The sequence below is a fragment of the Canis lupus genome, chromosome 11 (assembly GCF_048164855.1).
Source record: "Canis lupus baileyi chromosome 11, mCanLup2.hap1, whole genome shotgun sequence".
In the NCBI taxonomy this organism is placed as follows: Eukaryota; Metazoa; Chordata; class Mammalia; order Carnivora; family Canidae; genus Canis; species Canis lupus.
Genome location: NC_132848.1, coordinates 6,064,438 through 6,208,616, shown reverse-complemented (window position 1 = coordinate 6,208,616; position 144,179 = coordinate 6,064,438). Strand labels below are relative to the sequence as shown.

General features: G+C 35.0%; 1 protein-coding gene and 1 pseudogene across 1 annotated transcript; one reads left to right on the top strand and one right to left on the bottom strand.

Annotated features, from left to right (window-relative positions):
- Positions 1-25,641: 25,641 nt before the first annotated feature.
- On the bottom strand, positions 25,642-119,647 carry LOC140600496 (uncharacterized). The gene is made up of 5 exons (XM_072768767.1): positions 119,418-119,647; positions 118,873-119,360; positions 118,441-118,494; positions 74,942-75,026; positions 25,642-25,791 (listed from the first exon to the last, which is right to left on the bottom strand). The coding sequence occupies exons 1-5, from the start codon at positions 119,645-119,647 to the stop codon at positions 25,647-25,649; spliced, it is 1,002 nt and encodes a 333-aa protein (XP_072624868.1). The 3' UTR covers positions 25,642-25,646.
- Positions 119,648-120,256: 609 nt separating this feature from the next.
- On the top strand, positions 120,257-123,629 carry LOC140600495 (60 kDa heat shock protein, mitochondrial-like; annotated as a pseudogene).
- Positions 123,630-144,179: the final 20,550 nt, after the last annotated feature.

Here is a 144,179-nt window from a genome sequence, read left to right as displayed (position 1 = left end):
CTTTTTCATCGTAACCGAAGGCTACGATGGTTTCTTAGAATTTCCTTGTTTTTCATGACCTTAAAAGTTTTCAGAAGTACTGGCCAGATATTTTGCAGAATGCCATTCTCCTGGGATTCATCTGATGTTTCCTCATGATTAGACTGAGATTATGTGCGTTGGAGGAAGATGAGAGAAGTACAGTAGAAATCTCAATACATCACATCAAGACTATCTGCTAACAATGCAACTTTTCACTGATAATACTTACCTTTATCACATAGGAAATCCATGCCAGGTTTTTGCACTATACATTTTGCCAGGTTTCTCCACTGTAAAGTTACTTTTTTTTCTTTCTTTCCTTACTTTAACCCTTTGAAATAAATTCGCTAAAAGCAGACTACACTTAATGAATGGGGAATTATGCTCTGATACTTTAAAGAGGGTAGCACATCTACATAGTTTACTTAAATTCTTCTGTATAAAAGGTATTTTTAAGAAGAAAGTATATTTCCTCAACTAGACTGTAAGTTCCTTGAGTTCATTATATGAAGACCTTATCCTAGTGCTAGCATGGTCTATATAAAACGTTGACCAATTAATATTTATAAAATGAGAAATGAGAAAGCTACCAGCCTTTGAGGATGATAAAAGCAGACTCTTCTCTCATGATAATAGAAAAATAGTACTATATGATTCCTCCTCTATAATATCTGAATCATAAAAATCTATGGTTGTCAAGAATTAATTTCCTTCTAGACTTTCCAATGTACTATCTTCAGGCAAAGCTTTTAGAAGGGTAGACAAAAATCACGGTGGCTGGTTTTTTTCTTTTTTTTATTCTAGACACTGTTCAAAAATCTAAGAAGTATATGCTTCTTTCAACATTTTGCTAAAGAGTCAGTTTACTTGACAAAAAGACTAACATAGGGCACTGAGTGAGCATAAGACACAAAAATACACTTTCCCATGGGTTTAATAAATGTACATTTCCTCTTCTACAATAAAGGCTACAGAGAAGTGATAGACAATAAATTCTGCAATGTAGAAAGATTTCCTAATTTTTATATACTTGCCCTAGAATTAATAGACTCAAGGTTTTTTCAATAGTTTCACTTTACTTAAATAAACTTTAAGGGACGCCCGGGTGGCTCAGCGGTTTAGCACCTGCTTTCAGCCCAGGGCATGATCCTGGGGACCCGGGATCCAATCCCACATCGGGCTCCCTGCATGCAGCCTGCTTCTCCCTCTGCCTGTGTCTCTGCCTGTGTGTGTGTGTGTGTGTGTGTGTGTCTCATGAATAAATAAAATCTTTAAAAAATGAATTTTAATAGGTAATCAAAGGATGAATACTTGATAAATTATAATAATCTTTAAAGAATTTATAGTTAGATTTTCTCTTTTGAGATTTTCATTCTACCAGGTTTTCCAAAAAGACAGACACTTGGCCTAACTCTAAATCATGAGCAAGGGAGTGAGCTGACATGGAGTAACTAAAAAATAAAGTGGCCAAATTGGGATGTGCAAAGATGTTAAGTGTTGCTTTTCATAAAAACGTTTTGTTATGACTAATAAACTATTCTATAGAGCTACAGAAAAAAAAAACTCAGATACTTCATTCACTCTTCTTTACTGGTTAAATCACAAAATGTCTCCTTATTAATCATATCTTGCTTAACATTTACAAATTCTTTATTTTTTTATAATCTCTAATATATTTTAAACCATAGTAAAACTAAATTAAAACCTAGGTAAATTAGTACCATGTAACAATTAACTAGATTATTACTATTATTATAAATGACTATATCTAAAATCAGTTGCTTTGATAGGAGGGAAAAAAAGAAAATTAAAAAAAAACAGCAGCATTTTATTTAATCTTTTATTGAATACTGGTCTTTGTGGATCAGACTTTCATTTCTTTTGGCCTTGTGCAGATCTCCCCTGCATTAAAGATTCTCATTGATTTCAAAGGAACTGAACTGCAAGGTAGGGAGTAAAATGAAAAACTGAACCTGTCTAATTTTTCTGCTTTTGTCAGATATTTACTTTCTACATTTGTTCTTCTCTTTGTCAGGACATCTCCAAAGGAAACACATTATGCCAGGAGGTCCTTTCTTGCTTGACCTCTCAAATGCATGATTTTCCAAGGGGAGTAATTTGTGCTAGGAGTAACTAAAGGTAGATCTCAAGAACTTTAAGTTTCAAATAACATTTTATATTTCACACTCACCTACAGTGGTAAATGACCAGATCAGCTCGAAGAAATAAAGGAAGCATTGTCTGCATGCTCATTCCACTCAATTCTTTCAGAAATCATTTCTTCCAAGCCAGAGTTCTCATTTGTCAGATTTCTTCACTGATACACATGTGGTAAGAAAGTGTTTTTGCAGTTTTAATATACTGCATGTGTGTATCTGCCATCTTATTATTTATACTGTCTTATCTCCCTCCTTCTGTCTACAGATATTTCAAAAACAGACCTTAGCTATCCGTGCCTCAGAAGAGAAGTCCTTCAGCTGATTGGTGATTTACAAAAAAAACTTGAGAAGAATGTTTGAAAAGCAACAAACACAGCAACCTATAGGAGGAGAACTAAACATAAAAATCTCTGGAAGGTGCCTCTTTGTCTAAATCATAGTCAGTAAACTATAGTCACAGGATGAATCCAGCCTAACATCTGCTTTTGTACAGTTCATGTGCTAAGATGTAGATCTATGGATATATATAGTTATAAAACATATATATAAATATATCATATTTATATATATTAAATATATATAATATATATATTTAAATGGTTGAAAAATTGAATATTTTTGACACATAAAAATTATATTAAATTCAGGTTTCACTGTCTAAAGACAAAGTTTTATTGAAATGTAGCCATGTGTATTCCTTTATATGGTGTCTATGGTTGCTTTTGCACTTCAAGGCTGCTTATGCAATAGAGACTGTATGGCTGGCAAAGCCAAAAATATTTACTAACTGTACCTTTACAGAAAGTGAGCCTCTGGTATAAACCCTTAACATTCACTCTCTCTTTTAATTGTGCCAAATATATTCTCAATCCACTATCATGTATCATGAAAATGTGTTTGGTAGGCATTGGGGCTCTGCCCTGCCTATATACTAAAGTCAAAGTAAAACAAAATACTTATCTTCATTGTTCGTATGTTATTGTATATCTAGGAAGGAAGGCCAATGAGACAACTGGATATGGAGATATGAGAATTCTAAAACCATAAAGAGTGAGAATAAAGAAAGAAAAAAACAGAATTCTGGGAGGTGACAAAATATGTTTCTTTTACTTCACACTAAGTGCTGTTCTAAATGTTTTCTGTAACTGTTGATTCATTGAACAGTTATGACAACCTATGACATATTTACTAATACTGGCTTATTTTATAAATGGAGAAACCTAAGTAGAGAATACAGCATGTCCATATCACACAACTAAGACTTGGCAAAGGAGTCGAATTCAGGAAGTCTAGTCTTGACCATTTGTCACTTTGCCTAATTAAGGAGAAAACCTAGAATGACCATTTATAGTTGTATCATCTTTAAGAGTTAGGTATACTTTCTAAATACTATGTTTAAGACTTATATAAAGATGGGAACTTAAAAAAAATCAAAAAAAGTAATTAAAGCAAACTTGTGGAGTTGAAAGAAAATGAGGAATTTCTAAGAAGGCAATTAAAGCACATAAAGCATTTGGTCCCAGGCCATGTCAAAATCATACATACTCAATATAATTACCATTTTCTTCATAAATTTTATCAGCATCAGTGACATCATATTTTAAAGACATATATTTATGGAAATGCAAAGGAAGAGATAGTTTATAGTCTGGAGACTATAAACAGAGAGGAAAAGATCAAAGACATAGAGGAGAACCCATGTCTACTTGGTGAGAAGGATGCACAATCAATTAATTAATTATGGTAGCACATTTACAAAGTACTATGGAATAGAATAATAAAGAAGATCTTATTTTTTCCTTTAAAGAGCAGAGAACATGTCTCAAAGTTGAAACTGAAGTGTACTGAAGTCTGGATAAATGTTTGCAGTTTGGGGAAAAGATTGGAAAGAATAATCTAGGCAGAAAGAAACTCATTTCCTATTTTCCTAATTCCAAATGGAAGAGGACAATAGTATGTGTTTAAAATTGAGGAACAGTCTGATATCCGCATCATATGGCTAGTGATCAGACAACTGAAAAGAGGTGCTGAGATGATGCCTAAAATATAGGTAGGTACAGATTTTGAAGGATCAATGCCAGGCTTAGTGACTTGGAATTTATGTAGGCTTTGTGGAGGAATTACAGAAATTTTGTCAGGAGAGTGGCGCTATCAAATTTTTCATCATAAAGAACATTTTGTTGGTGATAAGGAGGATGAATTGCAGAATGCTGGTTCCATAGGGAGAGATGTCAGCAGAAATGCCATCTCAATATTATGAAGAAAGTAGTAATAAAACATCTATGGTGTAGTGTTAGAAAAAAGGAAATGGTGATATCTCAGAAGATACTTAGAATCTATTTGGACTGGACATGGTGTTCCAATCCTTCTCTCCTAGGGTAGAGCCAGGGACAGATGCCTTTTTGCCCTAAAGAACATCCAGATGGTTTGGAAAGGGCTTAGGATAAGTGAATACTGAAGAAAATATTCCTAATTTTAAGGTTAGAACTAGGGAAACAATCGGAAGTTGTACCAGAAATAGAAGCCAATAAGGAGGTAAGAGAGGGATGTAAATGTGAAATATCTGAACCAAAATGATCAACATTTCATAAAAATATATGGAAATACTTAATAAATATGAATATTTATAAAGAAAACAATTTCTGGAACAATACAAATTCCTAATAAAAATGTATTTATCTTCGTAATTTTTCTTCGATAAATACTGAGCAGGGGGTTGGAACTAGTATTACAGACACTGAATAATTAGTTACACAGTGGATTGACTATAATTAAACTAAACTCTCTTTGGACCCAGAATGAATCCAACATTTCATTTCATTATAAGCTATTCACTCATTTCATTTGCCCTATTTTAAGAGGTCATCTGCAGTAGTGATTGGTCTTCCCATTGTGAGGACTGTGGAAAGCTGGATTGAAAGGGTGTTAAGGAGCTGATCCTGATAATCATACAACCAGCCAAATGACAATTCTTCTAAAACACTATACCATAAAAAATTCTGGTCATTATTTAAGAGAGTAGGAACAAGGTTATTGGTCTTTTATACTTGCCCATTTAAACATCTTTGTTTCATGAATTCCTAACAACTATGAAGCCAAATGGCAGATACATACATACATTTCTAAACAAAATAGTTAGAATATAACTGAGTTTGACTCTATAAGCCTATACTAATTTAGTCTACTTTGAAGGGAATATTGTATGTAAGCACTCTGTGTTCATATATACCAAGATGGCAGGAAAAAAAAGATAATAATTCGGTGAATTAGTCTATAGAATCTGAACAGGGCTTGAAAGCATACAACTGGATCATATGTAGACTGAAGACCTGTAAAATATGTTTCATACTGAACTATATTTTCTCCATATATGCAATAGCTTTTTGCACTGTAATAAAAAGCACATGATGTAAAGTTAATCATTTAAAGAGTTAAATTCAGTGGCATTTAGCATATTCACTATGTTATGCAACCTTCACCACTCTCATTAAGATATTTTTTCACTCCAAAAAGAAACTTATAGGGGATCCCTGGGTGGCGCAGCGGTTTGGCGCCTGCCTTTGGCCCAGGGCGCGATCCTGGAGACCCGGGATCGAATCCCACATCGGGCTCCCGGTGCATGGAGCCTGCTTCTCCCTCTGCCTGTGTCTCTGCCTCTCTCTCTCTCACTGTGTGCCTATCATAAATAAATTTAAAAAAAAAAAAAAAAGAAAAAAGAAACTTATAGCTATTAAAAAGTTACTCCTTATTCTCCTGTCCCCAGCATCCGACAACTCCTAATTTGTTTTTGCCTTATGATATTTGTCTATTTAATGTATTTCATGTAAGTTAAATTATATAATACATGAACTTTCATGACTGCCTTCTTTTGTCATGATGTTTTCAAAGTTTCTTCATGTTGTACATATATCAATAATTCATTCATTTTTGTGGTTTAATAATATTCTATAATATGGGCATGCCATCTATTGTTGATCCATTCATCAGCTGACGGAATCTGGGTTGATTCCATCTTTTGGCTACTGTAAATAGTGTTGCTATGAACATTCTTGTAAACATTTTCATTGAACACGCGTTTTCATGGATTTGGGTTTATATTTAGTAGTAGAATTGATGGGTGATATGAAAAGCGTATGTTTAACTTATAGAGGAACTGACAAACTATTTTCCAAAGGGGCTACACCATTTTAAATTCCCACCAGATACGTACAAGTGTTCCAATTTCTCTACATTCTCAGCAGCACTTGAAACTTCTCTTGGTCAAGAGGTTTTTGATCACTTATGCAATCTCAAGTTCCTCTAACAGGCATATAATTTATAAGAAATTATAATAAATAAATAAATAAATAAATAAATAAATAAATAAATAAATAATAAATAAATAAATAAATTTATAATAAATTACTATCATAGAAAGAGATAAATAAAAACCATTTAATAAGAAATCACTCATATGCATTGAGGATTGTTATTTTTCTTGGAGATCTCAATTCTTATTATGAATTACATTAACTATTCCATTATGAAATATACCCAGACTGTCCTCTCTAACTCCAGGAAAAATATTTCTCCAGAGTCTTATCCCTTCTGGGAAAGATATTTCTCCTATGCTAGGCCCTCTCACTTTCCAATCTCACCTAAGGAAGGGAAGAAAAAAGAAAGTTAAGAAGCATTTGCCAAGGGCATGGTGCATACAGTGAGGCCCTTGAAACAGGTGATATTTAATCAAAAGATTAGAGAACACTTCTCTCTCTACACACCTTATCACCACATCAACAGAATTCTGGTATAAAGAGTGGGCTGCAGCTAAAAGGCTTCAAGATTACATCTGCAGAGGGGTTATTAGGAAATCCCAAGGTCAAAAGGGAAGACAAAGAGACATTAGAAGAATTTCAAGCCTCCAGCAGCTACAAAAACCACAAAAAATAAACACAGCCCAAATCCTGGCCTGATTAACATAAAACCTCAAACTAAATGCCACTTTACCTCAGTTCCTACTACCTTATACATCTTGTCCAGATTTCGAAATAATCTACTTTTTTCTCCTCTTGCCAGAGCTTGTACAAGGGGATCTTTATTGGTTTTTGCCACTGAACCTTGGTGAAATTACCATTAATTACGTGAGGGGGAAAAACACATGTGGCACAGAGTACCAGCTTGAAACCAGCATTTTGGTGAAAACTTTTAGAAATGGGTAACTCTATACTGGATATAAATATAAAAATGCTTTATTAAAAATGAAAAAAAGTAAGTAAAAATGGAAAAATCCTGAGCACTAGTCATCTCACATACAGCAGAAAAGTTTCACCATCATATTAAGAAAACTGTATTTATGATTAAGATCTTACAATATTCTTTACTTGAATTGGGAGTTGTTAATCTCAAACTGAATATCATTTACTTTGAAAATCTATTAGAAAAACGATGTTTCACTAATTTTTGAATCCTGGGACACCTGGGTGGCTCAGCGGTTGACCATCTGCCTTCGGCTCAGGGCGTGATCCTGGAGACCCGGGATCGAGTCCCACATCGGGCTCCCGGTGCATGGAGCCTGCTTCTCCCTCTGCCTTGTCTCTGCCTCTCTCTCTCTGTCTCTCATGAATAAATAAATAAGATCTTAAAAAAATAATTTGTGAAATCCTAATAACTGATACTGAACGCTTCTAACACAAACACACACCCCAAAAACATTGCATTTATAATAGAGTCTGAAAAGACCTAAAACTCATTGAATATATATGCTTAATATTCACATTTGAATATATATTATATGTAATATAATATGGAGATAGAGATATTTATAACATACACATTAGAATATATATATTCATTATTGTACAAATTCACTCTCCTCTATTTTGGAGGTGGGAAGGTGGCTAGGTGATATGAATATGAAATGGGATTACAAAAAGAGACAGAACTCTATTGTCTTCATTTTATATTCAGTAATGAGTGCTGAACAAAACCAGCAGGAACCAGCACCCTCAAACAACACAGATGGTTTTTATGTGATTTTGCTATGGTTTAGTTAGACAAGAACTTATGTGTATTATTGTGTTTTCTGTCTTCGGGGTGTTTAATGTGAACCATTTCCTCATTGTTAAATTAAATAAACAAAGTGAGAAACTGATATAGGCAAAACCATCTCAAAATTCTTTGGCAAGATAAGGTACATGATGATCTCATCATGGATTTTGCAACTCGAACAGATAGCAGTGTAAATCTGAGTGCCATTAAACCTGAATTTTAAAGAAATATCCATATTATATATCCTTTGGTGCTAATGCACTGTATAAATTCACAATCCTCCTTAATGGCTTCTGCATTTCTCATTTCCGTTACACAGTGGGGTAGTATTATTTTTGCAATTCTATTCTGAAATGGAACTTTGGATACAAGAAAAAATATACGTGTATTTATAATTTGCATTTTTGCTGTTATTTAAAATAGACATGTAATAGTTAAGCTATTTTCTTGAGGCAAAAAAAAAAAAAAAAGAATTGCTCTATTTCTATAGTTCTTCAAATGTAAGTCATGTCCAACCCAAAAGGATCAGCTGAAATTCTACTTTACTTGGTAGATACTAATTCAAATGTCCTATTTTTTTTTTTTACTCCAAACTTAAAACTTACTAAACTCTTATAAGTATATAGAGAGTTGTCTTGATTTTTATCCACATTCTCATGATAATGGGTCCTACATTTCTAGCTACCACTGCAGTCTACCAAAATGAAACTGTTATTACCCAAAGTAAATCAAAAAGAAAAATTATGTGTGTGCATGTGCATGTGCGTGTGTGGCTAGAGAGCCTCTATGATTCAGTCAGTATAGATCAGTGTCCTTGGGTAAAGCCAGACAGAAAAGGATTAGGAGTAAGTTTTTAGAAGAAAACAAAGAATATCCTTCAAACAATGTTTGTTGATGTTGCCACAGTGACATACAGAGCCAACTGATCAGGCTACTGACTTCCAAGCTGCAGTCAAAAAGCTTCCTATCATGTGTGGATCAAAAAATATTTCTTTGTGCTTCTAAAATAGGAGCACTTTAAGGAAAATTTTCTTCTTATGTATTTCTATGGCCTCTGTTGGAATCTGCCATTCTCTAAATGAGAACAGCACTGGAGTGAGAGTATATTATATACAGAAACAAAAACAAAACACACTTTCCTAAAATTTTCTTCATCTGTCATGTAAATAGATCCTATGGGCTTTCTAGATAGCCCAACAATGATCTTAAATTCTTACACTGATATTCTGCTACATATAGTTTTAAGGGAAAGATTTTATTTTTTTTAAGATTTTATTTATTTATTCATGAGAGACACAGAGAGAGAGGGAGGCAGAGACACAGGCAGAGGGAGAAGCAGGCTCCATGCAGGGAGCCCAATGTGGGACTCGATCCCAGGTCTTCAGGATCAGGCCCTGGGCTGAAGGCGGCGCTAAACCACTGAGCCACCTGGGCTGCCCCTAAGGGAAAGATTTTAATTCACATAAATGTAAAGGAAGCAAACATGTCTATTACATAAGAATTTCAAATTAGTTCAGCTGTCTTCCCTAATGCACACACACACACACACAAAGTATGACATGGAAGTTTAGGTTGGGCTTGAAATCTATTTTATTTTCACATAATTTCTCAAATACTATAATATTTTTAATTGAAATCAAATGCAATGCACTATACTCTACCTTGTACTTAATATTACACATGATATCAAATGACTGTCATTCGATTTAACTGGGATGTTTGAATTTAAGCACCATGGATCCGAATAGGAATCAGCTATATTTACTTCCTCCAGTATACTAAGGAAAATATCTCTTCTTTTTGAATGACACCAGATAATTTTAATCTTTTTATCTATACTCCTTTCTGAAAGCCCTGAAAAATAAACATTCCCAAACAAATCAGTAGCAGATGTTTTCCTTCCACACTTCCAACTGGTGAGGCTGTTCAATTCTGGAAATAATATAGCTTCATACATTTTTTTTCTTCATTGGCCAATGGTCTCTTTCTATTGTTGAACTGGAATCCATTCTTTTCTGTAGGTCCTATTCATGTCTCTAATGCCAAAGAGTGAATGGTTTATAATAAGCAAGGGCAAGGGTGTTATTCTACAGCTGTTCCAACTTATTAGAAGCACCATGCATGTAAGACAAAAATACCAACATTGGACAATACATTTGCCTTCCCACAACCCCTGATCCATTAATACCAATCAGCTATTGTGGAGATTCTACTACTGTAAGCAATCTGTTCTAATCATGGGCATTCTGTTCCCTAACAGGAATGCTATGTCCATTCCCTCCAGCAACTGGTTATATGCTACTCACTCTAGTTATTTTTTATGCTGCAATCTCCTGAAAATATTGTTTGGTTAAAATAGGAAAATGAACAGATATTTAAATTGTTGATGCTTGTTCACAGTTGCATCATGGATGAGAAATAAAATCAATACACTATTATATAGGAGCATCTAGTAAAAAGATACTAGAGGTGTGTACACAAACATGAATCAACTACCAAAAGATTACTTGAGACATGGGAAATATTGCCTCATAATTACAGGATAGTTTATGCTGAATCATGATAAATTGAAAATAAAAGAAATAAATGATATACTTTTTCAGAGGAGAGAAAATTCCATTTTTTTTAACCCCAGAAGGAGGGAGATATAGTAGGGTAAAAGGACAAAAAACAAATTGCTCACCATGTACATAAAAGTTGTTCTGACTTCGGGATTCTGGGTGGCGCAGCGGTTTGGCGCCTGCCTTTGGCCCAGGGCGCGATCCTGGAGACCCGGGATCGAATCCCACGTCGGGCTCCCAGTGCATGGAGCCTGCTTCTCCCTCTGCCTGTGTCTCTGCCTCTCTCTCTCTCTCTCTCTCTCTCTCTGTGTGTGTGTGACTATCATAAATAAATAAAAATCAAACAAAATTTAAAAAAAATTGTTTTGACTTCAATAGCACATTTTAAAATTACGATTTCCCACAGACTCTAGAAAACATGCTGCATGATGGATTGCTTTGTATTTATGCACTGATATACAAATGTATTATTATAATTATTGTGATTACTGAAGAAGTTAAAGGGCTAGTGGAGATTCAAGGACTGGGTCAGTCTTCATAGGTCTCCTGTGTTTCTCCATGTCTCACAGCAAAATATTCTGTCTTTCATCATCTCTTTAAGAATGTTTATACATAGTGAAAGGGAATAGAAGGGAAGGGAGAAGAAATGGGTAGGAAATATCAGAAAGGGAGACAAAACATAAAGACTCCTAACCCTGGGAAACGAACTAGGGGTGGTGGAAGGGGAGGAGGGCGGGGGTGGGGGTGAATGGGTGACGGGCACTGAGGGGGGCACTTGACGGGATGAGCACTGGGTGTTATTCTATATGTTGGCAAATTGAACACCAATAAAAAATAAATTTATCATTAAAAAAAAAAGAATGTTTATACAGCAAACATCATTGGGAGACAGAGATGGTGTCTCCCTCCAAACCAAGAACAGGCTACTTACCGCACAGTGTAATACAGACAATGTTTCCCCTCTAGACTAAAGCTTATTTCACATTTTAATTCCTGGGTTCCTTAAGCTTAATGTTCCTCTTCGATAAGGAAACACATTATGTATAGCACACAGGTATCACACAGGTCCTTTCTAGGTCGTGCTGTATGAAGTGGAATTTAGAGAATCAATACAAGATTTCTGATATTCTGGCTACTGTCATATCTGTAAATAATAAACTTGACTTTATCTTTGATCCAAGAGTCTTGCATCTTTCATCAGCATTTTATGAAAATGTGGCAGACTGGGCAGCTTCTAAACAGGGTAACATCTCAGAACTTCATGGTTTTTGACAGTCAAGTCCAGAAGGAGACAAGGCGTACCATTAGGGTTACAAAGAGGAGGTATAGTAGTATCACATTTGGGATTTGGGGGGCATCATGGAGATATTATTAGCCTCCTCGGATGGGCAAGCTATGTCTAGTAGATATTCCAATTTCATACATGACCATGTTGAGACTCAGAAAGATTAAGGAGACATATTTAAGGCTTTGTTTATTTTTCACATGAAGGAGGCAAGGTGTGGCCTCAGTTCAGTTAGATGTCAATTACCCTGTGCTTTGCCACTATTGAACACTCCTCCCTATAAGACGAGTAAGGGTGGAGGGCAGCACTGGCTGATTCAGAAGCCTTTCTGCCAAATTCAAGGCAGCATCCCAGTGGCAAAGCAGCTGTATCCCAGCCTCACAAGTATATTCAATATCAATGTTTGCAATGTCCTGCATGTGGACATGACTCCTTCTCAAAACAAACAAACAAATAAACACCTATGTATCAAGGAGTAAAATACCCACTACAGTATTGCAGGTTAAATAATGCGGCTCATGAGCACACATAAACAACTTTCTAGAGATTCCCTAAAATACTTCTATAAGGGTCTGACCTTTCTATAATTATTGAAAAGACAAAAAGCAGAGACAGTCTCTTCAACAAATGCTGCTGATAAAATTGGACAGCCAGGGGCAGCCCCGGGGGCTCAGTGGTTTGGCGCCGCCTTCGCCTAGGGTGTGATCCTGGGAACCCCAGATCGAGTCCCACGGAGGGCTCCCTGCATGGAGCCTGCTTCTCCCTCTGCCTGTGTCTCTGCCTTGCTCTCTCTCTCTCTCTGTATCTGTCATGAATAAATAAATAAAATCTAAAAAAAAAACTGGACAGCCACATACAGAAGAATGAACTGGACCACTTTCTTATATCATACACAAAAATAAATTCAAAATGGATGGAAGATCTAAATGTGAGACAGGAATCCATCAAAATCCTAGAGTAGAACACAGGCAGCAACCTCCTTGGCCTCAGCCATAGCAACTTATTAGACACATCTCTTGAGCCAAGTAAAACAAAAGCAAAAATGAACCACTGGGATTTCATCAGGATAAAATCTCTTTTGCACAACAACAACAAAAACAGTCGACAAAACTAAAAGGCAACCTATAGAATGGAAGAACAGGTTTGCAAATGACATACCAGATAAAGAGCTAGGATCCAAAATCTATAAAGAACTTATCAAACTCAAAACTCAAAAGATAAAAAATCCAGTCAACAAATGGGCAGAAGACACGAATGGACATTTTCCTAAAGAAAGGAATAGACGCATGAAAAAATGGTCAACATTACTCAGTGTCAGGGAAATACAAATGAAAACCAATGAGATACCACTTCACACCAGTCAGAATGGCTAAAGTTAACAGGTCAGGAAATGACAGATGTCGGTGAGGATGCAGAGAAAGGGGAATCCTCTTACGCTGTTGGTGGGAATGCAAACTCTGGAAATGTACTCATTCCAGAAAACAGTATGGAGGGTCCTCAAAAAGTTAAAAGTAGAACTACCTTATGACTCAACAATTGCACTACCAGGTATTTATCCAAAAGATTAAAAAAATAGCGATTTGAAGGGGCACATGAACCTCAGTGTTTATAGCAGCAATATCCACAACGGCCAAAATATGGGAAGAGCCCAGATGCCCAGCAGATAAAAGAATAAAGAAAACGTGGGATAGATAGATAGATAGATAGATAGATAGATAGATAGATAGATAGATGGCTGAATTTATTATTCGGCCATCAAAAAAATGAAATCTTGCCATTTGCAATGATGTGGATGGAACTAGAGGGTACAATGCTAAGTGACATAAGTCAGAGAAAGACAAATACCACATGATTTCACACGTACGAGGAATTTAAAAAACAAAACAGATGAATGTAGGGAAAGGGAAAGAAAAATAAGATAAACAGAGAGGGAGATAAGTCATGAGACTTTATAGGAAAAACAATAAAATAAGATAAAAAGAGAGACTGAAGCAGACCATAATAGACTCTTAAATATAAGAAATAAACTGAGGGATGTCTGGGGGGAGGATGGTGAGGGTGGGGTAACCCAGTGATGGGCATCAAGAGGGTATTTATGTAATGAGCACTGGGTGTTATATGCAACTGATGACTCACTAGATTCTACCCCTGAAACTAAAAATACACTATATGTAACTAAATTGAATTTAAAGATTAAAAAAAAAGAAAAGAAAAGCAGAGACAGACTCTCACTACTCTTATTATGACTGTAGTTTTATTGTTCAGTTCTAGGGTTAGAGAAATAAGGAGTCACATATCTGGTTTTTCCTGTCTTCTCCAGTTGATTATAAGCTTTTAAGTATGAGGTCAATGTCTTTTTCATTTCTATTTTCCCAGACCTTATTTCGGTGATTGTCACAAAACAGCTGCTAAATAAATGTTTAATGAATTAATGAGTTAGTGATGAATGATACATGAAATACATTAAAATTGAAAAAGTAAAGTATGAGAGAGAATATGAGCAATGGAAAGGGATATACTGACAGTATATGTGTTAAACAGAAAATTAGAAGTAGTTGTTTTCTATAACCCCTAAGCTTAATAAGCTTACTATAACCCTAGAATTAAAGTTAAAAATCTTAATTTTAATAATATTTAATTATTGTTTAAACGATTCAGTAATAATTTTATTACTACTTGATTATCAATAAACATTGATTAATTATAATAATATTTTTAAATATTCAACTTTTGGTTGAGAGAAAATACAAAATGATAAAAGCCAAGGCAGAAAAGAAGTATTAAGTGACTAGATTTTCTTGATTTATGAGTCACTAATCAGGTTTTGCAATGCAAGAGATATTCCTAGTAATACAATTACATTAGATACATCAAATTATTTATTCATCCATTTATTTATTTACTTATTCGATTAGCATGTCTTTCAACAAACATAGATTGGGCAGCTACTCTGTGCTACGAGCTTCTATGAAGGGGCTATGCTATGGGACTATAGAAGTCTTCAATTATCCCAAAGTTGAGTAGAAAAGACACAAAAACAAACAGTAATAATAGCATATCGAGGGCAATGAACAGGATATGGATAAAGGAGAGAAGTAGCACAAGTACATTCTGGTGGATCAGGAAAGGCTTCTGGATGAATTGATAATACTGAAGATGCACTGTCCTCACAACAGAAAAGGTCTGTCTTAAGTTGACTTGATTTGTCCATCTAAACAGGTTTTTTTTTTTACCTAAGTATCTTCAGTTCTCCACTAAGGACTCCTTTCACAAATCATTACAATCCCTTTAATGCCTCCTCATCCTCCAGTCAGAGCATGTCCAGATCTATTTTATTTTTGTAATTCTTACAAATGTGTATGTGGTAGGAGGGGACAGGATGTAGTAAGTAGTATAACTGTCATAAAAATAAAGAAAAATGCTATAAGGTTTAATTATTTGTTTAAATTTGAACATCTGCTAAACCTAAGGTATTCGTTTCTCTTAAAAATGGTGCATATAAATTCTGTATGACAGATTAGACCATTGTTCTTCAAACTAATCTTTGAACGTTTATAGACAATTATCAGATGTGTTTGAAAAGTCAAAGCTGAGAATAATGGGTGGAGAGAGCTGATAAATTCTGGCCTCCTCATCTTCTTTGACCCGAGTGCTCATCACATTTTAAGATAACTTTTTAAGATTTCATAAAAATAAATATTCAATGATATCCAAAGCTTGAAACCCACTTTAGTCTTTATAGAGGAACCTCTTTCATTATTACACATCACTGAAAATATTTCTCATCCTAACATTTTGTACCTTTGAGCAAGGAATATGGACTTTTTTTTTTTTTGGACTTTTTAATAAACTTTGTTAACTACTTTTGAGTAACTAAGTAGTGACCATAATGGGAGGATTGTGTAGATTATGAGTATGTGTGTAGATTATGAGTAATGCTTTAATAATTCCCATGTTTGTTTTGGTTGAATGCAAATTCTTCTGTAACTTGCTGACATTTTATCTTTCCACATGCTACACACCAGTTGTAACAGCAAGTAGACCCAATTTAATTCAACTCATTCAATTCAATTCTGACCAAGTGGTATAACTTGACACTTGGTTCAGAAAGAATGAAATGCACGATGACACACATTTTCTAACTTGTGAAATCTCAGAGAAATAGCAAGTCATGGTATTCAACAACTATAGGGGAAAATATTTAGTTTTCTTACCTGTAGCCAATGTTTTATTATTAATGTCCTTTTAACTTTTTATTCAATAAAATTGAATACTGAAAATATACACCACTGAATAGCAAAAGAAAACAGCAACAAAGTAAAAAGACAACTTACAGAATGGAAATAAATATTTTCAAATTATATATCTTATAAGGGTTAATACCCAAAATAGATTTTTTAAAAATCTTATACTACTAAATAGTAAAAAAACAAATAACCTAATTAAAAAATGGACAAAGGAACTGAACAGACATTTCTCCAAAGAGGATACGAGAGGCCAGTGTAGTTTACTCATTGGGAAAAGAAAACCAAAGTTATTTTTATTTTGTAAAACATTGTTTAGGTTGAAACTTTGACTTTTCCATTCTTAGTCGGTATGTGATATTATTCCAGTTTGGGAATCACAAGATTTCTTAATATAATAGAATAAATTTTCCCCCTGAAGATGAAAGGTTCTTATTGGCTAAGGGAGTATATATTGGAAAGATCAAGAAAATCTATCATTTCTAAGATGTTCTCATTGAAAATATTTTAAAAGCTCTATGCGATTTTATTTTGGAAGCAATAGTAAAACAATTTACACTTGTTCATGCACACCAGGCTTATTAGTTGTATAGTTCCTGCTTTATTACAGAAGTTGAATATTTTAAAGATCGGGTTTGTTTTTCAGAGACAGTATTACAGTAAATGTTGCTATTCTTTGAAACACAATATATAACTTTAGCACCTTAATGACTCCTCACAGAGTCAGTCCAAGAAGACTGCTCTACGCATCAACTTTCCTCCAAAACTACTGCCTTAACACCATGGAACACTGTTTAAGTAGATTTTAAAGATAAAAAAATAAAATAAAATGAGGCCTTTAACCAATCATCATTAATTCACATCATGTTAAAGATAAAAAAAATAAAATAAAATGAGGCCTTTAACCAATCATCATTAATTCACATCAAAAATTTCCAAATAATTGCTAAATCTGTAATTTTTAAACACGCTATTACATTTTACCTGAGCTAAAACTGTTTTTAAATATTAGTTTTGGATTTTTATCTGTTCAATTTTAAGATAATACTCAAAAGCTCTTCGAAGCCAATATCTTCCATTTTTTACTTCTTTCTAGGCAAATTGATCAGTGGTGTTCTGAGGATTGGCTGTGTGCCCAGTTTCCACAAATGCCAAAGACTTCTGTGCACCAAGTTAATTAAAATTGACTGCTTGTTTTAGGCAGAAGAAACAGGCCGAATGCCGGATGGTTCTAAAGAGTGATTGAAAAATTTAAGCAAACAGAATAACCTGCCTTCAAGCTAAAGAATAAAAATAGTTTATTATGTTGCCTTTGCTTAAAAAAAAAAAAAGGCCTTTAAAAATGCTTACTTTATTTGAATAAATGTGAAATACATACCTGAATCAAATTGAAAATGTTATACTAGTCATAAAAAAATAACGAAAAATATGCAAGCCACCACTTTTCACAAAAATTATTTTTTGTTGACCAATGTTTTAAGAGATTTGCTTAGATTACAGATATATGCTAAATTCCTTTACCACTGTCTATAAAAAAAGGTATATTTTCCAATACTGTGCACATAGATGTAATCAACTAACATCTAACTGCTGGACCTAAAGAAAACTATAGCAAAAACATTTTTTTAATACAGTGAATTGAACTGGTATTTGGAGATGGAATTACCTTTTAAATAACAATCTATCTAAACCCTCATGGAATTCCTCTACATTTTATTGCATTAAAGAAGTTATCAACTTAAATATTTAATATATAGTGTTAATGTGGCATAATGAGCTAAAACTTGACTCTTTAACCATACCATGGTAACTAAATTTTTAGGCGGGAAATGGAACGCTGTTATGTGTACTGAGAGCCTTTTAACTGGCAGAAATGCTTACCAGATACAGTATATTTAATGTATACTATTGTTTTATTTCTCATCTTAACACTATGCAATAGGTATGTATATATGTATTTTATGGATAAAGAAACAGAAACAAGAGAGGGACAGAAACTTTCTAAATGTAAGAAAACCATTAGGATTAATTAATTTGGATTAATTAATACTATTTTAACTGTTTCATTTATTCTTTTTTTAAATAATAAATTTATTTTTTATGGTGTTCAATTTGCCAACATATAGAATAACACCCAGTGTTCATCTCGTCAAATGCCCCCCTCAGGGCCCGCCACCCAGTCACCCCCACCCCCCGCCCTCCTCCCCTTCCACCACTCCTAATTCATTTCCAAGAGTTAAGAGTCTTCATGTTCTCTCTCCCTTTCTAATATTTCCTACCCATATCTTCTCCCTTCCCCTCTATTCCTTTTCACTATTATTTATATTCCCCACATGAATGAGAACATATAATGTTTGTCCTTCTCCGACTGACTTACTTCACTCAGCATAATACCCTCCAGTTCCATCCACGTTGAAGCAGATGGTGGGTATTTGTCATTTCTAATGGCTGAGGAATATTCCATTGTATACATAAACCACATCTTCTTTATCCACTCATCTTTCCATGGACACCGAGGCTCCTTCCACAGTTTGGTTATTGTGGCCATTGCTGCTAGAAACATCGGGGTGCAGGTGTCCCGGCATTTCACTGCATCTGTATCTTTGGGGTAAATCCCCAACAGTGCAATTGCTGGGTCGTAGGGCAGGTCTATTTTTGACTCTTTGAGGAACCTCCACACAGTTTTCCAGAGTGGCTGCACCAGTTCACATTCCCACCAACAGTGTAAGAGGGTTCCCTTTCCTCCGCATCCTCTCCAACATTTGTGGTTTCCTGCCTTGTTAATTTTCCCCATTCTCACTGGTGTGAGGTGGGATCTCATTGTGGTTTGGATTTGTATTTCCCTGATGGCAAGTGATGCGGAGCATTGCCATGTCTATGTCTTCCTCTGTGAGATTTCTCTTCATGTCTTTTGCCCATTTCATGATTGGACTGTTTGTTTCTTCGCTGTTGAGTTTAAGAAGTTCTTTATAGATCTTGGATACTAGTCTATACAATACTTTCAAAGCTGCCACCCTCTACTTACAGTACTTTATATAAAGAAGCCTGAGACATAGATGTCATTCTAGTTGTACGCCTTGCCTTTACCCACTTCTATCACCAAGACGTTTCCATACCCCACACTAAAATAAGTATTTATTTCCTTCCCTTCCTCTGTACCCTACAATCACTGCTCATTTTAATATATCATTTCTCCCTGACATATTGCTATAGCTCTACTCATCAACATACATCCACTCTAATCACTTACAGTCCCTAATTTACACGGAACTAAGTTAAAACTAAATTTTGATCATATCATTTTTCCTGATTAAGCAGGAAAGTATTCGGTGAGTTTCCATTGATCTAGGATAAATTCTAAACTTTTTGAGGTGATATTCTATCTTTGTATATTATGGTTCTTTCCTACATTTCCAATGTAGCCTTCTGTCCCTCTCACACACCAGTAAGCGCCTTGTATTACAATAGCCTTTCCTAACAGACTTCCACCTTCCTATAACTATTATTCTCTTTCATAACTCAATGGCTTTTAACAGCGATTTTCCACTGTGTTAAATACCTTCCTCTATGTCCACCTAGAAACGTAATCCAATTATCAAACTCATTAATCACGCTCTTTGAAACATCATCTTCAGTACTACTAGGCAGTTTGTCATTTTTTGTCATGCTTCCTCTTTATCACAATTGTAATGTGATTTTTAACTGATGGCATTAGTCAAGTGACAGGTACATAGTCGGTGCTCAATAAATATTATACAGTCAATGACTAAAGAAAAAATGAATCAATGCATTTTTTAATGATAATGGATGACAACTCTATGAATATAATGTATGTATCAAACTTTTTGAGGCTTTAAAATCTCTCAGTCCATGAGCACATATAGTTCCAGTTTTAGGACTGAGAATAATCCTGCCATTGGTGTAGTCAACATTCTATCTTAATATCTCCTATTCAAAGATTATCTGCAGCATTATGTTATTGGAGGAAATATTTTACCTAGACACTGATAAAAGAATGGATATATCCTTCAAAGTCTGAGGGGTGGAAAAGAACTTAGAAAATTTCAAATTCAAACACTTTATGCTAATATGAGAATGCATAAAAATATGCTAGATCATTCTTACCTGAATTAAATTTGAGTTTACTCATATTAAAAGACTGAACTTCCCCATCCATGAAAATACAACCACCTGCACATTGATTTAAAGTATTTCTTATGAAAACTCTTCCACCAGCAACAATAAGAGTAGGAGGTTCAGACCCCCACATTATTCCCATTAACACTATCCTTCTCCCAGATGCTAAAGCACCCATGATGAGTAGGATGAGCCCATACACTATCTTCATCCCTTACTTCCACTACGAGGCTAAAAATGCTACCTTCTAAAAAGGGAGAAGTACCTCGCTGACCATTTCTGAGGTTATATTAGGAAATTGTGAATCTTCTTTTTCTGAATGGGACGTCAGATAAATTCTATCATGTCTTACATATTTTTATCTCATTCACAACCAGAAAACCAAGTCTCCCTGATACTCCATCACTTTTCTTCTTTTTAGCCTCTGCATATTGATACTCTGCTTAATCTCATGGTCATAGTGGATCTCATGAATCCTTCCCAAGATGCCTCTTGCAACTCATACACTACCAATAAGAAGCAATAGCATCTAAGCCCTTAGGCTCCTTTCTGAATATTTCCTTCTTTTCTGAATATTTCCTTCACTTCCTCATGTTTATGGAAACTGTGGCTACCCTTCAATGACACTGCACATCTTGAAACCCTCCCTGTAGTGGCTCCCACCTAGTTTGAATCACATGCCCTCATATTTTATTATTTTCTATTTTTCCTTGTTTTGGTTATCTATACATCCTTTTGGAGCATTTTTATAACTGCTTTAAAATATTTGTCTACTACTTCCACAAATTTTCTTCTGATTATGCATTATAATGTCCTGTTTGTATACGCCTGGTAGTTTTTGGTTGGAAGCATGCTGTTGTGAGTTTTACATTGGGGGTGATGCATTCCGTTCTGGCATTCAGTTAAGGTACATGGGATCTTATTTTTTTTGATAACTTATTTCCTAAGATTTGTTATGGTGAATTCAAAGCAGTGTTTAGAGCTAATTAAAACTACCGGTAAGACAGCATTGTTCTGAGTATTGTTTCCCATGTCCCATTTATTTACAATGTCTTTCTGACTCATGAGAACAGTCTATAACAAGATTCCTGTGAGCCCCCAGAAGTGGTCTACTTACTACATACAGGTGAGTTTGTGTTCTTTCCCCAGCTTTGTGTAGTTTCCTCACATGCACGTGGCTATCAGTACTCAACCTAAGACTCAAGAGGAACTCCCTATACATCTCCAGAACTTGCTCTGTAGCAAACTCTTTTCTCTCAATTATAGCCATCTGTCAGCCCCAGAATACTGATCTTTGTCTACATGATTCAGCAGGACCAAATAGCTGTAATTGTGCCTACCTTTATTGTGTTAGGACCCAAAAATGGTCTCCAGGTAATAAATTGATACAGTCCTGGAACTAATTTGTTTCCTTTCCCAAAGAGATTATACTCCTATATTATATGTTATCTAATTTTAAAAGCCTTGGTTCTCTACATGTATTTTGTAGACATGGGTTTTCTAGTTGTACATCTAGTCCCTGTTACTTAGTCTTGCCTAGGAGCAGAAGTCTCCATAAGTGTGTTGGTTTTTCATTTTCATACTCTTGAGGTATTCATATTTTGGTTTTGTTATTAATTTGTATTATGTCCAGAGTATATAGAACTTTATTTTACATATCTTTCAATAATAAGACATGCTTTTAAGGGCTAATGTGGAGTCAGTTTTATTAAGTATCTCATGTGAGCTTGACATGGATAAGTACTCTTTAAATGCAGGAAGTAATATTCAGTATTTGTCTATTTTAAGTAGTTCATTAAGAGTATCTCTTAACACATTTTCAATTCTTTGGGGAAAAAAACCTTATGCCTTTGTTTGATTTATATATTGCTATGAAATGTGGTATTTCTTCACATAATATAAAATATCCCTTATTATTTCATCAGTTTCCTGATATATTATGATGCTATATGATAAAGTATTTAACAGTTGAAATTTGTAAAATGTTTTGAATCAAAAACCAATTTAAAAATCTCTGCTTTTAAAATGGTCAGCCTGCACCATTTAATACAGTAATTGATAAAGGAATATTTCTAAGATGTTATTGGCTACTTTCCATTTAAGTTTAGTTCTCTTCTTTTTTCAACTTTTAAACTATTTCTTCCTTTTTCTCTATACCTCTCGGAATTTATCAGATTTATTTTGTCTCTTTTTTTTTTTCAAGATTATTTATTTACTTGAGAGAGAGAGAGAGAGCACAAGCAGAGGGGAGGAGCAGAGGGAGAGGGACAAGAAGACTCCCCGCTGAGCAGGGGGCCCAATGAAGGGCTCTAACCCAGGACTCTGAGATCATGACGAGCTAAAGGCAGGTGCCCAACTTACTGAGCCACCTATGGACCCTTATTCTTTCATTTCTTAACTTTAATATGTTTAAATGCATACTTATAAAGTCTAAAAAAGCTAAATAAATATTTCTACCTACATCCAGAACAATGTAAATATTTTAGATTGCTTTAATTCCAATTAATCTCTGCCTATCTCATTCATTATAATTGTTCAATATTTTTGTACATTTATTTTTAATTTCCACAGTAAGACAATGCTATTAATGTGTTATGAATTCAAAGTTCATTTCAATATAGCATGTTTAACAATTTATTTGCTACCATCCCCTCTTGCATGTCACTAATTCCTTCAGGGATCATATTTCTTCTTTCCCGATTGTTTCTTCAGTTATAGGTCTATGGATGGAAAATATGTTTGTCTGAATATGGTTTCATTTTGCTCTCATGCTAGAAAGGAAACTTTTCTGATAAGATGACTCTTCACAATAAACGTTCTACTTTTTTTCAGGCTTCTATATTTGCTATTGATAAATCTGGCATTACTATATTAGATAATCTGAAATTTGCTCATTTTTCTGGCTGGATAATTCTAAACTTCCCTTGGTAACTGTTTTGTAATCTAATTGGAACACATCTAGATTTTTTTTTCTTAATTTGGTCCACATTTCGCTTAGCATACTAAATCTTATTCAGACTTTTTTATCAATTCTGAAAAATTCTCACTTTCTACTTCTTTATTTCCTGACACCTTTTCTTTAAGCTTTTCTTTCTGGAATTCTGTTTACATGAAACCAGAACTTTTTCCATGTCCCTTCAATGGTTATTTCTTTAAACTTTTTGTCACTATATGGAAATCCAAGTAATTTTTTCAGTTCTATTAAATAGTTATTTCAGCTACAGCTAATTTGGTATTTTATTGAATATGCTATTTTATTAAAATCTATTTTATTAAATCTGCTATTTATTGATATTTTAATTGAACTCAATATTTTCCATTTCTAGAAGTTCTCATCTATTCTTTCCAAAATATTTTATGGTATATATTTTAATTATTCATATTTTGATTAAATTATACAGACATACATACCATTTTATCATATTCATATTTTGTAATGATATTTCCATTATCTGAAGTTCTTGTACATTTATATTTTGCTGCTAGAATTTTGTTTGTTTGATCCTTCCTATCATCTTCCATGATTGCTTATTTCCTTGTGTACTTTAAGTTATATTATTAATTTATAGTCAGCAGGGTTTAGCTGTTAGAATTTTGGTTTTAAATTGTTTTTCAAGAAGATTTAAATTGCTCTTCCTTGGGGAACTATACATACAAGAAAATATTTTGTTAATTTCCGTTTTGTTTAATTTTTAACATCCTTTTTTTTGAGCTTGATTTCCTTGCATCTATAAGCAATATAAATCCAAATGAAAATATCTGAAGAAAGCAGAACTTTTCTTATAAATTCCCATAAGAATTTTTAGGAGAGGCTATCTTCCTTTGCCAATGGTCAGATTTTAATATTTTATTTTTACGAAGTTGTGGCTTTTTAAGAGTTGCATTTAAAAAAAAAAAAAGTTGCATTTTTATGTAGGAGTCCTAGTTCTAGCTCCCCAATTGATGTAGATCCATACTTGATTTTCCAAAAAAATAAGTTGGTGCCAACCCCTCAAGTAAAATAGAGTAGAAACAGAAAAATCAGTGCTAGCGGAAGCTGAATCTATTATTGTCTTGGAGACAATTACAGATTTTTATAATCTAGGAATCTAGATTAGGTAGGATCTTCTTGTCAACTGAAACTTCAATCTTTTCTATTGGTGGCACTGCTGTTATTTTCAGTGTTTAGGCAGTTTCCAGCAATTGGTGCCCGTCTGCTCTAAGGAGACAGTCTCTCTCCAGGTTCTTAAAGCTCCTCAAAGGCAGACTGCTATTGCTGATTTCTCCATGGTATGCGCTCGTGGTGGGGAAGTGAAATATCTAGGTTCTTTCTCAGCTTCAGTTTTAAGCAGGATCTGTGCATCTGAACCTTTTAGACTCTCTTACATCCAGGGACTGACTCTTGGATAGGAGAATGTTTTCCACTCCCTCCCAATCGTAGTGCATCTTTTCCTTGCAGGATCCTGGGTTCAAGAGGATTATCTGGTTATCTTATCTTCCTGATAAACTGTATCTTCTTAGAAGATTTTTGCTTCTGTATCTTCTTAGAAGCAGTGGGTTTGAAGTGAGATTTTTTTCCTACCCCTCCACTAGAGACAGAGTATTTTCTTCTGTCCTCTCTCTGGAGTGAATCTTCCCCTGGGCCTGAGAGGTGGAAATCTGTCTGCTCTTCTTCTAACAGTTTAGGGATTCTTTTTGTACATGAGAAGAATCCAGAAAACGGGGCTAAGTTTTTTCCCTCACTCGGTCATTGCAGCCATTCCCATCCACACACCTACTCCACTATAGTAGGCTCTCTCTGGTCTTGCCTCCAATTTTTCTCAGAAGTACCTAGTGCTGGCTGGTGGAAATGAAAGTGAGTAGAACCTCTACAAGAACCTGGACTGGGACACCTGGAACCACAGGCTCAGTGGTTGAGCATCTGCCTTCATGCTCAGGGCTTGATCCCGGGGTCCTAGGAGAGAGTCCTGCATTGGTCTCCACATAGGGAGCCTGTTTCTCCCTCTTCCTGCATCTGCCTCTGTTTCTATATCTGCCATGAATAAATAAATAAAATCTTAAAAAAAAGAAAAAAAAAAGAACCTGGACTATATGTGGTTTTCACAGTTTGGAATAAAACCCTTTTGTATTGAACTTACTGTTTTTAAAAATGCTTATTTTTAATGGGTAATTCTAGATAGGCTTTCTTTAAACAAATACAACAAATCTGCATGTGACTCATTAGCATTTATCATTAATAAACATTACAAAATATATTTCTTTGAAAAAATTGTCCCTTTATTATATACAATGGAGGCAAATTTAAAATTCTTTCTTGAAATCTTTTGTATCCATCTCTTTCTTCAGGATGTTCAACCAGAGATGAGCCACAAGTCCAGCTGCAAATGCATTTAAATATAAATGTTACGTTCAGAACCACAACATGCCAGACTTGAAAAGGAACTCAAATAATATCTAGTTCAGCATTTTCACTTTTATAAATTAGGAAGATATGGCCTAGATAAGGTAAATTCTCTTTATACATACAAAAAACTAATTAATAGTATAGCATAAACTGTAACTGGCATTTCCTGTTTAGAACTCTTTAGAACTCTTTCAACAACTCCATGATAACTCTTCTATTAGAATGTTAGTATGTAATAAGTGCAGATTGTGTCAAGACAGGCACTTTTTTTCCCCAGTATGGATTTAAAGCAGAACTTTAAGTGGACTTTACTTAAATTCCCATTTAACTTATTGGGAAATGACTATAAAGTCATATCAACCAAATACTGTATATCAAAAAGAAAATGTTTTTCTAATTGCTTTCCATTATCCTTTATATTTTATTCAACGTTGTTGAATTTAAGGGCTTGCATAAAAATATGATTGATTATTTCTCAAAGTCATTAAAAGTCAACATAGAAATATCATGTCAAATTTTGATTTTCACTAGTATCATAGATTCCAATAAAATTGGCCTCATAACTCCTCCAAAGGAAAAAAGAAAAGAATAGGAAATAGATGTTAAAAAGTAAAGCAAAAAAAACAAAAATTTAACAGCTTATTATAAAATATATTTTCCTATGCTTGCTGCATTGGTTCTTGGTTTGATTCTTATAATAATCCTGTCACAGAGACTAGAGGAATTGAGAGAATAATACACTAAGGATTAAGACTCACAGTATAGTAACTCATCAGCACATACATTTCTCTGGGCTATACCAGCTTTGACACAACATTAATACCATGTGGTTCTGCCTCCATGAGCTTTTTGCTGGAATCACATTTCCATTCTGCTCTGGTTCAAAGAGCCCAGAAAATTGAGACTACTCAGAACTAAATATCTTTTTTTTCTGTTTGTCAGATATCTGGCTTTCAGATTACCGGGGACTGTGAACCAATCTAGGCTTTGCTGCCCCCATTATGCTATTCCTGACCTTGGGGTAAAGCTTTCCCACTCAAAAGCTTTATCTTCCATGGGTGGGGTGAAGTGAGAGAAGCTAGTGAAGCCTGTGTCCCAGAAAACCAAGCTGCCAAGAGGGCTGTTGTTTTGACAAAATGCCCTCTGTATTCCTGCTGGAGGAATAAAATTCACTTATTCTAAATCTCTTTAACTTAGTCACATATATAAACTGAAATAAGGACACAAAACCAAAGCACTGAGAAGAGTAAAAGAGTTCTACTTAGGATGAGAATATACAGAACTAGTCTTCATATTTTCTCTAGGAATAAAATCTTTTAGTATCAGATTTTCCTCCCTCACAATGCATGAGGAGATTTGCGGATGCAAAGTCCTTTCTTCCCTTAGATTAAGACTTAACTTTATCCTGGATAGTCAGAGAAGTATGTGGAATTCAGGAAATCATTTTAGAAGGAAATATTCTTCAAGGAATGTGACACTGACTCTTTACAGTGTTTCTCACCACTGCCTTCTAGCCATGACAGCAAGAAAACTCTATTTCACCGCACATATAATGTCAGAAGAAGAAAGAGGAATGAATTAGGAATAACGATTATTATACCTAATTACCTTATTTCTTCATATGGCCCATTCAGAGAAGGAAAAAACTTATTATGTGCCTCAATTGTTCTGTTTTTCTTTTTGGTAAAAAAGCTTTGAAATGCTAAGTAACGAAAGCCATGTTTTATCTAGGTATCTTTGGTATTACCAAGATGCCTATTATTTACAGTTTTATAATAATACATTTTATCACGTAATACTTTTTTTTTAAGGATTTGGGTTTTTTTTTAATTTTTATTTATTTATGATAGTCACAGAGAGAGAGAGAGAGAGAGAGAGAGAGAGAGAGGCAGAGACACAGGCAGAGGGAGAAGCAGGCTCCATGCACCGGGAGCCCAACATGGGATTCGATCCCGGGTCTCCAGGATCGCGCCCTGGGCCAAAGGCAGGCGCTAAACCGCTGCGCCACCCAGGGATCCCACATTTTATCATGTAATACTTCTTACTCTATGCAAGTGTATAATTACCTTCAGCGATATTAAATAAAACCTTCTCCGTACCAAGATAATACTGTTTGTGTAACACAATGAAACCTAAAGAATGCTTTTAAAAGCCTCATATCAACATCTTCTTATGCACATGCAGTTGTTCATTCTGATTGCTCACTATCATCTCAGTGACTTTCCAGAACGGGTGCTCAATACATTTTTATTGGAACTATCTTCAGTAAAGCCCATCTCACATACAACTATGTCCTTCCTGCTGCTTTGCTGCTAGGAAATCATCTTCTTTGCCAAGCTCTGCCAGTCTCCCACTGGCTTTTTCTGTTTCCCATAGAACTATGAGAAGTGTCAGTTCTCAGAGGTTAGGTGGCCCAATCTCCCGTCCCTATTCACTTACTTCTCTTTAGCAAAAATCCAAGCAGTCCTAGGCTTCTACTCATTTCCATGAGTTTGAAACTCCTTGCAACAAAATCTCAGAGACAGGTGTCTTCATAACCATAGGCCATCATGCCTCAGAAACTAATTATCATACCTAAATTCCACTTCTGGTGTTTTATTTTTTTCCTACATCAGAATTGGAGTATGATTTAGTAACAGGGAGTCCAAAGTGATGAATATTATTTTATGTAATGCTTGTCATTCTGTATTATTTTAATATCCATTTAATGGGTTTAATTATTTAATTACATTGAATTGTTTAATTGCTCAACATGTCTATTTTTAGACCCTATAATTTAGGCTCTAGTATCTGGATAGCAATAATTAAATTTTAGCTAGTATTAGCTTCTGTCTTTTTCTTACACGTGCTTTTATTCTTATACAATAAATCATATAAATACTTATACAATGTGGATTCTTAATTGAAAAAAAAAAAACCCAAAAACTCTGTTTAGTCTTTATCGTGTAGCCATTTAAAAACATAGAACACTCTTGTATGTTCCTATATTATAGAAGAATAGAGAGAACCATCCAAATACTCTCCAGGGGGGAGAACTTAGGTTTATAGTTGCATAATCTCATTAATCAAGGTGTTCCCAGTGGTGAAATTAAAAATCACTCACTTGGTCTGAACATAGAAGATAAAACTTCTTTTATCTCTTGAGATTTGGAGTGAGATTTTACAAAAGAGGTGATATTTGAGCTGGATTTAAATTCCAAACAATACAAAAGGGGAACTTCTATGAACAAATATACAGTGTTTATGATATTTTGGGAGAAATCATTTAGAGGTACTATGTGGAAGTAGCCTAGTTTATATAATAGAAGATATGGCTGAAAAAATATTTTAGCCCCAGGTACTGAAGAATCACAAAAATAAAAAAGGAATTTTAAATAGTAAAATGATAATAAATCTATATTTCACAATTTTTTTTCCTTTTTTTAATTTTTTTTTTGCTATTTAGAAGAAAGAGTACGGGAGGAGGACACAACATTTAGGGAGATTATTTAAGAGGGTACTGTATTATAATGGTACAAAAAGAAAGAAAACAATAATTGCAGAGGTAATTAAAAGAGAAGCCAATTCAGGAAAATGTGTTTCTTGTAAGTGATAGGTTTCTAAGATCTGCTAATTAATTAAAAAGAGAGAATAATGGAAATGAGACATTGAAATATCTAATTTGTGTTTTTTAAAGATAGTGATATCATTAATGAAGATAATAATAGAAATAGGAGCACTAGTAGTAGAAATAGTAATTAAATACTATATCACAGAGACTAAATGATGTCACCACCATTTACTAAGTGACACTGGTCATGTTATATAACATTGATGAGGTTTGATTTCTTTGTCTTTAATCAGGATAAGACTATCTGGCATATATTTCAAATGAAATAAAATATCTGCATTTTAGAAAGTGGGAAACAATTTCAAGATAAAAATAGAGTTCAAGTAAATATAGTACAAGTTCAAGTAAATATAGAGTCAAGGTACAATTTTTAATTATCCTATCTACAAGTAGAAGGGAAGGGCACTGGGTGGGGAGGAATCACAGTGATAGATGAATGGAACAACAACCATGATGATGACGACCACAAAGATGAGGACAATGACGATGATAACAATTTTTGAGTGCTTGCTATGAATAAGATATTGTTCTAAGTATTTTACATGTATTAATTCCTTTATGACCATGAAGATGTAGATAAGTCATATATTTTGAGATGAAATAACCTTGAATTATAGAGGTTGTTCCTAAATGTGCGCTTATGAGAGATAGCAGAAGAGAAGGCCATGAGAAGACAAAGACAGATTCAATTGATGCAGTCACAGAAATATGGATAGCCACCAGAAGCTGGAAGAGGCAAGAAGGATTCTTTCCTAGAGACTCCAAAGGGAATAGGGCCCTTACCTTGATTTCAGAATTCTGGCCCCAGAACTATGACAGAACAATCTCTGTTGTTTCGAGCCACCCAGTTTGTGGTTATTTGTTAGGAACCCCTTCGAAACTAATATACCAATTATCAATGTATTGCTCCAACCTTCCTTATCTGTTCTGTGAAAATTGAGAGGGGCCCTTTAAATGTTTCTCCTTTGCCGTTAGCACCATATTATTCTTTGACAGTAGATGGCACTGGAGGGACACTCTAAGAAGAAGGGGATTCTCTTCCTGGTTCTGTTGTTTTATTTTAAATTATCTTGTTTCTCTCCCTTCCTTCTCCCTTCCACTTGCTCTTACTGCATGCCTACCGGTGATTTGAATGGAGCTCTCCCACAATGAATTTCAGGTGTACCCAAGATACCTCCTAGGGTGGATTTCCCTGGCATCCTAGAGAGGTTTTTTGGTTTTTTGTTTGTTTGTTTGTTTGTTTTTCATTTGCTGGTTCCAGGTGCAGTTCTCCGCTCCCTAGCTTCTGCCCAGAGAATGTGGATCGATTCTGGCCTGGGACCACCAAGAGAACTCCTTCACAGCCCATCTGCCTATAACCAAACGTTTTCTAATGAGATCTGAATCACAACTTTGGGGAAAGGAGACCCTTCCCAAGTTTATTCATTCTATAGGTACTCTCCCGCAGACCTAGGGTATTCTTCAGAACTCTTTATCATTTATAGGTAATTCCCTTGTCATAATTCATAGCTCTTTATATTAAAAGTTCCTATTTCAAATTAACATGTGGTTCCTGTCTCCTGATTGGACCCTGATACATCCATTTTAAATATGAAGAAATAGTGGCACAGAAATGCTAATTGACTTGCCTAAGTTCACACAACTAGTAATTGGCAGACAATTCTGCAATTCACTGTGGACATCAACTGGGTGTCCTATAACTCATTCTGAACTCTTTACCTGGGGTCAGGATCAGATCTCATAGGTTAAGGCTCATTCCCACAAGACTGCTCCCTCCATCTCAGATGCCAGTTGCAAGTCCAGGTTGTTATTTGTGATTCTGACTAATTTAATGTAAATCAGGGGTTTCCTTTTCAACCTAGATAATTTAGTAGATCAGCTTACAGAACCTCAGGAAAGCAATTTACTTACTAGATTTCAGTTTATTAACAACCACATGGAAAGGATCCATAAGGCCAGGTATATGAAGGGTGCAAAGAGACCTTCCGTGTCCTTTCTTGGCTCATCACCCTCCAGCACGTCTACATGCTCACCGGCCCAGAAGCTCTCCAAACTTCATGTTAGGGATCTTTGCAGAGTCCTCATTACTTTGGCAAGATTGCTTAAATCATCATCCGTTGGTGATTACTTCAACCTCTAAACCCTTACTTCTCCCCAAAGATCAGGGGTGGTACTAAAGTTCCAATTCTCTAATCAAATGGTTAAGTCCCCTAGCAGTCAGCCCAAATCCTGTGGTGGTCTAGAGTTTTTTCAAAACTCATCTCATTTACATGAACTCAGGTGTGATTGAAAGGGGCTTTTTATGTATAGCAAGAGACACTCCTTTCAACTTTATAGCTTTGAAGCTATTTCAGGAACTAAGGGCAAAAGACCAAATATCATTAAAAAAAAAAAAAAAGATATCCCTGTTGCCCTGTTGCTCTTACCATTTAGGAAATTAAAAAGGATTTTAGAAGCTGTGTACCAGGAAAAGGGATGAAAACCAAATATATATTCCTTATTAAAAATCATATTATCACTCTAGATCATCTTTATATTAATCATTTGACAATTAATACTGTACAAATTAAGAGAGAAAGGGAAGAGTTATGGATCTAGATAATGCATGTATCATTCCAAAAGAGAGTTTGAAGCACTGGGTGTAAAAAAGAATGATGTCCACAAGCATGGTCCATTTGGTTTATAAAGTATTTGTCCCTCTGGTGTTTTTAAACTTCCTAACTAGTGCCCAACTTTAAAAATCTGGAGATTTCACATAATAATGCAGGAACTAAAAATCTGGATTTATTATGAATAGGAATTAGGTGATGCCAATCTTGAAAATCCTTGCCACAAGAATCTCTGAGCAGACACACCAGGAGGCCCCAATATTTCTGTTCCATTAATGGACACAATGAGAAGTCTCTCATTGTCCTTCATACAGTCTGGTGGGATACAGTTGAGCTACTCAGGCATCCCTCCCCCCCCCTTTTTTTTCTGGTGGGATGTTTTAATGACAAAGCGCATTCCAGTGTAATGCTTGAGATTTGCCCTGAAAATATCAATTACCATTGCAATTTTAAACAAGAAAGGATGTTTTAAAAGGGCAAATAAACAAGCCAGAAAGAGAAGCACCTTCTAACCTGAAGAGAAACAATATTCTTTGTTTCAGTAATCTTCCTCTTAGGAATGATTGTAAAGAAATAATTAGAGGGGCGCCTGGGCGGCTCAATGATTGAGCATCTGCCTTTGGCTCAGGTCATGATCCCAGGGTCCCGGAATCAAGTCCCGAAGCAGGCTCCCTCTGGAGAATATCACAACTTCAGAGAGCCCTGCTCAAAATAGAAAAAAAAAAAAAATTAATTACCGCACACCATTTTGCTAGCTGTAGGCAACTGCTTTATTTGTTATTTATTTTGGTTTATTAAGATAAAAATTCTGTGATAATATAGCTTATATGTTCCTATTGTTCCTCAGTATCTAAAGTTATTCTGGATATATATTACCTCAATAACTTTTCTTTAATTAAAAAAAAGTAGAGGCAAAACCCAATTTGTTGTGACTTAAAAGCAAGACAGTGATGGTACTGAATATATTACTAAAAATACCCCCCAAAATCTTTTTACTTCAAATAAAAAAATAGCTAAAATTTGTATTGTATATTTATACATATATGAAATCTGATATATAAAGTATTTTAGTATTTTCTTAAAGTTAATAATACACATTAACAAGTATGGAAAGGTAAGTAATGAACATATTAACTCTTAAGTTTTAATAAACATTTTGAAAGACTATCTGAGAGTAAGTAAATAGCAGATTCTGGTCATGATTATTCATATATTTGCAAAAACCTATGATAAAAAATACATATAATCCAACAGACACTCCATTTTTGGTTGATGTTCTACTGAAATTGAATTACACACTCATACATATGCCCACACCCACCCACATACACACAATAACACCAGCAAAACACATTCTAAAGTCATTATAATTATGCCCAGGTTTAAAATTGGATTTTAGGTATTAAAACAAAGAAAAAAAATCAAATATTTTTTAGTAATAAGAAACTTTTTGAAATTTTCAATGGTTTCATTCTTGGAAAATGCTGTATGTCCAATACCCAATCATTTTCTAAGACTAAAATATATCACTCTACTTCAACTCTCATTTTAAAATCTTTTCATGCTATGGATGCTATGGATTATGTCATCCATTTTAATCTTACCATTCCTCTTCATTAAAACCTTTTTTTTTTTTTTTGCCCTACTCCAAAATACTGGAACTCAATGCTTTCAAATATAAGATCTTCAAAATAAAAACTTTAGTCATATGCTTATTCTATTAAAGTGATTTTGCATGTCAAATAATGCTCTTATTTATACAGTAACATAAAAATATACTGATAAAAATACATAAGATACATAACTTGTGAAAATGAATAAAGGAAACCTTATTTAAAATGGAGTCCAGAAGTTGGAAGAGGGAGTGCTCACACTCTACCACTCATTGCAGCCCTTTGCAGACCCAACAGGAAGAGAAGTACCTTGCATTCCCAACAGGTAGAGGCTTACTTTAGTACCTCAGCAGAAGAGAGATTTTCTTCTTGCCCAGCAACAGCCCACCCAATGAGACATTGTCAAAACCTAGTCAATGAAAAGCCACTACATTGTGAACTTCCACTTTCTCCAGGGGACTTTCTGTTTTCAGCCCCTCTTAACTCTCCCCTTTCTACTATAAAAGAGTATTCTTGTCCTTTGTTCTCTGGACTTGCCTATGGCTCTTTGCTATGATATGTCTGTCCTTCATTGTAATTCCTCTGCTATTCCTAAATAAATCCATTTTGCTGGTAAAATAACTGGCTGTTTTATTTTAAGGTCAACGAACCTTATTCATGTAAGTAATTAAATATGAATTTTACACTTGTTAATTGATATTCCTTATTTCTCAATTCTAATTTAATAGATGAATCCATGAGTATAGAGATTTAAATCCACGCTGAAGAGATTACTTATTGCTACTCTTCAGTTAAAGTTATCTCCTAGACAAGTAAAATCTATTTTCTTTTTTAATGTTTTAATTAGCTACTTGTTTTAACAATGCAAAATTTTAATTTAATCTATTATGTTTTCTTATGTTTGTACTGTCCTGTCCATATTTATTTCCAATAGTTTATTCATTTTACATCTTTCACTTTACCCTCCAATCCTTCCTTAGATTTCAGGCCTACATTTACCTCTTTAAAATTGAGATTTATCCAACATCTATTTGTTTGGGAACAAATATCTTCTATGTAGTAACTATCTCAACTTTCCCACTTAATTCACCTTTTAATATGCTGCATAAAGGATGTGTTTCCCTATGTTTATGGTGATAAGGATACATGGTCGTGATTAACAAATGCAAAGTCCATAACCACATATAGTTGATCAACTTAGAAATTCATTTTGAATATCTTGTGTGTTTTAATAATGGAGTTTACCAATTTAATAACAGAATCGTACTTTCAGCCTAAATCTATCATAACCATAAAGATACTAGGCATGCTTCTAGTTCTAATTCTCTTTTCTAATAGTAAAGACAGATTTAGAAATACTCAATCTCTCTCATGTCATATAAATACATAAAAGTATACACTGTTGATACTATAACTGGATATACAGAAATGTCCAATATATAATTGAATGTGTATAAATCAGTATAGCATACAGTTAAATGCCCATCAATGTATGTAGCATAGAATAATATGGACATAATTATGGAATTGTTATTAGAAACCCTCTAGAGTGGGAACTGAGTGGGAAATTTTAGAGAGGGAGACAAACTATGAGAGAGATCTAACTCTGGGAAATGAACAAAGGGTTACAGAAGAGGAGGTGGGTGGGGGGTTGGGGGTAACTGGGTGACAGGCACTGAGGAGGGCACTTGATGGGATGAGCACTGGGTGTTATACTATCTGTTGGCAAATCAAACTTGAATAAAAACAAATGGAAAAAAATTAAAAAACAACTCTTAGAGTGTTTACTTCAAACCCAGTCTTGTTTTAAGTTCTTTATATATATTTGAAAACTTAATGCTAGTAAAACTCTATAAAGCAGGTATTCTTATTGGATGCAAATTGAGGTAATCTCAAGAATAGGGAGAGTAAGTAAATTGGCCAAGGTTTCTCAGTCAATAAATTATGGTGCTAAGATTAAAATTCAGGCAATTTGACTCCAGCATTTTCCTCTTAAAATAAGCATTATGCTATACTATGATATAATTCAGAAAATATAATTTGATTTCATTGATCTGAGGAGGAAACATCTTAGGTATAAATAACAACTATAAAAATGCTAATATCTACACTGAGGAATTTACATAAAGTTTCAGGTTCATCATTACTAATGAACTTCAACTTAGAATGAATAAAAATAGTTGTTGAATAAAGTTGAAGTTACAATGATATCAGAGATATAATTTATATTGTATTATACTTACATGCATATTTATGTACAATTTATGTTTTATATTCATTTTTGCTAAAGATCTCAGAATAAAGTTTACTGTCATATAGAGAGTACTGGATATAATTCCAAATTTGAGGAAATTTTTCCCACTTTTAGCTTCATGAGAAAAGCCACTGCTGAGTTTTCATGAAACTTCTTTTTTGGTAAGAACACAAAGATGAATGAGACACAAGTCAATGTTACTTTCATTCATAGTTGAAAAGCTGATATCAGTTGGCCTGTTTGGTCTATCATCATAAAGCAGAGATGAGAATTGTTATAGAACACATGTCTTGGAGAGAGGTTAATGAGCCTTACTTCAAAGAAAGCTATTCTCCAGATTAGACAGCATTGTAGAATATGAAACAAGGTAATACTCAGTCTATTTCTACTCATTGTAAATAAATCTTAGCCTCTTGCATTACGTTCTGTCAGAAAGAATGGTATGGCTCTGTAGTTCAGACTGTGTGTTAGGTTATGGGAAACAAACAGGTAGAAAAGTCCTTATCAGCAAACTTTCTTTTTTTTAGTTTTACTCCATTCTTCTTTGTCCTCCATAGGATATAGATTCTAAATTATTTCATCGACTCTAATTTCCTAGCCTTGATTTAGGATACATTGGATAGCTTCAAAATTCTGTTTGTAATATCAAAAGTGATGTCATAGATACTTAAGATCTCTTTAAATCACTTACAAAATCAGGGTAAGTTGGGTGCCTTTTCAGAACTTGTGTAAGAGCACACACAAGTAATTTTTTTTTTTTTTCACAGCAGACCTCTCGCCCATCCTGCCATCTTCATTTAACAGTTATATGACCTTTGGCCATGCCTTTCCTACATCTGTAGTAGTAATGGGTATTTTTAAGAAATATGCAATATAATGAAAACTCATTTATGCAACATTAACAGTATTTTTTTCTAACATAAAAGAATGTTGAATGTATTTAAAGTAAATATTTACTCAATGCTTAAGAGAAGCTGTGCTTTCAACTTGCACTGATTCATTATTTAAAAGCAAGGTAACAATCTCCTTGAGCTTGATGGAAATAAGCCTTTGCCAACTTCTGAGATTCGTCCTGTATTAGGATTTTTTTTCCCTCATAATCACCTTCCTTTATTTGAACAGTACTTATAATATGCAGTGCATCTGCATCAGAATTCCTGTTTTAACATTTATTAGTCATGATAATACTGAGAAAATTGTTTAACCTTTCCAAGAATTTATTTCCTCTTCTCTTAATAAGGCTTATACTACCTTCTTCACAGAATAGTTGTGAAAAGAAGACAAGTTAGAATACTAAAAATATTTAGTAGAGTACTTAGCGCATACTAAGTACTATAGTATAGTCTCAAATGCCTTTAATCAATAGCTAGTCCAATCAAAGGCAAAAATAAAAACAAAATCAAAACAATTCTTACTTTATTACAACCATAATTCTTTTGATTTGGCTACCTAAAGACCTGCTCAGAGACCTCCTAAGGGATAAAATGAGGAACATATTTCCTTTTCAAAATAAGACAATTAAATCATTTATAAATATACAATCATAAATAAATAAATAGCCAATGATAAAGTTTAAAGTTAATCTAGAAAAGTTTTTCTTATCTTCAAATATGATGAAAGGGTGCTACTATTTGCAAAAAAAAAAAAAAAAAAAAAAAGTATATTCTAAAATACATGTCATTCACATAAGTAGTACTATATTCTTTTAACATTTAGAGTTATTACAGAATATTGGAAATATAACAGAATTAGGACACAAACTGACCTACCCACTTACATAAAATGACTAAGTATAGAACTTACCTGGAGATTCTAAAAATATAATTTCCAAATTGAAATTGAAATACTTTTTAAGTTTGGTATTATAGAGCTGTTTCTTTTTACTTATGTATTTATTAACATGTTTACTAGATAGTATCAAATATTGAACACCAAAAAAAATCCAAATTTAGTATCCTTTCATTTTGCTTAAAGAAAGCTACAAACTCAGGGTGAGAATCCATTTAACACAGATATCAATTACCAGAAGGTAAAAAAAGGAAAAAAAAAAAAAACATTAATTCTAGAGTGTCTGAAGAACTTGATTTTCAGCAGAATCCATTTATAATCCTCAAAGTGACACTGACTCCATTAGAGGCCAAGTGTAAGTAAACGATCAAGCTTAACAGAAGTGCTTAAAGAGCCATAAGTCAGGAAGAGCTTGAAAGTGAGGGGATTATTAAGGTTAACTGTTGTAAGATAAGGAGGTGAGAAACCTTGACAGAGCAACAAGATAGTTATCACTGCTTTAAGGTAAAAATCATTACTTTAGAAGGGGAATTTAATTTGTTCCTAAATAAAAGAAGATTGATTTTCGTTTTCATTTTGTAGGTTTTATTTTCCTATTGAAATTCCAAGCTGGGGATTGAGGGTGTGGGAAGGAGAGAAATACTGATGCATTGAAAACAGTTTGTTAAGAGAAATTCATAAGTGTGCATCTGTTTTTGTGACCATTAAGAACTAAAAATTGAAGAACTAAAAGTCCCCAAACAATCAGAAACCTATTTTCATTTAATTTACATCACTCTTATGTTTGTAACAACTAGAATTTTCATGAAATGAGGAAAATTAATAGAAGAGAGATAAACCCAGGGAATTGACAACCTTTTGCATACAAGATTACCTGAACTCAGTTATTTTGCTAATGTAAGTAATTACTGATAATAGCAAAATGACACTAATAAGATCTTCAGATGCGTTTTGTATCTATCTTTAAAAGAAATTAGGAGTCAATTTTCAAGGTGGGGATCAGGATTCAAATAGCTCTTTCCTAATTAAGTGGGCACAAGTCTCAATTGCTTTGGTCGACTCAAATCTTCAAAGCATCATGAAGGTAAATTGACAGAAAAACACATACGTAGAAAACTATAAATACAGTGGATAAATACTAAGTCAACAAAATCTACAGCATAGCTTCTCTCTCTCTCTCTCTCTCTTTCTCTAGCTTTTAAAGTGACTACTGTAACTTTGGGAAAGGTTCAGTTCAATTTCTATTTCTTAAGTTGTACAATAAAATAATTTCCTTCTGCACCTACTATGGACTAGGTGCTATGTTAGACACTAAAAATAGATATGAATTAAATATATTTTCTGTTTTTAAGAAATTCACTGTATACAAACATGTCAACTGCTGAATGGCTTTCAATAGAGATGGGTGTTATCATAGAGACCGAACACTGAATTATCCTTTAAATGAACATAATTAGTCAATTCCTTCTCTTCATTTCTCCATTACCACCACCTCTAGCAAATATTTAATAATATAGCAGACAGTAAGAAATTAAGCTCAATGGAAATTAGTGACTTTATGAAACTTCTGAGACTACTTCAAATTGCATATGATAGAATAAATAAATCTTTCACCTTTCAGAAATGAATTGTCATTTCATGGTAATTATACCAGAGCCTCTCCACCCCAAACATCCATCATGTAGAATATGTTGCTCGACTAAGCTTCAAATCCATTTCAAAGAATATCACAACACAACACACAGGCTCAACCATTGCTGCAGAAATGCTAGTTGTGTTAACCATCAAACATTACATGGTATTTTCATTTATATCCTGAAATGTTAGGGCTTTTGATTCACTACCAAGTTGAACCTCTTTAGAACACTCTAATGCTCCAGAGTTGCAGCTGAATCCTGACAGGGTGGAAATTCAGAGACAGATTTATAGCCTACACAGGTTACCACAAAGCCTATCCTCAGACACCAGTGGACTGATGGGATGCTAGAATTAATTTTCTTGTTAAATTTATTGCCAGTTAAGTACAATGTATCTTACGTGTTTGCAATTTTTGAGCATCCTCCAATGTGACAGCCTTCAGATCATCATCATATTCCACTTTGCTTCTCTCCTCTACTCTTACTCCTATTTTTTTTCCTTGTCCTATAATTCACACTCTCTGAAAATTCTGTTCTATGGAGAGCAATTTTCCCTAAATCCTCCAGCTCTTCATTCTTGTTTTTAGCTGAAAAATGGCTTCTTGATGAGGAAATCACTTTCCATGAAGTCTTTTCAAGTCCTACATCCACGAACACTAAATTTGTGACCTAGACTTCTGTACCTTGATGCTTTCCAAGCTGTTTAACTTATTTACTTATGAGTGGGGAGTCGCTAAATGCTGGTTTTGTGAGACTTAGTCCACTGGGCTAAAAATACTCTCTCGCCATCTTTGTCTTGAGCTCTCTGTCACTTCTTCTAATACAATAAAGACTTCAGAACTTATGGTCTTTCCACATACATCACCTGCCATCCTAACTTAGCAATTCCTTTTCTAATCATCTCCAAATATCTTCTCTTCGTATCATTTTGGCCAACAATGTTCCTTCCTTCTCATTCTGGGACTTGAAATAATAATTTCAGGCCCCTAAACTTTTAATTATGCAACTCTGCTATTATCCAACTCCATTATTCCTCAGTTTCTTTCCTACCTATAGGTCCTTTCTTTTCTTTCATTTACAGATCAAATTTTATATACCAGCAATTTACCCAATATTTTGTCAATATTCTTAACTCATTTTTCCAATTCCCTTCTATTATACCCACTTGGCAAAGCATCCATCTGTGAATTTGACTGCATTCTCTTTTTTTCCCCTACTGTTGCAGCCAATCAAATTGACCTCCAATGATCTATGCTTTTGGCACGCAGCCTTCTCCCACAATGGACCAAGACTGGCCAGTATGAAAAACAGAATATTGCAGAAGTGGTAGTATGCAACTCCAAGATAAAGTTATAAAAGGCACTGTTAACTTGTGATTCTGTCTCTCTCTCCTGACTTACTCATGGCTTACCACATGGTAAGCCATGTTGTGAGCAACTATATGGAGCCTCTTTTAACAGCCATCTGAGTGAGCTTGGAAGTGAGTCCTTCAGCTCTCATCAAGTCTTTGGAAACTACAGCTTGACTGTTCTTCATGAGAGATCTTGAGCAAGAACTATAGAGCTAACCTGCTCACAGATATCTGATCCATAGTAATAGCTTGTTATTTGAAGCTACTAAGTAGTAGCGTAATTCATTACATAGCAACAGATAACCAACAAGGTTGCTGAGCCTTGCTAGGAAAAAATCAGATAACTATGAAGACTGGTGGGGGCACTTAGGTGGCTCAGTTGTTAAGTGTCTGCTTTCAACAGAGGTTGTGGTCCTGAGTACTGGGATTCTGGGATCAAGTCCTGAGTCAGGCTCCCTGCTCAGTGGAGTCTGCTTCTCCCTCTCTTTCTGCCCCTACTCCTGCCCCCTCTCTCTCTAATATACAAATAAAATCTTTTAAAAAAACTTATGAAGACTGGTGTTAAATTTTTGTGTCTAGGGCAGCCCGGGTGGCTCACAGGTTTAGCGCTGCCTGTAGCCTGGGGTGTGATCCTGGAGACCCAAGATAGAGTCCCACCTCAGGCTCCCTGCATGGAGCCTGCTTCTCCCTCTGCCTGTGTCTCTGCCTCTCTCTCTCTCTCTGTCTCTTATGAATAAATAAATAAAATCTGAAAAAAAAATTGTGTCTAATCTCCATTCTGTGTTTTCTTATTCCATTCTCTATCCAGTGTCTCCAGTGTATTTTCCTAAATTTCTCCACTCTCATTAAACCTCCAAACTCCACCTTCTCTATTATCTTATAAATAATACCATAGACTATTCTATTATCTTATAAATTCCAATAATATGTATAAAATATATTGGATATAGCCTTTTTCAAGTTTCTACAATTGAAGATACTTCTATACATTATAGAATATGTTATAGAATATGTTCCAGTTAATTTAATTAAGTCCCCCTCCTACCCCACAGCTTCTCCTAACTCTATTTCCCCATTCTGTTAAAGCTTAGTTAATAGTTAACCTTTCAAGTTGAACTTCTGGGAAGAATTATTCATGCTTTTCTCTCATTATTTCCTCTTCTCACATTATTCCTCACCAATGGCAATTTGGTTTCTGTTCCTAGTATTCCATTAAATTTTTCTCATTGTAATCATTAGTTCATTTTTTTTTTACAGATGATAGGAATATATTCTTTGCAATCTTATTTAACTTGATTCCTTCCACTGATTTCATAATGCCATACCATATTTTTTTGGTGTTTTTTTTTCCATTTAATTTTCTGAACTTGGATTCTCTATATCCTTTGTTGATCCCATTTATAAAATAAATACTTGGTAGAAAACGTCCATTTGTTGGAGTCCTTTAAAGTATGTAATGTAAACATAATTTATAATGTATGCAATTAAAACATACTTTATAATGACCCCTTCACTAGTCCTTGAGCACTTTACAAATATATCTTTTATGGATTATTACTGAAAACATGAACTAGAAAGTCATTTACATTAGTTAGTATAAGTCAATGAATATTATTTGGGCCTAAGGAGTATTTCTAAAAAGTGTTTTGAAGCTAAGAATACTTTGAAAGCAGAAATGACACTCAGTAAAATTATCCATATCCTTAAACTTAAAAATCAGTCAAGGGAAAAGGCAAATATAGAAAAAGAGAAAAGAGTGGGTTCACAGAATATGTGAGGAAACACGATTCTCCCTTTTTCTATCACTGCCTTTTATCCTCATTATGAGAGACTGAGTCAATAAAAAACCAAGACAGAAAAGCTTCTCATAGACAACTCTGTCTTAAGAAGTTGTTCTATAAATATATTACTTTTTAAAATCCAACTTTTTTTTAAGATTTTATTTATTTCTTCATGAGAGACACAGACAGAGAAGCAGAGATACAGGCAGAGGGAGAAGCAGGCTCCACGCAGGGAGTCCCATGCAGGACTTGATCTCAGGACCCCAGGATCACGCCCCGAGCTGAAGGCAGACAGATGTTCAACCACTGAGCCACCCAGGTGTTCCTAAAATCCAAATTTTAACAAGAATTCTAGGTTATCCAGATATCTTGCCAGTATAGTAGCAGTCCCTTCCTGCTAAACACAGAACATCTGATTCTATACCCCTTCATTATTTGCTCTAATCTGGAGATTCACAAAATCTCATTTTATGGTGCCCTTAAAGTCTTAGTAATTTTTCTATGGCATGCCCTAAGTCAAAAGTAATTATGTAAAAACAACATAATAGTAGTAGTCAATGTAGTATCTGAGAGATGTTGCTGTTCTTTTCTTGAATATATAAAATATATAATGAGGTACTGACCAAGACTGTCTTAACATGCCCCTTAGGTTGACTAAACGGTAGACACGTTTCTTTCTGACTATAGAGTCTGACCTCCCTTTATTCAGCGCATTCATTTTAGACGACTTCCAATTGTAAGTTTTTCTGCCCCTTTGAGATTTAAGTCTTCTCCCAGTCTCTTGTCAGTTTTATAAGCCAGGAATGTCTTTCTTAAGTATCTGGAAGCCATCCTTTTAAAATGTAGTCACCAGAAAGATACTGCCTCTATCTCCCAGTCTCTATTTGGGGATGAGAGCCTAACTTCATTATCTGTCGGGTAGAAAACACGGATGGCCTAATCACATTGACCAACACCCCCCTTAATGTCCTTCAGACTTTTCCACTAGCTTTCCATAACACTTAAAATCTCTCCTGCATTTTGTTTCAGCAGAGTTGAGTTTAGCATCTCTCCCTGTTGCAGTGGTAATGAATGAAGTCTTCCTTAGACTTAATGGTTGCAATTTTTCTTTGACAGCATCCCTGTGTTTGCCATGGTGCCTTGAGGAACACCTCAGTACCTTGGGAAACCATCTTTCTAATTTAATCATGAACCTAAGAAGTAAGAAGAGGAAGGAAAATAAAAGTAAGAATATTGTTTATAGAATACCTCTCTCCTCATTCCCTTCCCTGTTCCTCTTCTTCCAAATTCTACTTCACCTAACCTCAGTTTTAAAACAAACTGCTAGGGATCCCTGGGTGGCGCAGCGGTTTGGCGCCTGCCTTTGGCCCAGGGTGCGATCCTGGAGACCCTGGATCGAATCCCACGTTGGGCTCCTGGTGCATGGAGCCTGCTTCTCCCTCTGCCTGTGTCTCTGCCTCTGTCTCTCTCTCCCTGTGTGACTATCATAAATAAATAAAAATTTTAAAAAATAAATAAATAAAATAAAACAAACTGCTATAGAGAAAAGCTGGGGGATATGATTGGGACTTTGGAATTCTATTCAAAACAAAGAACATTTTTTTCTTCTACTCATTTCTTAAACCGTACTATACTTCAGGATTCTCTCCTTGGCTCTTTTCTTACCCAAAAAAATCTCTCTGAACTATTTTATACATTGCCATACCTTCAAATTACTATCAGTCAGTAATTTTAAATGGGGTAGGATGATGCAACTTCCACTGGGAAGGGGAAAGCTTAAATCAAATCCTTCAAGGGACAGTTCCAAATTATATACTCCTTCCTACCACCCAATACCCAATATATTCCCCTATAGAGGATTCTTGGTCCTAATTGGGTATCATTTTTATCATAAGTTTTTGCCTTGGAAAGGGATGTTTTAGGAAGAATATTAGTAACTGTTGAATTCTCTTGACCCTCAAATATATCTTTATGCCTAAAGCTCTTTTTCTGAAATGTATTTCCAATGATATGTGGACATCTGGTATACACTTCAAAATCAACATATCACAAGTGAAATTATTTTTTTCTTACCCAAATTAAGTCTGCATCTTATATTCCTAGAACAATGAATAGCATGGGTCAACTCAATTCTATCTCCTAAAAAAAGTGCATATAATTGCGTATCTCCATGAGCAGTACTGCTACTCAAGGTCAGGTCACACTAGGTTTCTCACTTGGATTTTTAAAATCTAATTGTTATATCAGGCCTTATTTTTTAAAAACTTTACTTATTTATTTTTGAGAGACACACAGAGAGAGGCAGAGACATAGGCAGAGGTAGAAGCAGGCTCCCCAAAAGGAGCCCCATATGGGACTCAATCCCAGGACCCCAGGATCAAGACCTGAGCCAAAGGCAGATGCTCAACCACTGAGCCACCCAGGCACCCACCACCCCCCTTTTTATTAAGATTTATTTATTTGAGAGAGAGCAAGTGTGATTAGGGGGAGGGGTAGAAGAAGGAGATAAGCAGGCTCCCTGCTGAATGAGAAGCCCAACACAGGGCTTGATCCCAGGACCCCGAGACCATGATCTGAGCTGAAATCAAGAGTCAGATGCTTAATCAACTGAGGCACCCAGGTGCCCCATATAAGCCTTTAAATATTAAATTATTTTAATTGTGGTAAAAAACATGTTAACATTCCATACAAAAACCTGCCCACAGAAGTTTATATCAGCTTTGTTCATAAATGCCCAAACATGGAAACAACCAAGATGTCCTTCACTATGTGAATGGATAAATTGTGGTATATCCAGACAATAGAATATTGCTCCACAATGAAAAGAAATGCAATGTCAAGCCACAGTAAAACACAGAGGAAACTTAAATCCCTATTACTAAGTGAAAAAAGTCAATCTAGAAAGGCTACATGCTAGAAGATCATAACTATATGATACTTTTTACAAGATGTTATTTATTTATTCGTTCATTAATTCATTTGAGAGAGAGCACACGTGCACACACATGAGTGGGAGCAGGGGCACAAGAGGAGGGGCAGGGAGAGGGAGAGACTCTCAAGCAGACTCTGTACTTAGCACTGAGCCTGAGGCAGGGCTTGATCTCATGACCCTGAGATCATGACCTGAACTGAAACCAAGAACCAGATGCCTAACTGACTGAACCACCCAGGGGGCCCACTACAGGACATTCTTGTAAAGGCAAAACTATGGAGACAGTAAAACAATCAGTTGTTGCCAGGGGTTGGGGAGGGAGTAGGTACAGCACAGAGGATTTTTAGGGTAGGGAAGATATTCTATACGATATCATAACAATGGATACACGTCATTATACATCTGTCCTCCAAGTTCACAGAATGTACAACACTAAGAGTGAACCATAATGTGAAGTGTGGACTTTGGGCGATTATGATGCATCAGTGCAGGTTGATCATCTGTAACAAGTACTCTGGTGAGGTTGTTCATAACAGGGGAGGCTATGCGTGTGTGTGTGGGCAGGGGGCACATGAGAAATCTCTCTACCTCTCTCATTTTGCTATGAAAATAAAACTACTCTAAAAAATAAAGTTGTAAACCATATAACATAAACTTTTTGATCTTAACTATTTTTAAGTGTATAGTTCAATTACATTAAATATAGTCGCATTGTTTATCTTACAAAAATGAAACTACTGGGGTGCCTGGGTGGCTCAGAGGTTGAGTGTCTGCCTTTGGCTCAGGGTGTGTTCCTGGGGTTCTGGGATCGAGTCCCACATTACGCTCCCTGCAGGGAGCCTGCTTCTCCCTCTGCTTATGTCTCTCCCTCTCTGTGTGTTTCTCATGAATAAATAAATAAAATCTTAAAAAAAAAACTACTGTTTACCCATTAAATAACTCTCCATTTCTCCCCCACTCAGATAGAGGATGTAACCCCTATTCTACTGTTTCTACGAATTTGACTATTGTAGATAATTCACATAAGTAGAACCATACTGTATTTGTCTTTTTGTAACTCTTATTTGACTTAGCATAATGTCCTCAAGATCCATTCATATTGTGGAATGTGGCAGGATGGCCTTTCTTTTTTAAGGTTGAATAGTATCCCATTGTATGTATACAGCCCATTTTATCTCTTTTAATTTTTCTTCAAGACAGCAGTGTGAATCAGTTTTATAAACTATAAATGGAATGATATCATTCACGTGCTTAATACCTTTAGCTGCATCCTTTGACATTTAGATCATCTTCAGTAAAATGGATATGTATTAGTTAGTAATTTCATCTGCTCTTTCTTATCCATGCTGCCTCAGTTTTTACCATTCTCCCTAACTTGCCTTCTTCTTTGCAACCCATAATTTATTTACAGAGAACTTCTTTTACTTTTTTTTTTTTTTTTTGAGATTTTCTTTTCTTTTTAAGTAAACTCTACCCCCAATACAGGGCTCAAACTTATGACCTCAATGTCAAGAGTGGCATGCTCTACTGACTGAGTCAGCCAGGTGCCCCTATGGTGAACTTCCTTTTAGATTCCCAAACTCCTAAGGATTGTTCTCATTTCTAGACTGTGATTTATATTATCCTCCCTATCATGAACATTCTATTTTTGTTTAGCAAATTCCTAATCATCTTTCACATTGTACCTTAAATATCAAAATCTTTTGTAATTTTTTTATAACTATCTTTGAGTGAGGCGTGTGCTCGTTATACATTCTTATACCACCCAATGTGGTCTTCTTTCAGTGATTTTCACACTTTACTACAATATTCTATCCTATTTTAATAAGTCATATATGTTGTAAAGATAGCAAGAGCAACTATAATTTTCATTATCTTATTCCAAAAAACTAAAAAGAATCCCTTATTGAATGATCAATGAATAAACTGAATATTGAATAAAATCAATAATGAGTAAAGATTCATCTAGTTATTTTTTACAAGCTGTATTTTTTTAAGACTTTATTTATTCATTCATGAGAGACACAGAAAGAGGCAGAGACACAGGCAGAGAGAGAAGCAGGCTCCTTGTGGGGAACCCGATGAAGGACTCGATCCTGGGACCCCGGGATCACGACCTGGACAGACAGACGCTCAACCGCTGAGCCACCCAGGCATCTCACAAGCTGTATTTTTAAGAAAATGAAATAAATTGAAACAAATTCTACTAATTTATTAAAATATTAGATTTTAGGAATGAATTTTTATGATACAATCTAGGAAGCTATTCAGCAATGTGTTGAACAAAGGAAATGTTTGCAATTAAACAGAAACTCAAATTAGCAGAACCTCTATTCCATAAGCACTGAATTTAAGAATTCATCAGTAATGCGAGGTTGAGATGGTACATAAACAAATTACTGATGTCTCACGCCAATTTCCTGGCCCCTTAAGCTTTCAGAACAAGTACTTCCTTACTGATGAATACCAAGAGTACTGGAAACTCAGAAACAAGTACAAATTCCTTTTTCTCTGGTTCTCTCTTGATGATCTCATTCCACAATTGAATCCTTGATAGTTTTCACAAGTCCAAGTATTTATCTTCATATGCTTGCAGCTACTTTAGGTTGCTTGCAATTTTCAGTCAGGCTTACTAACCCCCTAGAAAATGAAATTCTAACCTAAATTACAGATCCATGGATGAAATGGTATCATATTTTGCCACTTTCACTTACACTGACTTCTTGCCTCTGTACTGGGATCTTTACATATTCTCTATACTTGGCAACCCATTACAGTGATATGCACGTGCCTGCCACTGCATTCATGTACATCCTTACTCCAGTTAGCTGTTCAGAGATTTATTGATTTATTTATTCAATGAGTCCTTCTTGAGTGCTTACCATGAATGAAGCACAAATGTAAAACTGCAATTGTGATAACTGAAAAGATGAAACAGCATCGATATGAAGTATAGTAAACCTCACAGACCCAAAAATCTGGAACCATATAGTTTAGGTGTGAATCCCAGATTTGGCACTTATGAGCTGTTTGCACTTGGGCACTGTGCTTAAGCATTATCCTCTGGTTCTTTGATGTGGTCAGATCACATTTGTATATGTGCCTCCAAATACCTTAGAGCGAACCAAGATACTTCCTTTAAAGTTTGTAATCATGCCTAAAGATGAATTTATCTAATTGGCAAAACTTACTTATTTCTTAAGAGCAACAGATGGGGACCCCATGGGCATCCTATGTTAGTAGTAGAGAAAAAAAAAAAAAAGAGCTCAGGGACCAGGGAGCTTCATGAAAAAGGAAATGAGAATAAAGTTAGCATCAAAGCATTTATGTGGTTTCTGAGCTATCTTAATTCACCTTTTCTGCTTACTAAGCTTGGTGAAGAGGCAAGGGAATCCACCCTGCCTTCCACATATATGGCATTCATAAAATTTCCAGTGTGTTCATTACAAGCATACATTCTTTTGTGTTTGCAGGCATGAAAACTCAAGAGCCTGCTAAAGGGACAGTAGCAGGGACTAGATAGAGTATAGACTGACGCCACAACAAACTTAAATTATTCTTTCATTGTTCCTTAGCCAAACATGGAACTAGTAGAGTTGATGAAAAAGAAATAAAAATCAGAGCAGCTGAGAAGGCAACAGACATTGGTCCTTCACTTAAAAATGTGCCTACCACACTCCTCTGTATAAGAATCTTGGGAAGCTTGAAAATGAGTAGAAACACATCTACAACTAGTTCAAACTCTGCCAGTGTAAGAGATTCAACAGAATTGGCTTTTGCCTCATCCCCTTTATGGCTTTAGTTCCCCAAGACTTTCGCCTGGGAAACAAGGAACATACATCTGACATCACACTAGGTCCCCAGTATGAATTAGGTATATATTTCAGGTAGAAGTGACCCTTGGACAACATTGGCATTAGGGGCATTGACCCCTAAGAAGCTAAAAATCCATACATAACTTCTTTACTCCTCAAAAACTTAATTACTAATAGCCTACTGTTGACCAGAAGCTTTACCAATTACATAAACAGTCAACACATATTTTGTATGTGTATTATATAGTGTATTCTATATATATATAGTGTATATAGTGTACACTATAGTGTATAGTGTATTCTTACAATAAAGTAAGCTAGAGAAAAATGTTTTTTAAGAAAATCATAGGAAAGAGAAAATACATTTAGAATGCTATACCAGATCTATATTATATATTATATATTATATATTATATATTATATATTATATATTATATATATAAAATCTGCACATGAGTGGACCTACATAATCCAAACCCAAGTTATTAAAAGGTCAAGTGTATTCAACAGCACTTGCAGCTAGTGGCTACTTATTAGTAGATAAGATATATAGAGTATTTATATAACTGCAGAAAATTCTATTGAACAATATTATCTAGATATCTAGATTCCATTCACAGGCATCTGATACCTTGAAGAAACCCTCAGACATGTTTCAGAAGACAACTATAAGAATGTTTATAGCAGATGCATATATAATGGGAAAATACTAGAAACTGCCCAAATGTCCATGATGAGAATTTGCAAACTCCATGATACGAATACAGTAGGATACTATACAACACTGAAAATAAATAGTAGATATACGCATTAGTGTGGATGAATATAATATAATGCTAAATTAAATAAAAAGGTCCATAGAAGAATACATGTAATATATATGGTTCTTCTATTATATCAGTTAAATAAAACCAGACAATGTGTTGCTTAGGATAAATATTTGGTAAAATTATAGAGAAAAACAAGGGAATGAGAAACACAAAATTCAAAATATGATTCCTTGTAGGGTGGACTGTAGGAAGGTGTGGTCATGAAGGTGTGCAACAGGGACATCAATATTACTGGGTATCCCAGTAATCTTCAGTCTCTAAAAAAAAAAAGAAAAGAAAAAAATATTACTGAGTATTATTCTATTTCCTAAGCAAAGTCATGGGGATGATGATGTGGTTTTTTGTTCATGTTTTTGTTTTCACTTTTGTTTTGTCACATTTTGACAACTCTAAAGTCAGGATAGTTTTACAATCACTTAGCCATGCAGCAGTTGTGATGTAGTTGTTTTTGTCCTAGGAGTACCTTACCCAAAATGATTTCTCTAGGTTTTTCTTTTTATACATGCATAAAAATGATGCAGTCAAGAATCTGTCTAAACCTGAGGCTCTTTTAATGCCTATTTTAAACTCTAAGTTGGAAGAAAATAAAAACTAAATAGAACAAAAATAACTAAATTTTTAAAATCAACACTATCTCTTCAAAATAGGAATATTGCTATTGCGCATACAGAAAAGTACATATTTCAATTTATGAAACTGACCATTTATACTTGAATCCACTATATTGCCTAAATTTAATATGGGTGGATGAAATGAAGTGAGAATTAACACAATGGGTTAAAGTCATCTTTTATTAATCACCTATGGATTGCGAGAAAATTATTCTAAAGTGTCAAGAAAACAAAATAGAGAATTTATACTATCTTCTAGTGGGCTAAAATGTCCTAGAAGTTATCAAATAAGTACAAGACCGTTTATTCAAAGAAAGCCATATTTCTCAGGGTCTTATAAGAAGAGATCAATAACTTTCATGACTTAAAAGTTACAGGTCTCAGGTGTTCATTACAGCAGTAGCTGGTCTATCTCATGATTACATTTCTTTTTGAAGAATGCATGTTCCTAGTCTTTGTTAGAAACCCAAATAGAGAAATTTTATCTTTTCCTTGGAGGTCTGCTTCTTGCATTGTACAATACACCATTTACAAAAGCTTAAAGAGATTTCTTGGAGTAAGTAGAACTTCCCAACTCAAGCAATTGTCATGAAAGGCATTATAGAGAATATTTCTGAGAGTGGGTGACATGAGTGTTATATCAGCATAAAAGAGACAGTTTTGGGACAGAGATTTTCCAACCTCATTTCCTTAGGCAAACACAGCGCACACTTGAACGTACTTTTCCAAAAACATGGGTGGGGATCATTAAATCAATTCACACGAATACATACAATTCAGCTTTAGGACTCTAGAAATCAGCATTAAAAGAGAGTTTGAATTTATTCCCTATCATCTTCATTTGAAAATAAGAACATTTAAAGGAGTGGGAGATTAATTAAAATTAAGAGTGTTTATTAATTTGTTGCAAGGACGAAAAGTAAGAGAAAGCTTGTCTTTGATTCAGCACCATGTTATCTACTAAAACCATATTTTAGGTCTTCCATAGTGTTATTATTACCTTTGTTTTTCCTAACCCATTTTGTGCAAACCTTCTAGCTTTTTTCTCATTCCTCAAAACCCTGAAGGTTGCTTTTGGTTGGCTTTCATATGCCTAAAGGTTAAAGATTCACTTACCAAGTGGTAAGACTGAGAATACCTACCCCACCCCTAAAGATAAATATCTGCATTTACAATGCTAAGATTTTTTTTTTTTTAAGATTGCAGACAGTTTGGAGAATCCAGCAAGATAGAAAGCTTTCATAGCATTCATTGAAGAGTCCCTTTACCAACATTTCTCATTGTAAGTAGAGCAGAAAGTGAAGATGTGTTCTAGAGTATCTGATATTCTGGTATTAACAACCTAACAGTGGAGAATAGATGGTTAAGAGCAAAAAATTCCTATATAAGATGAGGATTTCTGAATTTCCCTTGAAATTTAAAAATGTATTGGGCTGTAACCTTCCCTACTCCTCCATATCGGGCAGAAAAGTTAGCTTCAAGTAGTTAAAGGAAAGAAGCATGGTCTGAAGGTGCTGGGTTGGCCCACAAAAATGACCAGGGATAGAACTGCAAATAATTTACTAGAATTTGAGATCAGAAGCCAGTAGGATATTTGTTCTCTCAGTAGACACCAGGGGGAGGCAATCCTGAAAATCAAACCAGTAATTTAGGTCTCAGAGAACAGACTGATTTAAATCTAACCATTTCACACTCCCTCCCAACCATGTCATAGAACTGCATAAGCCAGGCACTCAGAAATAACCCCTGGTTCAAAAAGGGTGTTGCCTGTGTTCTTCTCTAGGATTTTGATGGACTCTTGTCTCACATTTAGGTCTTTCATCCATTTTGAGTTTATCTTTGTGTATGGTGAAAGAGAGTGGTCTAGTTTCATTCTTCTGCATGTGGATGTCCAATTTTCCCAGTATTATTCTGTATGTTAGTAAATTGAACACCAATAAAAAAAAAAAAAAAATTTAAAAAAAAAAAAAAAAAAAAAAAAAAAAAGAAATAACCCCTGGGAGAGAAAGTAGAGTGGGCTGGGAAGTTTTAAACCTAAAACAATTTAAAAGAATCCTGGAATTTGATTTAGTTTTCCCGGAAATTACTAAATTAAGTTTTTGGCAGCAGGTTGAAATAGAAATGTGAGATAAATATGAAGTCCAGTGTAAATCAAAACAGACAGTTCTGATTTTTGCACATCAGAATGTGTGGCTTATGAAAATCATAACCACTGAGCCTTGCACGTGACTTGGCTAGTTTCAATAAGATGAATGTCTTTTGAACTGGAGTTATTGTATTAAGGTAGCATGAGGCATAAAGAATTTCTGATAATCTTATTGTCCTTGGCTTATAGTGAGCTTACAGTAAACTACACCCCCAAACTTTCTTCAAATGATTTTTAACACAACTTACACATGTACTCCTACATTTTTAGAAACATGATTGTGTGAGTTTAGATTCCCCTCTACCCATTAAAATGAACAAACAACCCCACATGGTAGGTCATGGAAAACACATGAGGATTAGGGGATCCCTGGGTGGCTCAGCGGTTTGGTGCCTGACTTTGGCCCAGGGCGCGATCCTGGAGTCCCGGGATCGAGTCCCGCGTCAGGCTCCCGGCATGGAGCCTGCTTCTCCCTCCTCCTGTATCTCTGCCTCTCTTTCTATGTCTATCATAAATAAATAAATAAATCTTAAAAAAAAAAAAAACACATGAGGATTAAAATTCAAAAAACCTGAGTTTGAATCCCAATTGGTTACTTACAGAAAAAAATGTATGTAAATTATCTTGAACAACTTTGTAGAAAACTAGCATTACTTTCTCCTTTCCATTCTTCATGCTATATTAAATTTGATTATTATAACCTATAAGATATTTAAATTTTTTTATTTTAGTTACTAAAATTAGTTACTAATTTCAAATATCTATAAAAGTAGTAAGTGTGGATGATCAGTGTTTTGTTTACTCACTATTAATTTCTTCAGTTTTCCCTTGAAGATAGAATACTGTTTCAAGGCAGCCCGTCTTAATACTTGTATTCACGGTCTCCCTTATAGCAAGAAATGAGCACATGACACTGGGCAGCCTTATTAGTGGTATGTGAGATTTTCAAAGAGCTTTTTACTTTTCTGATTAAGGATGGCACTGTGGTTAGTGCTGCAGGTGGCTCCCTTTCCACTTCTACTTGCTATACTGAATACAGATTTGGCATCGGAAACTGCAGTTTTTGACCATGGTGGAGGTGACAAGATTACATTTTCAGGAAATGGAATGGAAAGGTAGGTAGAGCCCATGTTCTTAGTAACCCAGCTGAACAATTAGAATAACTCTAGTGCATTTTTCACAGAAAAAGAAAAACAATCCTAAAATTTGTATGGATCTATATAAGAACCCAAATAGCCAAAGCAATCTTGAAAAAGCTTAAAGGTATCTATCACACTTCATGATTTCAAACTATATTACAAAGCTACAGTCATCAAATCAGTATGGAATTGGTAAAAACAAACAAACAAACAAACAAACACATAGATCAATGAAACTTAATAGACAGCCCAGAAATAAATTCATGCATAAATGGTCAAATAATTTTTGACGAAGTTGCCTAAAACAGACAATGGAGAAAGGAAAGTCTCTTGAGTTCATGCTGGGAAAACTGGACAGCCAGATGCAAAAGAATGAGAGTGGATTCCATCTTATACTACACATAAAAATTAGAGATATTTGGATGGCTCAGTTGGTTAAGCATCTGACTCCTGATTTTGACTCAAGTCCTGATCTCAGGGCGGTGAGATCAAGCCCTGCATTGGGCTCTATGCTGGGAGATTTTCTCTCCCTCTCTCTCTGCCCTTTTTCCCCCTTCTCCCTCTCTAAAAAACAAATTAAAAAAATATTAAAGATTTACACATAAGACCTGAAACCATAAAACTCCTAAAGGAAATCAGAGGGGATAAATTCCTAGACAATGGTCTTAGAAATGATTTTTTGGATTTGACACCAAAAGCAAAGGCAATAATAGAAAACATAAACAAACGGAACTACACCAAGCTTAACAAACTTCTCCTCAGCAAAGGAAACCATCAACAAAATGAAGACAACCTATGGAATAGGACAAAATATTTGTAAACCACATTTCTGATATGAGATTCTTATTTGTAGTATATAAGGAATTAATATAACTCAATAGTAAATACTCAATAGTAATTCATATAACTCAATACTATCATGCTCTCCAGTTAATAGTAATGATAATAATCCAATTAAAAACTGGGCAAAAGACCTGAATAAACACTTTTCCAAAGAATACATACAAATGGCCAACAGGTATATTAAAGATACTCTACATCACTAATTATCAGGGAAATTATAAAACCTAAAAAAAAAAACCAACATAATAGGACATCACCTTAATCCTGTTAGTATGGATAGTATTAAAAAATAAGATAAAATAACAAGTGCCAGCATTGATGTGGAGAAAAGGGAACCCTTTCACATTATTTCATTTAAACTGGTGCAGACACTAGGAAAACCTAAAGAATTATAAAATAAAACTATCATACAGTCATACAATCCACTTCTAGATATATACTCAAAGGAAATGAAATAATTATCTTGAAAACATATCTATACTCCTATGTTCATAGTAGCATTATTTACAATATCCAAAATATGGAAACAACCTAAGCATCTACCAATAGATGAAAGGATAAAGAAAATGTGATATTTACATGGAATATTATTCAGCCTTAAAAAAGAAGGAAATCCTGTCATTTGCAACAGTGTGAATGAAACTGGAGGGCATTATGCTAAGTGAAATTAGCCAGAAAGAGAAAGAGAAATACCACCTGGATAACATTTATATGTGCAACCTTAAAAAATTTACCCCCAAAAAAATGTGTTACTCATAGAAAACAGAGTAGAAAATTGTTTGCCAGGGGAAAGGGGTGGAGGAAATTGAAAGAGGTTGGCAAGAGTACAAATTTTCAATTGTAAGATTGAATAAGACCTGAGTAATATATAGTTCAGTGCCTGTAATTGATAATACTGTATTGTATAATATGAATTTGCTAAGAAACTAGAGCCTAAGGTAAATACGTAAGGTGAAGAATTCATTAACTTGATGGGGGAATCCTTTTACAACATATGTATATATCAAATTATGTGGTATGCTAAATACATCACAATTTTGACAATTATACTTCAATAAAGCTGAAAAATAATCCTCTTTGCCACCAATTTAATGGCAATTAGGGTCATCATATTATTTTAAAGACTAAAATTCCAAGGTTTCTTCTAGATTTTGTGGGGAATTGGTGCCAAAAAGCATCAGGAGCATCAACATATGTATTTGCTCTGTAGCAAAGACAGCCAGAGCTGTCATTATATACTGTAATGTGGTTTCAATTATACACAGAGAAGTGGATAGGGTATAAACCTGATTTCCTATGTCTGTACCCAGAAATTAACTCTTCAATTTTAAAATGGGAATAAATAAGGCAAACTTTTGGAATGTTCAGTTGCCAATATCATCTTCTGTATGACCTGTGATTTTATATTGTATTACCTCTATGGGCTTAAATATTGGATTTTCCTTTGCATGATATAGGAATACAGATTAATAAACAGGAAAAAAAAACACTCTAGCAAATGGGTAACTCCCAAATTTCTCACAAGAAAAATAAATTCCTGTTTCCTTAAGCCACAGTGAAATGTTTTGTTATTGCAATTAAGCCAATCTAGACAGAGCAGTAATGTGTCACCTGTACTTTAATCCAAGTCAGTAATATCAATATTAAACCAGATATGAATAATAATAGAGCTCTATGGTATGGATATAAGAACATTTTTTAGATTGAGAATTTATTATTCAGCACATCCTATGTAAAAATGTTAAACAACGTATAAACATATATAACTCAAACTCACAATTGTCAGATTTTGTCATAAGGTAGTGCTATTTGAAACTATTCCTTTAAAAATTATTTTAAAATATTTAATCAAACAATAATAAAAGCATATACAATTTAAAGAGATAAATTAGGCCTTATACCCTTCAGGGTACTATTTAAAAAAAAGACAGGGGCGCCTGGGTGGCCCAGTTGGTTGACGTCAGCTGTCTGACGTCAGGGTCCTGGGAAGGAGCAGTGGCAAGCCATACCTTGAACTCCACACTCAGTGGGGAGTCTGCTTCTCCCTCTCCCTCTGACCCTCTCTCTGGCTTGTGTACACTCTCTCTGTAGATGAGATGTTTGAAGAAACTCTAGTTTATGAAAGACCTGTTCCTTCTATACTCAACTTTTCTTAGGGGGGGGAGGACTGGGTATAGATTTTTGGATAACATTTCACCTCAGAATTTTACATTAGTTTTACATTTTTGTCTAGTATACAGTATTGTTAATGAGAGATTCTTTCCAATCTGAATTCCTAATCTTTGGTCAGTGACCTATTTTCTCTATTTCTTTTACTTTGGTTTTAGTTTCTGTGACCTTCATGTTGGGTACAGATGTCTGGCAAACTTGGTTGTTCTCTCATACAGTGTTTGAAAGCAGGGTGCATGGGAAAGTCAGTCTCCTGTTATGCTTCATTGTATGGAAACCAGTTGAAGCATCAACCATATTGTTAAAGAACCCCACATCTTGGAAGCTACCATTTTTCATTTTTTGTGTTTCCTCTGAGGCTACTCAGGTTCTCCAAAGGAACTCTCTATCCTCTTCCAGAACGCAAGAGGGAGAGGGATGAAGACTTATTCTCCCATTTCCATTTATTGCTCTTCCCCAGCTTTTCACTCTGTCTTAATTCTCAAAGACTTTAGTCTTTTTTTTTTTCCAACTTATGTACAGATTACACAATCTTTGTGGGACAAGTTCTTAGAAGATGTGTGAATGAGGGAAAGGGCCTGAGGATCTCCTTCTCATAAATGCCCTCACCTATTTCCTTTGTTTTTAGCCAATCCACTCATCTTGCCTTCATCATTGCACCTGCTGGCTCCCTGAGGCTTTCTGGGTATATGTGGTTTGAATTATCTTTCTTGCCATAAGTATCCCCCTTAGCAGGCCTTTAGTGTTTAGCTTCTTTAGCATTGCTAAGTCCTTTTATTTCTGCTACCCATTAATATTTATTCATTGCTGGCTCCTTTTTCCCCCATGAATCTCTGTTTATATAGTTTTATACATTTCCTTTTTGATGCTATCACATCAGCGAAGTTGAGAGCAGAGATATGAGTATGAGAGCAGTATGAGAGCTCATGAGTATGAGAGCAGAGGTAAACCCTTTTGTCTAATCTACCATGTAACAAGCACTCTTTACACTGTATACAGGGGCTGGTTGGGAAGAGGAGAAAAAACATATTGTGTAAACTTCAAAGTATGATAAAACCTAGTGTTATACCTATGACTATCATGCTCTCCAGTTAAAGCACTATTTTCTTTCTTTTTTTTTTTTTTTGACAAAACCTAAAATCATTGTTGAAATCCTGAAACTACATCCACTGAATTCTCAAAACTTAAAAGCATACTTAAGCTTCTTCATTTTGGTGCCTTGGTGTGTAGCTACATATGATCCATATATTACCTTAAAACAGTAAACTAATTTCTTTTTTTTAATTTTTTAATTTTTTTTTTTAGTAAACTAATTTCTTTTTACTCCCTTGGTACCATGGATTTCATTCACTTTTAATCACATTAAATTGCATTGTCCCTTTTTAAAATGACATTCTGTATTTCCTACCTCATTCTTTTTTTTTTTTTTTTTAAGATTTTATTTATTTATTTATTCATGACAGACAGAGAGAGAGAGAGGCAGAGACACAAGCAGAGGGAGAAGCAGGCTCCATGCAGGGAGCCTGATGTGGGACTCGATCCCGGGTCTCCAGAATCACATCCCGGGCTGAAGGCGGCACTAAACTGCTGGGCCACCGGGGCTGCCCTTACCTCATTCTTTTTGACTGAAAAGACCAAATTTACTTAAGAAATAGAATGTTAACTTGAAATAAATTATTTTCCATGAAAATAAAATATTTACCCCAAAAAATTTGCAGTTTTCTTCATGCATTCAATTTTAAAACTATGACAGAGCAGGAATAAAGGTCCAAAAAGGGCAGGTCACCAATTGCAGTCAATTAAATAAATGAATTAATACAATTCAGTTGTAAAATGGCTAAGGAAATTTGTTTAAAAGTGATGATGAATGCTTAATTGCCCAAGATGATTTTACCTGAATATATAATGACATGCAGTATTTTACTTTCCTAAACTCCTTATAGATTTTTATGAGAAAAGGTACTATCTTAAAGGTGAAACCCAAGTCAGATACAGTAAAAGTTTTAACCAGAAAACAAAAAAACTAATCTTTTCCATGAAGTCAATTCAATACCTACATGTTTAAGCCAACTTCTTTCAAAATTCTGTGAGAAATTTGAACAAAAATATGTACAATTTTGTTCTTTGCATATTTACATTTGACTATTAATGTGAATAGTGATGAAATAAAATTTGACTATTTAAATTGTCTATTGTCTTCCCTGCAAATATTAGTTATCTTTGTATATTCCAAATATATCTAGCTAACATTACGTATTTAGCAATTTAGTATATTAAAACTCTGCAATAAAAGTACTTAAAATATAACTAATATCCAAATTTCAATTTTGTGTACAAAAAATTTCTGCATGTATAAAAACTAGATATACTATACATTTCAGAAAAATAATATCATCTTAATATTAATTTGGTAAGAAGTAACTCTTTACAAGATCAGAAACTTGGTTTTAAAGAATATCTGAACATTTTTTTTTTGAACATTTATTTTTATACATGTTTAGGTTTAGAAACATATTAAGTTGATAGAGTTTTTTGGTAAGTTATCTGTCACATGGAGCTTATGAAAATAGATTTTTAAAAAATGTTTTATCTATTTATTCATGAGAGACACAGAGAGAGGCAGAGACACAGGCAGAGGGAGAAGCAGGCTCCATGCAGGGAGCCTGATGTGGCACTTGATCCGGATCCCGGGTCTCCAGGATCAAGCCCTGGGCTGAAGGCAGCACTAAACTGCTGAGCCACCTGGGCTGCCCAAAAATAGATTTTTTAAAAAGTTAATTTTACATTTATTTTAGGTAATACGTAATACCTCAAACTGCATTCCCGATGAATGAAGGCAAAGTTAATTAGGAGGAATTACTTTTATTTAGGTATATTAAAATATACCTATACATCCATATATAGGAAGATATAGTCATATGTAAATGTAGATAGGTATAAATACATTTAACAACTAAGCAGATAAATAAGAACAATTTTTCATTTTTCCCAAAGACACTTTGCTTTACGAAGAAATTCCTTTAAATGTTTTAAATTTAACTTAAAATGTTTATATTTCAAAAAAGTTAAAAATAAAATATCTATATTTTTTCATATCATGCTCTAGACTAAATATTTGTGCCCTCTACCACCCTCCCCAAATTCCAATGTTCAAATTCAGTCCTCAGTGTAACATTTTTTGGAGGTGGAGTTTTTAGGAGGTGACTGAGTGGTGAGGGTGACCTAATGAATGGGATTAGTGCCTTGTTAAAAGGGATGTCAAAGAGCCCCCTTGCCCCTTCTGCCACATGAGGACACAGGGAGAAGACAAGGTCTCATCAGACATAGAATCTGACAGTGCCTTGATCTTGGACTTCCTAGCTTCCAGAATTTTGAGTTTAAGCCACTCAGTCTATAATATTTTTGTTACCACAGCCAGAACTAAGACATACAACATTCTGAAAACACACATAACTTGGGCTAAACATGAATATGAATAAAAAATATACATTTTCCACTACAAGTAAGCAAATAGTATATTATTTTAAACCTCAGCCACTATTAAAATAAGCATAGAAGTCAGTGGTAGGCAGTCAGGACTCTTCTTAACTTTGCCATTTTTCTGTAGTTTTGGTGAAGATACCTCATCAGTTATGTTCAAGTTATTAATTTTATAATAAGGGGACTGGAATATATATATGTTTCCTCTTAAAGTCTTTATAAAACCCACTCTCCATATACGTATCATGTTTTAAAAGTTGCAGATGACTAGTGTTAGTACACATGAGGATGATAAGAGTATTAGGAATACTGGGTCTATCTAGAGATTTGCCTAAAATATCCAATCAGAATGCTTTCGATAAATGGTTAAGTGATGTGATTCAGTCCAAGAATAAATTTAGTTTCATGTGTTTTATATTCATACAACAATACTGATATCCTCCCAAAGTTCATTGCTTGAGTCTTAGTCCCTTTGGCTTCCTTATGGCTTCTTAAACCACTGTTTTCTAATGGATTCTCTTTTCCTTTCAGAGAAACTTGGACTGTATATTAAGATTACAGTAAATCTCTCACTGCTGTGCATGTGTGTTAATAACTAGAATAGTTAAGAAGCATTTCAAATGAATATACTGAAGGCAGCACTAAACAGCTGGATAAAAAGTCTTTTATTCCCTTTTTGAGAAAGTTGAGTGTTTTCTGTTTGTTTTATCAAAGAGTTTGAGGAAGCAATCTCTACCTATCATGATATTTCACTAAGTCATGAAGGGAGACTATTATTGGACCCATTAGTTCCATATATTTTAGAGAAAAGGTAGGCCATTAGCTAAATATAGAAATAAAAACAAATTTTCTACCACGCAGGAAAAAGCAATATATGCACATATCTCAATGGCTTCTTAAGTGATTGGGAAAATGTAGAGCATGACACCAACTCAAGTTTAACAGCTTTAAAAAGGATGAAGAACTGACTAGAGTTAAAAAAAAATAACTTTAGTTTTCCATTTTTTTCCCTAAAATCTTTAATGGAAACCAATATGAGGTGACAGGTCTGTTGGGGAAAAAATTAAGTGTAAGGCTCAATTTCACTAAAGTATAAGCAAGAAAACCCAAGTGAAATACAACATGATTCCTAAATTTAGCAAAGTAGGAGCTCAGAGCCAGCAGTAACTGTGAAAAATCCTAGCTGCAGGGAATGTACAACAATCTGTAAGAAGACACCGTTCTCCAGGGATTTTAAAAGATTTATTTTAAATATTAAGGGACAAAGAGATATCTGGTCATAGTGCATGACTTTTATTTGTCTTAAAACTATGTTCCAAGGTGTTTTAAGAACCGAGAACGCTTAGCTAAAACTAAATATTGATCATTAGTTCAACTGTCTTAGGCTTCCAAAGTGATACTAAAATTTACTTTGTGTGTTTCATCCTTTTTTTTTTAAATCCCAAATACTTCTTTTTGTTTAGAGTCAGATATGCTTTTAGAAACAATAAGGAAAAGACTCCGTGAAAATAATAAAGGAGCAGGGGTAAGAGAGGAGTAAGATTGCAGTTAAGGCTGGGGATAAAGCCCCTGAGCCCAAACCATCAGGTCTGAAAATATCAGTCTAGGACAGTACAGTCTTGGAACATTTGAAACTCAATTATTCCAAGTTTCAAATATTTGAGGGTCACTATGATTTTTAGTGATCAGTTCTTCCCAAAATGAAAAATCCTACCACTATTAGTAGGATAAAAAAAACTGGTTGGAGAATAACCCATTGCTTGGGGTTAGAGAAGCATTATCAATCAAATAGAGTTTGTTGGGTTTATTTTCTAAATTTGAACTTGCTTTTGCTTTTAATAATTATGGTTTATATTATATGCAACATTCTCTCAAATCTCTATTTAAATTTTGGTAACTGTTTATATTGATCCATTGATAATTTACCTATTTTACCATTGTTTTATTTAGACTAAGACTACTTCTAGGCTATAGAGACATTTTGCACAGAACCATGTTCCTTAAGTGCACTGCATAAGCAAACACCAAGGAAAGGCTGTTTCCCTTTATTTTTTAGGGACAATCTCTAAGAGGTAATGTCTTAAACATCATCATCTTCGCTGAAAGGACTGCACAGTCATAACTCCTTCCTGATGGAAAAAAGAAAACCACAGCATTCCTTCATGATCCAAAGAAACCTGTGGTCCTCACTCTTATGTTTGACAGTACAAAAGGGAAGAGAGGGTTAGGGTGAAAGAGGGGAGAGAGCTGGCTCATTCACCTGTTGATATGCTTCCTCTTCTCAAGATTCCTCTGTAATGAAGCTTTCTTGATTCCTCTTAACCTTAAACTTGCATTTCCAGTTGCCTATGCTAGGAACAGTGAAAGTTCCACTCCAATATCTTACTCTGCTTTCTAAAGAAATTGTAAACTCTTTGATAGAGTATTCTTCAAATAATTAGCTGATAAGCTGATAATATTTTAAATATTGCCCACAGACAGTATGTATGCAACTCAACTGCTATCCAAATGTTCATGAAACATATGATGTAGTAAATATTACAGCATTTGGAAAATAGAACCATTTTAAAAGGTAACAATAGCCAAAACTTCTCCTAGAGAATTCTCCTCTCTTTCTTTTCCTATTTCTGTGCTAACCACCCACATTTCTACTCACATTATTCCAGGGGCACCAAGGTGGCTCAGTCGGTTGAGCATCCTACTCTTGATTTCAGCACAGGTCCTGTTCTCAGGGTTGTGAGATTGAGCCCCATGTCAGGGCTCCATGCTCAGCAGGGAGTCTGCTTGATTCTCTCACCCTCTCCTCACTTATGTGCGCTCACTCTCTTTCTCCCTCTCTCTCTAAAATTCATAAATAAATCCTTAAAAAAATTAAAAATTCAAAAAAATAAACTATTTCTAATACAGGAGATGATGCTGTTTTCTACTTTTTCGACAAAGAACTGTCAAAGGACACAAAGGGAAATATATTGTCAAAGAACTATTTCTGTGAATAGAGACATATTTCAATAGCAATTATACTAGAAAGAAAGCATTAATTCACAAGAACACTTTCAAATCTGGAGATGTACAAAGAGAATACATATGCAGAAGATATAAAACTTTTATCTGCTGATATGAGCTTCCATAAGACCTAAAGTTTGTTTTTATTGGAATTTCCATGTTTCATTAGTGTGGAGGGCCCCTGCAACTTATGAAGATTAACTTTAAGATTATATAGCATATTTCCTTTAATATTATATATATTTAGGAAATTCTGATGAAAGCCTCAGATTTTGGGTTAAAATACCTTCTCTAATGAACTGGAACTAGTAAGTCAGGACCAAGTGAAATTCACCATTTTACAAGTTTAACTCAAACTTCACTGACTCCAAATATGATTCAAAAGTAACTAGTACTTTAGCTCTTTTTTGACTGTGTGTAAAGAGATACCACAAAAAGATACCATAAAGACAACTGATCCTTTTATTTAGCAATCAAAAGAATATACTTTAGACTATCCCATGAATAAAGTTATGATTTGAATATGTTTTCAAGACAAAGTCATATTAAGAGATCCTATTTATTATCTCAGAATGTCTATGGGAACTAAGCAAATCATTTAACTGCTAGATGACTTATTTTACTGCTAAGTATTCCCATTACAATAGAGCATTAGAACTGTGGTATTTGCCATAGAGGAAGATACTGCAAATATATTTTATCTCAGACATTTAATCTCAACAATTTAATTTTACATATCTATATATGTCTATGCACATGTGTATATATGTGCATATGTATACATTCATGTAAATGTCACTGTGTTTTCGTTCCTCTATTTCATTAGTGTACAGAAATGCAACAGATTTCTATATTTTAATTTTGTATCCTGTGACTTTACTGAATTTATTCAAGTATTTTTTTTAGTGGAGTCCTTAGAGTTTTCTAAGTATAGTTTCATGTTATATGTAAATAATGAAAGTTTTGCTTCTTCCTTAACTTTTATTTCTTTTTCTTATCTGATTGCTGCACCTAGGACTTTCATACTATCTTGAATAAAAGAGGTTAAGAGTGGACATCCTTGTCCTACTCCTGAGCTTACAGGAAAAGCTCTCAGTCTTACACCTAAGAGTTATGATGTTAGCTATGGGTTTTTCATATAAGGAGGTATTTGCCCTCTAAACCTACTTTGTTGAGAGTTTTTACTATGAATGGATGTTGTACTTTGTCAAATTTTTTTTATATCTATTGAGATTATTTTTTATCCTTTCTCTTGTTAATATGATGTATCGTGTTCATTGGATTTGTGAATATTGAACTATTGTACCTCTGGAAAAAAAACCCACTTGATTCTAGAGAATGATCGATTTGTTTAATGTATTGTTGGATTTGGTTTGTTAATATTTTATTGAGGATTTATGCATCTATATTTATCAGAGACATTGGCCTGTAGTTCTTTTGTAGTCTTTGTCTGGTTTTAGAATCAGTGTAATGTTGGCCTTGTAGGATGAATTTGGAAGTGCTCCTTCCTCTTCTATTTCTTGGAACAGTTTGAGGAAAATAGGTTTTAACTTATTTTTAAATGTTTGGTAGAATTCACTCGTGAAGCCATCTGGTCCTAAACTTTGGTTTGTTAGAAGTTTTTTTTTTATCATTGCTGGTAATTGGTCTGTTCAAATTTTCTATTTGTTCCTGATTCAGTATGGAAAGGTTGTATGTTTCAAGGAATTTATCCATTTCTTTATTAACATATAAAATTAGCATAGTTTTTCATAATAGTCTCTTATAATCCTTTGTATTTTTATAGTGTCAGTTCTCATTTCCCTCCTTCATTTTTAATTTCATTCATTTATCTTTTTTTCTTGATGAGTCTGGCTAGAGGTTTATCAATTGTGTTGATCTTTTTGAAGAACTGGCTCCTGGTTTCACTGACTTGTTCTATAGTGTTTTGCATCTCTATTTCATTTATTTCTGCTCTCATCTCTATTATTTCCTTCCTTCTACTGGCTCTGGGCTTTGTTCTTCTTTTTGAAGCTCCTTTAGGTAAAAAGGTTAGGTTGTTTATTTGAGATTTTTCTTACTTCTTGAAGTAGGCCTGTTTGGCTATAATCTTCTCCCTTAGGATAGCTTTTGCTGCATCCCATTGATTTGGGAACATTATGTTTTCATTTGTTTCTATGGATATTTTTATCTCCTCTGATTTTTCGGCTGACTTATCCATTGTTTAGTTGCATGTTATTTAACCTCCATGTATTTTTTTTCCAGATTTTTTTCTTTTGATTGATTTCTAGTTTGTTTTTAAAAGATTTTATTTATTTTTTATTTATTTATTTATTTATTTATTTATTTATGAAAGAGAGAAAGAGAAAGCACAGAGGGAGAAGTGAAAGGGAGATGCAGAGATTCCGTGTTAAGTGGAGAGCCCAATGCACTGCTCAATTCCAGGACCCTAAGCTCAATACTTGAGTGGAAGGCAGGTGCTTAACCACCTGAGCCACCCAGGTGCCTCTCATTTCTAGTTTTATGCCATTGTGTTCAGAAAGGATGCATGATATAATCAGTGATACACACACACACACATTTATAGGTCATTTGATTTCTGTAGCAACTATTCAACTCTGCCATTGTAGCAAGAAAGCAGTCACAGACAGTATATAAAATATAAACGAATGAACTGGCTGCACTACAATAAAACATTATTTATAAATAACAGGTGGTTAGGCTGCATTTGGCTCTGTATTAGTTTCCTAGAGCCACCATAACAAATCACTACAGATTTGGTGGCTAAAAACAATAGGTTATGCTCTCATAGTTCTGCAGCCTATAGGTCTGACATCAAAGTGTCAGCAAGGTTGATCCCTTCTGGGCACTCTGTAGGACAATCACTTCTCTGCCTCTCTCCTAGCTTCTGGTAGTTGTTGGCAACCTCTGGCATGTCTTTGCTTCTTGATGTATCTCTCCAATCTCTCTTTCCATTGTCACATGGTGTTCTATTGTGTCTCTTCTCCTCTTCTAATAGATACCACTCACACTGAATTAGGGCTCCAACTAATCCCGTATGTACTCATCCAAACTCGATACCCTAATTCTAAATAAGGTTATATTCACAGGTACTGTGGGGTCAGGACTCCAACATACTTTTGGGAGACATGATTCAACCCATAACAATTTTGTGGACTATAGTTTCTTGACTCCTGGCTTAAATAATACAGAGTTTAGAGTGAATGCCAAGAGATAGAAAATAGAAGGGGAAGATAAATATATAAAACGATCTTCTAAAATACTTTTTCTGTGAAAATATTTCACTGTCCCTTTTTTAAGGCAGAGCTATGACTTCAAGACTTGTTTGGCTATCTCTTCATATATAACAAATCGGCCCCAAAATACAGAAGCATAAATAATAACCAGTAATTTCTTCTTATGATCTTCTGCAGATCTTAATGAGTTCTGCAGGCAGTTCTTAATCTTTACCTGGTTTCAGTTGGATATCTGGAGGTTTGAAAATGGATACACTCATATAGTTGGCAGTTGGTGCTAGCTGTCCAATGGGTCTCAACTGAGACAGCCAGAAGCTTCTGTCCTCTAACATGTCAGCCCCTTTGAGTGACTGTAGTCTCCAAGAAGGAATATTCCAGGATGCAAAGGCAGAAACAGTGGTTCTCTTAAAATCCAGTCTTAGAAAGTCACACAATGTCACTTCCACAGTACACTGGCAAAATCGGTCAAAAGGTCAGCTTATATACAAGGAGAAACATCTCCTTCGTTTGATGGGCTAGTTACATTTCAAAATAGAATGTGGGGAGAAAAATATTCTGACCAATCTGTGACAGACATCCCTCATATTTAGCATTCATATGTTGTATGTAAATATAACTATTATATTATATTATACCAGTAATGAAAGCATCTAGTACTCAGAAGTGGTTTAATTATTTTCGGTAGAATAAATATAGAGAGAGAGCTTTTTGCACATTACTTACATATATGTATAAAATAATTTAGATGCATAAGCAAAAAGGTATATTCTTCTGTTATTTCCCACTGCCTACCAATCTCTGTCTTCCAGATGTACTCTTCTCCACATATATTACAGTGGTTAGACTGTTTAATATTACATCATAAAAGGGGTGCTTTCATAAAAAACAGACCAAATTGATTAAGTTTCAAAAGCCTTTGTCCTGAAAGTGAACTCAGGACTGTGGAGTCTGAGAAAATAAAACAATTATCTTGAATTTGTAGATAATACACATCTATAAAATCATCACCCCAATGCATGCCATCAACATATCCACCATCTCTAAAATTTCTTCCTGTCTTCTTTATTATTATTTTTTATCCAATAAGAACCATTCGGCATAAGACCTACAGGCTTAGCAATTTTTTAAAGTATATCTTGCAGTATTATTAACCATAGGCCTTATGTTGTACAATAGAGTTCTAGGACTTATTCTTGCATTAATCAAAACTTTGTACCATTTGACTAATACCTTCCTATTTCTCCTGCCCTATCCCCTCCAGCCTCAAGCAACCACCATTGTACTTTCTGCTTTTACTTTGACTTTTTTAGATTCCTCACATAAGTGGTAGCAAGTAATATTTGTCATTCTGTTCCTGGTTTATTTCACTTAGCATAATGTTTTCTAGTTTCATCCATGTTGTTGCAAATGGCAGAGTTTCTTTCTTTTTTAAGGCTGAATAATATTTTATTATGTTTTATGTGTATTTCCTATTTCATTATTCACTAGGAACATTCTTTGGTAAAACTGGCAATTTTTCCTTTGAACTTTCAGTGTGGGCCTGACTTGAAAAATACAATGACTACGAGTAGTTGGATGCCATCTTTAAATCAGTTGTTTTTAATTGAAGAGCAATAAATGCCTTTTAATATAATTATTCGACAATATTTCTCTCAACATTTTGTACTTTGAAATATACAGATTCAGAAGACATTTTTCCTAAAATTATTCCTAGTTTATGGTTTCTAACAATATTTAGTAGGTATTTATCTGAAATTTCCTTTTTTTACATATATAGCCATTTAATCTAAAATTTTGATATTAAAAATTTGTTTTCTAAATTTTATGTTTTTTATTTACTTTTATCACCTTATTACAGTATCTGGGACCTAATACATTGCTGTAAAAAATGATGGCATCAGGTATATTTATCTAATAAGCCAAATTAATACATGTGCTCTAGGTTTTTGCTATATTTGAAAATCACTAAGAAAGCTGCCTTTTATTCTAATTTTTCAAATTTAATTTTTTTTACTTCTAATTTTTTAACTACAAATGAGTGTTAAAAATTTTTTAAAGTTTTTTACTGGCTTCAAGATAACAACCTAAATTTTCACCTTTTTTCCCAAGTTAATGTGATAAATACATTAGATATGATTTTTGAACACTGCTCAATTTGCAAATAAATCTTGTTCAGAGACCTGTTGTTTTATATTTCTAATTTGTTTTGATGTTATTTTCATCAGAATTTTTACAACTATATTCATAAATAAATGGATGTTTAATAATCTCTGTGATAAAAATCATTTCCAGATCTTTAATTATAGTTGCTTCATATAACTAGTTAAGTGTTTACTTTCTTTTTTCTAAAATAGTTTATGTAAAACTATAAAAAAAATCTTTATAAAATTGTTTAATATAAAAAAATTCTTAATTAAAATTTAAAATTTTCTTAATTACTTAAATGAATTCACCACTGATGCCCTACAGGCCGTATATGGTTAATTCTGGTAAATCTTTATGTGTAATTAAAGATTTTTTTCCCCTAGAATATAATGTCCTTTGTATTTTCATTAGGCCTTTTTAGTTAAGTGGTTTTCAAATCTTTTATCCTTTACTAATGTATCATCTACTTGTTTTAGTAACAATTGAGAGATGTTAAAGCTTCCTAATCTATTTATAGATTTCTTTATTTCTCCTTTTAGTTGTGCCAATTTTGCTATATATGTATTTTTCCAGCATCACTGAGGTAAAATTTACATACAAACGACTGTACCAATTTAAAGGGTACAATTTGACAACTTGACATATACATACCTCTGCAAAACCATCACTAAATCACAAACATGTAGCTCCCCCCAAGTTTCTCCATACCCTTTTCAAATTTCTCCGTTCCACCTCTCAACTCCCTCCAGTTCTGCAAGTAATCACTCACCCTCTACAACTATAGACTTCTTTGCATTACTAGGGATTTACATAAAATTCTCATACAGTGCTATAAACAGTTAATAATTCACTAATCAAACAATCTTAAAATTATGCCATTTTCATTGTAGTTATTTGCTAGGATACTCTTTTACTGATATTTTATAAACATATTTTAAACATCTTTATTTTATAACTCCAAAATTAATTTAATTTGCCATAAATTGTCCTGCTAAAAGCTCAAAGAACTCTTTTAAATATAGTGCATGTATACTTTATATAAAGTATTCTATTTTTGTGTGATATTCTTAGGAAACTGTTGTATTTTTTTAAAGATTTTATTTATTTGTTCATGAGAGATATATAGAGAGAGAAGCAGAGACACAGGCAGAGGGAGAAGCAGGCTCCATGCAGGGAGTCTGACGCAAGACTCGATCCCGGGACTCCAGGATCATGCCCCGGGCCAAAGGCAGGTGCCAAACCGCTGAGCCACCCAGCGGTCCCAAAATTGTTGGTATAGGTATAATGGTCTTATCACTTACAACAGAGTTAAAAGACAGATTAAAACTGAAATGTGGAAAACAAACAAACAAACATAATGGAACATTTTTCTTTAGCTTTAAGAACTTTTCCAAAGAACTTTTCTAAAGAATGATTTATTCTGGAGAAGGAAAATTTTTCTAAGTTTTTTATTTATTTATTTATTTATTAAGATGTATTTTTTTTTTAGAGAGAAGGGGGTGGGAGGGGCAAAGGGAGAGGGAGAGAAAGTCTGAAGGAGACTCTGTGTTCGGCTTAGAGCTTGACACAAGGCCCAATAGTATGACCTTGAAATCTAAGACCAAACTAAGAATCCAACACTTAACCAACTGTGCTGCCCAGGCACCCTCTTTTTTTAAGTTTTTAATTCTTTGCGAATTCTCTATAAAGAAAACTAAAAGAAATTTGGAAATGGGTGATGATAGCACTGGGGATATAAATCTCTGCACTCAATTTTCAGTATAGATTAGACTGTAATTCTATTATTGTATTTGAGATTATACCTTTTATAATTGGGGAACTGGAGGGCATTTTATCTTTCAGACAGGTGCGCAATAAAAATTTTGCTTTTTTCCTTCCAAAATTTCTTACATGGAAAATATTTTATGCCATGTCTGTCCTCTGAAATTTTGATACCAAAGGTTAAATTGAATAGTTTTGTAAAAATGTTGGTTTAGAAGGTGAAGCTGAACCCATTTTACTAAACAATAAAGGCAAAGAACATAGAGGATAAAAACTAGTTTGGGGAACTTCAGATTTCTTAAAAAAATAGTTTTTTCATAAAAAATAGGTACCTTTCCATTTTAATATGAAGTTACAGATATACTTAAGAATGACTCACCTTACTCCAAGCATAATTCCAAAATAAATGTCATAAGATGAATTGATTCAAGATATGAAAACAAGAGTAAAACCATTTATCAATAAGGAAAAAAATATAAACTAATACAAAACACAAATAGTATTTGAAAGCAGAATTTAAGGTAATGTTTACTCAAATAATATGTTTTTTAAATGGGTCAACCAAATACTATTGCAAATTGTAAAGAAAGTTTCTGAAGTTTCACAGGGGATATCAGTTTATTGACAGTCACTAAATTAATTTGTCTACTTTATGCTTGGACTTGAATTGTTCAATTAAGTAATTTGAATGAATGAGCCAGCATCTGGTCAATAATGAGGTATTGAAGGTTAGACGTGATGTTCAGAGGAGTGGCTTTCCTTGACATCATTTCCAATATCCACTGAAAATGTAGCTTTGTTTAAGTACCAGAAGCTGTTCCCTGAAATCAATGGACTAAGTGATGAAACTGTCAGAGATTTAAGGGATTCATAATCATATCAGAACTAATTATTCTATTCTAATGCCTTTTTCCAATTAATTTCTCCCCCTGGTTAGTGCATTGTAGGGTCATGGAGGAAAAAAATAAGTTCACATATGCATATTTTGCATTGGTTAATTTAGTTTATATTACATGAGGAAGAAAGTGAAGAAGAGACACCATTATTCTTTGGACATGTAGGCAATACAGAGTAATGAGAATAGATGCAATACCAGTGCTGAGACAAAACAAAACAAACAATCTAAAGGGTCTAAATAAAAATGCATTCTTTGAAAATACCAATATTCTGGCATATAAAACTCTACAGAAATTGTTTAACAAACAGTTTCTTATGTAATTTAACTCAGTTACCTCCCTCCAATGGGCATTTGCATTTTAAGTACTCTGCAATTATGTAAGAATATATTTGCATCCTATAATCATCAAGGCGGGTATATTGTTGACTCCCTGAAATAGAATTATGTAGAAACATAGCTTAAAGAGTTGGAAGAGTTTCCTAATAGAAATTTGAGTAACATAAATTGCCTGTAATAGGAGTGAAGGGGACTTCCATGACTCATTTATTCTTATAAGATCCCATGTGTAAGTAAAAAAAAGTAAAATCCCCATGCTGCTTTAAATATCCACTATCGTGAAACAAAAAGTTTTTTGTTAAATATAAATTATATAATGACATCTCCAATCCTCCATTCTATTTGAGAAATCCAACAGAGATGTAGGTATTATTATTAAAGATTTATTTACTTTAGAGAAAGAGGGAGAGAGAATGTGGGAGCATGCAAGTGGGGGGAGTGGCAGAGGCAGAAGGAAAGAGAAAATCCTGCAGCTGACTCCCCACTAAGCATGAGGTCCCACATGAGGCTCAATCCCAAGACCCTGAGATCATGACCTGAGATGAAATCAAGAGTTAGATGCTTAACAGACTGAGCCACCCAGGTATCCTGTAGTACCATTTCAAACAGTTTTAAATTCAGTAAGAGGATCACAGAAGAATAAGGGGTAGAGAACTGTAGAGGAAGGAGCATGCTATTTTAGTGGTGTTATAAACTGAATATTTGCATCCCTCTCAAATCCGTATGTTGAAGCCTGAACCTCCAGTGTGGCTATATTTGGAGATGGGGCCTTCTAGGAAATAATTATGATTAATTGTAGTCATAAGTGTAGAGCCTTGCTACAACAATTAGTGAATGTCCTTATAAAGAGAGATAACAGAGTTTGCTCTCACCTTCCCTGTGCCAGGGCATTAAGGAAAGACCATAAGAGGACACAGCAAGAAGGCAGTTATCTATAAGCCATGAAAAAATTTATCACCAGGAACCAAATCTGCCAGCAGCATGTTGAATTTGGACTTATCATCATCTAGAACTGTGAGAAAAGGCATTTTGTTGATCAACCCATCCAGTCTATGCAGTTATAGCACCCCAAGAAATTGGGTAAAGACCACTCTCTCTTGAACAACATTATATATGCTTCTTACATGAGCAAAGATAAAAATAATATGAGAAATGGGCAAGTGAGGAGATAGAGAAGTTAGGCAAAATTTCATGTAAAAGAAACAAGAAATAGTAAGGTTATAAAGCACAAATCAGCAGGGCATGTTTGGCAAAGATTCAAAAGTAGCACAAAGAACTCTGGCAAAGATTTCAGATGTAATGCATCTGAAATACATGCTTAGGAATTAGAAAAGTTGGCAGAGATCAGATCATATAAGATCTACCATATTAAACCATTACAAGGATTTTGGATTTTATTCCAAGATGATGTGAAGCTTCTTGGAATGTTTTGAGCAAGGTAGAGACATGATGTGATTAATATTTTTAGAAGAACACGATTAGTCCTAATTATGAATAGGCAATAGGTAGATTCAATGAAAATAACAGAAATTCTGAAAAACCTTGCATACCACCTTAAATAAATATTTCATTATGCCAAGTGGCAAAGGAGACAATAGAATCCCACTTGAGCAGAATGTTGAGGTTTTTGTGTTTTAAGATTTTATTTATTTATTCATGAGAGACAATGAGAGAGAGAAAGAGAGTGAAGGAGGCAGAGGGAGAAGCAGGCTCCATGCAGGGAGCCCAATGTGGGACTCGATCCCGGGTCTCCAGGATCATGCCCTGAGCTGAAGGCAGGCACTAAACCGCTGACCACCAGGGTTGCCCAGAATGTTGAGTTTTATGGTAGAGCGCAGTGGTGCCTTAAGCTAATAAGAAACTTTTCCAGGGCATTTTAAAAATAAAAACATAATATAGCAACTTTAATCAATAATTTGTTCTGAATTCAGTGATAGGCCCAGTGTTAGAGCAGAAAGCAAGATATGTAAATTTAATGTATATCTATATATCTTTATCTACAAATATATATCTATATAAACAATTTTTATACCAAACATATATATATATATATATATATGTGGAGAGAGAGGAATAATCCACATAGTTAATGTATTCAGCACATGGATATGTCCATAAAAATGATATTATGACTTGAACGTGACTCTAGGAGACATAAGATAAGATCTTAGATTACTGTGGTATAATGATAAGTTTATACTATAAAAATAGGAGAGAGAGAGAGAGCAAGAGAGCGATGCTCAATTCTAAGCTTTTTAGAAATAGCCACAGGACATTAAAAGTTATTAGCAGCTGGAAAGAAGACAGGATGAAAACTTTGAGTAATGAAAAGTTAAAATAAATTATATTCTTTAATAACATGATTTTTTAAAAGTATCAGCTTATTGATGAAAGGAAAAGGATAACCACCAGCTTTCTGAAATTCATTTGAGCATGATGAGATCACTATAGACCCAGGATAAGAAGATCTATATTTATTTTCAAGCAGATAAGTAAGAGGAAATAGGTAATGACACAGTTAAACAATGAAAAATATCATGTGTAATTGAATATAGATTTAATTTTTCAATGGAAAAGGAAGACAGATGGCACTATTAAAACAATTTCAATAATAAGTAGATTTCCAAAGATGAGGATATATTTCAGGCTCAGAAATCAAAATCGAAAGTCCTTCACAAAAGGAGGCTGGATAAACTTGTTCAGACACTACAAGCAGGCATGCATCACAGAAACTCCTTTTTTTTTTTTTTAATTTTTATTTTTATTTTATGATAGTCACAGAGAGAGAGAGAGAGAGGCGCAGAGACACAGGCAGAGGGAGAAGCAGGCTCCATGCACCGGGGGCCCGACGTGGGATTCGATCCCGCGTCTCCAGGATCGCGCCCTGGGCCAAAGGCAGGCGCCAAACCGCTGCGCCACCCAGGGATCCCCAGAAACTCCTTATGTCTTATAAAATCTTTATCAGCTTAGGAGGAAGACTGCTTGTACCAATAACAAGCAGTCTTTCATACTCATTGAAGAGTAGATGACAATTTGTCTTTGAAATATTCATATTTTTCAGAAGAGGCTAGGAAATGCTGCAGTCACAAATTCACCCTCTCATCTCAGTAGTTTACAGAACAAACAATTGCACTCACGGTACGTGCTCACTGCAAGGACTTTCCATCAGCACCCAGGGATCCAGACTCCTAGTGACTCCACACACAAGTGTAGCTGCAACATCTGAAACAAATTCAAAGTGTTATCCACTCACAGTTTATTTTAATATTAAATAAGTAGAGATTTATAGATATTCATAGGAATGACTAATTGCGTGAGGGATTAAAATTTTTTTCCAAGTATCTGATGTTCTTAGACTGTTCCTGTACAATTCACTGCAGGCCTGGTCACACACCTGTGAGACTGATCGAAGTGCAAACCTGATCCTGTCTTCTTTAAGCTGATAAAATAACTGGCTGGTAAATTCATTTTCAGTTTTTTAAAAGGCATTGTTGGTACATTGGTCTTTTGATAAAAGTCGATACCGATTTTACTGATTCGAAGAATAAACAAGAATGGCTTTTGTCAAAATAGTTATAAATTGTTATGAAGACTAGAGTTTTTCTCTCTCACCGTAAACTGCGTATTGTGGTAACTCTGCCCTAGTAACACGAAGTAAAGGTAGAACAATTCACCGAACGGTAATGGGGTCATTAGGCCCTGAACCTGGATATGACAGTTTATAAGTGAATCAATTATAATATCCTATTACGTCAACCCCATATCGCTTGCAGGATTGTTCTGAGAAATGACATTTTGCAAAACAAGGGATGTGATGTTTGCTGACCTTGGAGGAGTTTAAAAAGAGCAACAGTATCTCTATGCTTAAGTCAATTCACTCTCAGCTCTATACCTGGGTTTCAGGTGACTCTATTCAGGAGATATAATTTATTTATTCAAAGGAGTTTAAATATGTTTATTTCTTGGGTTGTTGGCAGGCATAACTATGATTTAGGGGAAATAGCCCAACTATATTTTTTCTAATACATGTGTGTATGTTAGGTAAATATATTTAAAAGAAGAACAAACATGCATGCACACACACACAAAGAAACCCAGTATGAACAATTATAATTTCCTTCTCAGGTTAAATACAATTGCACAATAGCACCATTGAAGTAATGTCATGAAAATACAAATTCTTAATTTGAAATGGAAATCTCACACAAATATTTGAGTTGCACACTACTTGAAATATATGTGCTCTATGTTATTAATGTTATGCATTCCTCAGAATCCTTTGTAATTCTTATCCCTTTGTACATGTGAATACGAACTTATTTCCTAGAAGTCATCCCTCTGTGATCCGTTATCAGTTGTACCTTATCTGAAAAAAGTGAGGGTTCTTTCAACATACTTGGAAATGCCTAAATTCAAAACAATAATTCCCATCAGCCAAACTTATGTAAGATTGATAAATTATCCAGAATATCAACTTCCTATACTTAAATGAGAAACAGAACTATCAAAAAGACCCAGATATTCACAATTTTCCCAAACGTTGAGGTAGTAATGGCATATTTTGTTTTTTAGTACTTCCTAGGAATAGGACATGATAATATGTTCGCATTGTAAACTATATAACTGGCCACTCACATATTTTCCTAAATTCTAGTTGATAAAATATATTGGAGATTTTAATGTCAATTTGGAGATACAATATCATTTCTATTATTCATCAGATTTTTTAAGCACAAAGTAAGCTGAAGGATGTCCATTAATAACGAATGCTAAGGGTGCCTGCATGGCTCAGTCAGTTAAGTGCCTGACTCTTACTTTCAGCTCAAGTCATGATTTCAGGGTCTTGGGATCGAGCCCCGAGTGGGGGTCCCTACTGAGCAGGAAGTCTGTTCCCTCTCCCTGTGCCCCTCCCCCCACTCATGCCTGTCCTCTAAAAAATAAATAAATCTTTTTAAAAAAGATTTTATGTATTTATTCATGAGAGACACACACAGAGAGAGGCAGAGACACAGTAGAGGGAGAAGCAGGATGCAGGACTTGATCTCGAGTCTCTAGGATCACGTCCTGAGCCAAAGGCAGACACTCAACCACTTAGCCACCCACTGCCCAAAATCATAAAAAAAAAGAGGGGCACCTGGGTGGCTCAGTCACTGAAGTGTCTACCTTTAGCTTAGGTCATGATCTCAGGGTCCAGGGATGGAGCCCCTCATAGGGCTCCCTCCTCAGTTAAGGGGTCTGCTTCTTCATCTCCCCCTGCCACATCCTCTGCTTGTGTTCACTGTCAAACAAATAAAATCTTAAAAAAAAAAAAAAAAGAAATTCTACTGTATCCTTCACTTAATATCTAGTGAGCAACTACTAGGTATTGGGCATAATTACTGGCATGGGTTACAACTTTGAATAAAACTGTCTCTACTTTCGAGCAGTTTACATTCTACTGGAGAAGACAGACAATAAACTATAAAATAACTTGATGTGTAATGTTAAGTTCCATTTTCTATATAAAAAAATAAAGTGCGATAAGGACACTAGAAAAAGCCTGATGACTGTAAAAAGAGTGATACTTTTCACACAGGGAGTGATCAAGAAAGGTCTTTCTATTAATGTGATCTTTGGTGGAGACAAGAATGAAGTAAGAAAGTGAGACATGCAACTACCTAGAGGAAAGGCATAAAGAGAATAGTAATGAATGGTCTTCAATGACAGAAGCAGCACAGCCCTATGAATGTATAAGACATTATCTGACAGTTTGTTACATAAAAATATGGGTATTTAACATGCTTCTATTCTCTCAATAAAGAAGAATGTTACAATGATCATCTTTGAAAAACTCATCTATGATTACTTCCTCAAACTAGATTTTGAGAAGTCGATTATGAAAAGTACATGTTACCCCATCAATGGAGAAAATCAAAATTAAAAACTAAAGGTTGGTTTTTCTTAACACTTATTTTTAGAGAGAGAGCATGCATGCACATGCACGAGCAGGAGATGAAGGCAGGGGGAGAGCATCCCAGTCAGAGTCCTCACAGAGAATGGAGCCTGATCTGGGCTCAATCTCACAACTCTGAGACCATGACCTGAATGAAAATTAAGAGTCTGACTCTTAACCAACTGCGCCACCCAAGCACCCCTCACAAAAAAAAAAAAAAAAAAAAAAAAAGGTTTTGAAGAAAACTGAAACAACTTACACTTTCACTACCATTACTTGGCTCTTCATTTCACTGAATTTTATTCAGTTTTGATCATTACTGAATACTATTTTTTTTTTGGCTTCAAAGGTTGCTAATATGAAAGGCAGAAAACGGAAAATTCTACATTTTTCTCATTACTGATTCAATTAGCTCTCTTACATTTTTATAATCAAGGATTCATTTTTTTCTTTGGCATAATACATTATATATTTGAGTTTCCTTCCTCATGTATCATTTTGATGCAATTTTTCTACCTTGAATTTATTCTAAGAAAATCTTTCTATATTCCTATGAATAATTATTTCCTGTTTTTTGCTCTTATTTTAATATATATTCATTTAGACTAGAATATTCATAATTTTTCTCAGTGACAATTAGGGTGTTTCTTATTTTCTTCTATTTAAACATATCCTCTCTTCCTAACACCTCTTGTTGAATTTTCCATTCTTTCCTCATTGTTGTATTTTGCTTTTTGTTTCATTTCCTAATTTCCTACATTTACAACAAAATTCTTTCCTTGACCAAACTCTAGCTAGGCTCCTCTGAGACCTTTCTTGAACAGGCCTGAACTTGGGCCTATAAAGATTAAACAAACAAACAAACAAACAAACAAACAAACAAAACACTAACAGGTTCTAACAGCTCAGGGCTGCATCTCTAGCATCCCAAATTCTTCTAGCTCTTGGCAGCCTTATGCGTAGAGTGGGGACCAGGGAGTCAAGGGTGAAAGTGAGAGCAACTTCCTTTGTGTCTGAGAGTCCCAGGATTTCTATAATGTCATTCTAGCCAGTACTTGGCTGTTAGCCAATTCATCACATTTTTAGCTCACACATTTTTTTTTCTTTCATGTATTTCAAATATGCTTCTATATTGTCTTTTGACAGAAGAATTCCTGTGTATATTTCTCCTAAGGCAAGGGTAACCACAAAAATGAACTATAGGGACTACACCAAAATAAAAAGCTTTTGCACATCAAATGAAACCATTAACAAAACAAAAAGGCAACCTACTGAATGGGAGAAGATATTTGCAAATGATATATCTGATAATGGGTTAACATGCAAAATACATAAAGAGCTTCTATAACTCAACAACAAAAAACAATGGGATTTTAAAAAAATGAGCAGAGGACTTGAATAGACATTTTTCCAAAGAAGTTGCATAGATGGCCAAAAGGTACATTAGAAGATGCTCAATATCACTAATCTTTGGGGAAATGCAAATCAAACCACAACAAGATATCATCTTACACCTGTCACAAAGGCTAAAATTAAAAAGACAAGAAATGAGAGGTGTTGGCGAGGATGTAGAGAAAAAGGAATCCTCGGGTACTGTTGGTGGGAATGTAAATTGGTGCAGCCATTGTGGAAAACAGTATGGAGGTGCCTCAAAAAAAATTAAAATGGAAATACTATATAATTCTATTACTTGGTATTTACCCCCAAAAGCTAAAAATATTAATTCAAAAATATATATGTACCCCTTCGTTTATTCCAGCATTATTTATAATAGCCAAGATACAAAAGTAATCTAAGTGTCCATCAATAGACAAATGCATAAAGAAGAGATATGGTATGTGTTTGTGTGTGGGTGTTATATTGCTCAGTTGTAAAAAAGATGAGATCTCACCATATCTGACAAAATGGATGGACTAGATGGTATTATGCTAAGTGAAGTAAGACTAAGAAAGACAAATACTATATGATTTCACTTTTATGTGAAATCTAAGAAATAATACATATGAATAAACAAGCAAAAAGCAGAATCAGAGGCATACATACAGAAAAAACTAGTGGTTGCCAGACAGAAGGAAGGTAGATGGGATCAAAAAATGGGTGCAGGGAAGAGGGAGAAACAGGCTTCCAGTGATGGAGTGAATAAGTCATGGGAATAAAAGACACACCATAGGGAATTTTATAATTATCTGCTTACACTTTTAGTAAGACATTGTACTGATTCATATTTTTTATGTGATACATTGATACTGTAAAAACATTCTATGGTAACAGAAGGTAGCTACTTTTATGGTGAATATAGTACAACCTTGAATCACTTTGTTGTACACCTTAAACTAATGTAGTATTGTGTAAATATTTATTTATTTGAGAGAGAGAGAGAGTGGGGGAGAGAGAGAATCCTAAGCAGACTTCCCACCGAGTGCAGGGCCTGACATGAGGCTCCATCCCGTGACCCTGAGATCATGACCCCTGCTGAAATCAAGAGTTGGACACATAATTGTATGCTTACATTTTTAGTAAGTCTTTATGCTGAATCATATTTTTTAATGTGATTCAGGTATGATTCTTTAATTTATTTTTCTGTGAAATTAACTTTTCTGAACCTTGAGTGGTAAGGGTAAATCAGAATTGCTTTTATAGCTTTCTGACTCTAATGCTTCTTTTTCTGATGTCCTAACAAAGTGATAAAAATAACATACTTTCTGAGATGGTGTTTTCCACTGCTATTACCCTAATTTTATCTAGATCTTTGTTTTGCTTTACTCTTATTTTTGCTGTCCTGTTCAATGCGTATTTCTAGACATTTAGAATGATAGTTATCAGAAAAATACTATGATTTGTTAATTCTGAGTTTACAGGGATGAATCTGATTCAGTTACTGGAGACTTCTTTAGACCATTTGCACTTGTATGTGCAATGTGTTTTGCAAAAACATCTTCTAGTTTCCACTGCTGTTTGCAAATTGGCCCATGGTCCTTTCCAGTAAACTTTTATTGGAAAATTTAGTATTCTGTTTTCAAGTCTATCAGATGCCTGTTTCTCAGTTCCATTTCCTACTTTCGTCATGTAATTTTCTCCTAGATAACTGTGCATGCTTGGCTTTGCTGTTGGAAAACAAATCAAATTACTGATATACCAAAAAATAAAAAGATCAAATTGCATAATGTAATAGATCAATCCAGAAAGTCCAATATTTAACAGATGCCTTTTAAAAACAAGAAACATAAACTGTTCAAAACTCCCAAAATGTTCTTGCATACTAATGAAAATAAACTGGAGCATGTTGTCATGAAAGAATAAACTTCCAAAGATATGGAGTTCAGTATCTAATCTGGTATCTAATTTCTCTGCATCACTACCATATGCTAGAAAACTGAGTGAACAATACCCAGCCAATATCAATCAAGGGTGAGGGTCCAATACATTTATCTTCAGACATACAAAACCTCAAAATATATCTAAGTTCTTTCAAAGAGTATCAAAGAAAATAATTGAGAAATGCACTTCAACAAAATTAAGGTGTAGGCCAAAGATTTTGGAAAGTTAATCCAACTCAGAAAGTCCTTGGACAAGAGCTATGCCACAGGCTTTAATAAATTAGTTCAGTTTGAGATATAAAATAGAAGAGACCATAAGGCAACTACTGGGGGGAAATATCATACTTGACTATATGGAAACAAATGGTCATAATTTTAAGTATATAAAAAATAGGGAATTATTAACTCATGTAACACCAATGGTCTCAGAAATGACAAAATATTTCTGTAATTATTAAATGAAACACTCACCACTGATTTATCCAAATATTATGCAATAAATCTAGGGAATGAGGGAATGAAGGAGGAAAGGTAATAGTAGTAGTATAGTTAATTTATTACCTATTATAATAAGAATGCAAGAAATGCCTCCAAATCGCAGTGGTAGATGAGGTACATAAGCACATTTTTAGAACCATGTGATGAATTCTAAAGCAAATATCTAATGGGATTGACAATTGCTACTTCTCAGACAAGGATTATGGGTGAGAATGGAAAATACAAGGAATCATTCATTCCTTTTACTGTATGCCTTTTAACACCATTTAACTTTTACATGCATAACCTTTATTTAATTAAAAATAAAAAGAAAGTAATACAAAAATAAAGAATTTATAAGTAAAGAATAGACATAAAGTAGACTCAAGAAAAAAGTGATACATCACAACATGGAAGAAGACTAGGTGATTCTCTGATTATCGACTTATATCATGATGGTGATGATCTGAATTACATTATTATTTCGAAAATGACTTCTATCTGTCCGTTCTAGTCAAGCTTGTGTGGAGCTAAACTTTAGACTTAATACTTAGCAAAAATATTACCTAGGTAAGGAGATTAATTTTAGTCTCCTAGGAACAAGAACAATAACAATAATAATAATATCAACTGATAGATGTGTTAACAGGTTAGTGGGAATGAAATAGTTTTCAAATGATCAATACATGTATTGATGTATATTGATTCATAACATCATCTACCTTGGGTGATAATAGACACAGCACCCTCTGAGATGTTCATATCTTCCATTTTCTTTTGGTAGCAACTTTAGTGTTTTCTTTTACCAATAAATTTCCATATCTTAACTCAGATTGTGTTTTTCCATTCAAAGAGTTTTAGAACTTGATTTACCTTGTATCCTCTATTAAATCATACCTGGAGGTACTATCAAAAGTTACCTCCGCACTTCTCAAACTGTGTTGAATGCTTTCTGGTTTCCTAGGCATTAGGTTTAATACGATTATTTCAGTTTGATTAGAACACTGTTTGCCTTAGGAATCATCCATATCTTTTTGCTGCTCACAATAATTAAAATTAATCAGATCCTTCCTTTTCATGGTCTTGAGATTTAATATAAAATATGCTGCAGGCTTGGGATTCTCCGGAAGGGAAACTCATTATTATATTATTTCTCCCCTTGAGAGAATGAAATATATTTTTAGGAACAGCGCAAACTTTTCAATTAATATAAAGTACAATAGTAAACCATATATGATTTGGGTGTCAATCTTGGCTTAAGTTCTGGGATTCCCAAGGAACTATTACAGAAAAAAATTTCCTTACGTGCTTATAATTTATATATCAATGTAACACATATTAAAATTTACTATTTAAAATGTAATTTCTTATTTATTCACATTAGACTACTTCAATGCATTTTTGGAATTGGACACCTTTGTTAGTTAATATACAATTTAGGATACTGAAACATTTTAAAACTGTGCTAAACTTTTAATGTAACTGAAGAGATTTTGTTCTTATGAACATAATAGAATATTTATTTTAGAAAAATTAAGCCCAGGGCAGCCCAGGTGGCACAGCGGTTTAGCGCTGCCTTCAGCCCAGGGTGTGATCCTGGAGATCCGGGATCAAGTCCCACATCAGGCTTCCTGCATGGAGCCTGCTTCTCCCTCTGCCTACATTTCTGCCTCTCTCTCTCTCTCTCTGCATGTCTCTCATGAATAAATAAATAAAATCTTAAAAAAAAAGAAAAAGAAAATTAAGCCTATGTTACTAAATGCATAATAGATTTACTAACCATAGAATTTTTATATATTATTATGTAAAGCAATATAGTAAACCATGCAGAACTCACTTTGGTGTGTCTCTGGCTAGTCATTCCTTATCCCTAGAATACTGAAGAAACCCATACAAATTGGAGACTAAGTCTGTCTTCTATCCCAATCCCCATTACAGATTCTTTTTATCTTGTTTTAAAACTAAAATTCTTTACTCTCAAACCCAACTTCTCCCATTTTTGCTATTTAGCTTCGTTCCACAGCTGCCTGTAGCATATGAGAAACATTAACAAATCTAAAGAATTAATTTGTTCAACATTTGCCAATGAGAGTAACACTAAAATCTTTCTGAAGTTATTATATTTCTTTTTTTTTGAAGTTATTATATTTCTAATTGTTCAAATTGAAGATCATTAGAAAGGGCTTGAATGTGAGAACTTAAAATAGCACTAATAAACTTTATCTCATGGTGAATAAATCTTTTCCTTTTCACAATGTCTGCTACATGGACTGATGAACTCATTTGAGAAATCTTAACAAGGCTAAAAATAATAACTGATATTTACTGAAAGCTTTCCACGTGCTGACCAATGGCACTAGCTTTTCCACTTCTCACCCTCAACTTCTGACTTAGGTGTTATTTGTGTGTGTGTGTGTGTGTGTGTGTGTTTTAAGATTAATTGACTGATTGATTGCTTTTAGAGAGATAGAAAGAGCATGCACAAGCAGGAGGGGCAGAAGAGAATCTCCAGCAGACTCCTTGCTCAGCACGTATCCTCATGCAAGGCTCAACCTGAGATCAAGACCTGAGCCGAAATCAAGAGTCTGATGCTTAACCGACTGAGCCACCCAGACCCTCCAGAGTTACATGTGATTTTTTAACTCAATTTTACACATAAAAAAAAAAAAATCAGATACAGAGAGATTAAGTGGCTAACCCATATCCCTTAGACTTACGTCATTTATATTGCAGCCTGCCCACGTGGTCATTATACCATGATGGTACCTCTAAATAAAACCTTTCAATTAAGGATGGGAACTGTGAATCAGACTTCCCTCATTGTTTTGGTAGTCACATTTGAAAATTTCATCTCAGTACCCTGACCTCTCCTGCTCCATGGATCCCGACCTCCACTATGCTTCAATATGCATATACTAGAACTGTTTTTACCCATAACTCCACCATCTTCATTGCAACCATCCCACTCTCCAACCAGTACTTCTTAATGTTACAGCTTTGAGTATCCTGTCTCCAAAATTTATGTGACCTTCTAGAACAAAAAAATACATTTTTATACCAAAATTTCACTACTGCTTCACTGTTCCATTTAACAACTTCCTTTCCTTGTGAGTTGAAATCCCATTGTCTAATTTACCCCCTTCATTATATCCTAAACTCCTTTATCACTGTGTATCTGCATGCCATCTGCCTGGCCAAACCTCAAAACAACTTAAATCCTAACCTCTTCCTGCAAAGCATCTGCACATGTATCACATTGAATAATGTGCCCACACTGAGGTAACAAAATCAAAACCCAACACTACCGAAAATTGTACTCACAAACATGCCCACTCTCCTCATTGTAGATTTATAAACACTTCCAGTTTTCCTAAGTGCTGCCATAGTAATTATTCTGTATTTTCCCAACCTACTAATTCACATGCTTCACCTCTCCTCTATTCGAACTTCAAGGTTCTTTTCACATTCGCCTGTCAACCTTGCACTCCACACAGTACCACCTCTGCTCTCCCATTGCATCAATGACAGTATTTTATTTCTCCTCTCCTGTTACTGCTCCAAAAAGTATGTGCACTTTTGCAATAAACACCAGCCTTTTCCGTTACCGAAGAATCTCTCCAGCCAGTGTGCATATGTGTGATCTCTCTCATCCTAATTCTTTTCTTTGAACCCAACACTCATCTAACTACTCCATCACTCTTTCTGCACCCCTTCCCATTCCTCTCTTCCTGCTCTCACACCAACTATTTGAATCAGATTCTTACTCCACAACTTCACTGAAATCATTCTTGTCAAGGTTACCAGTGATCTCAACATTGTTATATCTAATTGTCTATTCTCAGTCTTCATCTTACTTGGTCAGCAGCAATTAACACAATTGATTACCTGATTTTTTTTTTATTTGGCTAAGAGACATTCTACTCTGATTTTATTCCAGCTTCATTAATCACTCTTCTCAGTGCCTTTCACTAGTTCCTTCTTTTCTCCTTGATCTTTAAAGGTTGGAATACCCTGAGGTTCAAGTTTTAGACCTCTTAGCTTCTCTGACTTCACTCAATTCAGTCTTTAGTAATAATATCTAGTCTTATGGCTTTAAAAATAATTAATACACAGATGACTCCCAAATGTAGGTTTCCAGCGATACTTCTCCCGTATATTTCAAGTGCATGATCCAAAGCTTTGAATATCTCCATTTGTACGTTGAATTGGCCTCTTACACCTAACATACCAAAATCCAAACTCTTTTTTATCCAAACCTACTCTTCTAGTCTTCTTTTTTGGTCAATTGCAACTCTTTCAAAAGAGAATTCTTCACTTGCAGAAAGTTCTGAACTCTTTCTTGCCTCTTTCTGTCTCTCACAGTCTATTCCAAGCTTTCAGAATAAATCTCCTTTTAAAATAAGCCTATCATAAAACAACATACTACCTCCATCACTTCTACCCATGTGTTCCAGCTATCATCATATCCCCAGTACCTATCTTCAATGCTAAAGTCATATTATTTCTTTTAAAATATAAGGATAAGCCTGTTAAACTGCTCAATATTCTCAAGAGTTTTCATAAAATACTAAAAATACAGTTAGATATAATGTCCTATGTAAACAGAAGAGTAGCTGTCAGATATTAACTACTACCACTCTCTCCCTGGCACATTCTGTCTTATCCAAACTTCCTCAAAATAGTAATATAGTGAAGATGTTCTCACCACAGGGTCTTTGCACTTACAATTCTCTCATACTTAAATGTTCTTTCTTCTTGTAACCATGACCCATTCACTGCCTTACTTTCTAGATTTCTTCTTACCTGCCAGTATATTAGTGAAGTCTTTAGTGCTACTTATATGCTTCCTTATTTATTTGTTTCTTCACAGGATTCATCACCATGTAACATAATGTACATTTTACTTTTCATCAGTTTACTATCTATCTTCCTCACAAGGATGTGCACTGTGAAGACAGGATATTTTTAAAGATTTTCACTGTTATATATCCTAGAAAAATGCTGCCAAAGCAGAAAGGCTCAATACAAATTTGTTGAACTAATTAATTAAAACCAAAACGGACAGGTGTCTCAAGTATCCAGATGGAGCAATGCAGTATGGCAAATCTAGAGAATCATCAGTAAACCAAACCATACTGAACACACAAAAAGACAATGATAAGTTCTGGGAAATCCACATAGATGAAGTGAAATGAAAAAAAAATAAAAAGGCTAGTTTGCAGATACCCATCACATCCTCTCCCCTCCACCCACCACACACACTGCTTTCAAAGCTACTTAGGAAAAAAACAAAATTTAAACAAAACAGGTATGTTCTGGACAGCACTGTAGACTCAAACGCCTCACTGAGATCCATGGTTCATTACTACGATAAATAGATACGCAATCATCAGTGTGCACTAACCTGTAGTACAAGTAGCATGATGGAAGGAAAACAAATTCATATCCACTTATAACTCTATATTTCTCTATCTCTGTTTCTACCACCATACCTAGCCTATTCTGAATGATATAAGAGAAAGCCAAGAAGACAGCCATATCTCTTAATTCAGATGTATTTGTGCTTTTAAAAAAAATACAGAATACAGTAGATGGGAAAAGCAGCAGAGGTCAGTGTATCTGTATCATAGATACTTCAATTCCATTTATTTTTTGATAACCATTCAAAGCATATTTTGAAATCAACCAAAATTTCTATTGTATCTGTTATATATTGTTGCATAACAAACTCTCCAAAATTTACAATTTAGAGCCACAAAAAATGTATTATCTTAAAGTGTCTATGGTCTGGGAATTCAAGAGTAGATAAATTGTCCTCTGTCTCTGGGCTGTGATCAAGGGCTGAGGTCATCTCAAGATTTGACTTGGGGAAGATCTACCTCTATGATAATTCATGTGGCTGTTTGTAGGCCTCAGGCCCTTGCTGACTGTTGGCAAGAATCATCTGTTCCTTCCCTCATGGGCCCCTCAGTAGGGCAGCTTGCAACACGGCAGCTGCCTTTCCTTCAGAGCAAGCAAAAAAGACAATGAGAGGTAAGACAAAAGTCACTCTCTGTAAACTAATCTCAGATGTGACATTTTGTTGTATTTTATTTATTAGATATCAATGGTTAGGTCTAGTCCGCACTTAAGAGGAGATTAATCAAAGGGATAAAGACCAGCAAGTAGATATCACTGGGGGCTATTTCAGAGTCTGCCTACCATACCATTACCCTCTGACCCACTTTTGGCCAACTGGTGCTTAACTGGTTTTAAGCAGGTGCCTTAAAGTATAATACATTATTTATCATCTGTTTTTTTTAAACTAAGTCCAATATTCAAAACTTAAAAGAAAATGTTCTCTCTTGATCTTAAGAAATTTAAAGGATAATGTAAGCTGCATATATCCTGAACATCCCTGATCTATAAGAATTTGCATGGTAGATGGTATTCTTTAGAGACCAATAGCTGCCTGTAATTGCTTATTTTCTTCCTCAAATCAAGTTCTCTAACTCAGAAAAGTCAAAGCACTTGTCTTGGATCCATTGTTATGACCCATGTGAACATTACTTTTGTTAAGCTCTGTTTCTCCATCATAATGTATGAAGTCCCTCCGTGTAAACTGTAATTATTTTGGGAAAACTGAGAAAATTATAAAACCTATACACAGGGACACAGGACGGACAGTGCAGAGAGACTGCTTTATGGCAATTAGAACACTTAGATGTATGGTAATTTTTTAAAAATTGAAAGGATGAATACACAGATACCTAGAGCAACTCTACTGATAAATTTAAAATAAAAATCCATGCCTAATGCAATTGAGAGGTATTTTAACTTCTTGTACTACTCCTTGGGCACCACTCATTGTTCTCAGGACCCCAGATAATATTATCTCTAGCTAAGTTATCCCTTCTGAGCACTTGTCCTCATATCCAACTTCCTATTAAAATCATTACATGGAAAATTCACAGATGTTTCAAAGTCTAAGCATAAAAAAAATTTAAATCCTTTAAAAGTTTTAAAATTATAAGAAGACACAAGTCCTTAACCCTGACCATGGCCTAGAAGGCTCTCCCAATCTCTTCATGCACATTTTGTTCCACTACTCTCCCTATTTCTTTCTATGATACAGATATTCTGATCTTCACTTCCTTCCCCCATAGTCACTTAGGTATTCTCACAAGAGAAATTGTAATTTTTGTGAGAAGAGAGAAAATAACTTCTACTGTACACATCCACATGACAGATGGGACTGCCTCATGCTAATGAAACTCAGCCATAGAGTATATACTTCAAAATTAAAAGGTTACAAATACATGCATACACATGTATACATACATACACACACACACACACACACACACAGAGGATACAAGGAATCCTCTTTACCTGGTTAAGATTTTTATCAACCTCATGCACATATACATACATATACACATACACATTGGGGGGGGGGATATTAATAATGCAAGCTCAATCAGAGAAAGAAGCATTCTTGTATCCTAAACATATAAACCTGTATTTGAACTGAATAGAAAAGTATTTTTCATTTTTTGGAGGTAAGTATAGCAAATCTTCTTGGTAATTATAAGATATATTACAATTGTTCTATTATGAAAGTTTTATCTGCTAATTGGCATTGGATATTTCATAAGCCAGCTGTCACCTAATTACAAAACCTGAAAATATCTTAGGAGGTTTTAGTCGAAATTGAAAACTCCACGTAAGAATAAGTTAAATTATTATTTTTTAAATCCTAAAGTCTGCAGTTTCGTTTCTTACTTAGTTTCATATACAACAGGGTCTAAATAAAAAGAAAATATGGTGTAAGTGACAAATGAAAATGGGAGAAAAATCAAATCTTTGGGGGGAAAGAAAGAACCCTGAAGATTTGAATGAGTTAACAATGCTCTTAATGTTACTTTCCCACATAATGCTCACTAGTTTCATGTAACCATGTGTAACTCTTGAAGCTGGCAAAGGAAACAAAATGCTCTAGTTTACCTGAATAGAAAATGAAGCACCTATATTTGTTTCTAAATCAGGTATCTCTCAAATAATTTAAGGATATGTCATTAAATTATCAGAGCTTTGTAATTTAATAAAAGTAGATACAGATTTTCCTCCATAATAAAACACAGAAATATTAATAGTAAGTTACACAAAAACAACATGCACATTGTGCCAAAAGTTAGCTGTGTGCAGTGTTTACAAATGCAAGCCATCATATATAAAAAAGCCATTATACGCCTAAAAATTTAACCTTATAATACTAAGAACTTTAATTTAATATCAGAAAATTTCAATATCCATAAAGCTATCAGAGAGCAAAACATTATTTTAGGGGATCGCTGGGTGGCTCAGTGGTTTAGCGCTGCCTTCAGCCCAGGGTGTGATCCTGGAGTCCTGGTATCGAACCCACATCAGGTTCCCTGCATGGAGCCTGCTTCTCCCTCTGCCTGTGTCTCTGCCTCTCTCTCCCTCTGTGTCTCTCATGAATAAATAAATAAAATCTTTAAAAAAATTATTTTTAGTGTTGATACACTAAGTGGAATGGCATTGATTTGTTATAACAGAATTAAAAAAAAAAACTACAGCCTAATATAGATAAATAGCTCTCAAGTATGAACCCAATATTAGCCATATTTTTGTGTCTAGATTTGGCTAAAAATTTAAGGGAATGGAAGGTGGTTCTTTACAGCACCATGGAGCAAATAACTTAACCACCTCTGCTTCTATGCTTCTTTTATCTACTCATACCCTTGCGAATCTCACCCCAGTACTTCTCTGTAGACCTTCTTTATCCTCAACTGTCATTTTACAGAATCACCCATGTTTTTCTCTCTCTCAAGCTCACCAGGTTTTTTGTTACATACCAAATTCTGTTCTTTTCATATACAGAACATTTTAGTCTTCTCTTTGTTTCACTGCTCTTTTGAAAGCTATGCCCTATGAGCTTCAGATTTTATAGTCAAACACAATTACCAAGGTATTTTCAAAATCAAATGCCATTTATACTCAAGATAAAGTGTGTGACGAGCACAGGGTGATGTAAGGAATTGTACTGCTACATTGTATACCTGAAACTAATATAATACTGTACATTAACTAGAATTAAAATTAAAACTCAAAAAGAAGTGATCATTTCCAACAAAATTATATAACAAATCTCCCTATATTTGTATATTTTTATAATACATTTTATATTCTAGCACATTTTTAGATTTAAAGAGAGAGAATTCCACATATGCACCTCCTACCTCCATATATTTTTCTCTATTTTCAGCATCTTGCATTAGTGTGGTGTACTTGTTACAACTAAAGAATATTCAAACTTTATTATTAAGTGCAATACGTTGTTTATACAGTTTAATCCCTTTGTGTTGTATAGTTCTATGAGTTTTGACAAATGTGTATTGCCATGTAACCACCAGTGCAGTTTCATGCAGAATGGTTTCACCACCCTAAAAATCCCTGTGCTTCACCTATCCATCCCTTCTGAAGAGGAGTAAAATATACCACCCAAAACTATGCCTCTTTGGCATACTGATTATCTTCAGCTGGTTATTTTTAAGAAATAGTAGATACAGGAGAAGCTCTGAAAACGGAGTAGAAATTACCCTTTTGTAAGAGACATTTACAAGGGAAATCTCCATTTGTAAGGGTGCCTACCTGTCTGTATCAGAAGAGAATGATTGTAAATCTCTAGAAACTCTTATCAATGGAGAAGACAGACTCAGATCTGCGTAACACCCTGACCCTTGTTCACCCTGCTTTTTCTAGCAACCTCCCACAACTGGCTGGAGATGGTATGTAAGGTAATGGCTTAGGCCTCTTAGGGAGTTACTTGGTTTCCCTGGGTATCTCCCATGTATACAGGAGGTATACGTGCTGTTAAACTTCTGCCTTTTTTTTTCCTGTTAATCTGTCTTATTATTGGGGGAGGAGGGGAGGTCTCAACAAGAACCTAGAGAGGGAGAGGGAATATTATTTTTCCTCCTCTACATTTCTTTCCAGAGAACATCTGGCAATCACTCATCTTTTTACTGTCTCTGTGGTTTTGCCTTTTCCATAATGTTATATGGTTGGACTCATACATTACGTAGCTTTATCAGACTGACTTCTTTCACTTAGCAATATGTGTTTAACATTCCCCCGTGTCTTTTCATGGCTTGATAGCTCTCTCCTTTTTACTGATGGATGATATCTCATTATGAATATACCATAGTTTACCCTTTTGGCTATTTAAAGACATCTTGTTTCCAGTTGTAGCTACAGATTAGGCGGTTATAAACATTCATGCGCAGAGCACTGTGTGGAATACAAGTTTTCATCTCAATTGAGTAAATATCTTAGGAGGCCTGTTAATGTGGTAGCAAAGTGTAGTTAGTGTGTGGGAGAGGGAGCATTCTCTACTTCTGGGCTTAAGTTTTAGTCTTATAGTGGACCTGGGTTATGACTTCACAAGAACTTCTCAGCATTTTTCCTCCCTTGGTTGAGGCAGGAAGTCTAGAAGGGGATGGAATTAGGTCATTTCCTCTCCTGCAAGTCAGACTTTAGTGCAGTCTTTTCTTTTGTCTGGTAGACATTCATTGTAGCAGTTTCTAGAGGCTTTTTTCACAATACATTTCCTCTAGGTATATGTCAAAATGGTACCTTTTTCCTTCCTCTTGGCCAAGCACAAGAGACTTTTCTCTGGTCTCCATGAGAACCTGGTGGGGTTCCTGGAGGTAAAGCCCACAAAATGGGGGGTAGGGGCCCCCAGCAGTTTTTAACTCACAATCTGGATCGACATTCAGCTTCCAACAGTTACTGAAGTTCTTCTGTAAGTATTCTTTACTGGCTCCAGCAACTTGTGCTTCAGCTAAACTGATCTATATTCTCTGTATTCACCTTCTCTCCAGGTTCCAGGGTAGTGGTTTATACTGTGACCCCAATTCTCTCACGGATCTAAGAAATGTTGTTGATTTTCAGTTTGTTCAGCTTTTTTCCTGTTGTGAAGGTTGAAGTAATAACTTACAAGTTCTTTACATGTTCGAGTGGGATTCGGAAATCTTTCAGATGTAGTTTTAATAACAATTTTTTTCCTTCTCTCTGCTCAGAAAAGCGAGCATGTGGTGATGGGATATACAGATCAATACTGTCTGCAAAATTCATGTTTGGAATATAGGTCTAGTATACTATTAGAAACTTTAGGAAAAAAAAATTTAAACTAGTGACTAATATGTCTTAACATTCCTCTCACCTTAACACCAAACTTCTGACAGGCTACTTTCAGACTCTAGTCCCCTGATCTTTCTTTTTTTTGTTGTTGTTAAGGGGGTTTGTTTTAGTTCATTACAAAATTTTCCTCTTCCTTTAGATCCGTAAATCATTTAAAAAAAAACCTGTTGCTAGTTATATAACCCAGAAATGTCTTTCTTAAGGAGCTGGGAGTGTCCTTTTGAAATGTAATCTCCAAGGGAGATAGTATCCAGACTCCCAGAGATGTGGGAGGGTAGGAGCCATCCTTCAGTAGTGCTTTGTTCCAAGTTGTAAACTACCTTCTTTCACAAAAAGAAATTTGACTTTTCCTTTGTATAAATCCAATCAGCAAACCAAAATGGCCTCTGTTTTCTCTCTCACTTCACTGCTTAAAAGTCTTCCCACCCTTTGTTTCAGCTGACTCAAGGTCAACTGAAGTCTGGTCTCTCTTTGCTAATGCAATTTTGCATGAATGCATAAGAGTGTGTGTGTGTGTGTGTGTGTGTGTGTGTATGTGTGTGTCCCCCCGCATATGCAAGAGAATGACAGGGATGAGGAGATGGAGAAAGAGAGGATGAACAATTGACCATAAAACTTGAGAACATAATATAATTTCCATGATCCTCAGTTCATATTAAAGGGAGTTAGCAGGACTGTAAACAGATCATATACTATAGATAAAAGCACAGTGAAACTCTACATATCTTTACAGACTCAATTTTTCTGCAAGAATGATTCAACATCTAAAAATCTAAATGAATATTAATCTATCATGAATAAATCATGAAATCACCCCATTTGTTTCATTGTCTAACATAAAAGGCTTAGGTCTTTACTAAATTCGAGACTGCCTCAATTTCCTTTATTAATTATATTGAACCATAAGAAATTTCCTTTTATGTAAGAAAAAAAAATGTTTAATATTGTTGATTTCATTTGGGTCAATCTAAATATAATTAAAATAGCAATCTTTCTTAAAGAGTACTTTTGATAAGCTCTTTATGATCTAATATTTTATATAAAATATAATACTTATCAATTCATTATTAATTGGGTTCCAATTATATTAGTGTCACAGTTTTGTAAAAGATAATCACCTTAAAAATAATTTCTACTTTTAATCCTCCCCCAAACTATCCTCGTAAGTGAAGAGAGGAAATCATACCAATTAGCGTCTAATATTCCAGAAGTAAACAAAACAGGTGCATGTTCTGCTGAACACAGCACATAAATATGCATTTATGCATTTCAATCACTTGTATCTTACCTACTTTTGCAATTGTAAATTAGGGTCTTTTAAAATTAGAGTACACAACAGATGTGAAGAGTTAAAGTAATGTTTCCTTTAAAATAAACTCCTGTGCCAAGTGATCTCACACTACCCCAGTTTATTCATTCACTATACCAGTATATTTACTGCATTAAAATATGTTGGATTAAATGGCCACTTCAGCCACAGTCGTCATTATCATGAGTCTGACTTTTTTTTTTTTTTCATGAATCTGACTTTAAACAGACATCACAGTAGTGTACTCAGCCTATCTAAAAGAAGAAAGAATAATGGAAGCTGCAAGCCCAGTAAGAAATCACACTGTGTAAAACGACAAGATTCAGTATAAGATGGGTATGTCATTATGTTTGTAAATTATACACAGACACACACACACACACAATTATGTATATTCAATGATTTTTGATCAATTGGTGACAATAGATTTAACAAATCATTCAAACTTATACATACATATATGTGAAATATATATACACATATTATTTTGTTTGTGCAACAATATACATTTCCCAATTCAAAATAATCTGATTATAAAATTACACTAAGAACAAACTCAATAAAATCTCCCCACTTTAAAAATGTTTCAAGTCCAAGACACCTGGGTGGCTCAGTGGTTGAGCATCCGCCTTTGGCTCACATTGTGATCCTGGGGTCCTGGGATTGAGTTCCGCACTGGGCCTCCCACAGGGAGCCTGCTTCTCCCTCTGCCTATGTCTCTGCCTCCCTTTCTGTGTCTCTCATGAATAAATAATAAAATCTTAAAAAAAATAAATTAAATAAATAAAATTTTAAAAATAAAAAATTTTCAAGTCCATTGATTATGCAAATATATGAGGTATCCAAAATATTTTGACTTGGGATGGTAGTCTTTTTGTGATTATTAGCATAATGAAATCAATTTTATTGGAAAAGAATTAAAACATGTTACAACAGCCATAGTAATTTGATCCTTTTATATTTTCATAGATCTACATTTCTACTACATTAAGGTACTGAGGCTAAAAATGTCCTATGTATGCAACTGGGAAGATAATGTAAGTTCCTAGTACTAGTCATATAAGTATAACCATCCCGGATTATTTTCCAAACCATGAAATCTGTCTCAGGTCAATGGAGGTGTGAGGGAGACCACAGAAAGCATCTTACAGAACTATCACTGCAGATATACTTATTTCCATCTGAAAATATTTCTGTGAGTCCTTCAGATCAAGATCTAGTATAATCTTTCTGAGTGGGCTGAATTCAGAGTACGTACAGAAAACAACTACATAAATTGGAACAAGAACATTTTTACCGAGTGGCTCTATTTTTCCATAGTCACATGCGGCCTGGTCTCAGGCTCTCTCTTAGGTCATGTGTGGGTCATTAGTTGGCCCTGGAGGATGACTGTCTGAAAAGTCCAGCTTTCAGACTCTGTGATACACTTCCTGGCTAAACTCTTTCAACCTCCTCGGCCCTTGTCTGTCCCCACCCAATTACACAATCTGCAACCTCTTACTGGTGCAGTTACTCTGTTCCAAGATACCACCTCATCTGGGTCTCCCATCAAGATAACCAATACCCAGCTCCTGTTCTGGGTACATACATTACCTACCAGACAATCATGCTTTCTCGACATAATAAATGCAGGTGGTACAAAATTCTCTAATGTCTGTCTTTACTCCAGCCACCATAGGAAGATAGGATGTTTCAGTTTGCCACTACCCTCAAAATTTTCCAGAATTTTTTTTTTTTTTTTTTTTACATAAGACATCCAATTTCAGAGAACAGATGGTGACTTCAAAAAAAAATCACTCACTGATTCTTCTCTCTCTCTGTCACACCAAAGTGCTTATACAACCTTCTACTGCTCATTCAGCAAAGATCTAGCCAGGCAGGAAGACACTAGTTTTCTCTTTGTGAAGGTACCTTCTTTTCCTAGCCAACTTTATTCAAAGTAGGGGAGAAATAGCTCCTGGAGAGAAAAGAAGGGTTATACAGTCATGCCCACTGGGTCAACACATCACAGATTCTAGACTTGTCTTTTTCTATTTTCTTTTAGGTAGACTAGACATGGATAATCAGAAAAACAGTATCAGGAACTTTTGTGGTCCATCGTTCCTGAATAGGTCTAGCACTTCTCTTAAGAAAATGGAGAGATTTATCTTCTTAAGAAAATGGAGAGATTTATCATTCCAAGATAACAAAGACAAAATTTAAAACCACCAACTTGTTGCATAGATTTTTGTTGTTAACATTTTGGTTGCTTAGTTTTGCTTTTTCTCTCCAAATATTCAGAATGTGTGAATTTTGAATATATTCTTAGGTTAATTTTTAATATAACCAAAATGTGTTAAAAACACTTGATTGATAAAGATTATTTTGTAATTTCTAAAATGTACTTGGCAGAGAAACGTTTTTGGAACTTGAGACAGTAAATCTTTTAAGTTAATTATTCCAAATCTGAAAGATTAAGCATTTATCTTTTAAATGTTGTTCTAATTGATAATGCCAAGACTCTGCCAAAGGGAACCCATTAAGTAGATCACTTTTTTTTTTTATTTGAATGGAATTTCTGGTAAATGTAGTTCATAACTATTAGGCCATAAGGCATATCTCACACATTAGCATTTAAATTTACCTTCTTAAGACAGATATCATATGATTTTACTCATATGTGGAAATGAAAAAGAAAAACAAATGAATAAAGAAAAAGCAGAATTAAGCTTGTAAATACAGAACAAACGGATGGATCTCAGAGGGGAGAAGGGTAGGGTGATGGGCAAAATGGGCGAAGAGGAGTAGGAAATACATACAATAGGAAGTGGAGTTATGGGTGAATAAGTCACAGAGATGAAAGGTACAGCATAAGAAATAGAGTCAATGACACTGTAACAGTGTTAGCTGGTGACAGGTGGGTAGTTACACTTGTGGGGAGTATAGATAGCATCATGTATAAACTTGTCAAATCACTATGTTGTACACCTAAAACTAATGTGACATTATTTGTCAACTCTACTCAATAAATAAATAAACAAACAAACCTGGGGTGCCTGGTGGCACAGTCAGTTAAACAACCAACTCTTGGTTTCACTCAGGTCATGATCCCAGGATGGTGAGATCAAACCCAGAGTTGGGCTCCACACTCAACAAGTAATCTCAAGACTCTCTCTCCCTCTCCCAATACACCACCCCCCATCCTCTGTCTCTCAAATAAATAAATAAAAATATCAATAAAATAAAGCTTTTTTAAAAAGATTTTATTTATTTGAGAGAAAGAGAGAGAGGTGACTGCACACAAATCGGGGAGGGAGGAGAAGGAGAGGGAGAAGCACACTCCTTGCTCAGCAGAGAGCCCGACAGGAGGCTTGATCCCATGAGCCAAGATCATGATCTGAGCAGAAGGCAGATGCCTAATGACTGAGCCACCCAGGTACCACATAAACAAAACTTAAAAGTCATGTTTTTTTTTCTTTTAATGAAGTAAAAAAAAAATTAAGTCATAGTAGAATGTTATGCTTATCATTTTTCCCCACGGAGTTATTTTTAAAGAAAATATATAGTGGAATACTTTGTGTTTTTTAAAAATCATTTGGAAGAGGCTTACATTATTTCTATGACCTAGAAATTCTACGTTCAGGCTACTATAACAAAAGATTGGGTGGCTTAAAAGCAATACTTATTTCTCACAGTTCTGAAGGTGGGAAGTCCAAGACCAAGAAACCAACAAATTCGGTGTCAGGTGAGAACCTGCTTCCTGGTTCATAGCCAACCATCTTTTACACTGTGACCTCATATATTGCAAAGAGTGAGGGATTTCTCTGGGGTCTCTTTCGTTAAGAGAACTAAACCCATTCTTAAGGATTTCATCACCTTCATGACCTAAGCACCTATTAAGGGCTCTATCACCTTGATAGGTAGGATTTCAGCATGAAATGTGTGGGGACACAATTTGGTCTAGAATTATATTGTTGTTTCACCCCTCTGGTTTACTCTAAGTTTCTTAGTTTCCCTTAGAAAAAATAAATCAACATGAGATATTTGACATGCATATATTCATCAAGGTTTGTGATTTGTGTGAATTAGTATATAATATATATGCAATTGGAGATGTTTGTGTGTATGTGAAAAAATCATTTGCAAAGGGATTATTATGTGTATACTGGCTAGAAATTATTGAATATTATGCATTATTTCACCTGTTGATACTGACTGCCACTGAAGTTTATGACTCCAATGCACAAATCATAGTTTGAAAAGTGTCTTGTTTACAGACCTCTTCAAGATCACATTATGTATGATAAAAAGTTCCCACCTACCAATGCAATCAAAACAAAGTAGAAAGTTCCAAATTTAGAGTACTTTATCCTAATAAGAATAGACTTTAAATATGTTTAGTTCCCCACAGCCAATTTAAGAAACAAATTTTGAAACAACAAAATACTTTCTAAAAAAGAAAAAAAGGTTGAATTGAAATGCAAATTTCATAAAAATCATATCTGCAACACAGCAAATTTCGTTAGTATTGTATTAGTAGAAAATGTTTATCATACATTATTAATCAATATTCATTTATGAACAATTTTCAGGCTGACCATTTGTAATTTGCATTTGAAAATATTCTCACAATGCATACAATTTTCCTTCTAATAAAAAAATGCTAGTTTTAATAATTACTCTGAGTGTTGATTTATATCATGGGGTATATAACATAATAGATAATCTGTAATATACTTAATCATATAAGAGTTGACCAAATTTTACTCAGTAGTTAACACTTTAGCAAAAGTTGACATTTTTAAAGGTATATCACTTTCAAAGCCAAGAATAAAGAAGTGATAACGAAGAAAAACACTAATCTCTAACACAAAAAAAGTAGCATTTCTGGTATTATTATTATAGGGATCCTTGGGTGGCTCAGCGGGTTAGCGCCTGCCTTTGGCCCAGGGTGTGATCCTGGAGTCCTGGGATCGAGTCCCGCATAAGGCTCCCTGCATGGAGCCTGCTTCTCCCTCTGTCTGTGCCTCTGCCCCTCTCTGTGTCTCTCATGAATAAATAAAATCTTTAAAATAAGAAGATGGTAAATGTCAAGTTAAGTTTTTACCACAATATAATTTTTTTAAAACTACCATTATCACACATAGGAAATTTCACATTAATTCTCAAATAGTACCTACTATCAATCCATATTCGAATTGCTCCAATTTTCCTCACAAGTCATTTGTGGCTATTTTCTTTTCAGGACCAAGTGCCTGATTACAGATTGCCTTTTGTTATCCTGTTTCTTTAATCTCCTTTAACTGAGAAGAGTCCCCGGACACTTTTGTCTTTTAAGGAATTGACATTGTTCAAGATCCTAAACCAGTTTTCTTATGGATTGTGCATAACCCCAATTTACCTGATCGTTTTTTTTTTTCATGATTAGAGTCAGTTTAAAACTATTCTTAACAAAACTATATGGGTGGTATTACTTACTTCCTATTGCATCATACTGACAAATACCTAGTATCACTTTGACCCAGTTAAGGTGGTGCCTACCTACTGCAAAATGTTATTTTCTTTAAAAGTTTTTTTTTTTTTTTCTGCAAGTATACATGCACTAGCAACTACACGGCTGTTTGAAATTGAGACTCTACCCTCAATTTGTCTCATTAACAGATATCTGCCCAGAGATATGGCTTTTTTTTTTCATCCTTGGTTCAGAATGGTTTCTTACACTATTTTGTGGTAACATGTGTGGTCCAAGAAAGTTCACAATACCAACCTGTGAATACTCCTAATTGACTCAGATAAATAAATATTAGCTCTTTTCCTCAGAGAACAAAATTCCACTTTAGAGAACTACAGTTTACTATCAGTTTTTTTATAGGTGAATTGATCTGAATCACCCCATTTTGGGACACCTGGGTGGCTCAGCAGTTGGGCATCTGCTTTTGGCTCAGGGCCTGATCCAGGGTCCCGGGATCGAGTCCTGCCATTGGGCTCCCTGCGCAGAGCCTGCTTCTCCCTCTGCCTGTGTCTCTGCATTTCTGTATCTCCCATGAATAAAGAAATAAAATCTGTAAAGAAAATTATTTTTAAAAAATCACCCCCATTTGAGCTTGACTGCATTTCGTAGTTTTCCCTCAGAGATTTTAATTTACAGATATCTACTAATTTTTTTTCTACTAATTTTTTAAAACCTATGCTTCTATTCTTTAATCTGGGGGAAGAGTTCCAAAAGGAAAAAGCAGAAATCACTCTACTTTAAAATCAGAAATGATTTTACAGGGACCTGGCTCCTGTAACTGACAGTCTCACTCCCTACATATTTAGACCCTATGTAGCTGTACCCGCAGGCACTGCTTGCAGTACGTGCTTACTCTTTATGAGCCCTCCTAGATCCTCTCATGGCTCTCTGTCTGATAGCAAAATGTCACTTCTGCTCAGATAGACCCTTTTGCTATCATCCTGTTCCCTACATGGTGCTAGCTTACCTCTATTGTGTACAGTGTTCCCAGAAATGTCCTAAGCACCAAACATCCTCATACCACCACATGCCACTTTAATTATCTTCACCTATATATGATCAACTTACAGTACAATGAGGTTTGTTCTAGATCAATGTCACAATTGAGAATTCAAATCAAGGCTTTCTCTTTATTAAGCATTTTCCTTTCATCTCAAGTGGCTAGTGTCTCATGATGTACATCCAGGCTCTATCAAGACTTGAATAAGCAACTCTCTCTTAAATCAAAGCAGAATTAATATGCTTCCCTGAACATAATGATTTGAGCTGAACTGAACTTTTCCCGACTGGTTGTTGCAAACAAAAGCAAAACCACTAATCTGAGTCTAAATGACTTTTTTTTTTTAAGATTTAACAACAATAAAAAATAAAAGTATATCACAAAAATTCTTTATTAGTTTAGCTAAGCTGCTGGTTATAATTTATTCACAGCTGGGCATTTGACTGCATTGGCTAACTTGAGCAATTATGTTTCCATCACTGTTACAGGAATACCTCCCACTTGCACCTGACTTCTGGAACTCGGAACTCTTAAGCGTGCAAGCAGGAAAGGAATCAGTCTTATGCTTAGAGTCAGAATTCAGATGTCAATCCTAACACTACCACAGAACACCTGATTCTTTTCTCTTGTTCCTGTTTTTTCCCCCTTTACCAGGAAAAAAAAATAATTAAATTCTGGTGAACTGAGGATTATTTTTCTAAATTGTCATTGTTCATCACATACTTGCTGCACTGACTCCCTAATTACTGACAAATAGAAAGGACTAGGGTGCGGGTGTGTGAACATTTGTTAAAGAGGTAAAGTAGACTTTTTCAAGACCATCACAATAGATAGATATAGTGACAGCTGCAACGGGATTTGGCAGTGGCGGAAAGAGATTGGCTCAACCCCACATACGGCCTGGATAAGTAGAAATTTATAGCCATGGAGCAAGGTAGAGGTCATTGGATGGGAACTTACTAAGAGGTAACAAGAGTAAGGGGAGATTTTGGCTAACCCCACCTAATGTGATCAGACGTGGCCTGAGGGAAGGGGGAAGACAAGGAACTTGATTAGATATTAAGGATGATCAGACATTGAGAATGGAGGGTTTTTGCTAAACTGACTTAGCAGGATTCTTGCTAGAACTGGAATTTACAAGAAAGTATAGAGATGAGCTGAGAAGGTTCAGGAATCTGACTAAAAGTGTGACCGAGCAAAGAATTTTTGTCCCCAGTGAAGCCAGGACTGGAAATAGTTGTGATTAGCTGTTTCTACATTTTTGGCAATGGAAACCGCATTAATGAAGCAATCTTGCTTTAAATCCAAGTAAGCAAAGAAAGTGCTGCAAAACAAGACTAGGTAATACATGTTATTTATTTATCTAAATAAAAATCTTTTTAAAAACTTTCCATATCCATAATACAAGAAATATAAATTAATTTCCCTAAAATCAAAATAATAATCAAATGTGTTTTTCTGTGGGAAGAAAGACAGCAAATTTATTTGGTCTGCCATCTGTTTGTCTCATTTTACTGAATATTCTTCCTAGAAAGAAAGTAGATGGCCTGGTCTAATTTCTTTGTAAATATGTTGATAGCTTACTTCCTGATAAAAAGACTAATGACATTTGCTAGAAGACTCCCTATCTGTGAAATACTCTTAGCAAAATGTCTATAGTTTAATACTAATTTTGCTAAGAAGGAAGGGAGGGAGGGAGGGAGGGAAGGAGAGAGAGGGAAAAGAAATAGAAAAAAAGAAAAAAGAAAAAGGAAATCCTAGATTAAATTGAATTTGATGCATGGCTTCCCCCAAAGTGTCTTGTTTGCTGTATGTAGAATATACAATAAAAATTCCTTTTTATGTCTAGAATGTGAAAAAGATTTTTTATCATTTATAAATGTTGAAATTTATTAAATGTTTTTATGGAGATGATTACTTTTTCTGTTAATTTAAATAATGCCATTAAATGTTAAACTAAATTTGCATTTGGTATGTAAATTTCCTTTATTCAGGGTGCGTTGTCCTTTTGACTTATTTTTGAATTTTATTTGTTCATCTTATTTGGTAATATTGAGAATTTTATTTATTAAAGAAATTGACCTTTATTTTTTTAATATTTTTATTTTGTTTTGGCTTCAGAAACATTTGATGCCTTCATAAGATGAGTTAGGAAGAGGTTCTTTGTAAGTTTATTTTGACTAAGAGATTCATTTAAAATTGATGCTATTTATTAAATATTTCAAATAATTTATCACTGAATAGACTTTTCTTTGTAGGAAAGGTTTTATTTATATTTCATATTTCTTTAATACCTACAGGACACAGAGAGTTTTATTCCTTTTTGTTTTTATCATATTTTTAATAAATATGTCCATTAAATTTTTAATTTTAAGTTGTGCATATTATTTTTATATTTTAAAATACTGAAGTAGCAATATTTTTTTCATTCCCAGTATTGACAATTCTTATTCTTCTATTTATTTATTAACAAATCCTTTTTTTTTTTTTAAGATTTTATTTATTCATGAGAGACAGAGAGAGAGAGAGAGAGCCAGAGACACAGGCAGAGGGAGAAGCAGGCTCCATGCTGGGAGGCAGAACAGGGGACTCTATCCTGGGTCTCCAAGATCACACCCTAGGCTGAAGGTGGGGCTAAACCACTGAGCCACCTGGACTGCCCTTCTTTTTTATTTTTAATAAGACCTCCTATCAGCCTAGCAATTTAATTTTCAAAAAACATAAGTTTTGGTTTGCTGAACTTCTCTTTGTACATCTTCTCTTATGATTTCTGATTTTCTCTTTATTTCCTTTCTTTTACTTAGGATTATACTTAATGTCCCTTTTCTCTGTTTTTTTTCCTGCTTATATTTATTTTATTTAATATCCTTTTTCTAGATTATCAAGAAAAGCTCTATTAGTTGTTTTTTTTTCTTTAGCTTTTCTTCTTTTCTAATGTAAAGAATTAGGCTATAAATTACCCTCTGCAATTGTGAGGCTTTAGCTCCCTCACAATTGTTGTCCTATTTCCATTTTCCAGTTTGAAATATTCAAATTTCTTGTTTTATTTCTCATTTAACCTATGGGTTATTCAGAAATACATTGTTTGCTTGCATAATGGATTTTCCACTTACCTATTATTCAATTTTAGCTTAATCCCACTGTTGTTAACATAATTTTTTTTGGATATGACTTTGTATTTTGAAATTTGTGTCAGCTTGCTCTTATTGAGCAGTACATGATCCATTTTGGCAAGTGCTCCAAATGCATTTGAAAATACTTTCCATTGTGGAGGTATTAGAGGATGTGCTTGTTTGTTTTTCATGCTGTTCATATTTGAATATATATAGTCAACGTGGCCTATCATTTACTGAGAGGTTTCTTTAAAGTTTCCAAATATGACTGTGAATTTATTCATTTCTTCTTTATTTCTGTCAATTTTGCCTCATACATTTTAAACCTTGTTATTACATGTATACAAACTTAGTGTTACTGTATAGATGGATGTTTAACTTAACATTTTACTACCATGAGACGTCGTATGAGATGATTTTCTTTTTAAGATCAGCAGTGATTTTTGCCTGAAATTCTTACATGACGTTGACGTTACTAAATTGGCTTTATTATTTCTACTATGTGGATTATCTTTTCCTATTCTTTTATTTTTAACATTTCTGTTTCTAATAGTGAAGGCAGAGCCTGGATGGAATGTGACTTTTTCCCTTTGCATGTGTTCCTTAATTCTCAATCTTCTACATGTATATTTGTCTCGTGGTAAATAATACGGAAACATAACATTTACTTCATAATGTATTTGTAGAAGAAGGCAAAGAAATATTATTGACTGTATAACTATAAGAATTTACGGATATCACAGATCACTGCTCAAACTTAAAATTTCATAATATTGTCAGAAATTTAAGCACCCTTTCAAATAACACAAAGCTTAAGCTACACACTTTGCCATTCAGAGAATTTAAAATAGATAAAATGGTTTTTTAAGTCATGCTTGAGAAGGATTGCAAAGATGAACCGAGAAAAAAACATATGATTGAAGTAATATAAATTTGACAGTTCGATAGAGAAGTAGTGTAATTGAGCAGTTCAGAGAATATAAAAAGCTTTAAGATGGAATGTTTATAATTTAGATAACTTGAATATGAATGAAGTTGACAAGCACAACCTTTTACTAGTATCTCCTTTGATGCTAAGCACAGAACACTTTGCAGAAGCATGTACTAATTGACCTCACTACCTACAATATGATAATGCAATATTTTATTTGAAAAGCTGAAACGAGTCAGAAGGAGTGGTTTACTTTGTGAAAAAGAGTATGAAGAATGTGCCCTTCAACCTTTTTATCAATAAAGTAAAAAGTCTTTTTTGTCATCTCATTATGTCTCCAAATGACTTGACATTTAGCAGCTTAAAACGCAACTGGCACTAAACATTAAGCATTCATCAAAGAAAATTCAGATCAAATATTTATATTTCACACTCTAAAGAAAAAATTGTTAATAGCACTAAACCAGTGATCTCAATTACCAAAGGAAATACCGGATTGTTGGATATGGAATGTTGACAGGTCTACCTTTACAATCTTGTCCAGAATCCTTTCCCTCATCTGCTCTGTGCCCAGATGAGTTTTTGTTCTCCACGATGGAATTCTGACTGCATCTGACTCTTTGTTACTCAACTTCTCACACATGTGGGAAAAGAGACACAAACGTACACCAGAGAAATACTGCTCTGTTCCAAATACAGTTTTAAAAATATTTTTGTGGAAAAAAAAATATTTTTGTGTTCTTGGTTTTATGATAAACTGATTAAAATTTTGAACTTGTGAGCCTACTAGACCTGAATGAAAATCTTAGCTCAGCCATATAGAAGTTGAGTGAAATTGGAGATCTTATTAAAAATCAATGATTTTCTGTTTTCCCATGGGTAAATGGGAAAGATAATAGCTAATTTATGAATTGCTATACTGTGATGGTTACTTTTAAGTGTCAATTTGGTTATGTTATAGTCCAATAAATATTATCAAACAATAATCTAGGGGTTGCGGTGGAGGTATTTTGCAGATGTGGTTAACATTTACAATCAGGTGACTTTAAATAAAGTAGACTATCCTTAATGATGTTGGTGGACCTCATCTAATCAGTCAAAAAGATTTAAAAGCAAAAACTGAGCTTTCCCAGTGAAGAAGAAATTCTGCCAAAGGCTGTAACAGAAATTCCTGCATGAGTTTCCACCCTGCCATCCTCTCTGCAGGTTTTGTATTCGCCAGACTTCACAACTGGGTAAGACCTTTAAATAAATTTCACAATATATTATATTTTCCTAGTGGATAGGATATATTCCTCCATTTATATGGCTTTGCTCTTGGGATCCCTGGGTGGTACAGCTGTTTGGCACCTGCCTTTGGCCCAGGGCGCGATCCTGGAGACCCGGGATCGAATCCCACATTGGGCTCCCGGTGCATGGAGCCTGCTTCTCCTTCTGCCTATGTCTCTGCCTCTCTCTCTCTCTCTGTGACTATCATAAATTAATTAATTAATTAATTAAAAAATATATATGGCTTTGCTCTTGACAGTATTTTATATTTTGTTTTAAAGAGCTATTAATAATTTGTATGAAGTCTATTCTTAAATATTTGTTACTTTGAGTAATTTTAATAGTTGTTCATATATTGGTTTCTTGCTTCTGGTCAGTTTATTTTCATATTTTGGACCTTCATCTACCAAGCTTATAAAATCTTTTATTGAATCCTGTATTTATTTAGCTATTCTAGATAAAAATAACAAATTTTGGTTAGAATGAAAGTTTTACTTCATTTCTAATATTTACATTTTTGTTCATTTTTCTTATTGTGCTGTCTAGTACCCCCAGTACAATAATAAAAGTGACTGTGAGACTACTGTCTAGTTTCTGATCACAAGAAGAAAACTTTCAACATCTCATTTCATCATCTACTATGATTTTGAATATAGTTTGTTATATAAAATATAATATCTTAACGTAATTTTCTTCTATTTTTAATTTGCTGAGAAATTTTAACAAAAATTGAGTTTGCATTTTAACTATCCTTGTTGTATCTTTATTGCCGTAATTGTGTATATTTCCTCATTCTGCTAATCTGGTGAGTTATGCTGATTGGTATCTAAGTGTGAAAACAAAATCACATTCCTAGAACAAAACCAACCTTGATGCAACGGTAATCCTTTTCAATTAGTCTTTAATTTGGTTTGTTAATATTTAAAATTTTTAATTCTATGTTCATCAGTTAGCCCGGGTTTCTTTTTAATATGTTTGTCTTTTCATTGTTAAAATTAGGCTGGTCTCATAGAGTTTTACCCTAAAAAAAGTATATGAAAAGGTTTATGTAGGATTGGCCTTCATTTTTTTCCTTATATGCTTAGTAGAATTCATTAATGACATTTCCTAGGCCTAAATCTTACTTAGTGGGATTGAAAATATATATATTATATATTTAATCCCTTTATTGTTTATAGAACTATCTAGATTTTTTAGTCTTTATATTTAAGATTATATAATTGCAATTTACTCAAACTTATCTATTTAATCCATAAATTTATTTACATCCTTTTAAAATGACATTTAATAATGTTCCTTTTCCATTTCTGGTATTAGTTGTTCTCTTACTTCCTTGACGCAATAATTCACCAGAGATTTATCAGTTTTACTAGAATTTCCCCAAAAAACTCTTATAATTTGACTTTTATTATATTTTCTTCATGAATTTCTATTTCTTCTCTTACCTCTTCCTCCTTTATTTGCATTGAATTTGCTTCTCTTCTATATTCTCTAGATACAGTCTGTCCCATATGAGTACTTTCTCCCTTCCTCTTTCTTTCTCTCTTTTCATGGTCATTTTCTCCTCCGTTGTAGGAAATAGGCCATTAAATCCATCCATTGAGTTTTTAAGTTTGGTTATTATATATTTCAGCTGTGAAGTTCTTGGTTTCTGCCACCAGTTTTTAAAAATATATTTCTAAAATACTATAGTTATTTTATATATGAGTCTTTTGACTCATTATCTAGAACTACTATAAATCTATTTTTATATTCTGTAACTTGCTTTTGTTCATGTTGTTCCTTTCCCCTTCTGGGTGGTTATTTTTTTAACAGAGCACCAAATGTCTGTGAAAATTGAAGCAGTAACTTGAGGTACAATACATCATATTAATCTGTGAGGCATTTTGTCTTTGCTTTCACCATGTACTGGGGGGCACATTCAGCCTGCAATCACTTAACCCAATTTCAGGAATTGAGATTTGAGCAAATGGGTTCACCAGGGTTCCCTCTTATGTTCTCAACACCAATTTCTAGTGCCTTAGCCAAACAACCAAGTTAAAACTTTAACTCAGCTTCTTAATCTACTTACTTTCCTGAAAAATCATGACTTCAAAACAGGTCAAAGGGGCATGAATTGCTAGTCTCATCTCGCTGGACTTCCATCCTGTCCAGATCTGGCCTTTATTTATTTCTCCACTCTCTTATTAGGTATCTGGTATCTTCAAGCTTATGTGTCATACACTTTTTTTAGTCAATGGTTGACTCTCATTGGTCTACCAGTATCCAAAGACCATATACTCCCTTTGACTCCCTGAAGAGATCTTTAATTACCTGAGAACATGACTTTTGGATAAAAATGGGTGCATAATTTGGTATTCCATTTAACTATGAATCAGTCTTTGAAACATGTTCTTCACATGGCTATCAGACCATTTAGTTTCTCCCCTGATTATCTACCTATGGCAATGCCTTTTCCTCTGTCTTTGATAGATACTATTTCCTTAACATTTCAATTCCCCAGACCTCTGCCTCTTAACTTCTCTTTTTTTTTTTTACCTTTACTGACCACTTACTTGATGAGCTCATTCATATGCCTTTATGTGCTATTTTTATGTATATTTTTGCACATTTCAAATTTATACCTTCAGTCAGAACTCCCTTCTGATTGTTCTGCTCAGAATTACCTACTAGGTATTTCCAAATTTATTCAATTTCCTGACAGAAACTCAACATGCCCTAACTAAACTATTGCTCTTCTCCATATTTCAATCTGCTTTTTCAACAACTCTTCCCTTCTCAGCTATAACAAAACCCTACCAACATGCTCAAATCCAATCTTCTCTTACAGCTACACATACTGTTTCAGTACATTCTTCTGCCTCTGTTTTAGAAAAATAAAACGTCCAGTCCTTTTCTCACCATTTCTACCACTATTTGTCTGTTGTAAACCACCATCATTCTTAATCTGGATTAATGAATTAGAAGGTTTCAATGCTCAGAGCAACAGTGTAATCCTGTCAAAACATAAATCAGATCACATAACTTCTTAAAATACTCCAAAGAACTTCCTCTGGCACTTTAGGGTCAATGTGAAAGTCTTTTCAATCATTTAACTCCCTGATATATTTCACATGCTACTTTTCTTCTTTTTCCAAAGTCCAAAGTTCCCTTTAGTGCATCAAATATTTAAATAATTGCTCACTGAAAAACAATAATAAATGAATGAAATTCATAAAGATTAGATAAAATGATGCCTACTAAACATGATAAAATTCCTAGCATGCAATGGATAATCAATTGTTTTAGTCTTGTTACCTATTTTTTTTAAAGATTTTTTAAAAGTTTTTATTTATTTGAAATAGTGAGCAATAGAAAGCATGAGCTGGGGAGGGAAAGGCAGAGGGAGGAGACACAGACTCCCCATATAGCAGGAAGCCCAACTCAGGGCTTTATCCCAGGACCCTGAGATCATGACCTGAGCCCAAGGCAGACACTTAACCGACTGAGCCACCTAGGTACCCCTTTTTAAGATTTTTAAGTAAACTCTACACTCAATGTGGGGCTCAAACTCACAACCCTAAGATCAAGAGTCACATGCTCCAATGACTGAGCCAGCCAGGCGCTCCTGTTATTAACCTATTTTTAATTATATTTTTAATAGCATATTTAGGCCATGTAAGTACACTCTATTTTAAGAATATATGTCTCCATATCCTTGAATCTGCCTTACCAAGTGCCTTATCTTGAGTGACTCTACACAATATTGGTTAACTTTCTAAAACTGTAAGATTTTTATAGTCTTTTTTACCTTAGTTTCCAGCAAAGAAAATACTTCCTTGTGATTTATAAAATAACCGCTTAAAATTGTTAAGATTCTTCAGTGAGTCTATTCTGTCCTATTTCAACATCCCTATTAAAAACTAGTAGAGAGACTGTTATTGTAGAATTTGTGATTTCTATTTAACCACCATTTTGTATCCATCTGTAAATATTAAAAGACAGTTATTCATTGATTTGTCCTTATACAAAGTCCATTACCTGATCATGTTTTGACCCTTAAAGAGGTTTTCTCCAAAGATGAACACGAGATGCCCATTACAATTATCTCAGCAATATAACAAATTACTACCTCTGTGAACTTTCAGTCATTGACAATGAATGGCCTTCCAGGTTTTACTGCCCTTACAAGATTTTACAAGATTATCTTGGACACGTGTGTCGAAAGAAATGACTAAAGAGATTTCAGGTTATATTTTATCAAATGTTAGATTATTGTGTCATTGGTAATATAAAAACAGATAAAGTACTTTTTTTAAGGTTTATTTATTTATTTTAGAAAGAGAGAGTGTGTGTGAAACAGAGAGTCAGAGGGAGTGAAAGTCCCAAATGGACTATGCACAAGACAGAGATCCTGAGATCAGCACCCTGATATCGGGACCTGAGCCAAAACCAAGAGAATCTATTTCTCTTGTAACTTTGGAAACTTTCAGAGCTTTTCCCAGTTCTGAGCCTTTTAACAAGACAACATTGAGTTATTCTGTATTTTCCCTAATCTCTCTTAGAATATATAGACATGGATGCTACTATTTGTACTGCTTCCAGTTTTTTGACACAAAAGTAATCGTATTCTTGAAGATAAGGTGAAAATTGAACCTGACTATATTTCTACTTTTCTTCAAATTGGCATATTCCACAGGAGGGGGTATGAAAGAATCGTAGCCTACCATTTTTTATGTGTTTAATATTTCTTCGCCCATTCATTTAACCAACCTTTTTAAGGAGCCACTAGATCCTGTAGACTCCAGGGTAAATCACATTGTTCTTGTCTTTAATGCCCCCTGCAGTCTAATGGAGCAACTGCCACTGCTATTCTATGACTGCTTCTTCCACGAGTTATTCCAGACACAGTTCTAAATTCCTCACATATATAATTGAATGTTTTATTTCATGACATTTATTTGTAACAACAATTATGCTAGTTACGGAGACTGTCCTATAACAGGTGAAATACAATAAAGTATAGTAAGTGCTACTCTCAATTGCTGTTTTTCTATTGTTTCCAACATAAAGGAATCACAATGCATTGATAAAATGGATAATCCTACATAAAAATGCCCTATTGCATATATTTTAGGAATCATTTGGTAAAGGAGAAAAGTGAAAAACAAAATATTAGTGTTTTAAAATAATTTATTTCCTACACTAAAGAAAGATGCAAAAAAGCAACTTAGTTCCAAGGGAAATAATACAAGAGCAGCAGAAATTATTTTTGTTTTTTTTCTATTTATTTATCTCCAGTAAAGTTAAACAGCAACCCATCCCTCTACTCACCTCACCTAACACTTATTTTATCTATTGATTTCTATAAATCTTTTGTGATAGTTATTATTATTTCAAAAAGTGACAAACGAAAATAAAGTTTTGAGAGGTTGTGTGTCTCATCTAATGTTATTTAGTAAGTAACTGAATAAGAACATATATTTAGAAAGTCTAGCTCAAGATCCTGTGTGCTTAACATTAGACTATCTTAGACTCAAATCATCAGATTCATCAATTTTACCTACATGTAGACTTTGGTTAGAAAATTCAGAGAAACAGGTTTTTCTGAATGATCAGAACAGGTAAACAATACCTGAGACTATTAGACACATGTAATCACATCAACAGTGAAAAAACTACTGTGCTATATGGTACCTACAAGATCCCAAAAAAGGAAAGGTCAGGCAGTAAAAATAGACAGTGGCCTTTGGAACTAAACAACCTGGCCTTTGAATTCTCTCTGCTATTTGCAAACTGTGTGACCTTAGCCAAACCATTCGACCTCTCTGTGCATGTTTATCTTTAAAACATAGGCAATAATAGTATAAGTACCTCATGATATGATTGGCTCAGGTAATGATCTTGGGGTCCAGGGATCGAGCCCCACATCAGGCTCCCTGTTTAGTGGGGAGTCTATTTCTCCCTCTGTGCCTCCCTCTGCTAGTGCACACACACGCTCACTCTCTCCCTCTCAAATAAAATCTTTTAAAAAATGGAAAAACAATATAAGCTTCACACAATATACTTTAAATTTAGTCATTTATTTGTTATTAAAAAATGCTTGGGTTGTGGTCCCTAAGTTGCACTGTGTCCTTAATAAGAGAGCCCAGATAGATTCTATTTGGTCATAGTAACAAAAATGGTTGTGCTTCTCATTAATATCTTAATCTGTTTTTAAAAAAATAATGTTTTTAAATGGTATGGATATTGATAAACGTGTGATAATAGTGGGTGATTACTTTTTAGTGTCAACTGCGAGGAAACTCAGAGCCAAAGTTTCTACTCCTTTCTCAGAGGTTACTTTTTTTCTTAGGGTAACACTACCTGCTACAATATTTCATTTCTAATTTTCATGTCCCTACTCATTATTTCTATCTTTTTTCAATTTTAAATAGTGTTGTATTGCTGTTTCCAAGTTTTGCAGATAATAAATGTTATGCATTACAAAAAGCATCAGCTAACAGTTACAGATAACTTTCTCTGAAACAGACACAATGATAAATGCCATATGTATATTAACATATTCAAATACATCAATTAATCACCGTAACCTTTGAATTACATTGTATTATTATTAAGATAAAACAAGAGACATGCTCTTTTGGGAGTTTAAAACTGTCAAATGATGCCTTTTTTTTTTTTTATAGATGTAGTGTTTAGAAAATCAGGTTGCCAGCAAATAAAATTTTTTTTAATCCTTCCTTTCCAATATGTATTTTTTCCTTTCTTTCTTTCCTTTTCTTTTTTTCCTTTTTTTTTAATGTATCACACTAAAACCTTCAGTAAAATGTTGAATAGAAATGGTTAAACATCCATCCATGCCTCATCCTCCCTTTTTTATCTTAAGATTTTTTTTTTTTTAATTCATGAGAGACACACAGAGAGAGGCAGAATCACAGGCAGAGGGAGAAGCAGGGTCCCAGAGGGGAGCCCCATGTAGGACTGGATCATGCCCTGAGCCAAAGGCAGACGCTCAACCGCTGAGCCACCCAGGCATCCCCATGCTTCATTCTCAATGTCAAGAAGAAGACATGCAGTCTTTTACCATTGAGTCTGATGTTTAGCTGTGGGTTTTACAGATATCCTTTATCAGGTTGAGAGTTTTTATCCTGAAAAAAGGTTAAGTTTTGCCAAATGCTGCTTATCTTTCTACTAAGGCAATTACAATGTTTTTCTTCTTTAGTCTGTAGCTACAGTGAATTACACTGATTTTTAATATTGAATTGATTATTGTATTACAGGATAATCCCCACTTGTCATGATGTATTAATCTTTAAATATATTACTGGATTTGATATGCTTTTGGTTAAGAACTTTTGTGTTTAGGTCTAGGAGATTTTATCCTTACACAGTCTGCCTTGTAATGTCTTCATTTAGTTAGGGTTTCAGAGTAATACTAGTCTCATAAAATGCATTGCAGAGTATTCCTTCCTCCTCAGTTTTCTAAAAGTATCCATGTAATATTGTTATTATTTAACAATTACTTGGTATAATCATTCATGAAACCATCTAAGGGTAAAGTTCTTTTTATAGAAAGTCTTATTTTTGCTGTGAAAGCAATTTCTTCAATACATACATGGCTACTCCTCTATCTCATTTTTTCTTGAGCTTTGATAATTTCTGTCCTTAAAGGAATTTTCCCACTGACTACTCAGTTTATATCTTGATTATAGCAATGGTTTCTTACTTATATACATATTTAGAAAAAATCATCAAATTGTACCTTTTATATGCATGTAGTTTATTGTAAATCACCTATACCGCAATAAAGCTATAAAAGAAGAGCCTTGGGCAGCCCGGGTGGCTCAGTGATTTAGCGCCACCTTTGGCCCAGGGCCTGATCCTGGAGACCTGGGATCGAGTCCTACTCGGGCTCCCTGCATGGAGCCTGCTTCTCCCTCTGCCTGTGTCTCTCCCTTTCTCTGTGTTTCTCATAAATAAATAAAATCTTTAAAAAATAAAAGAATAGCCAACCATAATAATTTCATGCTATTCGACCTATTATCATCTCCATTTCACAGAAAAAGAAACAAAAATACTGGAATATAAAACAATTTCTCTAAAGTCAAAAAGCTAGTAAGTTATAGGGATAGGATTTGACTGTATAGAATGTCTGCAGAGCCTGAACGCTTATGTACTATTTTATATGGCCTCTTTATGTATTTGTTTTTTAAATTACATTCCCCAGCCACCCTTCTCCCTTTATGTTTTTTTTATATTTTACTTGCTATCATTCAAGATAAACATATTTATATTTAATCAATTATTCAATTTTACTTTCTACTAATGGGTCCTATTGAAACTATACCACATTATTTTCATCTACCGAAGGTACATTATAGATCAAATTAATTTTTTAGTTTACTTAAGGACATAAATTCCTAAATAAGCTCACAAATCAACATATGTACCTATGTAGCAAAATTTGATTGTTATTTACAGGTAATGTATCTGAGAGGAAATTGTCCTCAGATTGGGAAGTACCTATTACCACATACATTTTCTCATATATATTGTTTATATATCATAATAGGAGAGAATCCTCAGTCCTCTCATGTACTTCTCTAAGGGTTAAGGCCTATTCCCAGCGTAATAATTATCCCACTTTATTATAATTAGTGATGTATTGGACAATTTCTTTTACTGATTAGACAAAAAGTCCTTTAAAAAAAGGGTTGTTATATTGACACTTGTTTAACCAGAGCAAGAACATTAAAAAGGTTCGGTAACAATCTGTACAATTAATTAACGTAAAGATGCATGTTTTGGAGAGAAGCCTTATAGACCAAGAGCAAATGTTACTAAGTCAAGTCAATATCCTGATCCACTTGGATAACAAGAACTATGAAAAACTGAGCTGAACTTGAGTAGATGAAAAGACCAGGTTAGGTAGCATGATGCAGCTACATACTGGAAAAACATCTGTCCAGTCTCTCAAGTGCAAAAAAAAAAAAAAAAATCATTTCAAAGAACAATTTTGTGCTGAGTTCACTGTGCCAAACATATATACATTCTACACAGTGCTCCTAGAAAATGTAACCTTAAAGTACACAGGATTTTGTATTGAAGCAATAATTTGAAGGTTCCCACATATATTAAGAGCACAACTTTTACATAAAAATGTCATATTGCATACACGACATTTCAATTTTTTCCTTAATATAAAACAATTGATTAGAGAAATGATTAGGGTTTTCTACTTCGAAATTCCTCAGACGAATAGAGGCCCATATATCATAAGGTTTACAAATCTTAAATGATAGCATCACATGAAAAGAATTAAAAATCTTAAAAATTTACTTAGTTTTATTCAAAGCAAAAGTATTATTCCTTGAGGTATAGGAATTCCTGTTATTATTAATAATCTGCAACTATTATCACCATCTTACTTAATTATCCTTTCCTTTAAATCAACTTAATCTTATTTTCCTTTCGTTTTGTCTTTTTTCTTAATTAATATCCAAATACCTACTGGGATACAAATAGCCCCAAAATACTCTGCTTGTGAAACTCCCAAATTATTAAATGTAATTTTAATTATGATTAACTAGCATGGGTAAAATATTCATCACAATGGGAATATAATAATCCAATTACACCTAAAAAACTGTTTGACTCAGGTATTTGCCTGTCACATGCATTTATTTCTAAAGCATCAAATATTCCTAAGTAATTCTAGCAATTTTCTGTGAACCTGACAGAAATAAGAAACTCCAAGTACCATGTCTCTAATCTGCTACTTGTCTTCTATCTCTGGGTGAGTTTTAATCATTTGCAATTAATGTAATTGTGCGTTTACTATAAGTGTGCATAAAGAACCATGAACACAATGTTCTATTTGAAGGTGAGAGGAAAAAAAATCACCTCCTGGAAATTTTCAAAGAAACTATTTAAGGACTATTTCCACAATTATTAGACTCCTAAGTCTGATGCAGATAGAAAATGGGCTGACTGGGGAGAAAGTTTTATTGATAAGAACTCTTTGGTAAGAGCTCTTCCAATCTGTGAGCATTACAGAGAGTAGTAGAGTCTGATGCCTCTTCACTTCAAACTCAGAGGGATGGTTGAAATGATGCATTTTTGGCATTCATCAGGACACGGCTTAGGCCAGCATTTCATCTAAACCACATTCAGCCGCACAACAGTGTGTGTATAGCCCAGAGGTTCTCACCACCCCTTCCCCAGGTTTGGCTAATTTGCAGAGCGACTCACAGAACTCAGAGAAAACATTTTGCTTACTAGATCACCAATTTATTATAAAAGAATATACCTCCGGAATACCCGGATGGAAGAGATTCATAGGACAATGTATGCGATAAGGGGCATAGAGCCTCCCTGCCCTCTGGGAGCACCATCCCCCAAGCATCTCCAGGTGTTTACCAATCCAGCGATCTAAACCTCATCATTTCGGATTTTTTTTATAGAGGCCTTGTTACTTAGACATGATCAACCACTGACCACCATCAACTGAATCAAACTCCAGGCCCTCTACCCCTCAGGGACTGAAAGTTCCAACCCTCTAATCACATGGCTGGGTCCCCTGGCAATCTTAGGGTTCCCCTTTAGTATTAACTCAGTAACATAAACTCAGATGTGGTTGAAAGAGGTTATGAATATTAAGACAGTTTTATTGCTCTTAGCACTTAAGAAATCCCTATGGCTTTAGGAGCCGTATGCTAAAAATGGGAACAAAGACCAAATATATATTTCTTACCATGTAAGTCACATTATTCCGATGTGTGTCTATTAAAGGATGGAGAAATTCCAGCAGTAAAGGAACTGACTGGGATGAAGGCAGATATCTAAAGATTGGGATAAACTGCACTCGCATAGGTCAAAGAAATTGTAGACAAAGGAGTATACAGGGAATCTTTGAGTGTCTGGAGGAAAGACTACTTAATACAGTCAGCTTTAAGTATCATCAGGTCCAGGGAGTGAGAACTAGCTTCCAGGGGGATATTTTTTCCTGCTTTTTTCCTAATTCTCTCCACAAAAACTGGGTAATAAGATTAGACATGGGGGGGGGCGGGGCACCTGGGGGGCTCAGTTGGTCACGAGTCTGCCTTTAGCTTAGGTTATGATCTCAGGGTCCTGGGACCCAGCACTGGGCTCCCTGCTCAACGTGGAGCCTGCTTCTCCCTCTTCCTCTGCCCCTTCCCCCACTTGTACACTCTTGCTCTCTCTAATACATTCTTTAAAATATTTAAAAATTAAAAAAAAAAGAGAGAGAGAGAGAACAGAAGGAGGAAAAGGAGACGCACAGTGGGGAGAAAAAGACGATGGAGCCTTGGCCCTCATTCCAAGTAAGGCTTCTATTGACAACAGGCTTGAGCAAGTTGAGAGGAGGTTAAACCCATTAAGATGGGTTCGAGTTCGCACTGATAATTTGTGCTCCAAGTGCCCTTTTTTTTTTTTTTTAATTTATTTATTCATGATAGACATAGAGAGAGAGAGAGAGAGGCAGAGACACAGGAGGAGGGAGAAGCAGGCCCATGCCGGGAGCCTGACGTGGGACTCGATCCCGAGACTCCAGGACCGCGCCCTGGGCCAAAGGCAGACGCGAAACCGCTGAGCCACCCAGGGATCCCCCCAAGTGCCCATTTCTTAACTGAGATGATAGTTGTTAAGTTTTAGGAGAGGCATTGTTTGGGTACTCAAGGAAACAGACGCCAAAATTTTATCTATTGGGGCAAACTTTTTATGAAGAAAAAGCATTAGAGCCAGAGAGGGCTCGGGGAGCCTCCAGACTTGGCAGCAAGGCCACAACCGGGGGGGGGGGGGGGGGTGGGAGGAGGGGGGTCCCAGCCTGCAGCACATCTCTAGGAGGGCGTTCTCCAGGCAGATGGAAAAATCTCTGAGCCCAAGTTGCTCATATGGGGCGTTAGGATAGGATCCCTGCTGGGAGCAGCCCGTGGGGGTCAGCGATGGATTCAAGGGGCCACAGCTGGCGGCTGCCAGAGAATTGAGCCCTTGGCCACAGTCAGAGATCTCAGGGACGCAGATTCACAGCCACCGAAGTCCTGCGCTGGTCTGAATTTTCACAGGAGCAACGGGCGGTGACTGCGACCGAGCAGGTGTTAAAGGAGCCGAGGGAGGCAGAGAGGGGTTTAGCGGCATCAGGGGCACCCGCCCTGCACGCACCTGCAGCCCCGCCCCCGCCCCCGCCGGCAGCATCTCTTTTAGCAGGAGACCCCGCCACGGGGCACCACGTGGCGCCCATCTACCCCCCCCCCCCCAGCAGGAGGGCCGGTCCCTCGGTTCACCTGCGAACACCACCGGCCGCGCACGTGCTCCCGGACCCCGGGCCGCAGGGCGCAGTGACCCGGGCTCGGCTCCGGACTGAGTCGCTGCTTGGTGCGTCCCTGCAGCCGCGGCCACGCCCAGGGCTCCCGAGGCGCGGGGCGGGGCACACGGTCCAGCCCCCCCGCCCCCGGGACAGCGGGCCCGACCCCCCGACCCCCGCCACGACCCCCAACCCCCGGGACAGCGGGCCCCGCCCATCCCCCTCCTCCCCATCCCCCCTCCTCCCCATCCCCCCTCCTCCCCATCCTCTCCCTCCTCCTCCACTGACCTGATGTTGCGCCTCGAGCTTCCAGCCTCCTTGTGATTCCGAGTCGGAAAGAACCTTTGAACGACGAAAACCGAAAAGGCTTTTTAATTCTAACTCCTGTTTCCAGACTTTTGTTTTGTTTAAGTCACGAATGCCACTTTCTCGCATCTGAATGGATCTTCTGAGCCTAAAGCCGGGGCCGGGGGCCGTGGAGGGAGCGCAAGGCCCCCAGGAGGGCGGCGCGGGAGGAGCCCGGGGGGGAGGGTGCGAGGGGGGAGCCGGGGGGGGGGAGCCGGGGGGGAGGGGGGGCAGAGGAAGCCGGGTGGTGAGGTCAGGGGGGCGGGGGAGAGGTCACGGGGCCGGGAGAAGGGCAGGCGACGAGGGAGAGATCACGGGCAGGGGAGGTCAGGGGCCGGGGGGCCGGGGGCGGGCAGGGGCTTCCGAGGCACCGACCTGGGGGCGCAAGGTGACAGGTGCGCGTGCAAAGCTGCAGCGGCCCCTGCGCCGCCCCAGCTGCCGTCCGCGGAGCCGGGGCCCCCAGCAGCTGCGAAGGGTCTGGAATGCGCCCCCTAGGGCCGCTAGAGCCTGTTCCTGGAGCCTTTTCCTGGAGGCGCAGCTGCAGGGCCTCTTCCGCTTGGGGCCCAGCGCGGCAGCAGCCCGCAGCAGGGCGGGGTGGTTCCTCCGCCTTTTTCGTTTTTGCTGCCTTCAAGACGTCGTAGGCCGCGCTCGGTGCTGGGGCTGGGGGGCCGCGGCCTGCACTGGCTCTGATCCTCCCCCTTCCCCGCGCAGGACAAAGCAGAGCCCTTCTCCGCAGCAGGGGATGCCGGTGGGAGGCGGGGGCCCGGCTGCGGGGGCGGCCTCGGGCCTGCACGTGCCCCCTGGGAAGGGAGATTGGCGCCGCGTGATGAAGGACTGGAGTCCGCGGGCAGCTTTCCTCCACCCTGAAAGGGGCAGGGAGGCGTCAGAGGGGCCGCCCCCGCCGCTCCTGGCTGCGGAGCCTGGGGGCAGAGGCCGAGAGGAGCGCGGTCGCCACTGGGCCCCCCGGGTCCTTTGAGGCGGCCGCGCTGGGGCGAGGGATGGGACGGAGCCCGCGGCCCGGTCGCAGCTGAGGTGGGAGAGGGCTACTGCGGGGTGCTGGAAGTTGCAGTGTTTCTGTTTTAAGGGTTTTCTTTCTTTGTGCAGTTGGGGTTGGGGAAAGGTGGGTGGGGGCAGCCTGGCTTCCCAGCATCACATGGTATCAAAGTCGTGACTCTAGAGGAAGTTGGCAGCCAAGTTCCAACACCCCCCCAAGCCCCCCCCCCCCCGCCCCCTCGCAGAAAGTCCTGGATCACCAGGTTCTCTGAGAGGCCCAGGGCCTTCAACCTCCTTATAAATTCTTTCTACTGTGGCTTCGCCTAGACGTAGTTTATGTGCAGCGCCTCCTTCCCCGTCCACCTACCCCACCCTCCACATTTGACATGTCTGCTGGCTCCCCAGGGGTCCCATTCAGCATCTGGATGAGCTGCTCCGGTTGTTGGCTAATTTGCTGCAAAAGCTGAGAGTTTTTGTGGCCCACACTTGAAAGAAGAGATGGGCACGGATTTTAATTTTTTTAATTTTTTATTTATGATAGTCACAGAGAGAGAGAGAGGCAGAGACACAGGCCGAGGGAGAAGCAGGCTCCATGCACCGGGAGCCTGATGTGGGATTCGATCCCTGGTCTCCAGGATCGCGCCCTGGGCCAAAGGCAGGCGCCAAACCGCTGCACCACCCAGGGATCCCTGGGCACGGATTTTAACTCCCTACCGACATTCCACATCAAAACCAACTTCATGGAGTGAGAGGGTATAAATGAGCAATGAGCATTTCCCAGGCAAGTATTTTGTTTGTTTGCTCACTTACGCTGGCAGGTACAGGATGACCTTTAATGGGTGATATTTTATTCATACATTGTTACCTATATTCTAACCAAACTTTTATGTGGGAGGCATGGATCTGACCACAGGGGAGGCCGCAGTGAACAAACAAAAACAAACACTCCTGTCTTCCTCTTATGCTTACATATGATTTGGGAAAAAGAAACAAATTTAAATTATGGAAGGACTACTTTCATTTTTATGTATGAATTATATAATTTATACAAAAAATTATATAATTTATACATATACATATATACACATACATTAACACATGTTAAATACACTTTGGACTTTAGGAAACAGGCTTTAATGTCATTGGTTAGATCGATATTAAAAAAAATACACGGGCAGCCAGGGTGGCTCAGCAGTTTAGCACCCCCTTCTGCCCAGGGCTGATCCTGGAGACCCAGGATCGAGTCCCACGCCGGGCTCCCTGCATGGAGCCTGCTTCTCCCTCTGCCTGTGTCTCTGCCTCTCTCTCTCTCTCTCTGTCTCATAAATAAAATCTTTTAAAAAATACACATTTACACAATAATTAACTAGGAAACTAGGTTTTACTATAACACAAGATAAGGCCATTTTAAAACTTTTGTTTGAAAACACTGCATGCTTTTCTGCCATGGAAAAAGCTTATTAAAGCAAAACTAATTATTAGTAACAACATATTGTTTGAAATAAAATACAGGGGCTCCTTAAGGTTGTTGAACAAGGACACAAGCAGTAGTCCGAGTTAAGGTCAGAGGATCTCTTGATTAATGAATTTAATGAATATTATGTAAGTGAGTTTATAGGTTAAGTTTTTAGTGCACAGAAGGCTCATCACTCTATTTTTTAAATTAAGTCCCTTTCAATTCAGTTCTCAGAAACTGAGGGTAGATAAAGAACTGACTTCTTCATGGGTCAGGGATAATGCCTAGTGTATAACTTGCACATTTTATTTGTAATCTTCATCAGTTCTTAATTTGCAACTATAAATATTGACCCTTTACTCAACAGAAAATTGTGTTCAAATATATCTTAGGGCATGAAATAATGTTTCTAATATAAATATGAGATGAATTTTAGTCATCTTTCCTCTTTTTTTTTTTTTTGCCTTCTCTTTAAGTGTGTTCAAATTTAAATTAGGATACCTCAGGATTAAGTGAATAACAAGGTTAAAAAAATACAGTTTTCCTTTTTTTTCAGACCCTCAAAGGGTCTCAGTGGCTGCCCACACACCACAGAAGGACTTTGATTATCCACAGACCTTTGCCAAATAAGGCCAGTATCCAAGGCGCTAGCTCCTCCTCTCACTGGGGCATGTACTAAAGATATAAAATCTCGTACAGATTCCCGACTCTTTTTTTTTTTTTTAATTTTTTTTTTAAATTTTTTTATTTATTTATGATAGTCACACAGAGAGAGAGAGAGAGGCAGAGACACAGGCAGAGGGAGAAGCAGGCTCCATGCACCGGGAGCCTGACGTGGGATTCGATCCTGGGTCTCCAGGATCGCGCCCTGGGCCAAAGGCAGGCGCTAAACCTCTGCGCCACCCAGGGATCCCCAGATTCCCGACTCTTAATGCTTCAGAGCATATACCTCTTATGCCATGCTTTAGCCATATTATGGGCCTAAGGGAAAAACAGCCATTATTGAACAGAGCTGTGGTCCCAAAATAACATAACATGGTGTGACTGTGGCAAAATCCATTGACTTAAAGGATGAATACAAAATTATTGGTGCTGAACTTGTTCGAGATGTTGCCAATAACACAGATGAAGAATCTGAGGATGGGACCACGACTGCTACTATTGTTGGCACACTCTATTGCCAACGAAAGATTTGGGAAGATTAGCAAAGATGCCAATCCGGTGGAAATCAGAAGAGGTGTGATGTTATCTCTTGATGTTGTAATTGCTGAACTTAAGAAGCAGTCTAAACCTGTGAGAACCCCTGAAGAAACTGCTCAGGTTGCAATGATTCCTGCAAATGGAGACAAAGGAATTGGCAACATCCGTTCTGTTGCAATGAAGAAGGCCAGAACAAAGGGTGTTATCGGAGCAAAGGATATAAAAATACTAAATGAGGAGTTAGAGATTATTGAAGACATGAAGTTTGATTTATATTTCTCCATACTTTATTAATACATCAGAAGGTTAGAAATGTGATTTGGGGGCACCTGGGTGGCTCAGTTAGTTAAGCGTCGGCCTTCAGCCCACATTGGGCTCCCTGCTCTGTAGGGAACCTGCTTCTCACTCCCCCTCTGCCTCCTGCTCCCCCTGCTTGGGCTCTCTTTCTGTCAAATAAATAAAATCTTAAAAAAAAAAAAAAGTATGAATTCCAAGACACCTATTTTCTATTGAATGAAAAGAAATTTCTAGTGGCGAGTACATTGCATCTGCTTCTGAAATTGTCAATGCTTACCTTAAGCCTTTGGTCATAATCACTGAAGATATTGTGGGGAAGGTCTAAGTACATTAGTTTTGAATAGGTTAAAAGATGGTCTTTAGGTTGTAGTGGTCAAAGCGCTTGGTTTTGGTGACAATAGAACCAGATTAAAGACATGGCTATTGCTACTAGTAGTACCATGTCTGGAGAAGAAAGATTAAATCTTGAAGATGTTCAGCCTCATGACTGAGAAAAAAATGGAGAAGTCATTTTGACCAAAGATGATGCTATGCTCTTGAAAAGGTGAGAAGGCTCAAGTTGAAAACTGTATTCAATAAATCATCACTGTGCTCGCTTCGGCAGCACATATATCAATAAATCATCACTTAGATATCACAACTATTAAATATGAAAAAAAACTAAAGGATCAACTGGAAAAACTCTCAGAAGGAGTAGCTATGCCTAATTTGGTGGGACAAATGGTGTTGAAATGATTAAAAAGAAAGAGATGTTCTCAATGCTATGAGCTGCTCTTGAAGAAAGCATACTTCTGGGATGACTTTGTGCTCTGCACCAGTGCATTCATTGCAGCCTTGGACTTAATAACCCGCACTAATGAAGATCAAAAATCTACATAGAAATTATTAAAAGATCACTCGAAATCTCTGAAATACCCATTCCTAAGAATGTAGGTACTGAAGGATCATTGATAATTGAGAAAGTTATGCAAAATTCCTCAGAAATTAGTTATGACACTCTATTTGGAGATTATGTGAATATGATGGAAAAAGGAATCATGGATCCAACTACGGTTGGAAGAACTATTTTATTGGATGCTGTTGGAGTGGCCACTCTATAGCAGGAACTGCAGTCACAGAAATTCTCAAAAAAGAGAAAGACCCTGGAATAGGTGCAATAGGTGGAACAGCAGATGGCGTGTTCTAATTCCTAGAATAGTACTTTACCATTATTAATGAACTATGAAGGGAAGCTCAAGGCCGTGTTCCTCATCAATAACTTCAGAGAGGTTAATTGAAGGAAATGACTAAAGAAAAGACTGGCTGATGTTTAAGAAAATCACTATAATGTTAAATTACTGGTTTCAATTGACAGTAAATAATGATTTGCTGCTGTCATTGTCCATGCTGACAAATTATTTTACATTTTTTATTTATTTTTTTATTTTACATTTTTTAATAAAAAAAATCTGTACATTCCTATTAACTAAGTACAAGAGCCATGTTCCAATGTACTGCTTTCAACTTAAATCACTGAGTCATTTTTACTACTTTTAACTATTCTGTTAGAATCAGGATTTTAATACCTGCCATCACCAGATGAGAAGTTAAGAAATGGCCTTTCTGTGAAGACTACCAATAATTGTGTACAAAGCAGAGAAATATTCAATTATGTGACAAGACTCTGGTAATAAAAATTTGTTTCGAGTTTAAATAAATTTCAATTGATTTGTAAAGAAATCGTATTCAATTTTTGGCATAACCATAAATATTTCCACAATAAATGTGAATTTTATTAGTAAATGGAATAATATTTCTGCTGATTAAAATGTGGATAGCGTGGAAATGCAATATATTTTGGTAGGTTAAAAAACTGGGAAACTACTTCTGTGTATGGTAACTGATTCTAGCAATTAATATGCCTCTCAGATTGATTACTAATGTAAAAAGATTAAAACCTTTTCATTATATTTAGAAAAAAAATTTCATGCAGAAATAGAGAAGGCATATATGTACAACCCTCAATACAATCAACCTGCATATACTAAAAATGTTAGACTCTAAAATTTTAATACTTTTAACACTTTAAGGCTGTTTAATTTCTATTATGCCAGTGGAAAAATTAAAACATAGCATATCAGTGTTAGAAGAATTCAACTATTGAAGCATCAGAAGTCCTGCCACAATTCTTTTTATTCATTTTCATTCATTTTTACTATATTAACAATTTTTCTACCATAACTATTTAGAAAGCATAATATCAAGGAAAACAGTGCTCCAGAACTGAAGAAGACATAATTCTTACCTTCCAGTTTGAAAATGTAGAAAAGGCAAACAAAAAAAGTTTAATAATAGTTTCCTAAATGTCATATCTGAGAATATAAGGAAGGGAAAGATTGAACCTTACTGAAGGTGAGGACATAGATTACTCTGGTCCCTTTTGGTGAAAGTGTCAGAAGTCCAACTCAAATAATTTTAAGAAAAAAAAAAAAAGAACTTTTGGCTCATATAACTGCAAAGATAAAATATCAGACTAAATAGATTTTAGATAAGGATGGATCTAGAAACATAAAAGAAACAAGACTATCTCAGATCAGATTCCTTCTCTTTGTTTTCTTGTCAAACAGCCTATTGCAATGTAATTGAAAATGTGAATTTTGAGGCTTGCTATCTCAAAAAAAAAATAGATACAATTGAAAAATCTGCATTATAAAGCATATATATATATACGTATATATTTGGAGAATACTTGAGCAGTAGTTGCATAGTAAAGAATTGGTATGTAGATAGTCATATGGGCAGTATGACAGTGCTTTAATTGAATTCTATAGTTAGAAGATGCTGGTTTAAATTTTACACTTGTGTTCCTAGCTGGATGATCTAGGGTGAATCACTTAGCTGGTCAAAACTGGATTCTCCATGTGTCCAAATCGTGGTAGCAGTTCTTAACAAGGTGCAAGTCCTGCCAAGTAGTAAGGCTAGAATACTGGATATAAATGTTGTTGTCATTTTTACTTATTATAGAGACATTGCTTGGGAAAATCTGAAGTGTTGTAGAGATGGAGATTAGAAGTCAGGAGGAAATTATTGTATTCTTATATGGATATTCTATGATCTAAAATATTTCCATAAAATTTCTTTTGATATTCACCATCACATCCATTTATTACCAGCCTTTGAATCTCATACATGTCAACTAGATCATTTCACTTAGCATATAAACATGAAGTTATTTCTCCAATCTAAAAAATATTTTGAATAAACTCTTTTTTTGCAAATCAAAAGATTTGTTCACACTCAATATTTCCATGTAATCTACTTCCACTATGTTTTAATCCCATTCTGATATTACTGTTATATCTTCCTATATTCATATATAAACTATAATATTGTAAGCTCTTGGTAGTGGAACTGTGAGAGTATAAGCATATTCAATTGATTAAATATTGCCAAATAGTTATTCAAGTGGTTATAACAATTTGCATTTCTAATGTTAGTGGATAAGGGATTCTGATATTCCATATTCGTGCTAGAACTTGATACTGCTAAGGTTTTTGTTTTGTTTGTTTGTACATGTTTACTTTTGATAATAATATTATAATTCATAATTTTAAGCTTCTGCTGATTACTAGTATAATTGGAATTAATTTTATATAATTACTTCTGTGTATTAATGTTTAACATATATTCATTGATTTACTGAATACCTTCATATATTTTGGATATTAATTGCTTGCATACATTCAAAATGTTTTCTTTTTGAGTGGCATGCTTTTTTCTGTCATATTTTGATACAAAGAAGGCTTTAATATAAATAAATCAAATTTATTAGTTTTTCATGATTGCTTATGCTTTTCATCTTGTTTCAGAAAACCTCCCTCCCCTAAGATCATAAAGTTATTCTTATATGAATGCTGTTGAAACTTTAGAAGTTTTTCCTTTCACATTAAAAAATTTAAATTCCCTTTGTCTAATTTTTGTATTTGTACTAGCCCATCCTTACTCCATTAATTAGGAGTGTATTATCTGTTATATATCCCATGCCAATATATTTGTATTCTCTCTATTTATTCTATTGACTTATTTTTCTGTATTTGGACTAACTTCTGATATCTAATAACTTAAACTATCAATAAATAATCCAATAATATGAAAAAAATTAAGATTAAAGAATAGAGTCTCAGAACTTTTGGAAAATATCAAATACAAAAATATGTGTAATGGAAAACTGGAAAAAGAAAAATATTGATTAAAAATGTTTTTAAACTCCCTAATTTGATAAAAACATCAGTGTACATGTCAAAAAAACTCAATCAACTCCAAATAGGATAAATACAAAAATCATACGTAGAAACTTATACTTACATAGTTTAAAGTGAAAAGTGAAAGTCTCGAACGCAGAAAGAGAAATATGATTCATCATATATAGTGAAACATCAGTACTATTGAAGCCTATTTCACATTAGAGATATTGACAGTCCAAAGGCAGTGAAAGAATATATTAAAAGTTTAGAAAGAAAACACAACCTCTTCCTAACTTTTTGAGGTGATGGATATATTTATTACTTTGATTATGATGATGGTTTCATAGGTTTATATATGTCAAAACTCCAAAAAGTATATACTTAAATTATGTGTAGTTTTTTGCATATCAATTATACCTCAATAAAACTGTTAAAAGTTTTATCTCCAGAAAAATAATACTTCAAATATGAAAATGAAATAAAGAACTTCCCAGATAAACAAAGACTGATAATTTCGTGTTAATAGATATATGCTCCTATAAATACTGGGTGCATGTGTCCCTTTGAATCAGTATTTTTGTATCCTTTGGGTAAATACGTAGTAGTGCAACAATTGCTGGATTGTAGGGTTGTTCTATTTTTTACTTTTTGAGGAACCTCCATAATATTTTCCAGAGTGGCTGCACCAGTTGCATTCCCACCAATAACACAAGAAGGTTCCCCTTTCCCTGCATCCTCACCAACATCTGTTGATTTCTATGCTGTTAATTTTAGCCATTCTGATAGGTGTGTATTTCCATTTGCAAAGATGTAGATGGAGCTAGTGAGCATTATACTAAACAAAAAAATAGTCAAAGAAAGACAATTAGCATATGATTTCATTTATATGTGGAATTTAAGAAACAAAAACAATGAACATAGAGGGGAAAAAAGAGCGAGAAAGAGAGAGAGAGGCAAACCATAAAACATACTCTTTAAGTATAGAGGACAAACTGAGGGTTACTAGAGGAGGTGAGCAGGGGAATGGGTTAAATGGATGATAGGTAGTATGAGGGTACTTGTGATGAGCACCGAGTGTTGTATGCAAGTGATGAATCACTACATTCTACTGCTGAAACTAATGTTACACTGTATGTTAACCAACTGAAATTTAAATAAGAAATTGAAGAAATATTTATATCGTAAGAAACACTAAAGGAAGTTCTTCAAGTTGAAATGAAATAACACCATGCCATTTATAGGAAAATATGAAGAACACCAGAAATGTTAAATGTATGAATTACTTAAGGCTAGAGAAGGTTGCCTAGGGCTGAAAATGGAAGAAGAAAATAAGTTTGGGGATCCCTGGGTGGCGCAGGGGTTTAGCGCCTGCCTTTGGCCCAGGGCACGATCCTGGAGACCCGGGATCAAATCCCACGTCGGGCTCCCAGTGCATGGAGCCTGCTTCTCCCTCTGTCTGTGTCTCTGCCTCTCTCTCTCTGTGTGTGTGACTATCATAAATAAATAAAAATTAAAAAAAAAATTAAGAAAATAAGTTTGAATGAATGTTAAAGCAGCCCTTCGGGGTGATGGTAATATTCTGAAACCAGGTTGTAGTGATTGTTGTACACATGTGTACATTTTCCAAAAGCACTGAACTTATAGGCTTAAGTAGACAAAGGGTCTTACGGTAACTAAATTATATATAAATAAAGCTATTTTTAAAAATCAACATAGTTTATCATATTTACAGAATAAAGAAGCAAAACCAAATGATCATATTAATATATGCTTAAAGGCATTAGACAATTTGATATGCATTAATGATAAAAGTCTCTCAGCAATTTAAGAATAGAAGAAAATATCCTTACTCTGGCAAGCAGCATCAACAAAACCTCCACCTAACCTCATACTTAAAAAAAGACTAAATAACTTCCTCCTTGTAATTTTAAATAAGTCATGGACATCTGATTTCATTCTTCCTATTTAAGACTTCATTATAAGTCCTAGCCAATGCCATAAGTAAAATAAATGAATAAAATAAAATGCATACAGATTTAAAAGGAAAAATCAAAACTTTTATATTCATATGCAAAAAAGTGCTTGTTTACATAGAAAGTACCAAGAAATGTATCTCACAGTTCCTAGGCATAAAAAATTGTCAAGTTAACAGAATACAAGATTAATATACAAAATTGGCTATATTTCCTCTATTTATTAGCAAAGACCATTTGAAAGCAGAAATAAAAAGTTATCTTTAAATTGCTCTAAAGTTAGATATTTTAGTCAAAAACCTAACATAATATGTGTAGGATTAGCACATCGAAAATTATACAAAATGGATAAAAGAAATAAAATAAATAAATGGAGAGATATCTCAAGGTCTTGGATTTGAAAATCTCCATATAATTACTGTGTTAATTTTCTCAAATTGTTCCATAGATTAAAGACATCCCAATCAAGTCCCAGCAGGACCTTGTGTAGATATCTACAATCTGGATCAAAATCGTTTATGGAACACAAAGTTACTGTTATAGCTAAAATGATGTTGAAAAGAGCAAAACTGGGTCTCAATACTCAATTTTAAGCATAACTATATTAAGCTACAGTAATCACACTATTAAGGGCGAGAGAGTCACTGTGTGAATGGGAATCTCCTTCCTTGGATTCCCCACCGGAAGATTTAGGTGAGGATCCATGCTCAGAATAAAAACAGCCAGAGGGAAAGTAGCAGCACAAAGCAGCTTATTAAAGCAAAAGTATGTGTCAAGGTGGGAGAACCAGTGGGTTCTGTGAGGCAGATCTGCCCCAAGGTTGTTGGTTTTTTTGTTTTGTTTTTTTGGATTTTCTTTTCTTTCTTTTTTTTTTTTTTTTGGTATATTTTTTATTGGATTTCGATTTGCCAACACCCAGTGCTCATCCTGTCAAGTGCCCCCCTCAGTGACCCTCACCCAGTCACCCCAATCCCCCGCCCGCCTCCCCTTCCACTACCCCTTGTTCACTTCCCAGAGTTAGGAGTCTCTCATGGTTTGTCACCCTCTCTGATTTTTCCCACTCATTTTCTCTCCTTTCCCAAAGATGTTTTGGAATAGATTTAATAGGGTCTCTCCGGGCTGGGAGGAGCTATAACTACTGGGCCGAGGTCTCTACTGGAGGCTGCTTCCAGTTCTTTGGGAAACTCCTCCCACAGGTTGGGAGAGGGCATTGTTGGTTTCTTTCCTTTTTTCTTTTCTTTTCTTTTCTTTTCTTTTCTTTTCTTTTCTTTTCTTTTCTTTTTTCTTTTTTCTTTTTTTTTCTTTTCTTTTTTTCTTTTCTTTTTTCCTTCTTTTCTTTTCTTTTTTTTTCTTTTTTCTTTTCTTTTCTTTTCTTTTTTCTTTTCTTTTTTTTCTTTTCTTTTCCCTTTTCCTTTTCCTTTTCCTTTTCCTTTCTCTCCTCTTAAGTTTATTTGAGAGAGAGAGCTCAAGAGAGAGTAAGAATGCAAGGTGGGGAGGGCAAAGACAGAGAGAGAGAATCCTCAAGCCAACTCCCTGCTGAGCACAGAGCCCAACTTGGGGCTCAATTCCAGGACTCTGAGAATCATGACCTGAGCTGAAATCAAGAGTCAGATACATACTCAACTGAGCCACCCCTCCTAGTGTCGTATGACATTTTCCAGGAATTCTCTAGTTTTTCATTTTACCTTTAGATCTATAATCCAATGTGAGTTAATTTTTTAAAAAAGATTTTATTTATTTATCCATGAGAGACAAAGAGACACAGGCAGAGGGAGAAGCAGGCTCCATGCAGGAAGCCCAACGTGGGACTCGATCCCAGGTCTCCAGGCAGGCCCTGGGCTGAAGGAGGCGCTACACCGCTGAGCCACCTGGGCTGCCCAAGTTAACTTTTTAGAAAGGTGTAAGGTCTGTGACTAGATGGTGATGGTGGTGGTGGTGGTGATGATGATGATGATGATGATTTTGCGTGTGGATGTCCAGTTGCTCCTACAGCCATTTGGTGAAAAGACTATCCCTTCTCAATTGAATTGCTTTTGCCGTTTTGTCCAAGCTCAGTTAACTATATTCATGTGGATCTATTTCTAGGTTCTCTATTCTGTTCCATTCATCTGTTTGTCCATTCTATCACCAGTACCATACTGTCTGAATTCCTGTAGCTTTGTAATAAATCGTGAAATTGGGTAGTGTTAGTCCTATACTTTGTTCTTCAATATTTTATTTGCGATTCTGAGTCTTTTGCCACTCCATATACACTGCAGAATTTATTAATATCCGCAAAATAACTTGCTAGGATTTCGACTGATTGCATTGAATCTACAGGTAACATTGGAAAGAACTGACACCTTGATAATGTTGAGTCTTCTTTCCTTGTACACGCAATATTTATTTATTTCAAAAAATTGAACATGATCTCTGCCTTTGTAGAGGAGAAAAATCTTTTCATTTTCCCATGTTAGGTCATCCAGCTGGAGCCCTGTACATGAGACTGGCTAAAGACAGATTAATAACAGGAAAACAAACAGAAATTTAATACCATGTGCATAGCACTTACAAGTGGGAGTACCTAGAGATGCATAACTCAAAGTCTGGTTAGAACTTTTAGTTTGGTTTATAGATCATCTTAGCTGAAACAAACAAAAAAGGAGATTTGGGGCATTCTTGGCAGAGAAGACAAGTTATAGGGACGTGACAAGGAAAATAATGATAAACAAGGGTTTTTTAGTAAGGTGTGTTTTGCAGTTTTAAGTCAGTGTTTTCTCCATTGATGAGCGTTTTTAAAAATCCTCCTTCCTGGTAAGTATCTCTATAAATGGAAATTTCCTTCATACTTTAAATTTTTTTAAAAAGGAAAATTTGTGCCCTGTTTTCAGAGCTCTTCTTGAGTGGCCTTTAGCTCAAAATAATCTATATGCCAAAGAGGAGTATTTTGGGATGGCATATTCTGGTATCTCTTAACTTATACTTCATACTACAATTAATTCAAAATGAATAATAAATGTAAATGTAAAACGATAATATTTTTTTAAAAGAATTATGAGAAAATCTTCATGACCTCAGATTAACCCAACTGTTCTGTTAAAACATCAGAAGCATGATTTAAAAACATTTGATAATTGGGCTTCATCAAAATTAACAATTTTTGCTCTGGGAAAGATACTGTTAATAGAATACACAGATAAGCTAAAGACTGAAGAAAATACTTTCTCCATATCTGTTGAAGGACAATGTGGAAAATATTTGAATTAATTTGAATATTTGAATAATAATTCACCACTGAAGATATACTGATGGCAAATATGCACAATAAAACATATTCAACCTCATTAGTCATGGAAAAGTACAAATTAAAAACTCTAAGCAATTACCACGGCACAATCAAAATTTTTAAAAGTAACAATAGTAAGCACTGAGGATCTGAGCAAATGTGACTCACGTATTGTTGGGAGGGAATGAAAAATAATATAGTTTTTATAAACTTAAATATACTCTTACCATATATCCAGCAACTCCATTCCCAGGTGTTTACCCAGAGAAATAAAAACGTTAGTTGCAAAATAACCTGCATATGAATGTTTGTAGCAGCATAATTTATAATTGTCAAAACCTACAAACAGATGCCCTTACGGGTATGTACTTATACAGCACTGTGTGCCACTCAGCAGTAAAAAGGAAATGCTGTTACATGCAGCAATGTAGATAAGTCTCAAATGCATCATGCTTCCTGAAAGAAGCCAAAATCAAAAGGTTACATTCTATATCACACTGTGTGATTTCATGTATATGACATTCTGGAAAAGTCACAGCTATCAGGAAGGAAAATTATTAGTGGTGTAATGAGATGGGGAGAGGAATTGGGGAAAACAGAACTTTTTTCGTGGTAAGGGAACTCTTCTGTATCCCAGTCATGGGTGTGATTACCCATCTCTATGAATTTCTCAAAATTCACTCACTGAGTGAATATATGTATATATGTATATATATTATATAAATGAATATATATATTCATTTGAATTCAAAATTCATATATATATATATGTGCATATATTCCAGTCAGTGAATTTTATGAGAATGTATATACATACATGTATTATGAATTTTACTGTATATAATTCAGATGAGTTTAAATTCTAATTGGACATGATGTCTATTTCTCTTCTCAATGCTTCCATCATATTCCTCATCCATTTGTCTATCTTTGCTTCTTCTGAATTTCTTCAGAGCTCTTTAATTTTATAATTTCTCTTTTTAGCTGCATGTCTTGTAACATTTAATCTATCCACGGAGTTTTAATTACAACTATTTTATTTTTCTTAGAAGTTCTACTAGTTTTTATCCCTGTTTTGCAATTTTTAATAGTATCTTCTTTCTTTGCCATTATCTTATACTATCTTTTATTTATTAAAATATTTTATATATCTATTTAACAATCTATACAAAATAATGTTATTATTATTATTTTTTTTTGATAAGCAATATTCCAGTAAGTGACATGTAGCAGGCATGTCTGCCTTTCTCTGAATCTCTCTCTCTCTCTCTCTCTCTCTTTTTTTTCCTGATCCTATTTGCCTGGGCTTTCTCTTTGGAAATTTGTCAATATTGTGCTCCTCCAGGAATATTCATTTTTGGTTTTACCAGCACCTTGATGAACTAACAATAAGGACTAATCTAATTAAATTCTCAGCTTGGAGTTTCTTGAGTCAAGTAGTTGGTTTAAATAAAATCCCGTCATTCTAAGAGGAAGTCTGTAGTTAAAAAGTCTCAGGGATACTCTCTCTTTTTATCCTTCCAACTTGAGATAGAAAAGTTTCCTTGCCAACTACTTTTGATGGTGAGCATATTGTTTCTAGACCTTTTACTGAGTTTATAAACTTTCAAAGGTCTGAGATTTGGGCAGAAATTTATTTAAAGATTTCAAGGACCTGAAACATGTCTTCTATACTCTGTGTAGTTGTTAAATACTGAGTATCTTGATTAAGAAGATTGATAAATGTTCACTGGAGAGGCATTTTCCATGGATTACTATCTTTACCACTGTTGAATCTTATATTATCATTAAGTTTTTCCATATTTCCTCGAAAACCTAACTATGCTTTTTTGGGTGTGGAGGGGAGTGGGAGTGGAGAAAGAGAATCTTTAGGAGGTTCCATGCCCAGTGGGGGCCCAAAAGGGGACCCCCACACCTCAGATCTCCAGACTCTGAGATCCGACTGAGATCATGACCTGAGCGGAAATCAAGAGTAGGATGCTAAACCTGCTGAGCCACCCATGCGCCCCCTAACTATGCTTTTGAAATGTTGTCAATTCTAATTAGCATTTTTAGCTGTTTTTAATAGGGCTTTTTTTTCAGATAGTGTAGGAAATACAGCCTGCTATATTGCCATAAACAAAAGTGGTTATTATTAATTATGTAATTACCTTTACTTAACTCCAAATTAAGAACCATCCTCATAGTTTACTTGAATTTTTTTTTGACTTTTCGAAGCCAGAATATTCCACTCCAAATTATGCCAAACTATGCCTCAGAGGATTTTTTTGAGAAACAATAGACACAGGAGAAGCTTTGAAAACAGAGTAGAAGTTATCTGTTTGTAAGGGAAATATGCATTTTACATAAAGGAAATTTCTATTTATAATAGTGTCTCCATCTCTGTACCAGAAATAAATGGATTGCTCTAAATCATAAGAGAACCTTATGAAGAATACAGACTTATATATAGAACAGAGCTCAGTCTAGTTTTCTGCATTTTTCCTGGTCACCTCCTCATAACTGGCCTCCTCCACACCCTTCCCTTGTTTCTTTTGTCTTTAGCTGAAGATGGTATTTAAGTTTAGATTCCTTTTTTTTTAAAGATTTTATTTATTCATTTTAACAACAACAAAAAAGAGTAAGTATGAGCAGGGAAAGGGGCAAAGGGAGAGGGAGAGAACCCCAAGCAGACTCAATGCTAAGCCCAGACCCCATGCAGGGGCTCAATCTCAGGACCCAGAGATTATGACCAGAGCCAAAACCAGAGTTGGACATTAACCAACTGAGCCACCTAGGGACCCCTTAAGCTTCGACCCTAAGCCATCTCTGAGAATTACTCATTTTTCCTTGGTTATCTCTGATGTACATATAAATTATACAAGTTTATAAATTTCTGGGTTTTTTTATTCCTCTTATTAATTTGTCTTTTGGTACAGGGGCCCTACATGAGAACTTAGAAGGAAGGGTAAAAGGAAAATTGTTTTTCCTCTCCTCTCATAGCAAATATTTTTCTATTTATACTGGAAAGATCATATAAGAAGTATACTTTACAGGTGGCTGATTTAACTAAATTTATTCCTATTTATTCCAAGAAATGATAATTATGCTGATCAGAACCCCAGCCAATGAGCCATATTGGATATGTAGATAAGAAATACATGACCTGGAAGCATGTCCACAGGGTGAGAAGATATGCTCCAAGTAGGTCTTGGCAACCATGAGGCTTAAGTTCATCATCCTGGAATTATCTAGCTAATGTGAATCAATCCAAAATGGGTAAACACATGGCCTTGAATTAAATGTGAACACAGGTGACTAAAGTGTTTCAAATTCAGGAAGGCACAGAGGAGATTCCAAGAATAAAGAAGTGGAGATGGAAAAATGGGTAAGAAAAAGGAATACACAGAAAAAGAGAGGAAAGATTATATTCATACAAGGTTCTTGAGTATGTCATTACAGCAATGGTCTCATCCCAGTTGCTTCACCTGTGAAGCCTGAAGATCCTCATCAAACCTCAATTACTCATTATTTCTGAGCCTTCCTTGCCTGGAATGTGTTCGCAGAGTGGCACAAAGAGTTCTATGCTTACTCCAGGAGCGATCTTAATCCTGTCCCTATACCTGCAAATAAAATTTCAAGGGGCACCAGTGTGGCTCAGTCAGTGAGCATCTGACTCTTGATTTCTGTGCAGGTCATGATCTCAGAGTCCTGAGATGGAGCCCTGCCTGCATCTGGCTCCATCTCATCATCTGTGCTTAAGTGGGAGTCTGCTTGAGAGTCCCTCTCTCTCTCTCTCTCTCAGCCCCTCCCCCCACATGTGCACGCTCTTTCTCAAATAAATAAATAAATAATACAATCTTTAAAATATTAAAATTTCAAAACATTTATTGCAGTTTGCTAGGAAAGCATGTCTTTGCAGATTTCTACTTATTTTGTTTTGATTTTATTCTTGCTATTTACAAAAATTAGTAATAAGTAAAAAGATTACAAAAGAACATCTTGAGTGTTTTTAAATAGAATAAACATTTTAAATAAGATAGTGACTTGAATTTTCTTATTTGTATATCCATTTTCTACTTACTTTCTGGAGTATTAAATAATTCTTTCAGCTTATATGATGATTTCTTAAATATATTTAAGAATCAAACCTGATTACTGGAGTTTTTAAAAATTGTACAATGACAATTATGACAGCATGTCATAGGACATGCAGGGTTTATAAAAGCATTAACATGAAAAATATGAGTACTAAAATTTAATGTTATTTGAAATTGATTTAGCATATTTCTAATATTCAATCCAATCATTTTAAATCACATTTAGGGTTAAAGGAAACCATCATTAAACATGAGCACATGTGAATATACCATAGTTGATTAAGAAAAATTATTTAAATATTTACATAAATGATTATTTTAAAATATTAAATTATAGACTTGCAATTGTCCTATGGGGTCACAAGCCATATCTGGTCTTGATTTCTATCTGCTTTTATCACTTACTACAGTTGGTCATAATAATTTTAATTTAATTAAACAGACCATTTCAAAATCTTATGTGTACAGTTATAATTCCTCTAATATTGTCATAAGCATATGCCCAAATAGTTCATACTTATAAAATGGTTTTTGAATCTTATAATAATTATAAAACATCTAGAATCCATCACTGAAAGAATTAATATTTTTCTGAAGCAATTGCAACTTACCCAGGAGTACAAAGCCAGGTCTTTACTAATTGGAACAATATTCAAATGAGAGTAAATAAAATAAACTCAACATGATTATTTCAGGATATACAATAGCTAAGTAATAATTTACAATAGAGATGTAATGCTTCTGAAGCTGTTGGATCATTATTCTGTCAAGGAATGAAAGGATAATGGTGTTGAAAATTCCTTGTACATGTCATTATACTGTAACTTCAAATATTTCAAACCCTTTTCAAACTATTGAATCCATTGTTTCATTCACTAAATTTTCTGGCTTTCAAGTTCTCAGAAGGAATTCTTTTGCACATGCCCATGCAAATTTTCAAGTCTTAATTTGTTGTTCTCTTATGTTGTTTATTGGCACTGACCCTTCACCCTTCTAAATACAGCCTCAAAATACATTGCTAGAGTAGGTAAAAAATTATTAAAGAGCAAGAATAGTGAACACTTTGTGGACTGTTAGAGTAGAAAAGCAAGTGTCTAAAATAAAAGAAAGGTACAAAAGGGTGGGATTGAAAACAGAAGTATCAATGTTGTAAGGAAACTGAAACTTCTACTAGTTAGATTTTGCTGGTCTATAGACCACCATAGTTTTAAAGCAAGATATTTATTGAATAAACACACTTTGAGCCTACCTGTGTAAACCAAACTAATTGTCTGAAGGCATGCTTTCCTGTAGCCATGTTCCAATAAAAATGAAAAGTAAATACCTCTCTGGAACATGCACTCTTTGTTGGTAGAACTCCACTGCTGTCTATAATCTGACATCCTTCCATTTCACACATTTTTTTGTTAGTGCCTGCTTTCTTTAAAAATAGGAGTTTGAAATCCCTGCAAACCATACCAACTGATTGAAAAGAAACAAGGTCTGTCTGGGAAATGAAGAAAATCACTTGGTTCATTTATAATCTTGAAGCTTGCTGGTAGTTACAATGACAACTTTAGTTACCTTGTATTTACTATTGACCAGCTACAGGTGTTTTTACTTAATTCGCTCATTTGTTTTTCATAACAGTGTTGTATACAAAGTGTTACAAGTGGTCCTTGTCCAAATTTGGGAGCAAAGGATCAGAGAAATTATATGACACTGCCAAGGTCACACAGCTATAGTTCAGGACTCTGGCTTTCTCAGACCAAATAATAGAATGCAAAACCCATGATAAAATGATAAACACTAGATAAAATATAATCTCTCTACAGCTGTGTTAAAAATTATTCTTTTCTATGAAAATAGTTCTATAATTCATCTCTTATGGAACAGTTTCAGTGACTCTCAAGACAATGTCTTGGTGGCTAGGCTCACTCACAAGTTTAACTAGGTAAGAACTATTAGGCTTCTGATCAAGGCAGCAATTTAAGTTTACACTCCAAACATGTAAACATGGACTATCAAGTATTTTTTTTAAAAAACATTCAAAATGATATAAATGAGATTAAAAGTTGATACATTTGTCTATGGACAAAAAACAAATCAGGAAGGCACATTCGTGAGTAGAGTTTAAAACATAGGTTCTGAGGGGCCTGGGTGGCTCAGTAGGTTAAGCCTCTGATTCTTGATATTGGCTCAGGTTATGATCTCAGGGTTGTGAGATTGAGCCCCAAGTCAAGCTCCACACTCTGCAGAGAGTCTGCCTCTCTGTTTTCCTCTCTTTCCCTTTGCCCTTCCTTCGGTTTGCTCTCTCTCACTCTCCCTTCCCCACTCTGAAAATAAATAAATCTTAAATAGCAACAACAACAGCAACAACACATGTTCTAGTTCCAGAATGAATCAGTGCTGACCAGGTGTTTGTATTTACATGAAGGCAAATCCAAAATTCTGTGATCTCTCTCTCTCTTTCTCTCATACACCCATGCACGCACACACACACTCACACACACACACACACACACAAACACACACATATACACGCATACTATCATATATCTAGATCTAGATCTATCTTATATTAGGAGCAGAGTAATAGTTAAAGCCAGGTGGACTGATGAGAGGATAATCTGTTCAACATCTATTTGTATAAACTAAAAATGTTTATCAGGAGTTAGATGTTTCTGGAGCCATGGATATCTATGTCTCCAGACACCCCAGGGAAAAAAAAAATATACTGATAAGACAAACCTAGGATCAACTAATTTTGAAGGTGATGAGGCCTAAACTCAGAGTGCTTGAGTTTCATATCAGAAACAATAAAAGTTTCTATGTGGGAAGCATTAGAAAAGGATCCACTGAAGTTATATATGTATAATTTCATTATATCATCTATAAATAATCAGTTTCCTTTTTATTTTTATCATAATTTTCATCTATTATCAATAAATATTTCATCTGATTTATTTTTCCATTAATCATAAATTAATAAGATAAAATAATATATCCATACATTTCAACATAGTTATTTCATTCTTATTTAATACAACCAGTGAACTGATTTTCAAATACTGCCTAATGATGATTACAGTGATGATAATAATGGTGATAATCATTCAGGAAACAACACAAAATATAATAAAAGGAAAAGTATTTTAAAGACGATGTGAGCATAAATAAATTTGGTATATATGTTTCTTTGATAGAAACATATACACTTAGTTTTCCAAAAAGTTGTAATGCATTACAACTAAACACATTACAAATATATTCTGTGGTCCTTAGAGTGCATGAACAACTTTTTTTCATTTTTTCATAACATATGTAAAGTATTTTTATACAAATAAAAAAGACATATTCATGACTTTCTTTACATTGTCTTTCATAGGTAAGTGAAAGCATTATTTTCCTAGTAGAGATTTAGTCAAATCACAATTATCTACCTGAACAGCAGACAGAAGTAGCACAGATAGCCCCTAAACAAAAGAAATATAAAAGCCACGTATGCTGACTTTTCAATGTGTTATGAGTTATGTTTACAGCATTTATAGCTTGCTGTTAATGCTACATTTAAGGGGGTGTTAAAAATCAGTTTATATTCCTGAAGCGCACACTAAATGATGGAGAGGAAATATGAAAAATAAACTGTTTTGTGGTGACTGAAGCCTTCCTGACATTAAACATATGACACAAATCATGCCTTTATAAGATAATCAATGAGAAAAACTGGCCGATTATCATACTGCAGTTTAGTAATTAAACAGTGCAGGGACTTGGAGCCAAGTATTTGGTCCCTAGTTTATTTTTAAATATTCGTAATTTTGGAATTATAATACAATAACAGCTATAGAATTATAAGTACCTTTCCCACTTATCACAAGGGAGTGGTAAATATGGCAGGAAGTGCTAATTTTTTCAATGTCTTTTTGAGACCAACTCTTTACCCTATCAAATTCCCATTTTTTATGACAACTGATTTCATCCAGGCATTAAATTAACAAGATTTTCATTCAACAAATTCATTTTAATGCCTAAATGATTAAGTTTTACTATGTCCTCAGTGCTCTTGGATATTTGCATTTACAAGAGGAAATAAAATAATGTGTACATTTTATATTTAGTAGAATTTTAATCATAGAACAAAAGCAAAGTGAAGAATTTACCCTGTGGGTAGTGTTCAGAGTCTTTCGTGGGTAGGATATCCTAACATTATCATTTTTTGTTTTATTTCAAGTATTTATTTAAATTCTAGTTAATTAACATATAGTGTAATATTAGTTTTAGGAGTAGAATTTAGTGATTCTTTACTTACATATAATACCCAGTGCTCATCACAGTAAGTGCCCTCATTAATACCCACCACCCATTTAGCCCATCTCCCTACCCACCTCCCCTCCAGCAATCCTCATTTTGTTCTTTATAGCTAAGAGTCTGTTGTATGTTTCTCTTAAATCTGCTATTATATGAAGGCAAATTATCTGCACGTAAAGGAAGAGTTGAAATCATCATATTTCATTTCTCTGTTTCACTAAAACTGTAGTATACTAGGCTATTTCTATTTTCTTTCTTACTTTCTACTCCCCCTTTTAAAATAAATTCTCTTAGTTCAAATGCTGTTTATGAAATCAAAACTGTATAATTACATAGCTTTAGTACTTAGGGTTTAGTATGAATTCTATTCACTACACAGTCTGAAGTACTTGAAAGAATGCCAGTTGCAACCACTTCATGAGAAAGCAGAATTGTTATAAGAAAAGCAGACCTAAGGTTTTATTTCATCTACAAGGTTTTTGAAATTTTTATTGATTTGTTTCTGAACAAGGCTAATAAGATTGCATTACTTATCTGGCAGTATGTTAGCATTCCAGATAAGCAAGAGGCCTATCCATTTTTAACTTTTATGATAAATTCACCTTGGACTTGGATACGTTAAACAGCCACTAAGCCACTACTAATGTTACATCACTGTACATGTAATAAAATATTACTGAGAGAGGAAGAACATATGCAGTTGGTGTGTGGAGCATTATGGAAGAGAAATAAAAAGCTCTCAGGTATTTTTAAACATTGTAGAATCTACCACTTGTCATTTAAATGTCAAGAAAGGAAACATACGCAAACCTTCACACAGAGAGAAACATTTCTGTAAAGGTATCTCCACAAAGTTTAAGTTCTCTCACTCTAATTAAAGTCCATAAAATGCCATCCCATCATAGCATTGAAGAAGGAGTGTCACTAATAGAAGGAGAAAGTGATTTCTTGAGATCACCTCCCATGTGAATAATGATTTCAGATTGGTTATTCAATGTGATCTTTGTCAACCATGCTTCTAGGTGACTTCTACTCTGAGTATTTTCTTGGCAGAAGCAAAAAAATAGAAATTTTGAAAAGAATGAAAGAAGAAAGAAGAAAGAAAGAAAGAGAAAGAAAGAAAGAGAGAGAGAGAGAAAGAAAGAAGTTTAGAACAATGATTTCTAGTAGATGAGATTTAACAAAGGTAAAGCATACTAAACCCTTTATTTTATAGAAAATGAAATAGATAGAAAAGTGATCTTCTCCAAATTTGGACATAGATGTTTTCTATCAGAGCTTGAAGGAGAACCAGTTCTCTGTCTGCTGATGAGGTTTCAAATCTACACTGTGATTAAAACTAAAAAATGAGAGAGGTGTGTAGAACCAGTGATTTGGCAAGGACAACAAAATTTCCTTCCAGGCACCACAGTGAGTACCATTATTTTATAGAATGAGGCTACACCTAAACTCTAAGTTCCAAACCTCCTCTAAGTGATAGTACCAAGGAATAGAAGGATTAACTAGATCCAAAATTTAAACATTGATACTATGAAACAGAATCTTTCTCTGTATTTTCTCTTTAAAATATTATATTTCCTAGATACCATTTTGCCCTTTGTTTCACTTTCTTTCTATATTCTACTCTTGATTGCTACTGGAAAACAAGAAATGTCACTTCACTCAAGAAATTCACAGTTTAGGTGGGAGCAAATGAGTAAACAGACAAATAAATATCCAAAGCAATTTTTAAAAAAATCCAAAGCAATAAAGAGCTCTTAGTGTAGTAAGAAAACTTTCTTTTAGAGTATAGACAAAAGCAACTCAGCTCTTAACAGAATTGAGAAGTCTTCACAAAGGAAATGATTCGTGAGCTGGGACTTGACCAATGAATAGAATTTTGCCAGAAATGGAGAGCAAAGTGGGCAATATATGCTGTTGATAGAGATCAATGCTTGAACTGAATAAACCCAGTTGGCATGCTAAGTGGCTATTCTTTGTTCATTGGGGCTTTTGCTGTCATTAAATCATAAAGCACATTAAATCCTAAGTCAGAGTGTGACTTCCAAAGATCTCCATGCATATTCCCTTTCCTTCAAGAATAGGTAAGAAGCAAGGAAAGATCCTTGAAGTAGAACAGAGGAAACTGTATTCTCTTTTATGCATGACGAGGAATGTTTCTTTCTTTGATGGGCAGAACTTACCTCAGCAACAGAGATCCCAAGAGGAAATGACTTTCATTCTCCACACTGACAAGGAACCTGTCTTTATTGCCCTCTGCAGCACTTAGCACACTGTGGATGTTTAATTAATGAAGCCTCTCTTACTACAGTGAGTAATGTGGAATTCTAACATCCAGGCTTATGTTTCACTGGTCCTACAATGGAAATTTAGAGCTTCTTCTCAAGTGCAGAGTCAAATGACAGGTTGGTAATTCTCTTCCTCCAAAAGCAGGGTCAATAATACTTAACAAAAGATTCTTTCTTTTAAATCATCTCGTTCAGTGGCTCCTAACCTGGTGAGTGTTTCTCATGGCTATAAATTAAAATCTGATTCATTTATACTAGGCTGACTACAATCGATGGGTAACCATGGATTTTAAGAATATTAAATATAAGACTCCCTTAATATGTTTGTCACAAGAACATTCATGATTTGGCATTTAATCTTAGTCAACAGTGGAACATTTTCTACATTTAGTAGACTTCCAAAGTTTTATCCTTGAAAGAAAACAAAACAGTGATTAACACCTTTACAAGAATGTCTAGTATTAAATGAAGTTAGTTCTACCTTAATATTGACCCGTATTAGTGTTCAGAATTTAAATGAGAATCAATGAAATAAATTTCTTCTATACTAGAGTATTTTTCTTATACTGTTGGTGTACAATTACAAGAGGTAAATCCTAAGTAGCAAGTCATGGCTTTCCTGGACTACAAAAAGGCCCATACATTCCCATAAAGATTTGGAAGACTCACATATCTGACCTAGAATTAGATTACATCAAATTTTTGTGGCCAGTAAAAAATGCATTATGAGGCAGTTATAATTAATAACAGTACAAACATAGTAAAATGTGTATAAACACATACACATGTACACTAGTTAACAAACACTATATTCTTCTTAGAAATGGCATGCATCATTAACTAATTATAAAGTGTTTAAACATGTTTCGTTGTTGAATTGTGATTGTGGGATATATTTTCCCAGAAAGAGAAAAAGGGAATTAAAAATCAACAAAGAAAACAAAAATAGAAATTTCCAAGTAATATTGATATTGACCCCACATTTCGTAATGTTTTCTTAGCAATATGTAGGCTAATTATAATAATTGAACACAATAAAGCCCAGGTATTAATTACATTTGGATATTTTTTCAGAAATTGTGGCTGTATATAAGAGTCTTCAGGAGAAATGTGGTTTTTCTTTTAAACCTTAATCTGATCAATTCACTTAGAATTTCATGTTCTTGTACCATTCCTCATATAATGTCAACACTTTTGTTTCCCTGAATTTCCTGCCTAAAAGAAGTGTGATTATGGTATGTTTATTCAATAGATTTTTCAAACATTTTTTTTAATTTAAAAATGATTGTAGATTGGGGCACCTGGGTGACTCAGTTGGTTAAATGTCTGCCTTCAGCTCAGGTCATAAACTCAGGGTCCTGGGATGGATTCTCTCTTTACCTCTGCACTTCCCCCTGCTTCTGCTCTCTCTCTTGCTCACTCTCTCTTTCAAATAAAAAAAAAAAAAAAGTAAGAAGAGTAGTTGTAGATTTACAGAAAAGCTGCAAATATAGTACAGAGAAAATCCATCTACCTTTCACCAAATTTTAATAAGATTAGCAATTTCTGTAACTACGATACAATGATAAAAATTAAGAACTTAGCATTGCTATAATACTGTTAACTGAACTACAGACTC

Bases quoted from the DNA above. Each gene is read 5' to 3' on its own strand.
- LOC140600496 (XM_072768767.1), bottom strand. From the start codon at position 119,647: ATGCTGGGAAGCCAGGCTGCCCCCACCCACCTTTCCCCAACCCCAACT. The intron at 118,495-118,872 runs GTCGGTGCCTCG...CGTCGTTCAAAG, and splicing joins CTGTCACCTTGCGCCCCCAG to GTTCTTTCCGACTCGGAATC. The intron at 75,027-118,440 runs GTCAGTGGAGGA...AATTTGTTTCAG, and splicing joins AGCTCGAGGCGCAACATCAG to ATGTTGCAGCTACACTTGTG.